This window comes from Chelmon rostratus, chromosome 10 (genome assembly GCF_017976325.1).
Source record: "Chelmon rostratus isolate fCheRos1 chromosome 10, fCheRos1.pri, whole genome shotgun sequence".
Taxonomy (NCBI): Eukaryota; Metazoa; Chordata; class Actinopteri; order Chaetodontiformes; family Chaetodontidae; genus Chelmon; species Chelmon rostratus.
This window is the reverse complement of record NC_055667.1, coordinates 24,301,094-24,439,031: the sequence shown is the minus strand read 5'-3', so window position 1 is coordinate 24,439,031 and position 137,938 is coordinate 24,301,094. Positions and strand designations below refer to the sequence as shown.

At 42.8% G+C, this 137,938-nt stretch overlaps 5 protein-coding genes and 2 non-coding genes across 10 annotated transcripts; 2 read left to right on the top strand and 5 right to left on the bottom strand.

Annotated features, from left to right (window-relative positions):
* Positions 1-20,862: 20,862 nt before the first annotated feature.
* On the bottom strand, positions 20,863-28,506 carry nol9 (nucleolar protein 9). The gene is made up of 13 exons (XM_041946122.1): positions 28,351-28,506; positions 27,387-27,913; positions 27,079-27,289; positions 26,832-26,962; positions 26,530-26,665; positions 25,999-26,095; positions 25,476-25,573; positions 24,796-24,963; positions 24,440-24,692; positions 24,235-24,349; positions 23,446-23,620; positions 22,373-22,506; positions 20,863-22,239 (listed from the first exon to the last, which is right to left on the bottom strand). Exons 2-13 carry the CDS (start codon positions 27,855-27,857, stop codon positions 22,123-22,125), a joined length of 2,106 nt encoding a protein of 701 aa, XP_041802056.1. The 5' UTR covers positions 27,858-27,913; positions 28,351-28,506; the 3' UTR covers positions 20,863-22,122.
* Positions 28,507-28,783: 277 nt separating this feature from the next.
* On the top strand, positions 28,784-36,930 carry zbtb48 (zinc finger and BTB domain containing 48). Of its 3 annotated transcripts, none has more exons than XM_041945550.1 (11): positions 28,784-28,800; positions 29,960-30,688; positions 30,775-31,082; positions 31,155-31,260; positions 31,364-31,456; positions 31,562-31,648; positions 31,797-31,951; positions 32,069-32,205; positions 32,662-32,826; positions 32,937-33,025; positions 34,632-36,930. In XM_041945550.1, the coding sequence occupies exons 2-11, from the start codon at positions 29,987-29,989 to the stop codon at positions 35,052-35,054; spliced, it is 2,265 nt and encodes a 754-aa protein (XP_041801484.1). In that variant the 5' UTR covers positions 28,784-28,800; positions 29,960-29,986; the 3' UTR covers positions 35,055-36,930. The 3 variants fall into 3 exon arrangements, with proteins under 3 accessions (XP_041801484.1, XP_041801485.1, XP_041801483.1); XM_041945551.1 differs by having other exon boundaries at positions 28,790-28,916; positions 32,069-32,154; XM_041945549.1 differs by having other exon boundaries at positions 28,790-28,916.
* Positions 33,435-33,507, bottom strand: trnar-ccu. The gene has a single exon. It is a non-coding gene; the product is annotated as a tRNA-Arg (tRNA).
* On the bottom strand, positions 34,398-34,470 carry trnar-ccu. The gene has a single exon. It is a non-coding gene; the product is annotated as a tRNA-Arg (tRNA).
* A 1,972-nt stretch (positions 36,931-38,902) lies between the features above and the next one.
* On the bottom strand, positions 38,903-50,395 carry klhl21 (kelch-like family member 21). Of its 2 annotated transcripts, none has more exons than XM_041946262.1 (5): positions 50,261-50,395; positions 43,432-44,514; positions 42,171-42,576; positions 40,692-40,764; positions 38,903-40,085 (listed from the first exon to the last, which is right to left on the bottom strand). In XM_041946262.1, exons 2-5 carry the CDS (start codon positions 44,456-44,458, stop codon positions 39,744-39,746), a joined length of 1,848 nt encoding a protein of 615 aa, XP_041802196.1. In that variant the 5' UTR covers positions 44,459-44,514; positions 50,261-50,395; the 3' UTR covers positions 38,903-39,743. The 2 variants fall into 2 exon arrangements, with proteins under 2 accessions (XP_041802196.1, XP_041802197.1); XM_041946263.1 differs by lacking the exon at positions 50,261-50,395 and adding an exon at positions 45,169-45,249.
* Positions 50,396-68,972: 18,577 nt separating this feature from the next.
* On the top strand, positions 68,973-123,908 carry syt6a (synaptotagmin VIa). Its single transcript, XM_041944948.1, has 7 exons — positions 68,973-69,129; positions 113,428-113,818; positions 114,989-115,550; positions 119,464-119,584; positions 120,588-120,759; positions 122,375-122,525; positions 123,837-123,908. The coding sequence occupies exons 1-7, from the start codon at positions 68,973-68,975 to the stop codon at positions 123,906-123,908; spliced, it is 1,626 nt and encodes a 541-aa protein (XP_041800882.1).
* Positions 123,909-128,142: 4,234 nt separating this feature from the next.
* Positions 128,143-133,607, bottom strand: olfml3a (olfactomedin-like 3a). Its single transcript, XM_041946598.1, has 3 exons — positions 133,476-133,607; positions 131,010-131,322; positions 128,143-128,927 (listed from the first exon to the last, which is right to left on the bottom strand). Exons 1-3 carry the CDS (start codon positions 133,584-133,586, stop codon positions 128,143-128,145), a joined length of 1,209 nt encoding a protein of 402 aa, XP_041802532.1. The 5' UTR covers positions 133,587-133,607.
* Between the last annotated feature and the right edge of the window lie 4,331 nt (positions 133,608-137,938).

Below are 137,938 nucleotides of genomic sequence, written 5' to 3'. Positions count from 1 at the left end.
ATCATCTTAGTTTTAGGAGTGAGCATGCTAACATGTGACAATATGCACTAAACACAAGGTACAGCAGAGTCTGATGGGTATGTCATTAGTTTTCAGGTATTTGTAACAACATGTTGATGGCGCTAAATGAAAAGTTTAAGGTTTTTACAGGTATATTACATTTCATCCTGAGGGGAACATGGCTGTTTGGGCAATCCAAACAATAGTTGTGAAGACATTTCCAAAAAACAAAAAGCCAAAGCCAAAAATCTGCTAGTGGCACTAAATGCAAAATCAGGTTGTTGAAAGTAAGACGGGTACATCCTCTGGGAACCATGACAGTCTGTACAAAGCTTTGTGCTAATCCATCAAACTGATGTTGAGATATTTCACAGAATAAATGAAAACTTTTAACTGCGGGGGGCACTACAAGAAAAGTCAGGAGGATTCATCCTCCATGGACCATGAATGTCTTGCCAACCCATCTGATAGTTGAGATATTTCAGCCTCTACCAAAGATGAGGACTGAGCGACCGACACTGCCATCCCAAGAGCCACGTCGCTGTCGTTTTTTGTCAAACTTCAACCACCTTCAGGGGAAAGAGAAAAAACAGCCCCTCCTGTGTCTCTGCTGTGCTGGGAGCAGGCCGAGACGCGCTCTCAGCTCTGACTGTGGCCTCAGCCAAGCCGGCCTCCGGCTAATGGCTCCCTCAGGGTTTACAAGCAGCAGGCTGCAGAGGGAGCCTCCAGCTTTTATGGAGTGTTTCCCAAAGAGGCAGAACTTTCTTTACCGCAGCAAGACTTCACACATGACTTCCATTCATCAGCCAGAAAGAAACAAATAAGCGCTAATGTTGCTATGTATCTACTGGATGTGTAAATAAACAACTGTTAAAAGGCGATAACATGTCAACGTTGTATCTACAGCTTGTTTCTGCTGCCCCCAACTGGCCGCAAAATCAGTTACTGCAGGATGAAGAGCTAAAATCAAGGGGCAACCTCCAGGGCTGAACGTGGAAGCACCAAAAACTGCAGTTCCTCAAATGGCCACTTGAGGCTGGCTCCGAAAGCGAGCCAATCCCCATAGACCCCCATATTAAAATGCCCAACTTTATAGCAGAAATAAACATGTTTACAGCCTGCAACAAAAGGTTTTGGGCTTTATAGCTAATTCCCCCGTTCATGACAACTGTACAGGGGTGAATTTCCACATAACTCACTCCTTTAAATTACGCTTAGGCTTAAAGTTCTGCATAATTATGGGCATGGCTGCTTTGAGTGACAGCTAACTGCTAGGTTTCAGCAACCAGGCTTCATTCGGCCCACCTCAGCTCCACCCTTGCTTCACCTCTGGGCCCATTTTCGGACTAGGAGTTTGGTGAAGTCAAACACTGCCAAAGTGGTGATGGCCAGAGCAACTTTCACTGAGCTTCACAACTTTACTGCAACAATACTTTGACAACAACTCATCTTTCAGCTTGTTATGCAAAGAGGGCAGTGGACGCACCGTGAATGAGTGTGGCTACATGGGTTATGTTACACTTTACTCCTTCATTCAAACCTGGTGATAGCCTGTCCAAAACTTCAGCCTCTCTCTCTCTGAGCCCCTTCGTCTCTTAGCCTTCTTGTTCCTACCTGGCCATCCCCTTGCATCGTATAATCAAAGTATTACTTGCTGAAGCTCCATCTTCTCTCCTACTTGCTCATATCTTGCTGACTCTCCCTCTTTCTCTCTCTGATGAACTGGAATTCCTGAACTCAGCACTGCTGATTAAGCCAAAAGCAAACACAAGCACACACACTATACACGAACACACGTGACAGCAGACAATGAGCTTGCACACTAAAGAGACAGTGGAGCATCCCATCTACGCAGCTCTCTGCTGGCTTGTTCACCACAGAGACACTGCCTGGGGCAGAGACCCATTAGGATCCCATAAATAAGCCACAGCAGCGGGGGCAAGTTTGAAATGATGCACTCTTGAACACGCAAGATCTTGTACTGAGTATTCCAGCTTGTCAATCTCCGCTTCCTCATTTTGTAACCATAATGTAGAAGATGAATGTGGTTTTAAAGTGGAAATTAGCCCGGGTCCTTTCTTTTACTGAAGTTATGCTTTCTTTCTTTACTCAAATCATGTATGCTAGCTACAAGGGAAATGTAAACACATTCTAGTGATGAAGCAATTAGTCTATTGATCACAGTCAATTATAAAATTAATCAATAATGGCAGAAATGTGCAGCTGCCATCTTCTCAAATGAGTGCTTTTAGTGTCTGGGTACGTTTGTTGTAGCTGAAAAAGATCAGCACAATACAAATGGTTGTATATGTTGCCGATTGTTCCTTTAAAACATTATTTATCCAAGTGTGCGTGCTCATTTCCTTTAAAGCATCAGCACATTTCACAGTTGCACAGTGAACGCCTAAACAACAGTATTACCACAGACTAAGCAACTCTTAACACCTGGGATAACATCACTCACGCCAACAATTTCACCCGACTGACCTGACGTAAGAGGCTGAAGTCAAGGAATCGCTGTTTCAAATGTCACTTGCATACTTCCAGTCATATACTGGAAAGCTTGCCATCAAAAGCAACTAATGGGATGCAGAGCTTAGTGCAGAGCCCATTGCACCTACACATTGGGATGCAGGCTAAAGATCCCTAAAGATGCAATCCAGTATCAAACTCCCAAAACGTTCCACCGGGTCTTCTATCACCACATCATCACACCTTGCTGTGTTCACTAATCACCCTCGTCATCTCTCGTCTTGCGCCGCCGTCTTCCTCAGAGCCTCACCAGCGCTCCACGTTCAGGCCGAGAGAGGCCAAGCCTCGCGCACGTTTGAGCCGTGAGCCTCAAACGTGTTTTTATGAGGAATGTGAAGAATGCTTCGCTGTGCCTTCTTTTTGGTGAGATCCCATCATGGCACATGAAGAGAGAGTGAGATTGTTCTATTGTTTGCTCAAGCTTTGACTCCACCTCTCATTTTCACATCATGTCTTTGAGAACCCCTCCACCTTGCGTCTAATGTGACATGCACCTCCTTGCCAGGAGATAGTCATGAAAAGACTCAGAGACGAGCGCAGATGGCAGGCAGGAGGGATGGCATACGGACTGGGAAACCTCGCAAAGAGATATACGAGCTTATGCAGGGTAGCAGAGGGACAGAAGCGAGACCGTACAATACATGAATTAGAAAAAAATGGCTAATTAGACAATAACCAAGATTAAAGAATGGAATGTACCACAAGCCATCTACAAATCCTCTGTGTCCCAAATTCATTTTACAAAGATAAGATGTGAAGAAAAGTGTCTGAATCAGTTGAATTTGATTCATTCATTCATCAACAATAATCCATTGATAGAAATACATTTTGCGACTTGCTAGGCGTTGCTGTTACACCACCATCAGAAGAATACTCTCCATGTTTGAGCAGCCTATACATCAACTGGGACCAGACAACATTAGCTTCCTCTTCTTCATTTTCTGTTCATCCCTTGTGATGTTCACTGTGTTTCAAACATGAACTTGGTGTATACTGACACCTAAAAGGCTCTGTTTGCTGAATAACAAGACACCCCCACAGTATTCCTCTACAGGTGAATGAGTCTGGATCTGGTGAGCAGACGTTAAAACATGAGCAGGTTGCAGCGGTTTCTAATGCTGAGGTTTTAGCGGCAGCGGGGGCAAGACGGAGCCCTCCTGCTTAATGTTGTTTTACCCCCATAGTGGTTAAATCACACACATGTGCATCGCAAACCCTCCTACCCCCTCCCTCTATCTTTGTCCCTCCTCCGCCACATCTGAGCAAACCCAAGGTCCCCGTGTACAAAAACCACAGAACAACAAGTGTAAGCTGTTCCAGAGAAGGCTGGAGGAGCCGTCAACTATTTTCAATTTACAAGCTGGAGGAAAACAAATAATAACTGGTTTATTCTGCAGACTCATTTTGGAATTACCCAACGACAATGAGAGAGCAAATACAGCTTTCTCAAGTCTCTCCGTGCATATCTGGGGTCTGCATGACTGTTGCATTAGAGTTGAGCATTAGCCGAAAACTCAATACCCTGTCACCATATTTAAGAGGGGTCACGAGGGGGATTAGTGCATATCTTGAATTTCTTTGGGCATTTATGTCAGAAAGTACAGTAATCGGTCAGAAACGAGCTTATTGTTATATAACAGCGTGACCTTTTCATGTCAGGCTATTCTTTTTATGGGCCTTATTGGTGCAAAACTCCAAGCAAAATAAAAGCGTGTTCTGCTGTTACTGGAACCCGTGGCTGACTATGACCTGAGGAATGCCAGTGTGTGCTGGTACTCTGGGGATATTTTGGACTGGCCTGGTGAAAGCAGTGTACAGCAGGAGGTTAGAGCTGGGATACAGCCATGATCTGAAATTCTACTCAAACCCAAATTACGACTCACCAAACAACCTAATTTTGTTCATCTCAAAAGCTTTCCTCCTGTGCCCACCCAATCCACATCCAGTCTCCGACATGCAGACGTAGTTATTAGTGAGCCATTACAGTAGTGCAGTACTGCAAAAGCATTTTTTTTATCATCAATGTTAATACAGTCTGTAAAATGATCACAGTACTGATATTTGGTGATGTCTCACTGTGGAGCTCAGTGACAGTGGCTCCGGCCTTCACTTTTGGGCAGTGCCTGACTCCACCAAACACTCATCTAATCCAAAAATGAACAAAGAGGTGCAGCGCGAGTGGAGCTGAGGCGGACTGAATGAAGCCTAATTGCTTAAGCATTGAAACCTGGTGACTAGCTGTCACTCAAAGCAGCCACGCCCTTAACAATGTCAAACTTTAAGCCTTAATTTTAATGAGCGAGTTATATGGAGTTGTCATGAACGGGGAAGAAAGCTAAAAACCAGAACCGTTCTTTGTAGCAGGCTGTAAACATGTTTATTTCTGCTGGGTAAAGTTGAGCATTTTAATATGGGGGGGGGGGGGGTCTATGGGTATTGACTCGCTTTTGGAGCCAGCCTCAGGTGGCCATTTGAAGAACCGCAGTTTTTGGCTCTTGGGCGTCAGCTTCAGTTTTCAGCCGCAGACGTCGCCGCTTGCTCCTGATGTGTTAGAAAACTCAAAATAACGTTAGAAATCTTCTCAAATTAATACTTATAACACTGCTTGTTGGTCCAAAACCCCAAAATGTGAAGTGAGCTATCACGCACAACAAAGAAAAGCAGCAAAGCCTCTCTGGGACTGGAGAATGTTTTCTTTAAAAAATGAATGATTGATCATCGAAAAACTGTTTTTTAAATTTTGTTGGCTTGTGAAGTTTAGTTTTAGGTATGCTGACACACATCTTAAACAGTCAACGTAATGATGACAGTAAGTTTGAAATGGGCATGAAAAAAGTTGTATAGCTTTAACAGTGAGCTCCAGCATACAGAGAGGACGTCCAGGTCTGTATGCTTCTAGCTTTGTTGTTCATGTTTTACGAGGAAACAACTTGAAATAGGGAATTTCTACTTACAGCACTTAAGTACTTAAGATTTATGGTGTTACAAGTCTGGGAAAGCAGTTGTGACTCTTATTAGGAAGCAAGAGCAGCGAGCTTTGGGACTGATTCTGTCATATTTTGGAAAAAGGACAAGCATCTTCAAGCTGAGAAGCTCCAGCAGAGTTGGAAATGTTTTCAGTAGAAGCTCGGGGCTTAATTACAGAGATGGTGAAAAGGTAAGGATCAAAGCCTCACTGTTCCCTCTGTGGCATTCCTCTTTTCGGTCTCTGCCAAACAGGTCTGCCTCAGCAGGCACCGTCCTTAAGCTGACCAGAAAGTAGCCGGATTTCCAGAGTCTGGCTGGCAGAGACGAGAGGATGAAGGACATTCCTCCCGAGCCCTGTGTTATCACTTCCCCTTCGCTAATGGCATAAATCGGGCGGCACAGCGGAAAGCGAGCGCCCCTGCGCCACGTCAAAAAAGCACTGAGAGGAGACAGGGAAGCATTTCAGTTCAGCTATGCACTGCAGCGGTAAATATTTCATCTGTGGAGCTGGTCTCATCCGCTCTTTCCCTCTCCTCTCCCTCATGTGAGGTTGTCTTCATGCCAGGTCACTGAGTGCTTTCCACGGAAGAACAGAGCAATGGAAAAAAAAAAAAAAACCTTTCCATGATGATGCTTAAATCCTTAGCTCAAAAAGTGCAAGTGAACCAGATCAGAAAAGCTGCATACAACAATGTGAAGTAATATCTGATCCATGTTAAATGTTACACGGTATCACCCACGTCATGTTAGATGAATGGGGATGGGAGCTGGTCTGAACCACACACCAGGTCTCTAATTCTTTTTCCATTATGCTGAGTAATCTCCGTGTTATAAATAGTATTCCAACATGATATCATGGGTAAAACTGAAGCACGTTTAAAGCCTTTTACTCTCTTCCAACCTTGAAAACCAGACTAAGACTCTGCAAGCTGCTCTGTGTGACTGTGCTACTGTGCTTTGAGCTAAATGCTAACATGGACATGCTAACACACTCACGATGCCAACATTAGCAAGCACAGCTGGGGCTGATGGGAATGTCACTACAGGTTCAGAAACAAGGAGAAATAACTGTGTACAATGATGACAATAAATGTATGCGGGAGGGGGGAACAAACTATTTTTCATGACAGAAGAATTTAGGTTAGGTTAAACGGATATATGTACCAAATTCTAAGTACATAAAACTATCCTGCTTGTGTGAGAAATGCGATTTGTTAATTGAGAAAATAAAATGCTGCATGCATTTATTAGTGTTTGGTTTTAAATGTCCCCCAGACAGCCATTAAAATGCTACCAGTAGTATCTGAGGCAAATGATCAAAAATAAATATGCACGCACGCACACGCACACGCACACACAAATCCACCACTTAGTCAGGTGATCCTACTACTTCTCCAGCTTACCACACAGATCATGGATGACGTCCAGGGATGAGGACCAGGAGTAGCGCTCTATTCCCTCCTGGGTGAGAGAGGATGGCAGAGTCTCCAACTCGTACGCTCCACGCTTCTTCCAGTACAGGAACATCGTGACTTCTTCAACCAGCTAATGCTATGTTGTCATTAATATGAAACCAGACCGTTCAAATCATCATCCCACACTGTTACTCATGGAACTGATATGTCTAAGGAGCCCCTGACCCACCCCCAAAAGCATAATAATCTGAACTTCTGCAGACAATCAACGCACCCCTCTCATCAACCATCTTTAGAATATAAAACTTGCCAGCTCAACTCAACTCAACTTTAAAGTCTGCCAACTGCCAGCACCTGCACAATTACCTCATCCAGCTAAGCCCCCAAAACACTTTGCTTTGAACCTTCTGTCCAAGTCTGATTCGACATCAAGGCCCGGTCCAAGTGAGCAAACAGACTTCCCTCAAGTACAATCCATTACATCTCCAGGGGACCATATTATTGACTCTAAACCTGGAACAAGCTTCACTGCTGCCATCCAGGTTTTAACTTGGTAACAGGTGATATAACTCACCACACTTCTGTCCACAAAGCAAAAGACTAATGCATGTTTCTCGAGCTTAACACCGACACCTCTTCCTATTGATCCTGTAGATTTTTCATTCCTCTGCTAATCATCCACTGAAAACCACCCACCGAGCACCGAATGCTGCCCTCTTCTAATCCATTTAACAGAGCTATTCCTGACTAAATTACAGACGCCCAGCTGCTAAAAGGTGTCGCTAACTTATCTCCACCTACAAATAAAACGTCCTCTGCTGCCGCGTTGCCCGAGCCTCGACTTTATCCATCGCAAAGTTTCTCAAACTGTACAAAACTTGTGTGTGAGGCAAGCTGCTCATGTTAAAGCCCTGTGTAGGATCTCCTGGCGATAGGGGGGGGCTTTCTGCCCACTCCATCAGACAAGCGTTGTATTCATGCAGAGGTGAGTTGCATGCTGGGACAGGCAATCTGGGCCAATGGCTTTTGGACTGGGTGACACAAAGATCTCTTTTAAACCTCCTCCTACATCCAGAGTGGACTTTCTTTATGTTTTGCGCAAAACTGTAAAAGGCTGACATTTTTCTGCATTAATTAGTGCCCGCGCCCTTTATGTCTCCTGAAAGATTTATTCCCTTTTATGAATGCACCAGCTCTGTGATGACTGAGCTCAGTTATTTCTGTGGAGGTACAATGCACACATTGGCCTCTTGGAGATGAGAAACACCAAATGACCAAAAGGAGTTCCATCATAAGATGTTTATCTGAGACAATGCTCGCCACTTCTCAAACAGCTCAGGGGTTAAAACAACACACAGTTAAATATCTCAAGTCAAGGCATAATATTTTCCCCGGTGTCGCTTAAAGACTGATGCACTGCTATTATGCATCTAAAATGGGAGAAGAAATACTGTGAGAATGTGCTGCACCGGCCGGGGGAAGGGAGGGACGTTGTCACACACAACGACCCACATGTCCAATTTTGGGATAAGAAATTAGAGGGTAGGATGGGAGCCGGTTTGCTGCTCAGCTCTGGGCTTTGCAGACATATGGTAATAATCTGAAGCAGCTTTGAGCACGCGGCTTCCCTTTTAATGAAGAGAGCAGTCGCGCAGCATGAGAACTGGGCTGCAAATACAAGGGCCAATTTCCACCTACTGCAGAAACAAAGAGGGAAGCAGGGGAGGTATTAAACAGCCTCACTTTCATCAGATCTCCTTTTAATAACAAGATGCTTTTTTTTAGCCATCGCAAGGCCAGAAAGTACCTGCCGCCTTTATGACACTAGTACTGACTCATGCAAAAAATATTTAGGTTATGAAAAAAAAAATGGCATTACATTAATTCGGGAATGGACTGAATGAAAACACCAACACATACTCTTTCCACAGTGAGGGGCTCCAGCAGCTGTGTGCCGGCACACATGATTTGGGTCCAGTCATCCGTTTGAGAGCAAAAGTCTAATAATCACAACCAGGATGTAGGTGAACGCACTTCCACCACAACACATGTTCCAGTTCTGAACCCCGTTTGAAAGGGGCGGTCCAGAAATGTAGTTTTCTGTGGGGGGTTTCAGATATTCAGACTTTTACTTTCAAGACATCCTGCATTTCCCACAATGCAACCCAGTCCTTTAATTAGACCCTTCCTGCCTCTGAAACGCCCTCATCTTTCAAACTGAACGCCAAGTGTAAAATCGATGGAGTGCCACTTTAAATGACTCCGTGTTATAAACCATTTGCAATGACACCTGCGTGGAACGTTCTTATCTGCCCGAAAATTATAGAAAAAATCCATAAAACATGGCTGAAGATTTAGCATCGTGCGAAGCTGGTTCTGACTTTGGTCAGATTCAAAGCACGTGTCTCTCAAAAGCAGAAGACCGAACACAAGCCCTCGGCCTCTTTCCTGATGCCAGCAGACACGAGGTAAGAGCCCGCGAAGAAAGACAGCCATCGCGGACCTCGCGTCCTCACTGTGGCAGTGTTTTCCAGTGCTGGAAAGACGATGGAAGGAGCAGCTCAGTATGCTGTCCGCCTCTGGAGCTCATACAACATGCTACATCTTAAAAAAGACAAGTTGTAGATTTAACTGGACGCAGTAACTTCCCGCACGTCCGGCACATAAACCCCCGTGAAAACACATGTTGTTTTTACACTTCAGCCGCTGCATGGGTGAAACAAACTAGATATAACATGTCCATTAGAGGTGCTGGTCGGCTGATTCTGTTATCATAGAGCCATGCTAGCTGCTTCCCTCCAGTCTTCATGCTATGCCAAACTAACGTCTCCTGGCTGTAACTTCACATTTAAGGAGCAGACATGACTGTAGCAACAATCTGCTCATGAAGCATTCGTTTGCCAGTAAACCCACCAAAAATATTTGAAATAACAATGGATTTTTTTCTATTAGATATGTATTTCTTTTACTCTGAGCATCATTATAACAAACATCACCACAGTGCATGGCTGGTGACTGTTCAAATTTTACCAGCCACGCAATAGGTTTCCATTGTTTTTTTTATTTTTTGGCTGGTGAAGCAAATCCACCAGCCACTTCAATATTTTACCAGCATTTGGCTGTTGCGCCTTGACAAACACTAACGTTGACCCAACTACCTCTCATTTGTTTTAGTGTGACACAGAAATAGCATGTAAAACCTCCTCGTGTGCCGTGCATGAATGAACTGGCTTCTCAATCGCATCGCACTCGATAAAGTATTAATGACGTGTTGAGAAATGAGTGTGTGAGCGGGTGGAGTGCGACAAGACTGTAAATGAGCCCGCCGGAGTGTGTGCGCTGCGGGGAAAAAGTGTGCGAGCCAGAGCGTTGACAGAGGGAGCGCAGTCGAAGGCTTGTGCGTGCCCATGTGGAGGAGGTTTTGGGTTATATTTAGCAAGGTGGACCATCACACAGGCCGAGGTTAACCCTTCACCGGCAAACTAAGGCTAGGAACAGTTTTAAGACTTCTCTGTGTGAATCCTCTGAAAGGAAAAAAGGCAAAAGATTTAGATCCGTTTCGGTTTCATCAAATAGCCCCTGTAGAAACTTCCTCAGCCAGCCTGTGCCTGGTCGTTAACAGCAGACGTGTGCGTTACTAACATCTTGCTGCTAACAAGACTAACCCAGAGATTTCACCGCGTACGGCTGCGTCGGCTTCTGGCTGCGATGCGGTTTTGTTCCCTCCTCCATGTGGCTTCAAACCACTCTGGGAGCGTTACAAAAGCAAAGCATTTTGCCTGATCGAATTTGCTGAATTGTGCTCAGAATTTGCTGATTTTGTTATTTGTCCTTGATGTTTGCACTTCTAGCGCAGGTACGCAGGCTACATAGTTAAAGAATAACTTTCGTTTTTTACAACCTGGACCTTATTTGTAGCATTAAATGCGACCATTTACTCACCCAGACAACTTTGGTGGCATTTGGAGTCGTTTTGAAGAAATTAGCCCCAGAGGAGCGGCGCGTATATCCGTATAATGCGAGGACTCGGGGCATCCATGCGCAGCCTCTATATAACGCATAATCTGCGGCGAAACTCGTTCATATTCCAATATTTTGTTATGATATGCTGGTGCTATTCCCCTCTGAGCCCTTGGTGGCATGTTATCAACATCCGGCGTCTCTAGACAACTACCTCTGACGTGGATGATGTCATTACCGAACGCCGCGCGCTGCGAGCGGTCGGCTACGAATACGCAATAACGAACCATAGCTGTGCCAAACTACAGCTAAACTGGCCGACCGCCAGCTCAGAAGGGAATAGCACCAGCATATCATAACAAAATATTGGAATATGAACGAGTTTCGCCGCAGATTATGCGTTATATAGAGGCTGCGCATGGATGCCCCGAGTACTCGCATTATACGGATATACGCGCCGCTCCTCTGGGGCTAATTTCTTCAAAACGACTCCAAATGCCACCAAAGTTGTCTGGGTGAGTAAATGGGCGTATTTAATGCTCCTCTTCCGCGTACTCAGGCTCAAAACGGTAAGGACGTCCATCTTAAACAAAGTCATCGTCCACCACCTCAGAGTCGGAAAAATATTCATCCATTTTGTGAAAAATAACAGTCGCAAACTACAGCTAAACTAGCCAACCGCCGCAGAGTTAGCTGTGTTGTGGCTGGTTGCTCGCAGTGCGCGGCGCTCGAAAATGACGTCATCCACGTCAGAAGTAGTTGTCTAGAGACGCCGGATGTTGATAACATGCCACCACGGGCTCAGAGGGGAATAGCACCAGCATATCATAACTAAATATTGGAATATGAACGAGTTTCGCCGCAGATTATGCGTTTATAGAGGCTGCGCATGGATGCCCCGAGTACTCGCATTATACGGATATACGCGCCGCTCCTCTGGGGCTAATTTCTTCAAAACGACTCCAAATGCCACCAAAGTTGTCTGGGTGAGTAAATGGGCGTATTTAATGCTCCTCTTCCGCGTACTCAGGCTCAAAACGGTAAGGACGTCCATCTTAAACAAAGTCATCGTCCACCACCTCAGAGTCGGAAAAATATTCATCCATTTTGTGAAAAATAACAGTCGCAAACTACAGCTAAACTAGCCAACCGCCGCAGAGTTAGCCGTGTTGTGGCTGGTTGCTCGCAGTGCGCGGCGCTCGAAAATGACGTCATCCACGTCAGAAGTAGTTGTCCAGAGACACTTGATGTTGATAACATGCCACCACGGGCTCAGAGGGGAATAGCACCAGCATATCATGACAAAATATTGGAATATGAACGAGTTTCACCGCAGATTATGCGTTTATAGAGGCTACGCACGGGTGCCCCAATTACTCGCATTATACGGATATACGCGCCGCTCCTCTGGGGCTAATTTCTTCAAAACGACTCCAAATGCCACCAAAGTTGTCTGGGTGAGTAAATGGTCGTATTTAATGCTACAAATAAAGTCCAGGTTGTAAAAAACGAAAGTTATCCTTTAATGTAATGCTACTACCTGCAAGAGTTCATACAGCTACATCCAAGAAAGCATTTAAATTCAAAACACATAATGAAATAAAGACGTAGATTGTAACCACATTCGCAACAGAGGTAATCTAATATTTTCTTTTGATAACAAACACTGACATATCAACCATCAGAACCTTGCAGTGGGGGGGTGCAGGACCATCCCCATCAAACGCATTACTATGAAACGTCATGTAATTTAAGTGTCCATCCTTAAACCAGCAGTTCACAGGGACAAACAGCCACTCTTCAACCTGTTGATATGGATAATCCCATAATTGAAACAATCTGGTTAAAATTGCAGTGGGGGCTGCTGCTGAGAAGCCAATAACAGAGTCAACAGGAATCAAAAACACTTATTCCCTGAAAGTACAGTTATTGTCATGTGGAAGGCAGCAATACACATAAACAGTCATTTAGCAAGGGTGGAGGTTATAAACGTGGAAGGACACATTCAGAGATAAACATTTGCCATTATGTTTCTTACGTTAAAGAAGGTGTGTGTGTGTGTGTGACCTTAACGAAGCCCCTCTAATTATCTGCTGCACTGTATGAAGAGGAGCAGCTCACCATTAGCCTGTTTACAACACAGGGCCTGAAGGGCGACAGTCAATGTGGATGGGGCTTTTCGATCACGTTAAATGTAAAGATAAACCCTGACCGATGACCAAATATTTCCCACCCCCCCCCATAGTGTTTCCAGGTGGTATCACCCTTGGCGCTGCTGTTGCGGAGACAACCGGATCGCTTTCGGTTTTTCTCAAAGTGACAGTAACTAACAAAAACGCAGCACACACTGCAACTGTTTCTGAATCTCCATGAGGAAACAATCGACAGCGCTTATGCCCGGATCAGACTGCACAAATCTGGACGATTTTGTCGTGGCCAACCAATTACCAGCGTCGTAGTTGATCGTGAACAACAATCGGATGCCAACACAGCAAAGACTGCTTCTTGTAGCATAAATAACTATGGAAATAAAATTAGTATATGTTAAACTTGTTGAATCTGTCGTAATTACACTTACGACAGAGCTACACAGTAGATGTATAAATAATGACCATATGGGCCATAGTTTCTTTTTCTGTCCCCCTGATGACATCTGAACTCGTGCGTGATCGTGGATTAAGATGTGCTGCGATTGGTCGGGGTCATACGTGTAGTCTTGCCGGTCACCTGACCACGACACAGCACAAGTTCATGGCACTGTGAGCGTCAGATCTGATACGGTGAGCATCATCAAAGACAAGTGTTCACTGAAGAGGTAAAGTGAAGCTGTCACGGTTACACATGAAGTAATAACATAGTCTGAGCATTGCTTCGTGCAAACAAGTGGCGACAGCAGGGGTTAGCGTCAGGGTTGAGGGGGGAGTAGAATTCATTCATTTAATCTATAATGGAGACATGAATGTAGGTAGTGAGGGTGCCAGCCAGACTGGATCGACAGGCAGCCTTCGTTTTCCCAGGAGATCGACTCCTGGTGGCAGATCCAACTATATTGCGAAAGTGAGACTTATAGGGAACCAATCTAAATGCTGATGGTGTCATTACTGCACAATCAACGTTTACTTCATAATGATATGCAAAAAACTATTGCCACTTTAAAGTGGGCTGCAAAGCTATTCGTCGATTTTAGGTTTCACGTTGGCACATTATTCTTCCTGGTCTCCGTGCATTTATTTCAGTGCAGTTTGTGGTGTTGATTTGCAGCAGAGACACAAGTGCTGTGCACTCTTTGCACATTATTTGTTCATGCTAAACATCACTTGCCCTTAAACCCAAATAGTTCTTAACAATGGATGCAGATCTGTTTCGAGGGGCTAGCTCCTCGCCTTCTGCTCAGGACATTTTATTTCACCGGGCTGCTCTCTGTTCTATATTACTCATCTACTTCGGACTGCAGCCGCAACATCCAGGAAATTTTTGCGCAGGCTGCCGCTGCAGGATGCATGCACATGTTGCACATTATGTTAATTTTGGAAGGGCGTGATTTGATACATGGCGGCGTTTTCTATGAGCGAAGCACGCATTTTACTACAACATCGCACTCGATTATGTTCATTTAATTGTGGGAGGCCAAAAGTGTGATCAAGGTTAATATTTGATTGTGCTGTCCTCGGTTAGGATGAGTCTGTACGCAAATTGAATTAAACTAAATGATTAAATGAAAATGCAACGCAGAGCCCAACAGCTTGTTCCCTATCTGATGATGAAAAACAGCGGAGCAGGACGAGGACACAGAAGACCCCTCAGGGCACGAGAGCAGTACACCATTTGAAACTTGAACCCAAAAAACGTGCCGTCAAGCAATGTCCCACAAAAATGAGAATAACAGCTACACAAAGTGCTCAGAATGATGGTAATAAGAGCCGATGAGTAAAGAGAAGTAGTTGCTGAGTTACATGAAAAGACTGGTACCACTCCAATCTCATTCTGTTAGATATGAAGCTAGAGCCAGGAGTCAATTAGCTTAGCTTAGCATAGATACTGGAAGCAGTTACCTTCCGTCTGTGCAAAGCTCAAACTGTGCCTGCAAGCACCAGTAAAGTCATTTATTAACATGATATATCTCATTTGTTTAATCTGTGCACAAAACATTGAGGTTTGAAGGGAAGTTACCTGCTGTAATTTTCTCCAGGCCCAGTGACTTCCTGGCATCTGTAGTCTTTATGCTAAGCTACCTACTTGCTCTAGCGTCATGCTTTATGGACAAACTTGGCACTTGTATTGATTTGATCTAAAACTTGGCAAAAAGCAATTAATTGTGTTTCCCAAAATATCAAATTTTTCTTTGAATTTGTGCAGCGCCTTTGAAACATATGCAACGTCTTTCTTTCATTATTTAAGTTTAACTCAGGAATTCCAGGTGTTGGCTGAAAAAATTCTGTGTCCGCTGGTCTTATGAAATCTTTTCAAAAACTCATAAACTCATTCAATGCATGCTGATGAAAGTATAAACAACCCTGTTTAACCTGCAGGCTGAAACCAGCACTTTTCAATATTTGTCTTTTTTCAATTGCACTGCATATGGTGCATCTGGAGGTTGTGCATGAAATGAAAAAGCGTCATGTGACCTTTATGTGCTCCCTGCTGTAGTGAAATCCACATGCAGGAAGTAAAGTACAGAAAGGATGAGATGTAGGGAAGGAAATTCATTTTCTGTCAGACACAGGGAAGAGGATCAGAGTTATTGCATCAGAGCTTGGTTTGTTTTCCATTATAGTTTGTAACACATATCACATTTAATCGGAGTCAAAACAAGCTGCATTGCAAGGCTGACCAGTATTTACTGTGGTACAGGAAAAGGCAGCCTCTAAGCCATTTCTAATACCAAGAGTACAATCAAAATTACCACTAGCCATGAAGAAGCTATTACAGAGCCTGGCATGTTTAGAACAACAACTGCAGTGCAGAGTGTTCATAAAACAAACAAAGGCTGTCATGCAAAAATATTAAGATGAGTTGTAACATTGCACATGAAGCTGGAATAATTATTCTTGAGCAGTTGGATACAAGAGAGAAAAACATAAAGCAGAGCAAAATGTGACCCAGAGCGGCATCAGGAAAAGACAGAAGTGCAAAGAGGGGAAAAGAAAGAGGAAATTACTGCCGGGACAAAAAAACAGAACAATGGAAAGAGAGTCTGAAAAAGGAAGTTTGAACTGTAACAAGCCACGAGCCAGGCAGAAATCACACACACACACGCACACACACACACACACGCACATGCACGCACACACACACACCATGACATATGAAGTCTAAACAGTCCAAATGTTTCCCCAGAGCTCTGCAGCTTTTTCAGATTGAAAGTCCCACAACTCTGCTTAAGGAAACTATCTCACAATGACGTCCATTTATTAGCTGTTCTGGAGCTTTTGATGGAATCGCATGACCTTCATCAGCGGATGGGAGTTCGCCTCACGATCAAATTCCCATTTCTTAGCACTTTCTGAGCAAACTACGTCTGCGGATGAAGATCGTGTGATGCGATCAAAACAACGGGACAGCTCTGAATGAATGTTGTGCTGACACTGTTGTCTCAGCTGCTGTACCAAAATGAACCTCGTCTTTCATGCCAACATGAACCAGAACTACTTAAAGTGCTAAGAAAAAAATATGGAAATTTGAACACCCACGGAAACTCCCTCCACTGATGAAAATCACGTGTGTGATTGAAAGCTCCAGAACAGTTTGTAAACAGACCGTGTGGTGAGACTGTTTCCTCAAATGCTGTTCAGGAATGAACTTTCAAACCGCCTCTTTGGACAAGAAGTCCTTAGCGCAACGGAAAAATGGAAATTTGAATTCCTGCAATCGTGATATGATCAAAAAGCTTCCAGGGAGCGGCCATTAAATGGACCTTCTGATGAAACTGTTTTGTCATGTAAAGTAACTGCAGGACTGAAAAAGTTGGACTCGGATCTTAAAAACAGGTTTTGGGGGGAAATGATCTCATGTTTCACGCTTACTGACTAAAAAACGCATCTGAGAATGTGTTAGTATTTTGCAGGCCATGTCTTTCTGCAGTATTTCTCAGTAAATGCTGCCTCATTTTTCTGGCAAACTAACAAAGATCATGTGGAATGATTCAAAGCTCCACGACAGTTGCTAAATGGGCCTGGCGGTGAGAATTTTTTTCTTCAGAACTGCTGTTTCCAAGGTCAAAAATAAATTTCATGGACAAAAAATCCTCCAAGTGCTCCAAAAAATTGCAAATTTGAGCATCTACAAGCCCATGACAGCAGATTAAAGTCCAACCACCGATGAATATCACCTGATATGATTGAAAGCTCCAGAACAGCTACTGAATGGACCTTGTGATGGCTGCAGCTCTGCAGCATAAGCATATTCATCGAGTGGCAAAAATAGTGTTGGGCTATGAACTACACCCACCAAAACACATGAATGAAATCACTAATTTAAGAGTGAGCATCATGCAGCCTTTCTACAGATGTGCTCTTTAATGATGGCTGACACTTTCACACAACAGTTCATCAAAGAGCAAGAGCTGAGATTTTGAGTCCTTGTTTTTGTTTTTCCAATGGTGGACAGAGACCAGACAAGACATCTGGTCCCAGATTAGACCAGTGTGTTTAAGACAGGCTTAAGACTCCGGTGGCCTGGAACATTGAAGGGTTCCAGACTCAACCAATTAAGGCTGCTAAACTTTAACTCCATGCTTACAGTATGAACCCATGAACCGCCTGTGCTGCATACATCACACATGTAAAGCCTACGAGACCTGCGTGGTCTAGATCTGAAACAATTACACCAGTAATAATCCCAATATTAATGTGCAGCAGATTTGATAATTCTATAATCGCTTCAGGTAATTTTGTTCAGAAAAAATGAGAAAAATTCACTGTAACCAACTTCTTAAATGTGAATATGCATTTGTTTTTCTTCGTCTCATATCATTATGCTCTGGCAATTTTCTGATTTCAGACTAACAGACAGAGACTGGAAAAGTCTAAATATCAGAAATTTTCACTTTGATCTGAATTATGAGCTGGGAAAGAGAGGGGAGCGCAGACAGCAGGTCTGGGGGGGAATAACAATAAATAGTGCTGGTTGGAGATTTACAAGAGGTAATATCTATCATCTGAGTTTACGCAGAGTTGTCGGAAGGCCCTTCATCATAAAGAGAACTTCAGATCAGAGTGTACTGTCCTCTATGACTGAAATACCTCGGCCTCCAGCTGGGATAATTGCTCAGGTCACTTGCCAAATCCAGCCATTAACTTTGATGACTGCAGGAAAAGCATGAAACAAAGATCTGGTGGCTGGAGGATCAAAGTCACGAGAGCTCCTCTGTTCCCCTTCCTATCTGGATTCTTACAGAGCAACACAGTGAATCGCACAAGGTGTTTCTCACGGAACAAAGCATTCAGGTGACTCATTTTAAGATGCTGACTTATGCAACAGCTGCAGATAGTAGCATGATCAATAGGTGACTTCATGAATTTTTACTTACTGAGTCGTAATCTGAGACCAAGCCAGCTCCTTGGTGGCGATTTGTGCAGAACTGAATTCATGGTCCACTTGTTTGGCACCATCTATGCATGCAATCCTTGTGGAAAAATCCCCTGCAGCAACACCAGCTCCTCGCAGGTCTGTCTGTCGGGGTGGCAGGCTCAATGCTAATCACCCAGCGATGTTTAATTAGCAGTCTCCTCTATGGCATTCTCATATTCTTCCCATCTCTGCCGTCGCCCTCCTCTAAAACGCAGTGCGCTGAGCCTGTAGGATCCGGTCGGTGGCGAGCACAAAGCTGCAACTCACATCACGGCGAATGCGCGGAAAAGTGTGGCCAAAACGCATCCCTCGGTTTCACACAACGAGAAGTTAACACGGGTCTAATAAGCACTGAGCTACAGCTGCAAGCTGGACGCCGTGCTAAGCTGGAAATGACCTGTTGCTGACTGCACACATGCGAAAAAGAAATCTCCTCGACGTCCAACGAAAACGTCTGTTGGTGAAGCTCGGTCGGAACGTGATTCCGAGGGGGGAAAACCTTCTTCGGGGCCTTTAACGCATCGGATCCACGGATAGAGTTCCCTCTATCAACTTTACACAACGTGCTGCTGGAGTTGAACGCGTATTGTCCGCTGTTTCGTCTCGCCGCCCTCGCTGATCAACCATCGGTTCTCCTCCATTCATTCAGACAACCTGGATCCACAAAGACTCGATGCAGTTTCTCCCTCAAGTGGCGCAGAGTTTCAGCTAGAGGCGCCAGAGACACTGAACGGCACACGGTCCGGAGGTGCGTTCAGGTTCTGAGTGAACGTGGTGTCTGTACCGAGCAGGTCGAAGCTGAAAGTCGTCAAAAACACAGAACGCATTAGCTATTTCACCTTTAAATACAAGTAAATTCAACTTACTATCTGACAAACATTGAATTCGTGGCTGGCCGTTGCTAGGAGATTTAAAATGGGAATAAAGAGCAGCAATAAAATAGAGAGCAGGACAGAGTCGATCTCATTGTTTTGAACCTTGAAATACTCTTGGCTGCCATCACACAGTACATGTTCCAGTACAAATCAGGTATATTTATGGTATATAGGTTAGTTATGACATTCCCCTTGCCTTTTGGGAACTTGGGAACATTCGCAACTAATATTCAATAACTGATATTCATTTACGAATATTGTTATTGCACGTTGGTTTATTTTATTGTAGTTATCTTAATTTTATTCTTTCTAATCTTTCTTACCTTTCTTATTATCTTGTTTCTAACATGGGGGTTGCAATGAAAATGTCATTGACATGTCATGCTCAATGACAATAAAGAATCTTGAATCTTGAATTCAGGGGCTTCATACGGGTCTTACTTTATTACTTGATCTGAGGCCCTGACTTGAAGAGGGGCCCTAAGCCAAAGTCATTTTTTAAGACCTTTATTGAAGTCAGAAAAACAAAGATTACTGCACAGCAAAACTGCGTTGTACACAATGTACAGAAATAGTGACAAATGGGGTAAAAGCAGCTCATTTTTGCCCTGAGGAGCCTTCACCACGTTGTTCCAGCTATGCTGACATTGTTATTTTGAGTGGTTTCAAAAAATCAAACCATTCCGTGAAATAGTCTGCTAAATCTGCCTGGTTCGCTCATGTATTTTTGAAATGCACTGGGGGGGGGGGGGATTGAAGCGGTTATAATGGCACACCGCCTCTGCATTGTTACTTCACTCAGCACAATTGTCTTTGCAGGCAACAGATGCACCGTTTGTTTGGGTGCAAGGACATCACATAAGTTTGGCACTGATCGAGGCTTTATTGCCAAAACAAGGCTTACAGTTAAAATAGAGGCACACAAATGAGATTTCTGCTTGCTGGCAGGTGGCCTTCATGTGTTTCTGGATGTATGAATGGTATCCTGTTTAGGGAAAAACAGGGAATGTTTGCTATCTTTGCTTTGCTCAAAATAGTTGCCACTTCATTTTCTATCAATGAAGCAATCGACTAATCATTTTGGTTGTAATCCTGTGTTTGAACAGCAGGGCTAACAGCTTGTGCTCAGTTTTATTTCCATACATGCTTTCTGTTTTTAACTTTGAAGGTGAATGAACGATTTCTTTCACTCAGAAAGTCTGTTTTTGTTTGCTTGCTTCAAAACAAACACTAATTGAATCTTTACTCTGCACTGAAATCCATTTCACAGATGTGGGTTGTTATTTCTGATCATCAGGATCACGTCGACTGTCTAGTGGCACATCTACAGCGGGATTTCTCTTTGGCTTGCATGAGGTCTATGGGAAAACATCTGACCTGACAAAGCCAAAACAATGACTCTGCCAAAATGTAGCTGTGTTGTGTTTGTCTGCTCCCACCCTCAATAAAGAGGCGGGGAACAGCGAACAAAGAAAAGCGAGGGGGCAGAGAGGGGATGTTAAAACAGCCCACTTAACAAATTAGCAATTCTTCACTGTGTGAGTGGATGTTTACGACCGAGTCCCCCCCCTTTAATTCTTCCAGTCAGATAATTTGAAGGTCAGTCTAGATGCAAGTCGTTCAGATGAGGTTAGTCATTTCTTAAATTAGTCTTGTTTTTCAAGTATTATGAACATTTAAGCTTTTCAGCATTACAGGCCAGTGTCTTGACAGTCTTTATTGTAGTTTTCCTGCCCTTGAGTCTTTGTAAAAGTGAGCATCTGCTGCTGTTCAGAGCAAAATCTCAACATACCTTTGCTGCCCCCTAGAGGTCCACAATGTAGCACCAGTAAAACAAACTTGTGTTTAAACTTTTGTCTTTTATATCCCACAAAGGCCTACATAAAAAATCGTAAACATGTTGCTTTTACAAAACATCTTGAATGACCGGCAAGTGCAGCAGCACTGTTGTGTCCCTTTAACACAAAACCAAATGTACAACAGTTAAAGCAGAGCAAGTCAGCAATAAAAATAGAGCAATTTCAGTAAAACCCTTGACCGGCATAAAAACACAATACACTGACAAAAAGGGCTTCTTTCTTTTGTAGAACCATCAGATTCAAAGAGAAAGTCATGTGAAAGACCCCTCCTTAACTCTGCCCTGCCCTCTTTTTTACTTGATTGTTAAATTTCAGCATAAATAACATGAAAAATCTTGGCAGTGGGAATTTTATCCAATAATACAGCTGTTACAAATGAACAAACTCCCACCTGAATCAGGGACTGCACTGCATACTGTGACATACTGATTAAATGGCCATAGCCTGGCTGAAATCTACAAGGATATGGCTCTGAGACAAATAAACACTGGTCTAACAAAGCACTTGAAAGCAAGAAAAGCACAAAGTCTGAACAAAAGTTGTTTTTCATTTAATATCTGGCAGGTTTTCGTATTCATTTGCAGCTTTGGAATGCCACCTACAAAAAAGAGACACCAAATAAGAGCTTAAACTACCAAAGTCCATGATACTACTGTCCATGTGACAGAAACACTGAACATTCCTTCACAGCGCCATCAAATGTAGGTTTTAAGACATGGTGAGAACACCCCGGGTTTTCAGAGAGGAAGTCCAGTCACAGGAAGGCAGCCATCTCCTGCAGAGTCTGTGATACCGGCTGCTCCGTCAGACTCCGTCTTGAGATAAAAAACCTTTCAGATTCAACCTCAGTTCTGTACATTCAAAGGCCAACGCTGACTGGTTTGGCGTGAGACACCGGTCAGGATGAGTAAAGGGCAATTAACCGATGCTGTGTAGAAAACGTCATTACATCCCTGTTTGACTGGGTCTCATCAGCCCCTTGAAGACTCGCAGCTTTCCTGCACCAGTGAGATCAAAACTGTAGTTTGTAGTGACATAGGGCATCTCTCCTTCAAAGCCAGGCTGAAACAGACAAAGATACCATAACTCATGGTGAAAGGAAGCTTTGGACAGGTGTTTATGCATCACTTTATACGCTGAAGTGAGGAAAACACTGAAGTGTGCTGTCTATGACAGAACAGAACTGTCTTCTCACCTGGGTTGTGAGTATGCAGGAAGGCAGTGATATCGCCCCCATGAGGAGACAGTTGACCTTGCGAAGGATTGAGGGGTCTACAGGCGTGAGCAGAAAGTACAGACCTCGCGCCATGTCAACACCTCGAAGCACACCTGGAACACATCCTCGTGTTAATACACTGAACCGTGACGATTAAATTAAACAACCACGAGCAATCACTTTACCCCAGACCCTCTTTAAACATACAACCGTGATTACGAAAATGTTGGGATGCTGTGTTTTATTTACATTTTAAATGGCATCGCCTTTTTTCCGAATCAGGGTTGTACTTCAAGGATAACTTTCGTTTTTTACAACCTGGACCTTATTTGTAGCATTAAATACGACCATTTACTCACCCAGTAAATGAGCCAGTGGTCGGCTAGTTTAGCTGTAGTTTGGCACAGCTATGGTTCGTTATTGCGTATTCGTAGCCGACCGCCGCAGAGTCAGCCGTGTTGTGGCTGGCTGCTCGCAGCGCGCGGCGTTCGGTAATGACATCATCCACGTCAGAGGTAGTTGTCTATAGACGCCGGATGTTGATAACATGCCACCACGGGCTTAGAGGGGTTTTGTAAAAAACGAAAGTTATCCTTTAACATTGACTTTTGCTAATTGCTAAACCGACCCCAAATGTCAGTGACATTAATATACATGATATAATAGAATACATTTTTGTTTCTTTTTGGCAAACAAAATGAATAAATACTTCTGCAAGCATTGCCTAAATAAACATAGAAAAAATGAAATATTGCGTTATTTGGTGTAATTCGAACTCTTAAGGTCATTTACATATAAAGTCAACTGCAAGCTCATTTTGTCGTAAAGGAAAAGGTTTCCACTTCACTAGTTTTACACATACGTACTGACAGAAGGTCAGAATAAAAGAAAAAAATTAAAGGGAAAAAATATTTTTACACATGTAATAATAAGGTCTGTGAGACCCAAAACACTGAAGGAGCGAAACAAAAGTCAACACGAACAAAACAACAGTTAAAGGATCAGACGACATTAATTTGACCATTCATTCAAAGGTGGGGCAGGATACGTACCAAAGCCCACGCATGGGCAGATGGGTGCCTGTGACAGCAGGACTGGGCCTCCCCTGCTTGTTACTTTGTCTCCCAGGCAACAGAGTCCCACCAGACTGGCATTGGCAGCATAAAACATGTGACTGGGCACGACCTCGCAATGGATCACACCTAAGGCCACCGCTGTGTGGGGCACCTACACGCCCGAGGGAGAATGGTCAGGTCATTATTAACAAGCTCTTTCTCAGATGTTTAATCTGGATCTTTAATCTTTGTGGTTTGACTGGGAGCTCTACACTGGAATTATTTCTGAACTGGGAGCAGTGACAAGTAAAAAGTGCTGGAAGATTTTTTTTTTTTCTTTTACTTTGGACAGAGCCTTGCCCAGGCTAGCTGACTTCCAGTGCTTCCAGTATTTAAGCTAAGCTAATTGCTCGGCGGCTCCTGCTTCATACTTAGTGTACAGACATGAGTCATTTTCCATCTTCTCATCTAACTCCCTGCAAGTAAGCGAATAACCACATTTCCCAAAATGGCCATTTTTTTAAACTGCTGGGACAAGCAGATACAGAATATGTGACGTCAACATCATCTGTTGTCGTTTGTACCTTTCAAGTTGTCACTATTTCCTCAAACACCTACACCTGGAACTTTAAAATGTCCATTGGGGAAGATTAGACTGATAAACCTTTTTTTATTTAATGGTGCCACAAATGACTTTAACATTATAAATTTTTTCAATCCTGATGTCACGATGCATAATTGAGACACGTTTAAACACACAAGTGCAAAATCATGGTTCTAATGTACCTGGTACGGGGTGAGGCTGTGTAGAGGTCTAACTGGTCCCGGGTCTGGAGACTGCAGCTGACTTAAGTAGGCCAGCAGTGACAGCTCTCTGTGCTCATTACTGCGCTGGTGTTTCCTGTCAAATACAATGCACCCACAGAAAGTGATGTAGTAATGAAAGTGTTTAGCTGTTAATGCCAACACAGGCTGACAGCCGTGTACTTACGACGTTCCTTGGGACGCCACTCCTTGAAACTCTGATTGTACAATAAGGTGAACGTAACTTCGGGGGGGACTGTGGCTCTCTGTGAACTCGTCCAGAGCGGTCTGGGCAGGTGGGTGCGTGTGGAAGCCGTGTGCCGTCCTCAGAAACTCTGGAGTGAGGGCGGGACACTGGGTGGTGCCACTGTGACCGAGCTGGACGACATGTGAGAGTGGGAAGAAGCGGATCATGTCCACTAGCAGCTGAAATCCGAACCCTGTGGACAGTCCAGGCACGCACATGTTCAGACACTGTTTACAATTAGTATCTTTAAGTTCTTCATGTTCTTTGACTGCTGTCACAGAGGGTACTGAGCTGACCTTTGACCCAGCCCATGGTGTTGATAATAACAGGAGTCTCTCTGCTCTGGGAGCGTCTACGCCATAAGGACTTAAGTGATTCCAGGTAGCGGTCTAAGTCCGTCTCGCATGACGACTGACCATAATAGATCATGTGCTCTGGTGTGCACTGATGTGTGAATGGAGGACCTGAAAAATAACTCAACATCAGTCTACTAATCCCATTTTAAAGAAACAGTACACCAACAATAAAAGTGTTCAGATAAATATTACATCATAAAAAAATACATATATTCACTTATTTATTAAGAGTTGGGTGACAAAATCAATTCTACACCGGTAAATATGAAGCTATAGCCATGAAATAGTTCAGCTCAACACTAGAAAAAGCAAAATTTTCATTTTTACATTTCAAGTTTGTACACATTAAACAAACAATGAACACGCTAATAAGTGCACTTCACAGGTGGATTTTGTTATGGTTGGACAGAGCCAGGCTAGCTGTTTCCCTTTGCTTCTTGTTACAATACCTACTAAATGGCAGCTGGACTGTGTATGTTTAAAATAGCAGAGTGCTTTAGCAATGCAGTAAATATGCACACTGTGCCCACATTATATTGACGCAAGGAAAAAACTGATCCCAGATTGAACAATAATATGTGTAAGAGGTGATGTGAAGTAATAAGAGGATAAAAACATACCCAGAAGTGGCTCTCTGACCGTCGACAACGAGAGGCAACCAGCAGGAGTGAACTCTGTTTGACCGAGGTCACCTTCCATATAATCTACACTAGTTGTGCTACACACACAGACACACACAGACGACACAGACACACACACACACACAAACACACAGTTTCTTACCAAAACACATTAGAACATACTACCATCTTATATATCATACTGACTGCTGTGATGTCTCAAGGTGAACTGTAATGACCTCTATAGGAACGTTATGTTGGTGGATGCAGCAAATTGCAATAACAAACAAATGAAGAGTACAACCAATGCAAATTTGCAAATTTCTCTTTGGAGATGAATAAATTATCTATCTATCTATCTATCAATGATACAGAACACAGGGATCAAAACAAAATCCGAGTAGCAACTTCAACACAAGATCGTGTTAAGAAGGATGCACTACAAATACGAATCTAGCTTATAAATATAAAAATACTATAAAATATCTGCATATATTTAATATATATACAGATGAGAACTTACTGATTTAGTAAGGTGTTGATGAGGGTGCGGATAAATGTTGACTTGCCAACATTCTTGGCACCACATACGAGGACAACTGCACAACCATCCATGTCCCCTATGAATGAAAGACATATCCAATAATTTGCCAGAGCATGAAAGAATTAAGCTTTTCATCAAGTTCATCTATTTTATGCCTTTATTAGACAGTGATATTAATGATGAAAGGCAAAAAGGGAGATGCAACAAAGGTTCCCTGGCTGGGGAGCATTCATAGTTGGTGTCTTAACCCCTACGCCACGGGGTCCCAGTCAATTTTGACAACATTAGTTAAATTAATTTGGCTGCGTATTTCATACGTCTGGCAGTAGCCACTAAAGTAACAAAATGTTAGGATTTACATTTCAGCGGGATGCATCACAATGATTTTAATCAGGCAAACAAGATGCATTTCATTTCTCACAGTGCATTTAACCTTTGGCAGACATGAGACTAACATGTAAAACTGCCATGACATTTACACAACAAGGTGTGTGTCTAAAAGGAGCTTACCTCTGCAGGCACTGATCACTGTGTTGAGAGCATTGCTGTAGCTTTTTGACATATTCAAGCCCTCAACAGTGTGGATAAGGGGAATCATACCCAAACCATTAAGTGGAGTGTCAAGAACAGCTGACATGAGTTCACTCTACAAACAAGCAGGGAAGAAGAGCTTCCGTTAGACACATGTAAGACTGACCATTCAAAATTACTTACACATTAACCTACATGTATGAATTCTGCTAATGGCCTCATCTCCTGATTCTACTTCTAATCCAAATTCAGTGTAGTTTACCTTCTTGTGATCAACTTACCATCGGGGGGCTGAACAATTCACTGAGATCTGTGAAGCTTGCCAGGAACCGTGTCAGAGGCGTCTCCATGGGCTCCAGTAGGATGATAGATGAGTTTGATGTAATCCTTTTAAGCAACTTCTTCTGTGACGCTGCATGACACACATTCAAAGGGATTTCAGGACAATATATAGTCCATACAATAATGCAACCTCAAATACGCAAAAAAATATCTAATAATTATATCACTCTTATAGCAGGTGTTTACCTGATCGCAGATACTTTTGGAGGATGGGTGCAGCCTCCTTTCTGAAATCTCTGGTGAGATCAGAGCTTTCCAGTGCTCTGACGGTCAGTGGACAATGTGAGGCTGGGGAGAAGAGTGGATATGACTCCTGGCCTTCTTCAATGGTGAAGCCCATCACTTCTACCCGACCATACAGACAGGTCAAAAAGCACTTCCCACGGAAACACAGGGTCTGCACGAGAGTCAGCTCAGTCAAAGACATTGTCTGAATCTGGTAAACATGAGTGTTAATTATTGCCTGGTGTTTACCACAATATCCTGAAACATACCTGATCCTTCTGCATGACAAGGACTGCATGGTTTTGTCGATCGTCTCTCTCTGCACAGCAATGGAGAGACTGGCCCTCCAGTCTAACTGGTCTTACATCTTCCGATTTACCTGAGGTCTCCATGCTGTTCCCATGGATGGACTGGGAATATTCCTTCCAATCCTGTGAGTCATTTGACTCGTTGTCCATTGTAAACACTGAACTTCCATTAGTCTGTGTGTGAGACTTCTTACATCCAGAATGAGGAGAGTTTTTCTTGGAGTCAGAGACAGATTTTGCCTTCTTCTTTAGTCTCTTGACGGTGGGTTTTTTCTTCACAGACGCCTGGTGTTCCTTTATCACCCTGGCCATGACAGGACTAGAATTGAGCTCTGAGGAACTGACGGGAGGCCTGCACCGTTTGCCTCTCACATCCTTCCACTTCTGAGATTTAGCATGGCCCTTAACCCGTGTGGGTTTGTTCACCTTCATGATTCTGTTATCAACAATTATTCATGTGAGTGCCGACGAAAGACAAAGTGGGGAGCCTACAAAGGGTGATACATGACAATTAGCATCTCAAAGAACAGGTGACACCAAGACGTTAGCTCTGCCAACAAAGAATGGCAACATATTGTTATTCAATAATTAATTCAGTGATAACGATATTTATTTTCAAAACATTTTAGCCACAGCTAGCGTAATTGTGCAATATATTCAGACAGCAGTTAAAGGCTAAGCTAACCACGAGCTAGCTACCTTAACGTTATACATTTCGCAGTGGTTAGTTTCCCAATATGCGTGGCTGAGTAATAAATAAACACATACATACGATACAAAAACGACCCAGGTGCCGAGACAACAACGCATCGTGAATTTTAAACTTGGCGTGAAGTGCAAGAGGCTAACGTCACCCATCACAGCCCTAAAGGAAACTAACGGCTAATGCTAATGTTGCTGCATGATTCAAACGCAGAAAACTTACCCCCCGCTACTGACAAAACAATGTAGAACTGTGGAGATGACTCTTAATGATTTTACTAAATAGATAGCGGCTAGAATTGACCAAAGAGAGACCAGGGGGCTGGCCAACTGTTACAACAACTGTGCTAGCAAGCTAGCTTACATGTGTGAGCCACAAACAGACGCCGCTTCTAAATGGTCGACAAGGATCTTACCCGGAGTGTTATTATTTACGGCGTTAGTTGTTATGCAAAACTATTACTTTGTTTTTTGCTTTATTCACGGGAAAATAAAACTTAACAAAAAACATGCCGGCCTCAGATAATCATTTTGACTGCGGGTATTTTATTGTTACTTTTGATCTAACACCGTTGATGGACAACAAACATTCATCCCGGAGTTCGGTCGCATAAACAGCGTCACATCCTCTTCCTTTTGCAGTTTTTAGGGGCCTACAAGAAACGAAAAGAAGGTACATGTAACGTTAGCGTCTTTGCTACGTTTTCAAACTATTTACAGTTGATCCGAAGCGGGTGCAGCTCCTCAACAAATGAGAGGGAACAGTCATCTTTCATCGATAGTGCAGACGTGAGTCACAAAATTTAGCTGTCGGGTGCGTACCTGTCATGCTAAGGGAGCGTCTTAAAATATGTGCTAGGAGATAAACGTCGAGGTGCGCAGGTAGCCAGGGATTTGTAATAATTTCAAGAAAAGCAACCTCAACAGAAGAAATATGGTCTTCCCTGGAAAATGTACAGGAAAATCTTTTATCTCAATAATCAACATGTTTAATGTGGTAGCTATCATTGGCACAAATGTAATTCAGTTTGCTAAATTTTAAGAGGTGGATGACTTAACCCGATGTAAGTGATATCAAGCTCAGCACATATTCAAAATGTTAAAATGTTTAAATATATATTTTTCATGTTAAATTTATATGTGAAGTATTTGCAGCCTCAAAATTGTGAAATGATCAGGAACAGCTTTATTGGTAAAGTATGTTTGGACATTAGACTCAGTATACTTTCATACAAATGCACAGGAGGATCTAGTGTTGTAACTGATGATTATTTTTATTGTTGATAAATCTACAAATGAATTTGTGATTAATCATTTTGGCCATAAATTGTCAGAAAACAGTGAGATATGTTTATCACAATCTCCTAAAGCCCAGTGTGGTGTCCACAAATGGCTTTTTTTTAGTACTCTTTCAATTTTTGCTTAAAAAATCACTGCTATCAAAACAGTCGCTGATTAATTTTCTGTCGATGTGCTAATCAGTAATTGACTAATTGTGAAAGCTGTAGGAGGATACACATGCAGCAGAGATATGTCTAAATGAACAGCGAGCCAACATATGCAGCCAACATTATAGTGAGCAACATTACAATTTTTATCTATTCTCTGAAATTATATTGACAAAATGATTGTTTGAGAGAATAATCAGCAATTTAAGCAATGATAAAGATAATTGTTTGTTGCAGTCGGATGATATATGTTGTCAAACTCTTACTGTTAACTGTGTATTATGGGTGGGTTATAAATAGATTGGTTCTGGAATGCATATTATATGGGTGATGTTATAAGTCACTTAATTTACATGCAGTATAATGTCCCTGTGTGTCCTGCAGCAGCAGTCCTACAGTGAAACCAGAGGGATGCCTGCAGCAGAGAGCAGCCATGCCCAGCGTGTCCTGTCCTTCCTGAATCAGCAGAGGGCAGTAGGGAGGTTTTGTGATGCAGTCTTGAATGTGGGAGGGGGAGTGGTCTACCTGGCCCATCGCAACATCCTTGCCTGTTTCAGTGAACTGTTCCAACAGACCAACATGCCCACTGCACCATGCATGGAGTTCTGCCTTCAGGAGTGCCCCAATGATGGTCTGGAGCTGCTGCTGAACTTTGTGTACACCGGAGAGCTGAAGCTGGATCCTGACAACCTGGACAAGGTGGAGCATGCAGCAACCAGCCTGTGTGTACCAGAAGCGCTCACACTCTGTCAGCAGTTCAAGGAAGCCTCTGAGGATCCTGCGCCTTTCAAGCGTAAACGAGGCAGACCGAGGAAGTCTACATCAGACGCAGCCCCTCCTTGTCCAGTCAAGGAAGAGAACTTGCTTACGAAAGACGAGTCTGTCTTTGATACGGCTACAGCCAATTCAAGCATGGCCGCCGCCGCCACCACCACCACCCGCTCTGGTCGTGTTGTGAAGGGTCCCAGGCGACTGGTGACTGATGAAAGCCCCACCACTGATTTTACAGCCCCTGAAAAATCCAGCAAGAGGCCTCCACTGATTCCCACGCAGAGAGAAAGCGGTGATGTTGTGGAGAACCAGAACCCAGATCAGCCAGCGGATGAAACTGAGGTAGAATCCATGTGCCAATAATGATGATGATGATTTTAAAGTTGAATATGGAGGTTATCATTACACCTGACTTGTGCTGTTTGCAGGTAACTGAGCCGCAGATTGCCGGAAATAATAATGGTGCTAGCCAGGCAACTGAGGAAGCAGAAGAAGATGATGATGGAGGAGATATCGATGGCGTCGCTGAAGACACAGATGAGGAGTACGTGCCCATCGCCGAGCCCAATTCCTTATCCCCATCCCCATCAACTGCACGGAAACGCAAAACCGTCTGTAAACCAGACAAGAACGAGAACGGCGAGGCTGTGGAAGAAGAGTCCAAGAAGGATTCCGTGCAGTGTCCCGTCTGTGACAAATCCTTCAAGAGCAAATACTACCTCAAAGTCCACAACAGGTATACGTCTCAGTATTTGTTTGTCTCCAAATTACTGTTGAAAGAATGGCCGCTGATGAGTGTTTTTCACAGGCGGCACACAGGGGAGAGGCCCTTTGGTTGCCTTAAATGTGGAAAGAGGTACTTCAGGAAGGAGAATCTTTTGATACATGAGATCAGAGACTGTGCTCGAGTACAGGTGAGCTAGAAACCACGTGTTCGGTTTGTTGCTGGTGAAATCTGTCCTCGACACCAAGTAAGACCCCAGAAACATCTGTGTTTGTGCTGTGTTGAAATTCCAGACGTACACCTGCCTGACATGCTCCGCAACGTTTAATGGGAAAGAAGAGCTACGTCTGCACGTTGTCTCCCACACTGGAGATATGCCCCACAAGGTGCAGCCTACGCCCAATAAACACAGCACATAGCACAGAATTAATTCGGTCCCATCTATTGTTAGTTTTTCAAAATATCTTAATTGACATCTTTTTTTCTTTTAGTGTTCAACATGCGCTGAACAGTTTATGCACAAGAAAAACTTGACGATTCACATGATGAAGGTTCACGGTTACCCCAAACCACACGCAGTAAGTTTTCTTCTCTTCCAAAGACACGTTGGCTTACTCGTGATCCAGTAAATTCATGTTTTGTGTTGTAAAACTTAAGGTTTCACACTTTTGCCCTTCGTTAAGTCTCTTTTGCATTGAATCGAATTGCATCGATTCTGCTTCTTAGTGTCCCCAGTGTCCCAAAACCTTCTTAACTCGCACGGAGCTGCGTGTGCACGAAGCAGCCAAACATCGAGGCGAAAAGCCGTTTGTGTGTGAGGAGTGCGGCCATCGAGCCTCCAGTCGCAACGGCCTGCAGATGCACATCAAAGCCATTCACAGGTAGTGGAACGCTTCTCTTTGCCTCTTACAGTACTGGTTTGATATGGGTATGTGTACATTTGGAAAACTGCGAGTGCAGTTGTGCAGACTGTTTTTTGTTGTTGTTCCGCTTCACAGGAATGAGCGGCCTTTTGTATGTAGCTTATGTGGCCATGCGTTCTCCCAGAAGAACAACCTAAACATGCATCTGCGCATACACAGTGGTGAGAGGCCGTACCAGTGTCACCTCTGTGGCAAAACCTTCAGGACGCAAGGTAATGGCTGTCCTCCCAGCCTGCTGCCGTCTTAATCACTGTCTTCATCACTGTTGGATGGGTCAGAGAGTTGGGGAGGGGGGTTGGGGTGCAGAGGGACAGACATGGAAAGACACAGCTGCTTACAGGTGTTGTACAAACAACAGGAAGTTAGTTCATGGCTGCTGATTTAAGCTGCAGCCGAGGCTCTGACACACAGCCTGTGGAGGCAGCTATGATACCTTAACCCAAGGCGCTGCAGTTTGAGTCGAAAATCCCCCTCCTCCTTCTCTCTTAACTCAAATCAGAACACACAAACAGCTTCTAGATTTGGAATGACTTACATTCTCGAGGATATCATTATCTCCCATGTCCAACCTGCTTAGAAACCACTGAAAAAAGCCAAATGTATAACCCAGACATACACGAGAAAGTGGATATTATTAATTGTATTAATGACTGTCTCTGTAATGCCAGCCAGTCTAGATAAACACAACCGGACGCACACCGGTGAGCGTCCTTTTAGCTGTGATGTTTGCGAGCAGCGCTTCACAGAGAAAGGCGCCCTTGTCCGCCACAAGGCCAGCAAGCACGAGGAGGGCCGCCCCCACTGCTGTCACATATGTGGCAAAACCTTCAAAGGTAAGAGATGCAACATGTACCGCAGGCCCAGGTTACTGTCATTGTCAGCGAACACATCATGTTTGGTAAGTTAAGGATTCATCTTGTATTTTTTTTTTTGCCTTCACCAGCGAAGGAGCAACTTCGTGTTCATCTGCGTCGCCATAAGGGCATGAGGAAGTTTGAGTGTATTGACTGCGGCTACAAGTTCACTCGGCAGGTAGGCGCTGCGCCTGACAGGTGTTGACATTGTGTGGGTTTCTGGGTTAATTGATTTTTGTTTGTGATGTGTTTTCTGATATTTCATAAAGCAGTTACTTAAAGCCAAGAAGACCTTTTATAGAGGATGCATGCTCGTCAGATCCACTTACCCCCATAACATAAGACTGCTGTACTCATGATGAAGAGGTTTTTTTTATTCCACATACTTGACAAAACCGAGTGCCTACATTACCCACAATGCACCTCCACTGCTGGAAGAGAATAGAGTGTGTTATGCTGGTACAGAGGTTTATCTTCATCGTTGCGAAGATGTCGGTGTAAAACTGCTGACTTAGCAGAGGATGGTTTCGATCCATCGACCTCTGGGTTATGGGCCCAGCACGCTTCCGCTGCGCCACTCTGCTATACACCTCAGATGGGACTCGAACCCACAATCCCTGGCTTAGGAGGCCAGTGCCTTATCCATTAGGCCACTGAGGCCGCTGCGGGTGCTCTTTCACCGGTATTCATGCGGTAATCCTTTCATAGTCACATTTCTGTGGACAGGGATGATGCTCGGGGAATGTGCCTGAATGTGTTTGGTGCCCATGTGATGTTGTTCGTTGTGTCCAACACTGCAAACTGATTGTTTGGTCGACACAACATAAGTGAAAACCACCCACTTTGGTTTCCCAAAACTCAAGGTGGCGTCTCCAGATATCTGTTTGTTTCTCTTGTCATTTGTCATGTTATTTAGAGCTGTGTGTCTGTTGACATCTTACAGCTCGGGATGTTGTCGGATCCACATTTCTGGACCACTGAACTGTAGTTTCTAGCTTTTTCTACATAATGACTTTATGCTGTGATCTGAATGATCTTAAAGCAGAACCAGAGACTGTGTTTCACACATTCTTCTTCCTGGTCTACATCACCCACAATGCCACTCAACCACTGTCAGAAGTGGGTGCGTTATGCTGGCAGCTGGCACGGCTCCCTGTGGAACTGCAAAACGCCTTACACCAGGCATGTCAAACTGATTCCATAAAGGGCCGTGCGGATGCGGGTTTTCGTTTTTCAACCAAGGAGGAGCACACCAGACTGGAATAAATTAATCACCTGATCATTAATGATCCCTTGATGTTGATTGGTTGGCCTGGTGTGCTCCTCTTTGGTTGGAACGAAAACCTGCATCCACATGGCCCTTTATAGAATCAGTTTCACATATGTGCCTTACACAGAGCACAACAGGGCTGCAGCTAAGAATTTGTTGCTGACATTTTGCAGTCTAAAGACATGTTGGCGTAAAACTGCTGACATAGCAGAGGATGGTTTCGATCCATCGACCTCTGGGTTATGGGCCCAGCACGCTTCCGCTGCGCCACTCTGCTACCCACCTCAGATGGGACTCGAACCCACAATCCCTGGCTTAGGAGGCCAGTGCCTTATCCATTAGGCCACTGAGGCTGCTCCAGGTGCATTTTTACCTGTATTCATTTCGCAATCCTTTCATTTCTGGGGCCGGGGATAGTGCTCAGGGAGTGTGCCCGAATTGCCAATTGCATTGTTACTCCCTTAGCTCATCACACTCACTCAGCCCTCACATCTCTCCGTGCTTTCTCTTCCAGGCACACTTGCGAAGACACATTCAAATCCACAAACGCACTGAGAACTACAACCCCCGGCAGAGGAAACTAAGGAACGTGATAGTGCAGGATGTGGACAGAAGTGAGACCGAAGCAGCGGAAGGCTCGCTGATCACAGAGGAGACGGATTACGCCCCAGAGACCGCCGACGTCCAGGAGTCCACAAACCCAGAGCCCGACTCCGGGTCTGGCCTCGGTTCTAGCTGCATAGTGAGGGTGGTGATCGAGTCGAGTGACGCTGCGATGGAGGAGGTGTCATCCGACCAGGATCTGGGGCGTGTCGAGGCAGCGGAGAGCTTCTCTGTGCCAGAAGTCTTGCAGCAGTCGCAGCTGGTCACTGAGGCCTACGAGTCCTCGATGGATATGGAGGGAATCGTTGAGAACGTGTCAGAGAGTAAGACCTGAGGAGACCAAAGACCAGAGACTGTGTGCAGCCCACTCGGAACTGAGGTCACTGGGAAGACCACTTATTAAAGGACAAGAACTTAACTGTGAGGCTGGAAGATAAACTGCAACTGAGTCAGCTCCTGTTGAGTTTCAAGACTTTCAAGAGAAGAGCGGCAAGTAACCGCCATGCTTTCAGTAGTTAGCACAGTGAGTGAAGTGCATGCTTGTGAAGGCTGTTTGAACGTGAAATTAATTTTTTTGTTTTGTTTCATAAAGCCTCTTTTCATCAATGTGCCTCAAGCAGCTGCACGCTGACAAATTAGTAATAAATAAATGGTTTTCATTCTTGCCACTGAAGGTATTAAAGGAATAGTTTGGTGTTTTGGAAAATACGCTTATTATCTTTCTTACAAAGAGTCAGATGAGAAGATGGCCACCATTCTCACATGTCCATTAAATATGAGGCTTTCGTTTGTTTAGTCTGTACAAAAAAACAAAGTTTTAAAAACAACAACTGCCATTTTATGGAGGTGCAGACTACTTCTTGACCGCCAGCAGAGCGCCACTGCTCAGAAGTAGCCAAAAAGAAATAGTCTGGTCAAGTTTCACACTTTGTTGTTTTAAATAGACAAGCAAGATGCTTATTAGTGAGCTTTAGAGGTTTTGTCTTGCTTGGACACAGCCAGGGTAGTTTTTCCACCGTATCCAGTCTTTGTGCTAAGCTAAGCTAACCATCTGCTGGTTGTAGCTTCGTATTTACTGCACGTATGTGAGAGTGGTATCAATCTTCTCATCTCTTGGCGAGAAAGCATTATTTTCTAGAATGTCGAGCTTTTGCATTAAGGTGTCTGCAGAGCTGAGATAGGGATGCTGATTGTGGAGCTCTTACCAGGGCAGATATACAGTATGTTGAATCTTTTTCTAGTTTAAAGGTGCCGTCATCCTTCAACCACAAGCAGAACTGTGGAGCAACATTTTTATGTGCGGCGTGGGTTTTGTTCATGAAGTGCTTGCAATCGAGGACGTTGGTGACCAGTTTTGTGCTATTTGGCCAATAGACTGCGGCGATGACGTGCACATAAGCCCGACAAAGGCAGTGAAGAAGACCGCTAGTATGCAAACACGGATCGGCTTTACAAATATTTCATGCAAAAGGAAATAAATTCAGCGTGTTTGTTGGATCTTAAGAGAAACTGAATGTAGATGTGAATTTTGTTTGTTGACAAAACACTGCACCTTTAAACGCATAATACGGAACATTTACGCATTAAAGTGTGTAAAAACGGCTAGATCTATGTTATGTATTTTGTTTAGTTATGTACTTTAAATATCCCAAATGTTTCCAATAATGTTTGAAAGTGAAATTCATAATTGTATTACAGGAAGCGGTGCGTTTCGTTCGCTCTGACTTCTGGGCAGAGTGAGAAAGGATGTCGGTGAACTAGCTAGCCACTCTAATGCGGTTTAACAATGAAGACAAACTCCCATGATCCTATTGTATGTCATGACATCATCAAACGCCATCTTTTGCTACTGTTTTTGATTGAATGACACCCAGTGGCAGAAATGACATACTGTGCGTTTAATGTCTGCAGATCAGATTTGTTCTGCCTCATTTCTAATGTCCTCAGTTCACAGAGACTGTAAAAGATGCACGTTGTTCACAGATATCAGAACATCCTTAAATGGAATTATGACAATACACAGGTTAATGATTTTCTGTTAAAATATCCAGCTTTATAAGTGAACACATTAACTTGCTCTTGCTGTACGTAAAAAAAAAAGTTAATGCATTTTGTCTTTTCACACTCAGCTACAACTACTGTCCACTGTTTATAAGAAATATATTAGCAACCTGCTAACAGCTCATCGAATGCGACTCAGCAAAATAAACTCTCAGACCTGCCTGCAGTTTCATTAATGCTAAACACGCTGTAAACATCATACAAACACAGTACGTAAGCTAAAGAATATACTGTATTTACAAAACTGATTCAACGTCACAAACTCGTATGAAAACTAACAAAACAAGGATGCAAAAAACACGCAAAAATACATTAACCTTTAAAGCAAAAGTAGTTTTACATTAGAACAAATTGAGATGCTTTTGCACTTCCAGTTGATCTGGCGTTTTAGTGTTGCAACTGATCGGCAGGGACATCTTAAGCAACCACACCACAAACTCTGTATATCTCTAAATAAATATACAAAACATCCGTAAATACAATTTTTACAGAAATTCATGCACATTTGACTGGTGGACATAAAGGCTGATGGAGCCCAGTTTACGGGTCAGGAGTGACACGAGGAGACGGCGTGCAGCGTAATTATCACTAGAGATCAACCCAGCACAAGTCAACGACGCATGCAACCTGAAATTTCACAACGATGACAGAAGATCACTCAGCACGCGTTCGAGTACAAGATATTTCAAGCCATTCCACTCGCCCGCGTCTCTTTAGTGCTCGATATGAACCGTGATTGATGCCATTTTTGGAATGTAAACAGATTATTGCTGTTTCTGGCCAAATATTTGTCTGTTGCTCCGGGCTACAACTTGTGAAGCGTGCTCCTCCTCTTCAGCACTACAAACCTACGACACTGTCAGACTCACGCTTGACAGCTTTTTTTTTTTTTAAAGGGTCAAAATCAATGCCTTCTGTCTTTTTCCTACATTACCCACAATGCAACTCAACTGCCACTCAAAGCAATTTATCAGATTTCAAGCAGCCCCCGCCCACCCACAAATGTTCTTCACATACGCAGCTGTCTCCCAAGACCTGTTCACAGACTGATGTGTAAAATCAGTGAAGTTCCTCTTAAAGCATTTCAGACTTAGATTTCCTGTTGTCCACTGTAACCGAGCGCTAACACGGAGATGTCCACGCTGGGGACGGCGTCCTCCACTGTGCAGGACGCAGCTCCAACAGAAAAGCTCAGGGAAGCGTCTGTGTGCTGCACTTTACTGAAGGTGGGGAAGTTAACCACTTGGTCTCCATCCTGTAAGTCTTTTCTCTTCTAACATCAACACATACAGTTTGGAAACAGACGGAATCTATAAATCTCACCTTCGTGCCACATTTCAAAGGGTTTTTTTCTGTGTGTCGAGTGTACAGTGGGCTTGTTGCTGCCGTTTGTAGCCAGTGGGGAAAAACCTTCTGCAGTGGGTGCTTTCTGTTCTGTGGCCTCAGGGGGCAGCAACAAGCACCAGAATGAGGCGACGACGATGCTGCACTGAAAAAACTTTAAAGGATAACTTTAGTTTTTTACAACCTGGACCTTATTTGTAGCATTAAATACGACCATTTACTCACCCAGACAACTTTGGTGGCATTTGGAGTCGTTTTGAAGAAATTAGCCCCAGAGGAGCGGCGCGTATATCCGTATAATGCGAGTACTCGGGGCATCCATGCGCAGCCTCTATATAACGCATAATCTGCAGCGAAACTCGTTCATATTCCAATATTTTGTTATGATATGCTGGTGCTATTCCCCTCTGAGCCGGCGGTCGGCTAGTTTAGCTGTAGTTTGGCACAGCTATGGTTCATTATTGCGTATTCGTAGCCGACCGCCGCAGAGTCAGCCGTGTTGTGGCTGGCTGCTCGCAGCGCCCGGCGTTCGGTAATGACATCATCCACGTCAGAGGTAGTTGTCTAGAGACGCCGGATGTTGATAACATGCCACCACGGGCTCAGAGGGGAATAGCACCAGCATATCATAACTAAATATTGGAATATGAACGAGTTTCGCCGCAGATTATGCGTTATATAGAGGCTACGCATGGATGCCCCGAGTCCTCGCATTATACGGATATACGCGCCGCTCCTCTGGGGCTAATTTCTTCAAAACGACTCCAAATGCCACCAAAGTTGTCTGGGTGAGTAAATGGTCGCATTCAATGCTAGAAATAAGATAAAAAAACGAAAGTTATCCTTTAAGACATAAAGATGACATTTATGTTTTATCAACAATGTTGTCAAACAGGATATTTCAGTTTAATGAGAAAGGTCAGATCATCTTGTCAGATGGTTGCTTTTCCAATGTTAGATCAGGGGGCGCCGCGTCAGACAATTTTGGTAATTTTCCAAAACGGACAATCTGACATTCAAGCTGTGATTGTTCAGATGTGCAGAGGTGAGACAGGAGAGTTTAAACTTCTCTCTCTAGCTCTCTTTTTTCATTCTTCACGCAGTTATTTCTGTCACGGTGCAACACTGCGAACGCCATCACGCCTCACATTAAAATGATATCGCTAGCCCCCATTCTGAAGGCTGGCGTGTCGCCGTTCAGAAAAACTAAAAACACTTTGGACTTCCATCACTATCACACTGTATGACCCAGTTCTGATCGAGCATAGCCCGACCCTGGGGACTACCTGTTTGTTAACTACCCCACCTTTGATAAAGAGCATAAAAGGCGGCCGCTTCCCTGAACTTCTTTATGAGGTCTATCTGGTACCGTTTCCCACACAGTGAGACCAGATGGGGCTGAGAAACACCAGACCTGTCTGTAATTCATCCGGTCAACAGACTTGAGTAATTATCAGTGTGACAGCTTGGCAGTCCAGTGGATTAGAAGGAGCTCAGACTACTTTGTACATGCTCAGTCTTCTCTGCCGCCTTTAACAACTTCAGCATTGCGATGAGGTAAACTACTCATGGCACAACGAGGGGGAACAGACTGAAAACAGAGCGTCTGGGTCCAAACTCAGTGCGCTGGGTTCACATCCTGGTTCTGGTTTTGGTTTTGGTTGAGATTATTGTTGAGGTTGTGGAGCGCTTGGTGACGCTGGTGCCGGTGCAGGTGAATGGCGTTTGACTCGGGTATGTCGATAGCTTCAAACGCACTGGACACCAGGGGCATGAACTGGCGGAATATGCTGACGCTGCCGTGCCAGAAGGTCGGCTGAGGTAGTCGTCCAGCTAGACTCCACGTGCGGGTGGTGGGGTCGTAGGCCTCCACCACGTCTGACAGCTCAAACGTGTTGTCGTAACCACCAGACACGTATAGTTTACCGCCCAGGACCGCCACGCTGCCTCCAACGTGGACCTGGTGAGCAATGAAATTAAGAAAAGTCACTTCATGTTGCAATACAGATCTAAAAAAATGACAAACGGCTGTACAAAATAAGTATATAATGTTTAAAATAAAAGTAAATACATAATGAAAGGTAATCTAAATGAAGTGCGATCTCATATGCAGGAGGAAAACTGGTCACTTCTGTTTGATGATTAAACATGCTCCCCTTTTTAGACTGATTGGAGGTTACAGGAAAATAAAGCTTTATATTTCTTTATACGCTCCATTTAAAATGACTCTACTAATGGCATTTATTTAATTATGTGTATTTTTATTTATTTGATAACTGCCTTTTGTCTTTTTTATAGCTAATAGGTTCATGTCATATCATTAGAGGCACTAATCAATCACACTTGAATGTAATCAAACTGGTGTCATTTATCCATCATCTTTCCTGTATTCAGAGAAAAAAAAAATCAACTAGCGATGAATTGCAGTTTTAAAAACAGCAGTTTTTACTATCAGCTTTGGATTCACGGCACCTCTGTTTACGTTCCTGTCGGTCACAACTATTACAGATCACGAGTGATTGCTAATAAAGCACGCCAGCAGACAAGAGCCGGATGAAATACAAACCTGGGTCATCGGACTAATCTTGTCCCACTCGTTCTTTTGAGGGTTATAAACATCGACCTCAGCTGAGTCATCCCTGCAAATGGAAACACACACAGTCAAACTGCAGCCAGAACACTCACTGCTTCAGATGTGTTCACGCTAACTTTACTGACTATTGCAGCACAGATGTATTATGAGCAAATGCTTCTTGGCCTTCTGAATAATCATACCCTAAATATACAAGCATTCCAGATATAGACGACTAATTCATGTAGAAAGAGTCTGTCCTATCAAGAACAATCTGTCCACAAATGGAGAGACCCAAGAACCAGAAGTGTAATGCTTTAAAAAACATGAATATAAGTGTATTGAACTTCTTAACCCCTCTGACCTTTACACTGAGCACTGTCACTCCTGCAACGTGATTATGATATTCTGTACACTGATTTTATATTTTACAGAAGCGCTGTAAAATCTGAAAGGAAGTCTTGTTTTGTCATTTCTCACAGCAGGAAACAGAGTAGACAATAAGTGGCGCAGTGGCGCACTCGTGTGGCCGAGCAACAGAATGACAGTTTAGATGAATTTATCGTGAAGTGTTTAGCAGATGTGGTACTCAGATCCTTTACTTAAACAAAGCACCAATGCAACAACATACAAATACTCCATTGCAAGCTCAATTTTGCTTTGAAAATCCTCCTTAAGTTACTTAAAGTATTTAAAGTTCTGATACTTAAATTTGGATTCATTTTTCAAATATGTTTTTGGTGGAACTGCCCAAACCAACACTGCATTTTTGTAAGAGGTCACACAGCAAAAACAACTACTAGAACACCTTGTTTACTCTTTAGCAATGTGCAATATTTTATACACTTCTCATATTCATTTATGTATTAAAATCTTCATCTGAAAATGAACTAGTAACTAAAACTATCAAATACATGCATCTCACAGTAAAAAAGTACAATAAACAGCTGACCCTGCAACAAAACCTCTACACCCCACTTCAACCAGACAAACCCTGGTCTTCCATCCCCTCTGCTCAGATTCTGTCTTTAAATCTGCATACTTGGTCTTCTTCCTTTCATAAGCTTCCTCCACTGAATTTTCCCAAGGGACTGTTAACTCAATAAAATACACAGTCTTTTTACTCATGGACCATAAGACAATGTCCGGCCTCAGATTACTATAAACTATTTCCTGGGGCACAACTAGCTTTCCTCCCAAGTCGACCTGCATTTGCCAATCATCAGCCCCTACCAGGCAGCCACCTACCTGCCTTCTCCCTGACTTAGCAGCTCTATTTTCCTCCCCCTCTCGAACAAACTGCACACCTAACCTCTCCTTTCTAGAACTTACAGAATTCACCTGCTTCCTTCTCTCTTCAATGTACCGAAATCTGTACTTTGGTACACTGCTGGAGAAGCTGATTCTTCTCCTAACTACGCTCCAGATAATGTTACATGAAAGAATAAACGTTTAGTCAGATGTGTAACTCACCTGACAAAGTAAATGAGGCTTTTGAGGGTCACAGTTTTCGGTGTGAAGGACCACGGGGGCAGCTGTCCACAGCTGACCATGGCCCAGCGGTTGGTGTCTGCATCGTAGCTCTGGATGGCCATGGTGTCCTCCCCAGTCAGAGAGCCTATAGCATACAGGCGTCCACTGCACGTGGTGGTGGAGCAGTTGTCCATGGGGTGCAGCATGGGCGGCAAGGCCTCCCAGCAGTCCAGAGCGTGATCGTAGCGCTCGGTGCTGTCCGACGCCACCACGTACAGCTGACCTTTCAGCACGCAGGAGCTGTGGTACTCGCGGGCCTTCAGCATGGGCGACACCTCGGTCCACTCGTTGACACTGGAATTGTAGCGCCACACGCCGTCATAGAGGCGAGAGCCATCAGAGCCACCTGGAGGACGCAGACATGTTGTCTCGACTGTTAATATCTATCAAGGATTGTTATTTGTTTATTCGCTTAGCATCATGGTGCAAAATAAGATATAACACGAAGCAAAACAGCTGTTTTAGTTAGGTCCATCGCACGTAGAACTGCATTATCAAGAACATTTCAAACAAAGTCTGATCATCTTCCTCCAAACTGAACTGAACATGTGGCATCATCTGACTTTTAATATGATTTCTAGGCATCGCCTCACACTGACAACAAACATAAATGGTATCTCAGATGCTATTTGAGAGAAACTGTATCCAAGGGTATCAAATGCAAATCTGCCTGTCAGCATTATGCAATCATATGCTGCTGTTATTTCTGTCATCGCAGGTGTGAGCTAACACTGCTAAATATACAGCCCAACACCAACGTCTTACAGGAGACACAAGCTCTGAGATGATGCTTGCCAGGATAGGCCTGGTCACCAGTAATCAACATGATGATGGTGATGCCACGACTATCCTGGCAGCACACCGTGTCCTGCCTCACTTTCCCGTGTTCACACACGGAGCCAACGAGCCTGCAGTTTATTTATAAGCACGGCCTGACGGCCATTTCATAAGATGACTGAGCGGGAATGGAAATCTACTGACTGGAGCTTCACGCGCTGCACGCCGTCAAATAATAAAAAAATCAGTTTTTTCAAATAAAACTGAACTCGACTTCAAGAAAAACAAGAACTTCCAAAAACAATAATAAAATTTCAGTTTTGAGATCTGAGTATTTTAAATATTTGCCAACCACTGGCCTCTTGTACAAAACATTTGTTGAAAAGGTGAACATAAAGTTGTGTGAACATCTGTAATAACTTACCTGAGACATACATATCATTCCCGAGGGCAGCTATGCTGTAGCCTCCTCCGAGGTGGTCAGGGAACTCAGCCAGATAGCGCCACTGTCCAGTCTGGGGGTTGTAACAGTCCACTGTGACCAGCTCATCACAGTCCTGGTCGCAGCCTCCAACCACCACCAGGATTTCTGCCAATCCCGTGGATGGCCGTGGCCGCATGCGGTGGCAGGGCCTGTCATGGCGGTCGTACTCACAGGACTGGAAGCTGCGAGCTTCGTTCACCATGCGGAGGCAGGTGGGCGAAAGGTAGACGAGCGGGTCGCTCTCCACGTGGGCCAACAGAAAGAACCTCCTGACGAAGGGGAGCCGGACCTGCTGGAGGAGCTCGGGCCAGTAGTGCAGTCTCCGCTGGAGATCCGCCTTCACCCAGCGCACGGCAATTTGGTAAACCGTCTCCTCCTTGTCCACGCAAAGCTCGTCGTCCGACACAAACTCAAGGAGGCGTTTCCATGGCAATCGCTCAAAGTCCGTCCCTTTAGCCAGCTCCATTATGTTTTTTAGGACGTAGCGACGAGCACTGGTCGCTAGTTCTCTGCAAGCATAGGCCTCCGCGAAGTCCTGGATCTCTAAGCAGTTGGACACATCCAGCCGCTGCTCCAGAAAAGCACAGCAGGCCTCTTTGACGGACGGGAACTGAAACAGATCAGCCGTCTTCAGAAGGACGTCCACGTTATCCTGAGTGACGGTGACGCGGCCCGTGTAGCAGAAGTCCACCAGCAGACCTAAAAGCTCAGCTGACACCTCGTGTAGAACCACCCGGTCCATAACGCTCTCCCTCAAAGTTCCCGCGAACATAGCCCGGAAGTAGGTACTGGCAGCGGCCAACACTGTGCGGTGGCAGTGAAACTCGCGGCCCTCAGCGCACAAAGTCACATCGAAAAACTTCCGTTCGGCACGGAGCTCATGGATTCCCCGCAGCAGGTTGAAGGCGTGGGCCGTGTCGAAAAAAGGCAGCGTGGATGGTTGTGTCTGCAAGGCTGGCTTTTCCATCTCTCCTCTCTGGATGTCTCGGCTTCCTGTGGTTGTGCTCAGAACGCTGTTTTCATCTGAAAGAGACATACACCAGAAACATACATCAAATGTGGTATGTAGCCTTTACATGTTACATACCACGTTGGGCTGCAACTAGTAACTTTTAGCCTTTCATTAATGGAGTAACTGAGTAATAATTGGGTTGTTTGGTCCATAAAAATGTCAAAAAATAGCTAAAAGCCAAAGTAGACATCTTCACATTGCTTGTTTTGACCGAGCAACAGTCTAACACTCAAAGATAATCCACCACCAATCACTAAAGACCAAGAAAACCAGCAAATCCACACAATTACTGTTAAAATGACTGAAATATTAAAGAATTAATAAGGTAGATGCTGAATAATTTTCTTAACTGTTGACAAATCAATTAATGGACTAATCGTGTATACTATTGTCAAACATGAATCGATACACAGTCGTCTGTGATGGTGAAAGAATTGAGAAATGGCTAGCGTCACAGTTCAGCTCCTAACAAACATCAAAAGCAAAAGAGACGTATGAATTTATATTTTTTACAACCTCAGCGACAAACAAAACCAAACGAATCTGCATCAGTTAATTTCACAATTTTAGGAACTAAACAACGAAACATGTGAGCCATGTAACCGGCCGCTGATTCAAATAAATCAATACATTTTTAAATAAATCCAAGCTGTCCTTTCCCCTACCTGATGAGCCCTTCCAGGTACGCTTCACAAACAAAAGCACGGCGTTCAACAGCCTAGAACATACGACAGCGAAGCTCAGCACAGCTCTGCTGAATGTGACCAGCTCCTTACTCGTGTTTAAGAAAGAGAGCTCGCTTGTGCTCCGGGGCTATAAATACACCAGCAGTGTCCATTTCCAGGCAGGGGGGGATTTGAGCAGAACACCTAACATGCCGTGGGCTGCCGCTGCGGGGAGAGTGTAAACCCCCCCGATGGTATGTCTCTGTGGTCAGTCGGCGTATGTAAGTGGTCTCTGAGAGAGGAGCCAGCTGAGCCCGGGCCTCCTCACCACCATCAGCACAGTAACAGACCAAAACACAGAGCTTCCTGTCATAATATTCAGCAATCGGCCCACCACAGTCCTGCCCGGATCACAGCAGACAAACAGGACAAGTGGCACCTCGACTGTCAAAAACAAACTCCTAATCAACGTGTTAAAATTAACGATATATTTACATGTACAGCTGCCTACGAGTTTCGCTCCACTGGAACAGCACACGCAGAATAAATCCAATTTCTTCCATGCAGACTGAAATATCTCAACAACTATTGGATAAATTACCGAGCCACAGATCAGCTGCTTTACTTATATCATTGCAAACTGGATTATCTTCAGGTTTTGTACTGTTGAAGACGTAGCTGTGAAAACTATGATGGGCATTTCATAATATTTGTGGAATTTTAGAGACTAAAACAATCAATTAATCGAGGATAAATCATCAATTATACAAATAATTGCAGCCCTGAACTGAATATCCTTAAGTTTTGGACTGCTAGTCAGACAAAAAAGGATTTGAGTACGCCTTGAAATTGTGATGGCATTTTCCCGATTATAAAAACAGTTGGTAGGTGCAGCCCTGGCCATAAATGCTGAAATCAATGACATGTTTACATTTACAGACGACCACAAGATTTAATGCATAAGGAGAGCACATATGGAGTAACTCAACTTCCTTCCATATTTTTGTCTTAGGACCCTAAATGTCAGAGAAAATGGGTTTTCATTCCTATTCACATTCATTAAGTGAATCACCACACAAATTAGTTAATTATTGATCCTTGACTGCTTCTGAAATGTATATGGTATTATAATAGTAGTACAATACAGTACATTATAGTTGTATAGTTAATATAGTTGATTCTGAAACTTTGTTGGGGGTTACATTTAAGTTATTCACTCGAATTAAATCACCAGGACAAAAAGACGAAGCAGGAAAAATCACTTGAATGCACTTAAAAATACAAGTTGCTATTGACCCCGCACTGAAGGCCTATCTAGGATTCTTGTCAATGTTTAGAGATGATGATTACTTCTCAAAATACACAGGTATTGTCTTACAGGGATTTGTATAAAGGTTGTAATAAAGCTCCTGGCCCTCTGGCCAAAGGACTTAGCTCACATTCCACACAAGGGTTCAACAATGCAGCGGTGCACACGGAGCTCTGCGAGGGATCAAACTGCTCTCCTGAAGGGCAGACAGGCCTGCGCTGGGAAAACACATCTTCCCAATGTCGGTGTAAGTGTCTTTACATTAGAGGGGATAATGGTATTTCCTTACATAGATGTGACCGGCTTTCCTTTCACTCAGTCGTGTGAGTTCTTGCTCCCGCTGCCCTCTGTTATAAAATCTGAAAAATGTTCTTTCACAAAACTATTACATCTGTTCTTCAGCTGCTACTTCTTCTACTACACATTATGACAAAAAGCACAGCGATGATTTCTTGAAATCTTGATATCTTGAAAACACTCCAACAGTCAGAAGTATTAACTTACAATCAGTGTGTTAGCCAACCAGCTGTGAGAACAGCTGAGAAATCGATCTCATAGGTCGATAGAGAGAGAGGAGGTGAGAGGGATGGAAACAGCGAGAGTGGAAACAATGTCACTGCTATGAGTGAGGAGTACAGAGAGACCAGTGTAACAGCCTGTGACCCACTCAGCCAGGCTGTACGAGTGAAAGGGACCCTGTGCCCCCTTTCATCATGTACCATAACAGTATTAGCCTGTCTGGCCCTGGAGATGAACTCGTGACCTGCAGCTCTATTCAAGACAAAAACACTCAGAGAGGTACAACGCTGTCAGTCAGAGGATTTTTGTAACGTCCTGGCTAAAACTCTGCAGGTTTGGTGGTGTATGCTATGTTCTGTTCCTTAAAATGGCTAGTATGAAGACCTATTCCTGTATTTGGGAACCATGTTACTCGTGTATCTGTACACTAACAATCCGAACTACTGGAAATAGAAACTCTGCAATTACTTTGACTGTAAGGCACCAACTAAATTAAACTACTGTATCAGAGTTAAGACATCCAAGACTAAGAGTCTATAGACATACTGGCTCAGACTGTACTTGGACACAGGAGTGATATCAGCTAAATGCTAACATCAGCAGGCTACCATGCCCTCAATGACAATGTTAGCATGCAGGTTAAAATGTTTGCAATTGTTACTTAGTTTTGCATGTTAGCATGGTAACGTTTGTCAATTAGCAGCACAACATATAGCTGAGGGTAATGGGAATGTCATTAGTTTTGCAGGTATTTGATCATGAACCAAAATATTGAACAAACTATAATTTAACCTGATGACGTCACTACATGAAAACCAAATTTTATGGCAATCTATGCAATAGTTGAGATATTTTCACACACACAAAAAAAAACGAACATCAACCTCCAGTCAAGGGATCATAAAAGTAGGATTCATCATTCATGGCCATGAACGTCTGTACAAAATATCACAGCAATCCAATCTGGACCAACGTGTTGTGAAGACCAGCTTACAGGCAAAGACTGACATCCCCTGAATACTCAGACAAGAAATTCAAAGCAGAGGATTTAAAGGAAACAAAACAACACAAAAAAAAATCAAAGCACCATTGTAGAAGACATCTTACAATATTCAAATCTAGAAAAAAAAGGTTTGGTTTATTCAGTGCATGGCATGACTCTGTACCACAGCCTCACAAAACTATGTGGCTTCTAAGAGTCCAAGTATAGCTGATCTGTGCATGTGAACAGGTTAATCAAAAACAGTTTGCATGTGGGTGCTTACAGTGTGTTGTCTGCAGCGTCGCCCCTTGCTGGTGCAATCTTGCAATTACTACCAAAGGAAATTTACATCCAGGCTTCAACACTGTTTTGCATTTCAGCCACATCAGTATCAGTCATCATAACAGTGAAATAGCTCTGCTGTCTGCAGAGTGAGCTTCAAACTTTGCTATTCAAATTTCGAGCTGCAACTACTTTGCATATCAGAGTGATGAATATATGACAGGGAATATGAAAAGCAGCATATAACCTGGAAGGACTTTCTGTCTGCACCAATACAGACGTCAAATCATCAACACGCTGACCCATTTTGCAACACAGCAGCACTTAAGATTCATGTGGTCTAGAACAGGACCTGTCGGCTAACAACCAAACCGAGACAGCTGCTCTCTGTACTGTCACTCCCGGCTGCTGGGGCCAAGGCAACCATCAGAGCGCAGTGACATAAACCCCTGGTCCTCCACAGCTGAGCCCGGCCTTGCCATAAAAAGGCAACCACAACGCACTCATCTCTTTCCCCACGGAGGAGGGCCGGCACGAGGCTACAAGCAGCGACACTCAGATAAGGAGACCGTGTGAGAATGGACGATACCACAGTGTCTCATCTGAATAGTGCACTCATGGTAATCGTGTAATGGTTTCAATCGCTCTCCTTCAAAATCAACATCCCACGTTCAAGCAGAGGTCTCAGCAAACATCCGCCCAGCCAGAGGTGGAGTATAACTAAGTACATGTCCTCAAGTATTGTACTTCAATACAATTCTTCGGTACTTATGTTTACTCGAGCATTTAAATTAGCTTTTACTTGAAACTACTCCTACACCTGAGAGGGGTTTTTTTTATTTTTTACTAATACACTATGATTAGTTTTTACAGATTAAACTGTCCAACACTTAAGTAAAGTTAAAATGTAGCTCCACCTTGACACAATTAAAATTATGCTTACATGATAATTTAATAGTTATATTTCATATCTTAGAATCTGAATTTTCCAATAATATCTTGTACATTGTAATTATAACAGTCTGAGTGGTGCACTTTGCACAATGAGCACTTACTTTAAGTACAATTAGCTGCTACTAGTTATGCACTATCTCATAAGTAGAATTTGGTATGCAGGACTTGTGATGGGGTATTTTCATACAGCTGTATTCCTCATTTTACTGAAGTAAAAGATGTCTACTTAATCCACTAATGTGCAGTCCTGAAGTTTACATGACCAGTCAGTGAACCTCTACCATGCACAGTGAACGTGACGTGAAAGTGAGCGAAGTGACTGAGCTTACAGTGTGGATGCTGGCTTGTAATTAAAGCAGCAAATTATTACTAGGTCTTGTATTAGGAATGCAGAGGGCTTGTTTCATGGCATGCGCCCCAGGTATAATTTCAAATACCAAGGAATGTGCTCCTTCATCTGCTCCTGCATTCCTCTAATTCTTCTGCTCCTGCAACAAGAGCTAATCAGGACTTATAATGCACATTTGCATCATTGAGGCCATGCAGAGCACAGTGAGGCCTCAGTGCGAAATTGCCTGAGAGAAAATGTAATTTCCAAAGCCATGTTTGGCCCATGATAATATTCAAATGTAGTAGCTCAGATGTAATGCCAGGCCCAAAGCCTCACATTCAGATGAAGTGTCACTGTAAGCTAACGCATGCTTAATATGCTAATGACACAACAACACGGCGAGGTGCAAACTGTTCAGCAACTTGTCTAGCTAGCTTAATCAACTTTCCACATAACGTACACACTCAATTTCAAAATGCCCATTTCAGTGCTATGAGGTCCATTTCATCAATGTTTATGACGGCGTACAGTCTAGGAACCAAACAGGTTTATTTAACACACCCGAAGAACATAATCTTATGTTTACACGACGCTCGTAACGTTATTTTCCTATCAGACATAACGCGTATTACGTTACTGCTTCTGTCAATCTGTCCTCCGCTTAGCTAAAATAACGGACTTCGAAAACAGGCCAACTAAGCTTAAATCAACTTACCAGTACTTGTTTTCACCGGATGTTAACGATTTTAGAGAGTATGGCGCGCTAAAACCGCAGAAATCGTGCTGAAATTAAAGTTTGATGCCACGGATCTCTTCGGCCTCCCCTGCGCCATGATACCCTGTACCGTAATCAATGGTGCCTTCCAGTGCTGTCGGAAATATCATACTCAACACGCAGCCAGTTCCACACCCGACAATCCTCGGTCAGTTGTGAGTGACAATGCTGGATCGAACAGCAGCAATACCACAGTATATAAAATAATCTGTCCGAATAAAAGCCTTGTATTCAAAATGTTATTTAAGTAAAATTACAAAAGTATTAGCATATACTAAACATACACAACATTTGCAATACTCAAAGTATCAATATTTTACTTCACTAGATTTCTCTGACAGCTTTGGTTACTAATTACTTTTAAGATTTCAATTTATTCGTACCAGTATGTCCAGGTAAAATTATTAAATCTAGTGATTCTATAAATTGTTCATTTTTTCAGAGCAAAAAGCGCTTAAACTTAAACTTTTCAGTTTTCAAGCAGAAGCTTAGAAGTAGTTTTGAACGCAACATTTAAAACTCAAACAATGAGCAGATCTCTCCATACGGAAAGTGCTTTTAGTTGCTTACAATATGTAGCACTTTTAATTTCTTGGATCTCCAAATACAGTTTCATTTACACCATTTACTTCCATTTAATTAGATAACATTGAGAAGGTTTTTTGAGCAATGGCTGAATTCACCTTCAAGTCTTCCAATCAGACGCTTTCCAGCAGCTGCTGCCACTGCCCCCATGTAAACCAAGCACAATATCCAGTTTGTGGACTGGTACTCCACTGATTTCAAGGTCAAGAGAAGCCTCAAATTTTTGGGCATACCCACTGGGCTAAAGCATTGCTTTGTTAAATAATTTCTTAGTGTATTTTGAGTGTGTGTGTGTGTGTGTGTGTGTGTGTGTGTGTGTGTGTGTGTGTGTGTGTGGTGTTTTAACATGTTAGTTGAGATCCAAAGTAAAAAAATAACACAAACAAACTACCTGATAGAGGCAGCGGTAGATGAGTAACTGCTGTGATCTGTGTGGTAAAATTACTGTTTTTGTCAAAGGAGTCTGGTGGCTTTGAAGAGAGCAATAAAACTGTGTCAGTTCCTCGCTGGCTCCCTGATGGTAATGGTAAAGCTGTGAAAATATTCTAAATATATTGGTATTGTTTTTCTTGGATGGACCTTTTTTCGGTGGCTAATATCCATTTTGCTGCTGCCCCAGTCCACAGCATTACATTACTGCTTCCTACACCAGTACTCGTGCTGCTTCCTTCAACTGGGGATGTGCCAACTGCCATCTAGTGTAGGTAAGTATGGTTAAGTGCCTCATGCAACCACACTTCAAAAAGTCTGAACTATCCCTTCAATTATCTGTAATTAAAGAACTGTTTCCAATTTGATGGAGACCTCTGGTGATAGTGTTGAAGAATAAGATAAAAGGGTCAAAACCAGGTCAAGAAAGATGGAAGACTTTTTGACATGTCAGGGTGGGAGGAAAAGGTGTGAAAAAAAAATAGCAATGGCTGAATCCAGCTCTATTGTGTGTTTTCAGGAAATTTTACATCAGTAAGGTTTGAGAAACAGCTGCGAAGACAAGCGAGAATGTTATTTATGAACACTCAACTCATGCCTACTCTGCTAAAGCTCTACTGTTTTTATTAAGGGGCCATCCCCTTTATAAAAACAAGCAACCTGGATCAGTAAGACTGACTGAGAGATGCATCTGAAGCATTCCTTATTTATATCTTCTTAGACTCTTATAAATATCTACTTGAGCAATGCTGTGTTTGCAAACAACACTTTACGATCAATGACACAAGCTCTCATTTCAAAACTCTGAGCTTGAAATTATGAAATCCCACCAGTCCTCCTCTGTGCCCTGGAGTGTTGGCCATTGTCTCTCATCTTCTAATTAAAACTAAAACCAGGCATCATTAACATTTTCCTTCTCCCACTGCTCACATTTAGAAAACAACTATTTGCTTGAAGGAGTATTCACAACCTAATCTTTGTGCAAATAAACCTTGTACATGAAGCGTATTGTGCTGTACTGTAATAAGAATTAAACTATATATTTAACAAGTTATCTCAGCCTAAACCAACAAAACTGTCACATGTTTAACTGGCCTTTAAATTCAGATTATTCCTGTATGAATGAATTAAGTCATCCATCAGCCACGTTGCAACCTGCAGAACAGTAGCACGGGATATCCTCTGAGGCTATCACAATGTTTAATTCAATAAACTGCTTAAAATTCAGTCCATGGGGCATTGATGTACATCTATCTACCTTTGCCCCTCATCCCACAGAGGGGGATAATGAGGAGGCAAGAAAGAGATGTTGACCTGGAATGTAAAATAAGGAGTGAAATACCCTTTGCGGTGCAATTAAGAGTGACCTGCTGATGAACTTTCTCTGGCCTCGTTGTGTCCCTCAGGCAGTGTAGATGTGGGAACTGCTGACGGACATCTTTCATACAGGGTCGCACTGACATTGCACAAATGCGGCCGAATTAGGTACTCGCAGAGGGCAACTGATACTGACATTTTACATCACTTCACTGAGATTTAGTAATTAAAATTTGGCTATGACACTTGGCTTTCTTCCCCAGAGAGAACAGGGATGTATTTGAGACTTTAGCCCAAACATACACTTGCAAGACATATAGTTTTAAGACTGTCATTTTTGGAAATACACGTATTTTCTTTCTTGCCAAGAGCTATATTAGAAGATCAATACCACTCTGACACCAGGTGACTAAGCGACAGCTAGCAGATGTTAGCTTATCTTAGCGTAAAGACTGGAAAGAAAGCTAAAAACCTAGCCTGGCTCTGTCCGATGGTAACAAAATCCACCCACCAGCACCTTTAATTCTCAATAACACTTTAGATATTATTTGTTTATACAGTACAAATACAAAAAACAAGTTCAAAAACCACACATCGTGGTTTTACAATGAGGTTTTGTGCCAGATAAGTCTATTTCATAAGATATTGAACAGTTCTTAAATCCAAACTTGCATCAACTATTTTTTTAAGGCTAATTGAGGGCAGTGGAGCCAAGCTATAAACAAAATACTGACATATTATCATCACCTTTTAAGATGATTTGGTGAACTTATTAGCAAACAATTGCTTATTCACACATTCAGCAGACATGGAACAACATTTCCATTAATTTAAAGTCACGTTTCTGACCACCTGGCGAATGCAGGTCCAATATTCAATCACCTTTTAGCTCTGTTTTTGGTCACCACACAACTCCAGGGGCAAATATTTGGGGTTTTTTTTGTTTGTTTTTTCTTTTTTGCTAAATGCTCAACTATGTTCACAAGCTGGTTGCTGACTTTGACTGTCTGCTGTTTAATGCTGAGAAGGTAGTGTGAGGAGTTTTAGAGCCTTTTTCTGCTGAAAACAGCTGCCTGCTTCCTGAGTCTGCAGGTCACAAAATCAAAATAATGTGCTAAAACAGGCTAAAACCTGAGGGAAACTAGTGTATTATAGCTTTTTTTTTTCTGAAAACAGCTGCCTGATGAGAGCTGTGTCAACAGTAAAGTTACAGAAAAACCAAACCAATGAGCTAAAAGATGCTATAACGCTTCACACTGCTGAGTCAGGTGATAATTATCTGAGGGTTTGCAATTTCACACAGTCATTACACGGTTTATTATTATAAAAATATTGATTATAGCAGCTTTAGGATTAGCAGAAATGATGAATTTACCAGCAGTGGATCAAACATGATCTCCAATTTATATGTGATCCTGCAGTCTGAACAGAGCCTGTCTCCTCATTTGGTGAGGTGGTCCCACCCTATTGGCCACAAACATTATAAAAGCCCCGGAAAAAATAATCTACAGTCAGATGAAAGATTTTACCACCCCTCCTTTGCGTTGCCACACTGCTCCAAGAATAAACATGTCTGAAAGACAAATGAATGTTTACATCGGCTCAGTCACTAGATGGAGACATTTTATAGTTTTTATGCTACAGCTGCTGACCTATAGCTTTCAGGACAAAACTCACACCACCCTCATTAATTTGTAATGGAGAAAAGAAGAAGGTCTCGGCACTACAACGCTTCTGGGTATCCCTGAATAAATCATACTGGCTGTAAACAAAACCATGCTTCTGTGAAATGATAAATATAGAGGGTTTTATTTTCATAGTGGTGAGACCTACATGAGGTCAGCTATGACTACAGAGTCTGCATGTGAAGGATTTTAATTTAAAGTTTCCGTTCTGTACTTCATCATCGCGTTGCACCAGCTTCTCGTAAATCCATTATTTAACACTGTTTGAAGTCCTTGCTAAGTTATAAATAACTATCAGCTAGTTTCACCATGAAAACCTCAGAAGGCCAGAAAAGACTTTTATTAATGTGAGCTGTAACATAACCTCCAACTGTTTTAGCAAACTGACGGGTGTTGGTAAATGTAGATGTGACTTTATTCATATGGAAATAAGCATGTTTCAGAGCTGTGTTCATGCAGTTTAAAGTGGCTAGCGCCTGATTATGCTAACATCGACTACTGTAACTCGGTTATATGACATGATATTTTGTGACTTGAGGTACATTGTGTTACTGCTATGAAAAATAATTAAGTTTACATCATTATTTCATGGGTCAGATGTGTCAGCCATGTTTCGTGTTACCTCTTTCACTCCTCTGTCCGGATCGTAACGTTAGCATGCTAACGTCAGTTCCGTTAGCTAACGTCTCTCAACAACATGGCAGTCAGCAGGTGTAAGTACTCAGTTACAACAATTGTCCATGCAAGTACTTGATACTTTGTACTTTAGCAACGTAGCAAACACTTGAGGTATAGCTAGTTTGATCCTGTGAGCAGCTGATGCAATTCACACAACACATCTTTTTTTCTAAAGTGCTTAATTTATGAATTATTGTGTTAGAATATGTGGAGTGACATAAATGATGTGATGCACTCTCACGCAAACAGTATTTCTCTGAAAAGCAAGGCCTGATTGTATTAAACATATCAGTTAATCAAACTGTTTGATGTATCTCATGGTCAGAAGCATATTTATATTTGTTTTGACAAATATTCCTTTTATTTATAAGACTGGAATATATTCTTATGCATAGTTATAATTTTGAAACAGACATTGTTGAATTTTCATATTAGCAAAAATGGACTGATGTAAATAATTCTGCAGTCACCTCCATGCACTGTATGAAGTTGATTTTAAAGAGCATAATTCATCAATCAATCAATCAACTCATTAGCATATTATCTCTTGCTAAGGGTGTAGAATCAGATAAACAATCAGCTGATAAAACTCTCTCATGGCGCAGCAGTAAATCAACCGAACAGCACTTACATCTACAACACTGATACATTATGAACATTTGCTGTTCTGCTGTATATTTAAGGGCACAGTGTAAATTATTGATATGACAGACTGCAGCATTGAATGTCAATACATCCTCCCTGGAGACAGAAAGAGAGAGAAAGCCCTGATAAAGAAGTTTGATCAATAGAGGCAGAGGAGTGAACCCGAATAACGCACAGAAAGCAAGAGGAGGTAGACAAAAGATAAACCGGCAGAGCTGCTGATGAAGAGAGAAAGTCACAGAAGTTTGAATCTGTCCGCAAACAAAGCTGCATACACACCGTTACGTAACACACGTTAAGAGCTACCTTCTTATGTTGTGCTGCATCAAAGGTCAAGACGTGCTTTGGTTAATCGAATTCCAAATTTATTGTTGCACGGTGGTGCCTCTTCACGGGGTGACGGCTTTGAAGGGCTCGATAATAAGGCACCCTGGGTTGGTGAATAAGTAGGAGTTTGATTTGTGGATCCGGGTGCCGGGGAGAAGCAAAACATTTGGTCTAAAATATTGAACAAGCTCATCTTTATTGTACTTAGCTGTGTCACACTGAGAGGCGGGATGCTGCTCCGGCTTAGTCAGCAAAGCCTTCTCTGGGTAAGTAAAAGGGTTAAAAACAGTTTTATATTAATTATTTCTTACAGTCATTATTATTCACACATTCAAATTTGTATTATTATTTCTACTTGCAGGGATATTTATGATTGTCTACAGCGCTTGCAAAATACACCTGAGGGTAGAAACTGAGCATTTGCATTCAGCAAGCGGCAGTAGTTTAAGGCGTGGGACCCCACCATCCATTCATTCATCTATCCAGGATAATTAGGTTGATTCACGTGCAGCAGGAATCTTATAACAGCAACTACATTTCTTTCCTTGTGATATCACTTCTTTGTTTAAATGATGCTTCATGGCTCCCAGTTGCAACTTCTGGCACGTATAACTCAATTCACCGTGTTTTTCACACATTTCTCCAACACCTCAGAGTTTGTGTTTTACGATTGAGTGTCCTGCAGCTGTCGTAATGTTTATCATGCAGCGATGGAGACATGGCGGAGCAGTGTAACGGCCTCCCCTGTGCCCAAAGGTGATCCACATGAGCCACATTTTATTTGCTGTTCCATGTTGCAAGAGCTCTGCAACGCTGTTCAAATGCCGTCAACCGTGTCATAAAGAGCATCTTTCAATCGGGCATCGTTGTGTGTGTGCATTAGAATCCCAGCACAGACTGAAAATCCCTTGTTAAACATTTGGTTGTCACTATTATTTCCATGAGTCATGTGAAATACACGGCTGATGCCAAATTACACATTGAGGCCACGGCCGCGTTCTTAAAGCTCTTGTTTCATCCAGCCAGCGTTGACGTCTCCTGGTGAGATTACAGCAAAATTGGAAAAGTACAGCATCTCCATTCATGCTCAGTCATCTGGGAGTCTTGATCATTATTGGATGCCGTCTTTCTCGCCGCTGAGCATTCCTGCCCAGCGAATTGCAGGAGAGAACAAAATTGCGCCGCATAACCGTAAAGCCTGTCAGCTGTCAGTGAGGAGACTGAAACGCAGATGACTAAAACGTGCTCCTTCTCGTACTTAATGTTCGAGGAACTCATAAACAGGCACATTTTCTGCACCCGGTCATCATCTGCTGTGGTTGTGCTGTGCTTGCAGTTGCATATTATAGTTTATCTTAAATGTAAGTTGTTCTGTTGCTGATGCATTCTCAGGGGGGAAAACACTTTAGAGTTGGTTTACTGTGATTAATAATTTCTTTTCCGCTTGCCTGGTGCTCACTGCCTACATGATAATCTGCAGTCTAATCCAATCATATGTTACTGATGAGTGGGGCACAACTTGTGAAAATTACCTCTGTCGGCGCATCTGCATTTGCTGAGTGCACACCAGGAGAAATATAGTTGGAACGTGGAAGATCTTATTCTGCATTCGCAGTAAAACTGCCTGACCTCCCTTCTCGGCCTTTCAAATCGAATGTGGCCATGATAGTTTACGCTGCCATTACAGACGCCATCAAAGTGCCTAAATGGGAGATTAGAAGTCATTTATCCTCCTGAGAAATATATTGTTTGGAGATTCCTCGACAGCGTTTTTCTAAGACATCAGCAGAATGTTTCCGTGGTTTCATCTATCATTATACCAGCCTCCTCTTTCACGCGAGGAATAAACTGCTACTTCTCCCCCCGCACTCGACCGCAGAGGACTCCTCACACATCCATCTGCTGGTTTGCTTTGCCCCCGAACACGACAATAAATCACGCTGTCACACAATCTATGCATGAGTGCTAGTTGGCCCAGGGTTACGAGGCGCAGAGTGACACAGTCAAACAAAACAGCGGAGGATGTTAACTACGCTCTTATGTGCAAAAACGGATTTTCATTACCGCTGCGACCATGCAAGACTTTCAAGTAGGAGACTGTTGGAGGATGCATTAGTCATCTCCTGTTACATAAGTCTTTTGTACACTCAGAGTCCACTTCAATCAGTCCGTCAGCTGCCCTACAAGATGTCAGGCTCTTTTAGATGGCCAAGACAAAAAAAAAAAAAAAGATCTCTAATGAATCCCAGCCACTTATTCTAACTGCGCTCATTAGTTGCAGTTAATCTGGTCTCTGAGGACTAATATGATTCATCTAGTTAATGTGAACAACCTTGCCCCCGTGTTGAACAGTAAGTGTTATAACTGGAACAGACACTCCAGGACTGTGACAGCAGCTGAAAGGAATAATTGGATAATGCTATATTTGGCTTTATGTCGGTGCATTCCGATCCTCAGCCTTGTTTAATCCCGAGTACAACACTGATCCCTCACCAGCGCCCTCCCAAATAATCTTCAGATGCAAGATGCCAACTAAACGAACGCCTCATATAACCAAGACGCCGGTTTCCCTTCATTTCTCAGACTGCTACCTCCCTCCCTGTGTGTTCGGAGGAAGTGACACCAACATAACAGCGTCCCTGCTGACTGCAAAACTGTTCATTTTGGTACCGTCTGTGGAAAATAATAAGACATTAAACCCTGGGAGGGCTGGAGGGCCTTATGTTCCTTGCAGCCTGTCTTCGAAGAGCAGCTTTGCCTCCTTCTCACCAAAGGCGCTTACATTTGGGGGCTCCTGCCTCCTGCCACATCTCTGAAGCAGCTGTGTTATTATGGATGAAGATTACTGAGCGTTGGTGGGCAGAAGACGACCTCAACTGATTATTAGGGAAACAAAGAGCACCGCCTGCTACGGTTTCCTGCTGGATTGCTGCTTGAATGCGATAATCCTGTGCTCTTAAAAATGGTTAAATAAGGGGCCCCAGGTTTCCCAAATCAAAGAACCTTTTACTGGAAAAAGGTTTAATATTAGATTTTTAAAAGGAAATACAGCCTTTGTGGGGACATGCTGGTAACAGAAAAGGGAGAGCACTGTGCCAAAGGAGTCTGTGGTAACCTTTAAAGAGTCCAAGTGAAACCAGAACCTGTGGGTTTTACTGCAGAAGAAAACCTCTTTCAAAATCACATTGGCGTTCATAATAATCTGCATTTAACATTGTTTTTATTTTGGCTGCCTTTAATGAACACCATTTCTTACTTTCTTGCGTGTCGGGAGCTGGTTTACACACATCTTAACTTGAAACACATTGAGTTTTTACATGTACAGTTACTTTATTATTTAGTCTCTATTGATCCTGATCTCTTGGGCCTCATTTTATTATTGCTCATTGCAACACAAGTTATTTGTCGCTTTTCCAGAGAAAATCAATTTCTTTGCCATGAGGTAGCCCTGAATTTCACCCCGCCCCCCGGCATATAAATAGAACGTGGCGGACAATAAGGAGTATGAAAGCTTGTCAGCATACAAATGAGAGAAGCAGGTGTAGAAATACTACAGTGGTGGAACTAGAGCAGGACACAAAGCCTGGTGCGCTTTCTGCTCTTTTTGCAGGATTTGGCAATTACCACTGACAATTTGATGTAATTTATACATTTTTAAGAATCTACATGTCACATTTCACATGCATGAACAAACAGGAGTGACTTTGATACACAGTTAGAACGCTTTGGCTGACTTTGGAACAACCTAACACCCCTGCAGAACCAGCCAGGGTGTCCAACTCAGCTTTGTGGAGGACCAGGACCAGAGACGCTGTTTCTGGATCTGGTTTATGTACAGTTTCCTCTTTGCATGGCAGAGTTTAAACTTGCTTGTGTGGCTGCAGCGATGAACTGTGTTCACAGACGATGGGTTTTGGAAGAGTTCCTGAGCCCATACCTGAGTCCACTACACAATCAGGTCTGTTTTCCCTGCAGTGTCTGAAATATCTTCTAATGACATTTTGTACTGTAGATAATGAAATCCCCAAAATCTTCGCAGTTTTCATTGAGAAACATTATTCTTAAATTGTTGCACTATTAGGCAGCACAGTGTGTCACAGAGCAGTGACCCCCTCCCCATCTTTACTTAAGACACACTCAGTCTCTATGGAGGCTCTTTTTATACACAATCATGTGACTCACCTGTTGCCAGTTAACCTGATTAACTGTGCGATGTTCCACCAGCTGTTTTCTTTCAGCATTTCACATCTTCTCCAGTCTTTTGTTGCCATTGTCTTTACTTTTTTAAAACACGTTGTTGCCATCAAATTCTAAATGAGGATATAATTTTAAAAATTTTTCAATGACATACAAGGTTTCAGTGTTTTGCAAATCATCCCCTTCTGTTTCATGTTTTACACAGCGCCCCAGCTGTTTTGGAGACGGGGTTTTAAGTGCTGTATGATGCCGACTGCTTTTAAAGTTTGCTGAATGAGAGATTGCAGTGAGTTACAGAAGCTGGAGGAACAGAGGCTGGATTAGATGAGACACCAGGACTCTGACTCGGGCTGGTTGCAGCCTTTTTTATATAGACGTTTCTGAAGCATGAGAAGTTCAACACACTATAAAATGATAGCCAATTCATTGATACTCTAACTTGCCATCAACTGAAAATGTAAAGATGCGTGTAGTAAATGTACGAGTGTATGCCATCTTGGTTTTTATCAAAGATTTGGACATTTAAGTCCTCCTCGAATGTACAGTAATAAGAGGCAGATCCTGGCACGTCCATTGTTCCAGCTGAAGTCGATAAAAAGTTTCCTAAGCCGATGAAACAAATGATTTGGAGGTGGTAAAGTGAAATTATGGAGCAAATGGAGAAATTTTCACAGTATATTCATTTTAAAACAGTAATTACACCACTTAAGGATATATGGTGTAGGTAACAAGGATATATAAGCTGGCCAAGCTTAATGCTGTATGGGTTATTCCTCATTTTACTAACATGTATTACAGTAAAACAGACAAACAAAGACTTACCTATAAAGCCATGATGACTTTTCTTTATATCAAAGATTCTGTCCTTGTTTCTTCTAGCTGTGACTCTTCTTTTAATAAACTAATTGAAAAAGGTATCATTTGAAAGTGTTTGTGATGGCAGAGCAGAATCAGAATAAAAACCTTTTTCCACATCTTTAAGACTGACATCTAAGATATCCAACGCAATTAGGCGAACTGCTGAACCCGTTTGCTCCTCGTGCGATTATTTTCTGCCTCGTACACTTTGAAATTGAAATAGAAAATGTTCTCAACTGCTGAGACAACAGTCAAGGCTGTGTTTATCTGCACAGAAACAAATCTCACGCTACTCCTCCATAGCCAAACATCCTATCATTCTGCCCGAATGATTTCATGCCTGGGGAAGCTGAGGTTAGGCGGAATATATCAGGTAGGAAGGGATGGTAACAACTCCGGGGTGGGAGCACCTTCTAACCACAGACACACTGATCTGCTTTGCCCACATTTAGCACAGGTATATTATATTTTTATTGCTCTGAGGGCTGCTGGATCTCAAATTGTTCTTATGGTACTTTAGTATATGCTTGAATGGATCTAGCTATTTGATTCACCCATTTACTTGATTTGTGGCATTTGCTGTTCATACCATTAAACAAGGGATTTTGTGAGATGCCTGAAGAACGTGATGTTTCATATTTCTGACCCACTGCTAATCATTTTTTTTTTCCTTTTGCCCATGAAACCCCTTAACTCTAATTCCTTTAGTCTGCATGCATCCCTGGGTTCAGTTGCTGTGGTGACTAGATCACATTTCCTCCAGTGGAATGAAAACAAGCTCATTTCCTCCGTCATCTCTGTGCTCCGTGTTTCTGCACCTGCTCGATACAAGACTATAAATGTGTTAAATTACAAGCACACCTATCAGACCATAAATAAGCAGCCCCGGGAAGCACGTCCTTGGGGTGGGCTTTAGTGGCTCATGAAGAAGAAGAAAAGCCCCCGTATCAACAGTCACAGTATTCAGGGCTTTAATAGGAGGATTTGGGAGATAATCAGTGCAGTTATTTTGTTCTTAAGGTAAACTGGAGCATTAATGCTGAAACCAGGCTAATACCTATAGCATTCAGTAAAACATGACAGTATATACTGAAATACAGGATGATAATATAATGTCGAGTTCAGGGAAGAGTTGCCGAGTCTTGAAGCCAAATGTTTGGTGAAAGCACCAAGCACTTTTTGGATTGGACTGTAATTCTGATGTGGCTTTGAGCTGAATGCATGCTAGCATGCTCACAATGAGAATGCTAACATGCTGCATGTCTTGCAGGAATAATAATAACAAGTAGCGTGCTAGCAGGCTAACGTTTACCAGCATTAAACACAAAGTGTTGGTGGAAAGTCGGCTGATCAGCAAATTCAACAGGATGCATCATGTGGCAACCACGAACGTCTGGGAAAAAAATGTGTGCGAGTCAACAGATGTTGAGATATTTCGCTGAATAAGTGAACATTCTGACCTGCTGATGGAGGAAAACTGGCAACTAAAACAAACATTTCACTACAAACCACTAGAGCACCAGATGAAGGGTCTGGGGATTAGCAAAGTCAGTGGTCTTCAATCTCTGTGCACCGTGAATGTCTGCAAATTTGCATGGCAAACCTTCTAATGGCTGTTCAGATATTTCAGTCTGGATCAAAGTGGTCAACCAACCACCCGAAAGACAGACCGACACCGCCAACCCTACAGCCGCGATACGGCAAAATAAGACAACTGCGATCTTCCACTTATGCACTCCACAGACTCAGCCCGGCAGCGTCCCCGTCTGATCCAGCTCACCAGCTGATGGTTAACATCTAAACAGACACAGGAATGATTCAGGATTCACTCGTTCCTCTCACGCTGAGTACTTTTTGGCTGACTGTGGCTTGTAAACACTCTGCAGGAGCCAGAACAGCACAGAGCAGAAACAGCACCAGCATGTCCCAAACCTCACGCTGGACGCGTAAACCAAATAAGCCCATAGCTCCATCTGAGCCCTCTGTCAACTGTGCAAATTCAGGAACAGGTTAGCAGACAGTGTTAATGTGCTGATGTTAAGCAGGTCTAATGTTTTACCACTGTAGGTTCACAGTATTAGTGGAGAGCGTTTGCATGCTAATATTCACTAATTGGCACTAAAGTACAGAAGAGGTTGGTAGGAATGTCACTGGTTTTGCAGGTTTTTGGCCACAAACCAAAGTATTGGCCAGCTTGAACTTCTGATCTGAAGATGGTGTAATGATGATGGACTGTTATTATAATTCATCCTGAGGGGAACATTTTTTCATGAAAATCAATCCAATAGTTGTTTCACTTAAACCCACAAATGTCAGCCTTGTGGTGCTATTGGAAAAGTCAGGGGGGACATCAGGATGCGTTCATCGATCGTCTTCCGTACCAGACCATCTAGTGAGGTATTTCACTGGGTAAGTGAACAGCTTGATCATCTGCTGGTCTAGAAAAAAAAAGGGGGTTTTGGGATCACCAAAGATGAGGACTCATTCTTGAGGAACTTTGGACATCTGAATTTAATGGCAATTCATCCAATAGTTGTCCAGACATTTCACTGAAAACCTACTAGAAGTAAAATAAGGGGATCACTGAAGTCAGACCACTTCATCCTGTGGGGACCAGTTGCATAGAGATATTCCAGTTTGGACCAAAACGGTGGACCAACATTGAAACCCTACTAGAGTTGCTAAAAAGCACTAATTTCACGTTGAAACTTCTCTCCAAACTACTGCAGAGCGTAACCTAAATTCACAGGCAAACGTCTGCACTGTGAGTCCAGTTTTATTGGCTAGATTTTATCCTGCAGGGAGGGAGCTCTGGAAATGTGATTTAGTACATTTCATATGAAAAGATATGTCAAATGTTTTTACATAACACAACAAACAACATTAAGCAGACATTAACAAGCATTCAGATGCTCCTTACACACCTCGCTGTCTTTTAGCTTCCAACTTTCACAGCAGACTCTTCCCTCTGCAGCGTCTCTCCAAAACCCAGAGAACAGATCAAAGACATCATTGATCCTCACCGCCTTCATTTGCTCCCACATCTGAAGAGTAGCACTCTGCAACAATAATCTGCACGCTGGAGAAAGTGCTGCTGTCGTTACTGTAATCAGCCTGCCAGAGTATGTTTGTTTTGCTTTTAATGATAAAAAATGATGCAGACTTTGGGAGTTTGGCGCAGAGGTCGCATCACCGGCAGGCAGAGCACCAGAGACATTTTCCACACTTCATGGCTGTTTGATGAGCAAGATAATGCTACTGCATAAATACAGTGTCAGTATTTTATTCTACTGCAAACAGATCAATAAAGGAATAGTTCGACTTTTTTATCAATAATAATTTATGATCTTATTTTTCTGATCTGTTTCTTCAGTGTCAAGCAAGCAGCAACTTCCAGGGCTGAAAAAATGACAAAAACTGCAGTTCCTGCAGTGGCCACTTGAGGCTCTAAAAGCCCCCATAGACCCCCCATATTAAAAACCCAACTTTACAGCAGAAATAAACATGTTAACAGCCCGGTACAAAAAATGTGTTTTGCTCTCTGTAGCTAATTTCCTCATAACTGTACAGAAGGATTTTTTTTATATAACTCAATAGTTTAAGTTATATTAAAGTTACACATAATTATTCATTAAATAGTTTTTTTTTTTTACATTTCTGTTTGTTAATGGGTTAAACACTCCACACAGTGTGCTAATAAGTGGCTTTAAATGTGTTGATATGTGTATTTTTAGACTTTCCTTGTTCCTAGTCTAAATGCTGATCTTAGCTAATTATTGTGTGAACAAAACAAGTCACACAAGAAACAAATATTCTACCTGAAAGTGCTTTTATTGTTGTATTCAAATGATCTCATTGCATCCAGGCTATGAGCTGCATGTTCTCATTTCGTCACGTTTAGGGATAAAACATTTATTTTCCTGAGGTTAAAGCAGGTTATCAGGTCTTGAAAAGCATCAAATTTAGTTTCCTCAAAAAATGGTATTAAAAATGTCTTGAATTTGAATATTTTCTCTTGCTTGTTGTAGGCAGTGATGCTAGATATAAAATGTTTTTGCATCTGACTGCAGGCTGTCGGGAGATATTAAAAATGAGCTAGCTAAGCTCATTGATTCACGTGTCAGTTTTAGCAAACAGCTTCAATGAACTCAGATGAATTGATCATTTTTGATTGGTTAATCCATCTGTTTATGTTCTGCTGCTAACAGAGGTCCAGCTCATGTTAATTTAATTAATTAAATCATTAGGAATCATTGCCTGCTGGGGAGTTCTTGGAAAAATGTGATTGAATAATGCATCATGCTCCCATGATACCTCCACACTTTGGCCGGTACAATTGTCAGACAGGTATTGAATTGTATTCTATGTTGTATTCAAAAGGTCTTTAAAAGGCATAAATTTAAATTGGTGAACTCTGCAGAGACCCCACACCAAACAGCTATTTATCAGAGATGATTTGCTGGTCCATTAAAAGGGGCTGCCTCCCTCTAATTCTGACCTTTTTATGGAGGGTTTACATCGTGTTGACCTGTAAAGCGATGACCAGAATGTTTAATAGGACGGAGCTGATAGCATTTACATGCCTCGGGATTGATATGCACGACAGTGGGCGCTGAGAATCGACTCCTCTGGACTCTATCACTCTTCTGGGCCGTGCTGACAGGACCTCAATTAAACACCTCGTCTCAGTGACATTCAGGACATGTTTGGATGAGATAGCGCTCCGTCCACATTTCACCTGGACACAGAGTAATTATACTGATCTTTATCCATATGACGGGTAGCGTCATTCTCGTTCATCACTGTTGTGTGCTCAGCCTTACTGAAAAACACTGTCATGAAGCTCCATAAGTACGTTAAGACCCTTTCGGGGCCTAACAGAAATAGCATGTATGTGTGTTCACTGTAAATCCTACAGGCTCTTATGTGATGTTCACTGGCAGATCTATTTGTTCACAGATCATCGCTTCATCTGTTGTATTGTAGCTTCAGAGCGCCATCCATCAAATCCTGCTTACACAATTTAAGACTGTTACTAATGAGCTTAACTATGAGTCAAAATAGAAATATTTCTCTCGTTGCCCCACAGCTGAGGAGGGACTCTTTGATTAACACGTCACGACAAAGAAACACACTCACGCACACCAGGATACACCGATACACGGCGACTGCATACTGTGGAAATCCTGCCATCGCGGCCCCCGGGTGAGGTTTAGAAGTGCTGATGTTAATTAGCATAGCTTTGAGTGAGCCAACCCTTTGTCATGCATTTGCCACAATGAATCAAGTTCAACATCTGCAGCCACCGGGCTGTCACCACAGAAAGATTTGCCACAGATGAAGTTGATTTGCATATCAAACCGAGGACCTCGTGTGCCACAGCCCCCTCATTTGCTGTGAAAAATATGCCCGCACCTTCTACAAAATTATCAACGTGACCATCACAGCCCTGCTCATTTATTCGAGGCTCATAGGAGGAATTCCTAATGACAGCAGACAGAAATGTTTTAAATCTGTTAGATTATCAGTAAGTGTAACCCTCTGAAAGGCGCTCTCTCAGCATTTGTCTTGATTATCGCATTAATTCACACACTTAAAGCACTTTTCGTAGCTGCGGCGGTCTAAATAATTTAGAGATGGAAACAGCGACGATTTTGTGTTCTTTGTGCTTCCTGAATAATTAACAAAGAGGGCAAAATGTGCTGCGCAGTTAAATCTGAGCTGTTTGATCAATGTTTTATTCAGTTTAACCCATAGAAGGTGATCTTTCTAAAACATGAACTATCAGCTGTGCCTAGTTCAAGACCTTGTTGACAATATTTCTCCTTTGATTTTATGCCGCTGTGAATTTTCATCTGCTGCCTGTTGTATTACTCTGCTGACTGCCACTGTGTGTTTTATCTATCTACCACAGTATATATTACTCACCTTATACTTTAATGTGCGTATTGTGGTGCGAAGTCACCTCAAACTGTAGCCTGTAGCGAGGATTATTATTTATGTGGAAAATAGGGAAGGAGGCTTTTGTCGGTAATGGTGCATTATCTTTCAGAAGGCAGTTTATTTCCCGGCTGACTCAAAATGATCGAAAATAAGTTAACAAGGAGCCATTACACACAGTAGCATTATTTTGTCTGACATGCTGGACATCCCTGGACAATACCCTCTAAATAATGTAATGGCACGAGGAAGACCTGCTACACCCCGGGTCTATTTTCTTCCACCATTAAAGCTGTTACATCGGCGGCGTGAGCAGCACTGGAGGGAATCGATGAGCCGTTTTGTTTTGACGTCTAAGCCGTGGCGTGTGAGTGCCAATGCAGGTAGCGGTGAACCTGTATGCATTAACGGGACCGCAGGGCAAATGAAGGGGGGCAGTCAGTATCAGCTGCAGCAGAGGCGCAGGAGTAATTGACTCTTTTGAAAACCCGCAGCCAGAAACAATTCGTTATTTGCCCGTTAATCAAGGAAGCCAGAGAAGAGCATCCAATCTTCAGCAACAGGAAGCACTGGAGACCCCTGACCTCCCAACTTTAAGGGAGGCGTGGCGGCCAAGATAAGCCTTCAATTATCGAAGCAATCTCAGAACAATAACCCACCAATGTGGGCAGTGTAGCATTTACGCCCTGGTTTAAACTCAATTAAGGAAGGGAGTCAACGATCTGGTTAAATTCAATATGACTTTGTAATTAGATGGGCATGAAATCATTTTTCTGATGCCTTATTCGTCACAGGGTTTACTGCATTACTTTGATTAATGGTTAAGAACATAATTAAGGGATGAGGTCAAGCAAGTTCACATATGCGGTAGTTCCATATAAGATAGCAGGAAAGTCAATTAGTGTTTTTTTTTTTTTTTTTGCTAATAATGATCATATATGAGAAATTAATGTGAATTGAATCTTCAGAGGATCAGAGCTATTACAGATTTATTTGCTCTTACTGGGCTTCATTAGCTATAATGTCCCAACAGATACATTAAAGCCATTTCACTTTTCCATTTTGCACTTATTTACATTGTGAGAGACCATTTGTTCACACTGTATGCAGCCTCACAAATTGCTCTCTCGCTCCATTTCTCCCACAGACAAACACACGGAGCTAAACCCTCATCATTACAGGTCGTAAACAGTCAGGGATGACAATCAGAGCGATGGGGGACTGTCGGCGGGAGCGGCGAGACCCGGCAGTCACAGGTGGTTCGGCTCGGGGGAGACTTATCACAGGAGACACTCTGACCTGCGGGGACCAGCCGTGGTAGTCCATCCTGAGAAAAACAAGCCCAGTGGTCGTTATGTTTTGTAGCCTGTGCGCACTCGGAGCAGGAGTGGTGGCGGCTTTGCAGCCAGATCAAGTGTGGGGGTGTTGGGAGGAGTGATGTGGAAAGGGAGCGATGAAGAGGAGCTGGAGATGACGGCGGGGGGATGGGGGTCGCTAGGCTCCGGCACTTGTTGGCGTATCAAGTATTGCTCATTATTGTTCTGTTGCATCTGACTGTCTTCTTTAGCATATATGTGATGCAATAATTCTGTCCTACATATCACCTGGGGCCAAATGTGATTCATTAAGTCCTCACACACACACACACACACACACACACACACACACACACATATACATTGATGCCATAGCACGCATGCAACACATTCATGCATTCAACAATCTTGGCCCTGCTTGCACAGATCAACACACACACAAACAGACACAGACACACAGAAAGCGAGGCACGCTCACACACAAACATGCACACACACTGGAGAGTGTTTGTGTGTAAACACACTCGAGAGACCGTGGAAGACGGAGAAGAATCAGCCGAGGACGGAGACAAGTTGCGTTTATCTTCTGCATGCTAGGCTGCCGCGCGTGTGTGTGTGTGTGGGTGTGCTAGTCCCCTTGGATGAGCACACACGGCTGAGGATGCTGCTGGGAGCATGAGTCCTGACCGAGAGGAGTATGACATGGTCTGTCAGAGAGCTGTGACCCTAATTGTTGACCTTTGCCTCCACAACAGCACACTGTTGGATCAGGACACCTGTCAGGATTACCTCTTCCTGTTATCCAGCCAGAGCTCTGACCACAAAGAACTGGGTAAGGACTGCAATTAACTCCTGATCTAAACCGGGTGTAAGCTAGTAGCTCTCCTGATGTGCTTTTTAAGCCTCCACGCTCAGATGACTAAAAGCAAAGTCTAGAGGATTTTGTATAGCAATGCTTTACAATGTGTGTGTGTGTGTGAATGGCAAGCTGCATTTAACATGTGGTTTTACTTCTTTTTCCCTCTGTTTACCACATGTGCGGTCACAGATGGTCGCTCAGGCAGAACTTCGATTGAGCCATTAATACATCCTTAATGAGTTTTTGTGACCCCGGGGCAACGCGGAGCAATAGGTGCATAAAACAAACTCGCATTGACTCCCCAGTTTGCACTGGAGAGCTGGGCTTCTATACTGTTTATAGATAAGCCTTGAGGCTGACTAACGCCAGCTGATGCTGCCCTGATCACTCAGGATTACAGAGAAAAGAGACGAGAAGCAGGAATGTATGCTGCTACGCCCGAGCGAACAGGAAGCAGAAACGCTGCGAAGTTCCAAAAAACTGAATTAGAGTTTTGACTTATTCATGAGGGGTGATTTACACATCTGTTGCAGCCTTGTGCAGCTGTTGCTTTGGCACTTGCAGTGGGCTTCGAGCTCTTTAAAGGAATAATAACCCCTCTCTTTGAATGCATTGTAAAGGGAGCAGCTCTGCTGTGGGCTCTGGGGGACCTCGTGTGCTTCAAGTCTTTGAAGCGTGAATTGTAGTTGTGAAGATCTAGCAAATATTGGCCGAATTGTGTAAAAGCAGAGCAAACTAGTGAATTCAGTGTCACAGTGCAGAAAACACTACAGGATATGACCAAAGAGGGTGTGAAGAATTGTAGCTTTATAGAATTTAAAAAGCAGGCTGAGCTCTCACAGTGTGCAGATCTTTAGATAGCAGAGCTAAATTGGCACTTTATTTTTAGCTGGATTTAGAAAACCAATACAGTTAAATATATCAGGGCATATGATTTCATACAAATTACATGATTGGTTGCATGTTAGATATCCATAACTGTGATCTAGAATTGTTTGCTAACCCATCTAATTTTGTATTTCTTCTTCCAACCAATGTTTTTTTGGCTGATAAACTGGTCTTTGTCAGCAGGTGCACAGGAAAGAGGAAATAATATTTGTGGCTGCTTTTTCAAGGAAGGGTCCCTGTTCCCAGAGTGCATGTCACACCAATCCAGACCAAATCCACTGTCACCTCACATCATTCTCAGTGGAAGAATTGAACGTACATCACAGTGCCACTGGCGTCCACTACTGAGCTGTGGGGACATTAAATGCCATTGCATGTTATGTAGCCATTGATGTGAATTATTTCTGCCACATGGAAGCTAAAGACAAGCTGCTTCTCATAATGTAGGTTGGGGGGTTGTATGAGATGTCTCCTTGTGTATATTTTCTTTGGTATCATGCATGAATCCCACGGCGAGCAGTAGGCTATGCGGCTCGAGCAGGCGCCGAGTTCAACAAACAGGACCCGTGAAGCTGAAACAAAAGATTTTCTGTTTTGTGAGCAGGTGCAAAAATATCCTAATATTGCTTCGATAGGGAGAGGAAGTCCTGACATCCCATCTGGACTTCAGCACAAATTGGCATCCGCTGCAGCACTTCACTTTCTACTACAAGTTGGAACATTTGTGTTTTTAACAAAGCTTGAAAAATGATTAACTATCTAGCACAAAATGTACAAATTCCATGAAGACTTTCAGCGAAGCTTCATCACTCCTGAACACGAGATCCACCAACACTCCCATCTAATATTATCTTTTCAGCGTTCCAGTTGGGATGTTTTTTAGCTTTCTGTGTCCTGCTGACATGGCTGAAATAGCTGCTTCCTCTCAACTCGCTCGTGGACTCGCCCCTTTTGTCAAGCCGTGACGTTTAACCCTCTGTCCTCTAAGGATTATGGGAAAAACAGAAATATTAAACAAACAACTATATCAGATAAAAAACATATATCACCATCATGTGCACACACAGAGTTAGCGTGTGGGGGGTGATGCTGTTAGCTGTTGCTGCTTCACAAGGGGATGTTTTTTATACTCTTTTGTATTTAGGCTACTATACATCGCCTCTATAGTTGATTCTATTTAGCATCTTTTTATTGTCTGTTTGTTCTACTTGCTCTTTTTTCCACCTCTCCTTTTTATTCTTGCTGTTCTGACAAGTGAATTTAGATAAAATAAGTCTAATCTCAAATTATCTTATGTTAGCCCCATCTGTGATTTGAGCACTAGCAATCTGCTTGTTAGCGCCTTCATGTTGAGATTTGAATTATGGGCTAAAGTACAGACAGCTGAGGTTGCAGGACTCCGTCTTGCTAAGAGTTTCGACAGGCTTTTTAATAATGTAGTGCAAACACAACACTTCTTCAGGAGCCTGCAAGAGACTTAGCGGGTGTTCGAATAACACACAGTAAATTTAGTGCTAACTAGTGCAAAGTTAGCCTAGCTGTTCTGTCGCGCAGGACACAAGGCAAATTTTAGAGACCGACGGGAAGATGTAGTTCAATGTGAATTCACTCAGCATGCAGCAAAATGTTTGAACTTTTCTCGCAGTTTTATTAATCTACTTAAATAAATGTACATAGATTAGCTTAGCTTAGGTTAGCTTTGATAACAAGCGAACTTTGCAAGTGGAAGCTAGTTAGCGTAGCTTGCTAGCTAGTGAGCGAAATACAAAATTAACAGCATGACGGGTCTTGTTTAAAATGGAGAAAACAAGCAGATCCACTTAAATTAATAGCCAATGCTATGAAAATGTGATGAAAAGTGATTAAAATAACACAGGAAGAAAAAAACAGTTCACCAATGAATGAACAACACTTTTATCATTATTGTCTCATTATAATGCATTACCTTAACACAAAAAGAAAATTTCGATTTCAATTATACTCTTAATCATTTAAAACTTGGCAGTATGCTATGTTTTCATTTTTTTCCAAAGCCACAAACACCCATAGTGTTTCTATTTGTAAAACACCTAAACACCACGTTTTTCTATTATAATAACTATTTTTTTCTGAAACTATCCGTGAATCTGTGTTGCTCCAGAATATAAACTATGTGCATTCTTTCATCTATTTGTAATTTTCATTTTTCCCTCTACCTCATTTCAGCTTTTAACGAGATTTGAGCGTATAAAAATCCACGGTCTTAATTTGCCCCGGTTTCTCCTCTGTGACAAAGGAGGACATTAGCGTTGTGAACATACATCTGTTTGAGTATATCTGCAGCGATCAGGCTCACAGCAGCAGAGTCATTTCACCACAGCAAATTTCCCTCCCATCTCTGGCTGAGTATCCCCTCAATAGTTTCGAATCGATTATGATAAAATACGAACGACTAATTAGAAAGCCTGGGACTTTTAATTCCCCTGTCCCGATGCAGCTGGGAGATAATAACCCATTGCCTTTATTGGCCAATTTGTTGAATCCTGAGCTGGCTGATTGTATTCCAATCGAGGCTTGGTGCGTCACCTCGCCGGACCCACCTGCTGTGCATGTGAAAGGCAACACAAGACTTTTCCAGCAGGATAAATGAGATCTGGGATCAGCGTCTAACACTCTGCTAGGGCAAACGTTTCCCACTGATCAGCTGCCTGCCTTAGATATTGATATTCACTCCCGAGCGTTGACGCCGGTTACAAAACATATCCCTTAAGCCTGTGCATCTCCTGAATGGCGGGATGTTCTTACAACCCCCTCCTCCAAACACACACACTCACCCTCATTACGAATTCCACTTTCATTATCAGCTGCAGCTTCAGGTGTGTGGGCTCGAATTGACGGGGCTTATTTTTGATCACATTATTTCTCGCACGCCCATCTCATCTTGAGGTTTATTAAACAAGACCTTGGCTGGCAGAGGACATTAGCATCAGCAGATCATTCATTTGGTTCCCACTGGTCTGCTCCTCTCCGCCTGTGGTATTTGCAGGGACGGATGGTGCATTGCAGGTTGAATCCAAAACAGAAAAACAAGAACATCAAATTAACTGCACAGTGGAGATTAGAACCCCAGCTGAACCGCGGTGCCTTTCAATAATTCATACCCACTGTCTACTGTCTCTGTGTTTTATTGATACAACATTTCACTGTAGACCACAAAAGAACACTGGAGACACTGTCTGTCCCTGTTGTGGAAGATAACACACTGAAAAATATCTGTCTCAGCTGACGTTAAAAGACCAAGCGGCAGTCCTCGAAGGCCCGCGCCATTATTGCGGTCATCATTAGGGAAATAAAATTACAGTATTCACTCAAGAAAGGTGAGCAGGGAAACAGATCCGAGATACAGCATTAGGAGGGTTTGTGTACATTATTCATCCTGCCTTTATCCTTTCTTTAGGGGGTGTACAGTTGTCTCTTGTGGGAGTGTTTTGATGACAGCAGGGGTTAAAAGGGAGAGTAGGGTCAGTGAGGCGGATCAGTGGGAGGAGGAAATAACGACTGCCCAAGTGGAAGGCATTTTTCATTAAAGTGAATAAAGACAAAAGTCAGACAGTGGCTTGAATACCAATCAGCTCTCCTGTAAGGAGTCTGTGAGCAGCATTTTAAACTGAGGCGCCTTCATCCCTCTTTCCGAGGGCTTCTCTGGTGTTTCCTCGCCGCACATGTTAATTCTGAAGCTCAATGGCAGCTGGGACGTCCCCGAAGGTGCTCACTTGTACTGATGTCATCTGTTGCCCAGCTGTGGAGCTATCGCGAATGTGAATCCATCTCCATGAATAAATAATAAAAATCCCTCTTCCTGGACTCGATGGTGCAGACGCCATCCACGCCACGTTTTACCACGCGAGAGCGTTTCATGGGACGGTGCTCTCTGCAGAAAACAAAAAAGAAATGCAGCGGTGTCATTAATGACAAAAGAGTTGGGAGGATGAGTAATGTCGAGGCCTGCGGTGTGTCGCCCAGGCCAGCGCACTGGGCGAGGCCTCTGCTGAGCTGTCGAGCAGTAACATTGGTTTATTAATTAAAGAATCAGGCCCCGAGCGAGCAGAGCGGTGAGAGCCTCGCAGGACGAGGAGGAACACAACAGGGCATGGGAACTTTTTTGTTTTGGTTTTCTGCCCCACTGGAGCATAGCATTTATGACAATCTGGTACTGAAGCACAGCAATCGAGTCCTCACCACGCCTCCTTCAGTTGCTGCTGCTACGTCAAGCTTTATGTCCACGTTCAGCACGTATGAAGTCTACAGTGGAAACAGGGGCCGAGGGATGTTCCACTCCAAACAGCAACAAAAGCAGACAAAGACAAGACTCATTTCCAGCCAGCAACTGCCAATTTATTTGACAACTGTCTGCAGCAGATTTTGTCATCGCTAGCCAGCTAATTAAGCTAACATTGGCTCCGCCAGTATGTTGACAATGCAGCCAATCCCTGACTTTAATGTTTCAAGATGACATATTCTCAAAAGCAGCTCTGTGGTTGTGATGATAACCAGTGTTGTGTTGGTAACAGTTACCTCAATAAAAATAACTAGATTACTTCCATCAATTAGTTGTGTTTAAGTGTATTAAGTTGCTTTTTTGTTACTTTCAAAATGCCTACTTTGAAAAGCTGCCATTGGTGATAGGGCTGTGTGATGCAATCAAATATCATACCCTGATAGTTTCATATGCAGAACACTACATATCAAGCACATTGCTGTAAAATTAATGAAAAGTCGAAAATGGCGAAAGGCCTATTTCTCATTTCATTTTGAATTATATACTCAACAAATAAATTATATCAACTCATATTTGATTGTTTTTGTCCTTTTGTTTAGAACCTTTGTGCAAGTATATGTCACTATATAAAATTTAAAGAGAAAAAGAGGAAAGATTTTTCATCTAAAGCTGCAAACAAAATAACCCAGCATCCAAGTCTGGGTTGTGTTTTAAGCACTTGACTGTATTTTTGTGGCTCTCATTTGTAGGTGGTTACTGGGGCTGGTGGTGTTTCAGCCTGTTGTGGCTGCGGCATAATTTTACAGTTTTAGTTTCCGGTTTAATTATCACTACAGCTTCCTTCAGCTTTACAGAGTTTTAAGGTGTATTTCAACTCATTGTTTAGCTGCCCAGCCTGCAACTTTAGGGTTTTGGTTCACTCTCACGGCTCTGATAGCATCATTTTTGACCACAGCAGGTAGCTGTTATCAGCGGCAAAAAGCTCTAAAAATCTACTGTACACCACCAGCTCAGCACCAAATGGCAGATAGACAAAAGCAGTGACTAGCTGGTGAACATGGTGGAGCATTCGGCAACTCAAGAGACAGATATTCTCCTCAAGAGTTGGTAAAGACAAAGAAAGTGCTAAAAGAGAGTGAATACTGGATTTTTTTTTTTTTTTTTTTTTTGCGGTTGCAGGAAACACAACTGAAAATGAATGAGCGCTGCAAAACAACTGAAATATATACTTAACTTAAAACCAACTTAAAGATGATATGTCAATGTTGTGTTCCCAGCTTGCTTCCGCTGCCCCTAAGTAGCCCTAGAAATCTGTTAATGCAGATCTACTGTTCCAAGCTGACTTTTCTTTGCATGAAGACTCTGTAAAGGAGTCTTATATATTCACTGATGGTAACATACAGCACATGGTATGGTGCTAAAGACAGAGGCTGGCAGGGCCCCAGGCAAAAAGTCAAGAGGTCTGCCTCCTCACAAGTTGATAAGCCACGTAGAGGACTTTAAAAAGTACGGCTATACTTCCATTTACTCAAATAGTGGCCAGGGCCTTTATTTACCTCACCTGCAGAAGGTACTGTGAAGAACAGGTTTAAAAATGTGTGCCCTTATTCAAGACCGGGCTTTTAGTCTACAGCTGGTTTTTATTCGAGGTTAATAGTTAGCTGCACATGCTCACGTTTGTTGCTTATGTTACAGCAAGCAAACATACTATTTAAACCAGGCATGGGCAAACTACGGCCCGAGGGCCATATGCGGCCCGTTACAAAATTTAATCCGGCCCGCCGAACTTGAACAAATTATATCAATAAACCTTGTTAATGTTTTATTTTCCCTGCAATTCTGGCTTTTTCCCAATAGATGGCGCACTCTAGATACATTGAGCTTTGTTGAGGTGAAGCGTATTACTCCACGTTTGCGCTTTACTCTTCGACCCTCAGCCCTTCTGTAAAGATGAGCGGAGCTAAGAATGTCCAGTTTTTAATAAGGAGTGGACAACTAAATATTTTTGACTGAACACCGATCAGGCGGTCTTTAAAGACTATGATACAGCAAGAAAACTGACTCCAGACTTTGATGCGCTGGATAAAAAGGGAGACCAACAACACTGTTCCCACTGAAATTAAAAGTACGTTTCTCCGTTGTGTTATGTAAAAAATGCATTTGAAACTAATTTGTTCTGTCTGTTAAGGGATGGACATATGTGGCGCTCAGGTGCACGTACATTCTCAAAACCAAGTGCGCAAATGCAGCGCGATCAAATATAACGCGCTCCACATACTGGCGCGTTGTCACTGTTCCGTCCTCGCGCTGCTCGTTGTTGAGTTTTGGCATTAGGGATGATTGAATAGAAGGAGAGGACAAGTAGACCTGCATCTCCTACCGTTTTTTAAATGAAGACAGTCAGGAGGAGACTGATGATGATAATATCCTTAAGGATAACACAACTTTCAGTGCTTTAAAATAATAAAAAGAGTCATTTCAATAAATAGCTCAGTTCTGTGGGACTTCAAAGACAGATATTTAGTTGTAATGCTTTTGTTCATTTTCAATTGAAATTAAAGCACATGTGTTCTACATATCTCATGATATTTTATTTTCTCTTATGAGGTGGATTACCAAAACACTCCATCCATCTGCTCCTGGTCCGGCCCCCCAGTCAAATTTTAGAACCCTTTGTGGCCCACAAGTGAAAAAGTTTGCCCACCCCTGATTTAAACCATTCTTTTGCTCATCTTTTAAGGCTTTGGAAATGCAAAAAAAAAAAAAAAACCTCTACAAACTCTTTATATATCAAGTATCACTCTTACTCTTACTCTTAATCCATTGCACTCTGAACTTGGAAAAAAATGACTTCTGACACGGTACAGTGCAACGGAACAGGTTCGATTTCCATGTGAGAGAAACTCAAGATCAAGATCGCTGTAGCCAGAATTCACCACATAAACACACCTGACCTCGGAACAATAGACACCACAGACAGTGAACAGTAAGCAGAATGGCCTTTTCATCAATTTTTACTTTATCTATTGTTTTTAATGCAAAACATGCTGTAACAAGTCTTTCCAAGGATGCTTATGAAGTTCAGAGACTTGCCATACAAACATGTGGGCGAGGCAGATGCACTGGGACGTAACGGATGGCAGCATTTTAACAGCTCTCGTCTAATTTCTGGGTGGAAGCTGAGACAGAGAAGAGAAAATAGTTTTTAGTGTTTTGCTTTACCTCATTTGACTTCCTCATGTCACTGATGTCAAGCTGCTTCTCGTTCCCCTCTTTTCTAATGAGGCCCCATGTACCTCCTCTGTCTCGAGGTTTCACTGGCTGGTTTGGTTCATGTTGCTGTTTTGTCATAATGGCTGTTTAGCTGTCTGTCACGCTGAAAGCTTTAGGCCTCTGGGGCCTACACCCCTGTCACGCTTGCCGGTTCGACGGTGTACAATCAGACAAGGAGCCCGAACACTTCGCCACACAAATTAATGTGCAGTCTTATGGGGTAATATCACTAAATGCTCACTAAACGCTAAAAATACTGTATTGTTCCAGCAAAGAACAAAATCTGAGAACTGAGACCTGTGAAGACAAAACTAACACTGGTCAGACAATCTCGACCAATGTGACATACTCAGATATAAGAACAACATTTGAGAATGAATGTTTGACACGCCTTGCTTGAAAACTAACTGAAAAGATTTGTTGATTATCAAAACAGTTGCAGATTAATTTTCAACTCTCAAGTAATCAAATGATCAACTAGTTGATTCAGCTGATTTCTGTGAATGCTTTCACCGCTGAAAACTTTAGTGTACTTGAACTAAAGTGATGGAGTTGAGTAGTTTGTCCACCACTGGTGGTGAGCGGCTGATGAGGGAATGAGATGCAGGTGAGGAGGTGGGAAGTCCAGGTAGCTGCAGAGCAGATGAGGGAAGTGAGAACAGGTGTGTAGTTGGAGCTGAGGGGCAAACTGAAACTCTACATTTTTCACGTTTGCCTCAGTCACATTAATATCTGTGGCTTTGCGGGTCGGTTCAGTAGATTACATTATAGATGCAGCGTTATAGAAAAGTAAAATAAGCAAAATACATGACAGAAATTGGTTTGTGATGCTGGAGCTGCGTGCTGAGCCACGCAAACTGAGGCTTTTCGTGCTCTCTGCAGTTTTCATTATGGACCCATCTCTGTGCTGAAAGGTGGAGAAAAGCACTGGAGACAACTCCACTCACTGTAAAAATAACTCCACTGATCTTATAATAGCTACATCCATGGACTGTACGATTTGTCTATATGTGCAGCACTGTATTCCTCTGACACTCCACGTTATTTCCGCTCCGTTACATTAAAAACAGTTCTGAGGACCAGAAATATGCAGAGCTCGGCAGTAAACATTCGGGCGGCGGCCTGCAGGACCCACAGGATGGACCCGAAGCTTCGGCATCGCGCTCACAGCTTCGCCGTTGACATGAACTAAAAGGAAATGCTGGAGGTTTTCTGTGAATGATAAACATCCAGTGTGTTTTAGTCTCGTTTAAACTCGGTTTAATATTGAGAGGGAACAAATCAGCTTATTTTCAACTTTCATGGGAGTCGTGTCAATTCCAATATAGTGTGGGACAATTTTCCATGTCTCATATACTTGGGGGGGACGTCATCCCCATCTTTTTTTTTTTTTTTTTTTTTTTTTAAATCTCAAAATTTTGTGTTGGTCTTAGCTTTTCAGAGTCTTGACTTTAACACTGATTAATACCTCATTTAAAGAATCGGCAGCTTTCTAAAAGACTGAAGAAGTTTGCACACATTCAGCAGCAACATAAATTCTAACATGCACCTGACATGTGAGGCCCATCTACTCAGTAGAAATCCTGAATGGAGCTGTAGTTCTCCTCAGCTCTTCGGAGGGTTTCAGGGTCTTTCAGCTACTTGTTTTGATTTATTTCCCACAATTTTCCTGTTTTGATTCGCTGTCACTGCTCCAGTTAACTTGTTTTATTTTTGGCAGTTGCTTTCAGCTAAAGAGCTCTGATGGACTCACTGTGCGCTACCTGTCCAGCACCAATCGATTGTTTAAGTTAGCAACTTGCCGGCATTTAGCATTAAGCAGCTAACGAGACCAACATTTCCCATAAGGAGTTGTTGGAGCGAGCTAAAGGAAAAGTGAATGTGGAACTTTCATCAGGTGGCTCGAGACATGCCAACAATTGTTTGCTAACTTGTGCGCCACATATACAGTGATAATATGTTAATGTTGTGTTGACAGGGTGCTCTACTGCCCCCAACTGGCCAAAAAAATCAATTAACACTTTTTTAAAGCAATTTTTACCTTTAATTATTGTGTCAGATTTGTATGGCTAGGCGATGATTTGCACGTTTTAAAGTGTTTCAACCACTCAAAGTTAAAATAAGACTTTAATTCCTTTGCTTCCAACAGGCTGTAGTGTATTTTTATTTCCAGAGCACACAGTCGACATGCACCATCAAGTTTAATGACAAAATGTTGCTCCTTGTCTCCTGCTGTAGACGTGTGAGTAGTCAAACATCTGCTAACATGTTCATTATGACGACTTCATAAGGTGATAATGAGTTAATGTTGTGTTGACAACTGCCAAGTAGCCAGAAATCAATTATTGCTGGTTTAGATAACAAAGAAGGTAATCAAACAACAAACAGTGCAAATTTACCTCATCTGTTACACAATTAAAGGATCTTTTTTTTACATTATGGTGCTTCGAATGTGCACAGAAATACCAGGAAAATGACAACATCTCTCCTGTACAACCTGATACAACCCATCATAACAACCCTATGATAGACTGTAAAATAAACTGTATTAAGTTTTAGTTCAGGCTGTGTCAGAGGTGCATGACAACTGTTTATTCAACTTTATGGTCATTTTGAAAGCTGTAGGTTGTGGTGCTGTATTACACTGAGAGGTGTTTCTATTTTATCCACGGTGGGCTTTTTCAGCTGTACACTAATGTAAAATTAATCACTGTCGAAAAGAATATCAGGGCTTGTTGGCCTGCGTAATTAAAACTGTGAAGTACTGTAATATAATTGAAATTATTCATCCCTCATGGGATTCCATGGCACATAATAATACCACATACTGCTGCAAACCGCACACTGCACATGTTTCCCGAGCCTAAGAAAAGAAAGTAAAACACAGAAACAGAATAAAAAAGCTATTTATGCAGCACATTTTATCTTAATGGCCGTGCATTGTCCACATTCTTGTGCAAGTCAAACGTTTCATGTTCAGAAAGCCTTTTCATTACGTCAGCATCCTCCAAAAAAAAGCTGTTTTTTTCAGCATCCTCCACAGATTATGATTTAAAGGACTGCATAAAAATGCATTTTCATTTTCTCTTTCTTTTAACTCACATAAATGTCAGATGTGATCCTGTTTTCCAATACAAACATCTTCTTTGCACATGAAGTCGTGTTAAAAAAAAAAAAAAAAAAAAAAAACTTATTATGGGGCACACACAAATCGTTTTCTCCTGGGCAGATTAAATTACTCCGGGGAAGATTAGTTTTTATTAAACCTCATATACATACGTGCATCTCCTATAATCAAAGTGAAAAAGTGTTGTTATCCTCATACAGACGCGCGTCATGCCTGACAATGAGAAGTCTGCGTGGTCAACAGAAGGGTGTGAGGTGCTTCATCTGCCGCCTGTGGGTGAAGGATGTGAGATAGATCTACTAAAACTGTAACTAACCACAGGCTATGGCAATCTAATGAGGAGGAACTCTGCTACATTAAAACTTTATTCACTAATTAGATAGAGACGTTGCACGCATGAAAGGCTAAATTAAAAACAAATACCAACGCTTAAGGGGCAAACCAAGGGTGTAATATGTATGCAGCACTGCATTGTTTTATGATGCCAACAGTGTGCTGAATTCTGCCCCCGTGTATTGTGACAGTGATTGAAGATGTTTCTCTTCATTCATGTTCAGGTTCAGCCAAAGGGGAAGAGATCCAATTTATATATTAGCTGATAGAATAGTCCATTATACAATATGTAGAATGTCTTTTTTTAGCTTGTGGACTCTTTAGTGTCTGCCTATAAATCCTGTGTTAGCGAGCTGCCAGAAAATGTGTTAGTCACAGTGCACCTAGAACATATGCTCCCTCCGGCCCTCCATCAGTTCAGACTGTATCATTCCCCATTTCCTGGAATCTCTGCTGCTTCCTATATTTTGTGTTTTCACTTATACTGCCATTAAACAACGGCCTGAGGAAACATGACCCACGAGAAGTACAATCAGGGAGATGGGGGAAGGACAAATTGAATAACAACCTCATGACAAAAGACTGGGAGGCAGAGAAAAGTGTGTCTTCGTGTGTGAACTAGATTTGTGCGAATGTCAATACAAGTGAGTGTTTTTGTGTCAGCCGGGTCATGCGGTTGGCGGAACGAGAGGCTTTTGAACAACGGGGTGATCATGTTTCATTAAAACTAAAGAGAGAATTAGATTTTTTTTGTCTCCGTCTTTGCACAGAAAGGGAGAATAGAGGTGCAATTTGAGGTTTGTTGTGACATTTCATCCTCTTATTATATTACCACCCTCTGCAAAGCAGGCCTGGTCTGAAATGATGTTACCTAAGCTGACAAGAATTGATGGAATGACCTTACAGCTTGTCCACCAGCGGAAAATTGCTCCGTGGTTTTGCAGTGAAACATTGCAGATGTGAAAACAGCCATGTGTCTCGGTTGCATTATTATCACCCATTTTGTATCAGTGGAACAACACCAGACTGTGGCACAAGAGATTAGACGAGCAAAAAGCTTGGAAAACTTCCTACAGTCTCCTATAAGCAATATCCAGTGAAATATAAGGTAGATTTAATTTTTGACATGCGGACAGACAACAAGCAGTTCGAATCACCTCGTACACACACACTCTGGGGGCTGTGTTCCATTATTCATCAACAGATGCATCCATTCAATTTGCATAATTCATTTGTCTGTTAGATGCAGAAATAAATATCCAGATATAGACTGTGTTCCTGACAAAATTACCTGAAATTCATTAGTTCTGAGGCAGAAGTGTAAGATCTGCCCAGGAAACTGTGGGACAAGAAATGTTAAGAAATGCAAATAGTAGAAGAGTAATTTGCTGAAACATATGAAAAATAGATTTCCAAGCAGGTGAGATCCAAAGTAATGTTTGAGCAATACAGCGGACCTTTCCAACTGAAAGTGAAACTCTCCACACTGTATCATCAGTGGGAGAGCTAAGGGAGTTCTGTTTGCATAAAAAATAAACTACAACACCAAAGGTATATTTCGGCAAGAATCATCCAATCAAGGAGCTTGAATTTGTGCAGCGCTAACCACAGGCGGGAGCTAAAGACTGGCGTAGACAAGCATCTTAAATCAGCTCACTCTGGATTTCTGGGTCAACTTTAGATGCAAAGCTGAAATACTTAAAGCTAACGTAACGTAAACCTGTACGATCGTTACGTTATCCAGGTGAGTCCCGTGTTTATGTGTCAAGTTATGTTGAGGGTGTTTAAAGTAGAAAATGTACGGTGGCTAATGTTTGCTAATCTTAAACAAAAATTTAGGTCACTGTTGTTGTGTAACTGACATCACTGAGTGTGTTCAAGATTTGGTGACAGATCCATAAATTATTACTAAATTACTATTATAAAATTACAAATTATTTCCTAGACAACTTCCTGAAAATCACTATGTAACGTGCTAATTATGCTCCAGGCAGCACACTGGTTAGCACGATCACCTGCGCCCAAGCTGGCCATCTGAGCCCTTTGTGTTAGTATGACATGCAGATTACCCCAATTAGAGACTCTAAATTGCCTGTAGGTGTGAACAGGAGTGCGAGTGGTTGTCTGTCTCTATGTGTCAGCCCTGTGATTGGCTGGTGACCTGTCCATGGTGAACCGAGGTGGATCCTCTAAAGAACAGGCAGGCTAATGGATGATACCTGGAAAAGACAGACTGTTCTATGGGTTTACTTGTAATTTCATCTGAACATAAAAAATACAAACTTCCCACAAGACAATTCAGTTCAACGTATATGAATCAGGAAATTTCCAATTTGAATAATGAATACAAATGTGTTTACTTTGGTTAATGAAACAAATACAATAAATAAATAATGATAATAATATCAAAGGCACTTGTAATAGTCACAATGAGCGGATCATGTAAGACTGCCTGTTTAGGTGGAAAACAAATAACATATGTCGTCAGTAAACTTTAGTATTTACATTTTTGCAACTTGACAGGTCCATTAATTAACATTTCCTCATTGAGTTAATAGAAAACATAATTCAGGCGGCATTACACTTCCCTCAAAATGCATTTGCTAATTATTGTATGTAAATGTAATTTCTATAAGAAGAGTGTGGTTTAAACTCAAACTTTCACTATTTCCCCATCATTAATACCAAATTACATAGTTATTTCCAGGAAACCTTCAACACATTATCAGGAATTCATTCTAAAATAACAAACTTGTAAAATAAAGTGCTAGCGATTAGCATTATACTGCAGACTTTTAATGTTTTCTACATCTAGAAAACAGCTGATCTGCAAATATATCGCCAGGTCGATGCTGTTAATGCTAATCATTTTCACTATTTCACTTTTTCATTGTATGATGATTAGGCTTACTGGTGTGGCATCAACATTATAACAGGTGAAACGTGGCGGGAGACGCACAGGAACGAGCCACCCCAATTTACAAGCTATCAGTTCTGACCTGCGGGTCACTTATGGAAATCGCTCCATGTAAATAAGTTTTACAGATGGTAATTCATCCCCTGGTAGATCATAGCTCCCTCTTTGACAAGCTAATCCTCAGCCAAGCGTGTAATTAAGACCAGAGTGGGGTATGCTGGGAATTCGGTGCACGCGTGTGACATGACAGCGAGGCGGCGGTCTGCGCCATCAGTGTGGAAACTAATCACCTGTCGCCGGCTGTTACTGACCAAACACGGTCGCTAATGCATTCGATGAGCCAGGTTTGGATAAAGACAGAGGAGAGAGGTGTTACTGAGCGAGCAAAGAAGCACCATCATGAATTTTTACCTCTGACATAAACGTTCTGTCACATGCACGCGATGCTTCAAGACTACGACAGACCGTGGATATGTCTTTCAAAGTGTTACGCTATGGCCCGGGGGAACAGCCGAGGTTTGGAGCCTCAGGCATGAACCGCCCTTTACGCTGCTGGATCCACATCACAACACAAGCACATCACACCCTGCCATAATCCTAAATCCTGTCTCCCAGAGATTACATTTATATACAACTAATTGGCAACAGCAACTATGTTTTGAAGGCAATGTAATGCAGATGGAACTACATTTTCTATCAAGATGATGAGGAAATGTTGTTCAAGTCGCAAACATGCTGACAGACAATGTATTTTGTAATCTTGCAATGCTCACAGTGATTCCATCATAATTCTGCTTTTTTGTGGTTCAGGCACTGCAGCTCTTGGTAAACATGAAAGATCAGGGTCTGTCTTAATGCAGCAATGACGATCTTTCCCCGGCCTTCAACAAAGTGCTGTTGTTGCCTAAACCCGACACTCTGGACATGAACCCTGGACTCTGGTGTCACATCCACCTCCCCGAGACTCCAGCACTTTAAGTACATATCATTCACTCAAACAAAGCATGCTTCTGAGCATGATTCAGGCAACGAGTATGTCAAGGTCAGCTTATCGTGCTGCACTATAATATTATGATGACCAGATTCTTATCTACCTTTCTATTGTGGTTGATGGATAAAACCGCAGCCATAGTAGAGGAAGTGAAGTTAAGGGTCCAGTGTGAGGCTTTAGTGGTGAGGCTGCAGATTTCAGCCAGCTTTAAGTTTATTACGTTTATTTACTTCATTGATCCCAAGACTGGGAAATTATTCTCCAACCTCTAGGCCACGGCTGCCCCCAAACAACCAATGAAAACATACTTATTATGATGCATTTTTATGAAGTTGATATGGAAGCAGTTTGATTAGAGCAGCTTTAAATAGTTACCTATGTACCTCAGTGCAGCTTAAAGCAGGTTTGACAATGTTTTTTTATTTATATTATACAGCTGACAATGACTGAATCCCCTTTTAAGGATATCCTTCATATGAAATCACTGTGGACCCTCTCTAAAAGAAAACTTGAGTGGGTTCTGCATATCAACAGGTTCTTTATGGTCGTGAGTTTGTCTCTAAAATCCTCTACGATGCAGACATTATACACTGTATATGAAGGTGTTGTTGTAGCCACGGCCCCTGTGGCATTTGGAGCGTGTCGGCGCTGCAGAGCCGCCCTGCATTCAGAGTGGAGCAGGTCACTCTGAGACAGGAAATGGAAACGCTCTCCCAGGACTGCTGCAACCACTCGAAGGAGAAGTCCTGTAATATCCGGCCTCTGCCTGACTTGATCAGGAACTGATATATCCCTCTGCGGCTCGGCAAAGAGCTTCCGTGCTTCTCTTTAACGGGTTTAATTTGAAAAAAAAAAAAAACACAGATCAGTCTCTATCCTTCAGATTTAAACATAACTGACCGTTTACTCGGCCCCACCTCCTGTTCTGCCTGTGAAGCCTTCTGTTTGCAGTTAATAATAATAATGCAGTTTACAGTGATGATGGTGAGAGATTCACTAATAGAAAGTCTGACAGATTTCAGACAGAAGCCGACAGAAGCAGGCTTCTAATTTCTAACCTACGACTTGATTTTGATGCCTGAAACCACTGAAATGATTTTAGCAGCTGCAGCAAACGAGTTAATGTTGATGCTACAAGTTTGAGTAGCGTGAAGTAATTAAGTACATTTACTTAGTTACTGTACTCGTGCAATTTTGAAGAACATTTCTTCCCTTCTGCAATTCAGAGGCAAATATTGTACTTTTTACTCCACTACATTTATTTGATAACTTAAGTTACTAGTACTGACTAGACTGTATTGATCTCTGTGGGAAGACGCATAACAGATATCCAGACCAAGACTTCCTCTTCCGTACGCCAGCTCATTGTTTACAGTCCTTTTAACAACTTCACCTTCACCCTCGACAACAACTCGACTTTCAGGCTTGTCTCTATAAACAGACACCTACAGACACATTTAAAGAAAGCTACTGAAAAGCTAATTTATGAGATGATAGGTGATGACTTCTGGGATTGCACCAATGTGGCCAACCTGTTCCACCTCTTTTGTGCTCCATAGAGACTGTTTACCTGCTCAAACGTGATTGGTCCATGCTACTTGGACCACAAACAGGAACCAGAATGCTTCCGATACCAAAATCTCGGATTCTGCATTCATACATGTAGATTATATATAGAGCCTTGTTTCTACTATTATTATCAAGTGGGTTTCATTGTCCATCTTATTTTTATGTTCAGTCTTTTTGTGTGAAGCGCTTTGAGGTGAATTTCTTGCATAAATAAGCTTTGTAATTATCATTATGATGATCGTTTTGGTTCCTGGATCCTCCACTCCCTGAACATGCTCTCATGCCTGCAGCTCTTGAGCCGGCCTCGTTCGAGTCTCTCCTTTAACCTTCGTCCCATCATTTCAGTGTGAGCTCCCAGATCCAGGTCAGCCTTGCTGATGCACAGGAGGATTTCAGGGGGCTGTATTAAATCTCCTCAGGCGAATACCTGAGTGGATTCTGATTTAGATTTTTATTCTCGAGGCATCGGTCTCTGGGGAGCACAGTCCTCCAGCCTGAGCTCAGTTTCCTTTGAACTCTGCTTAGATTTTCTGGCTGCGGCACCGGCCATAAGCAGATCCAATGTGTTGTTGACAGCTAAGAGGACAGGAGGCTCCTGATGCATGCTTCGTTAGAAAGATGAATTGTGCTGTCTGCGTTCCCGGCGAGGATCGACCCTGTTGGATGTGCCACAGCATTTTTTGAGGTTATGTATGTATTCAGACCAACGTCTTCTCCACACTCGCTGCTAACAGGGGACCATGTCAACCATCCTCAAAGAATTAAATGGCATAAACCAGTACATTTAAAAACCATGTGAGACGTTCAAAGACAAGAAAGTACAATCAACCCTGCAACACAAAGTACTGCAAACTTACTCAAGTGCTGAATGACTTTTAATAATTTAGTGCTAAAAAAGATACAACAAGCAGGATCAGGAATATGTTTCAGCTGGAGAGGTTCGACCAATCGGATCACTTCCTCCTGAGCACACTGTGCCGTGGCACTCTGACATTTTCATGATGAAGAGAACGATGAGCGGCCAATGAGCCTCAAGAGCCTGCCACAAGAGTGTATTGAGGCTACTGCATGTCCTCGTGCAAGAAGTAAGGAATTGCAAGGAGTGAAGATCTGAAATGAAACCATCTTGGGAGCAGAAACGGTTCCAATGTTCCAGGAGAAAACATCGACTCTGAATTGGCTGCACAAGAAATGTAAATGTGCTTGAAGGCTGAAAGATAAGACAAAAATGAAAGTTTGAAACTGTAACAGAGAGCAAAAGAAAACTGTTATCAATCAACCATTTTGTGGGGGTGGATTCAGCAGAATAAGAGATTAAAAGCACTTTTAAACTGTAAAGTTAAGTCAAAGAGATGATTATTGGCGACAACTGTGATAAACATTCTAGTTAAAAATGGAAAGTTTAGACGAATGGATTTGATCAAGGATCCTGAAGTCCATCTGAAACAAACTGAAAATAAGTGTTAAAAACAACATTAAACATCATGGAAGTTTTGTAACCTGTGAGGGGACGAAATGTTCTTCGCAGGGGGAGGATAGAGCAGGTCTGGAGCTGAGTGCTGACCTAGAAAGAGCGTCGGAGGCTGGAAACATCCCGAGAACCAACCTGGGAGTCATGATCAAAGATGGGTGAACTCAGTGTGAACTACAATGGAGCCCTAAAAAAGACTTTACCTTAGGGGGAAATTGGACCCAAAACAATGTAGGGAACATTATTTTTTGGTTGTGTCTGGGTTTTACACTTTTTCTGATGTAAAACCAACATTATTGTTACGTTGTGGGGGGGTTATTGGAACGTTTTGTGTCAGCTGGGACTGTGGCAGTGAGTCAGATATTAAATGAATAACATCAAATTAAAATGTCTCGTCTCCGGTCAGCACAGCTGGTGCTCAGTAATGTGACTGAACTGTGTGCATTCATCATGGCTGATGTGCTGTTTTGTTTGCCTGTGTATAAGTACTGGACTCCATCAGCATGCAGTAAAGACCCGACTTTACTTTCCGATCACACACTCTTGTGACCCTGGTTTCTCCTCTGTGTCAGTCACAAAAAACAGATTTCAGGATACGGTGGATGCAGGAAACGTGCTGCTTGTTAGGAAACAAATTTCAAAACCAGGAACACAGCCTTTTTATCTTTGGAAAATTTGGTATCAGAGGCAGTCATGTACCATTAAAGTCTGTCCCTCCTCTCCTGAAGCCGTCCGGGGTTCTGACAGGTTTTTATGATCGATGCATCACCTCCAAAACTGAAGGACTGACCTGACCCTGCAGAGGCTTATCACCGACCCCTGAAAACCACAGTGGACTCTGCAAGACGTCCTCAAAGCTAAACGACTGATTAGGTCGACTGCCAGTGACTCCTAAAATGACACCACTGCAGACAGGCCGCTACATCAAAGGCGGACCTTCGTCATACATCACCTTCATCGTATTGTTGTAAACGTTGTGAAATCAAAACTACTTACTTAGCTTTAGGAAAGATCATGGGTTAAAATAAGCAAGTTACTGTTACCTACGTGAGCTTAAAATGTTCCCTTTCAGTGTCACAAACAGTGGTCTCCTGGGTTTGACCCTTCCATCCCGCCCACCTTCCGGCAGAAATAGACTTTCTTGCTCTTTATACTACGTCACCTGACTTCCTCCTTTGCTCCGTCATGATTACTACGACCACTAGAGGTCGCAACAGTGACCATAAATAACCTGCTTGCATGAACGACCTAAACAGCTGTTTCCTGGTGAGGGCGGGCTTGTGTTTCAAACACCAGGTAAGCTGCATGTGAGGTGAGCAGTCATGAAATAAACCGGCGGCAGTGAAACAGTCGTTCTTCCTGATGGCCCGAGGCAGCGTTTAATGCTGGATGAGATCGACTCACACGTGCACAGGTCAAGCGATTTTAATTGGAACGTCTCTGACATGATGCCCCCACATTTTCCCTCATCATCTTTTAATCTGGACTCTTCCTGCAGGTATCTTCTACTCACTTTATTTAACACTCTGGGTGGTGTCGGTGCACGTAAGAGTAAAAAGTAACAAATTAATATAAAAAATACTCAATTACATGGACAAGTCCTGCATTCAAATCCCACATAAGTAAAAATATTATCAGTAAAATGTGCTCTAAGTATCAAAAGTAAAAGTTCTGCAGAAAAAAAACTGTATTTTACTGCTGTAGCTGGTTGAGATGTAGCTTGTTTTACCTGCTGTTAGGAGGTTTAGTCCTGTGGTTCCCAATCTATGGATCGTGTCACGCAAAAGGGTCAAAAGATCAATCTGAGGGGTCGTGATGTTATTGTTGGAAGAGGGAAAAAAGAAAACAAAGCTCTTCTGTTCAAATCTGTATTAATATTTTAGTCTTTTCTCTAATTTCAGCTGTTTGCTTGTTTGATTTATGTAGAATTATTTGATAATTTTATCTATTTTGGTGTTTTGGCCTCAAACGGTTATTTAAATGAGACCGACTTCAGATGTTCAGAGAGGAAATGTCACAAACCCTGCTCTAATAATTAACTGTAATCTAATTAATTAATTTGTGTTTTAAAAACTTCTGTTTTCTCTGTCAAATCTGAATCCATGAAGTAACCAGTAACTGCAACCGTCAGATAATAGTAGAGGACACCATAGTACAATATTTCAGAAGTATTACCCATATTTCGGTCCAGAGCTTGAGTAAATGTACTTAGCTACGAACAAACAGTGATTGTTTTAACATTTCTCCTTGCTTCATCGACGGCCGTTGTTGTGCTCTGTAGAAAAGCTCATTCTCTGTTTGGCCTCTTGGGCAGACATCTACTCTTAATGTGCTCTAATCAGCGTTAATCCACTTATGTTCGTCAGCTGCAGATGCAGGGTTACTGCTCCGGGAGGAGTAGCTTCATTCAGAGGGAAATCCTGCCTGCCGTGTTTTGAAGTGAACCCCTCTGTCCATTTTCCTCTTCAGTCAGGTTCCTGTTTGCTCTCCCACACCTGCATTAGCTTGCATCTCATATCTGAGTGTTGGCAGCCCATTTTCTCCAGGCGTGGAAACCACCCGGGCGGCCGCCTTTCCACATGTGTTTGTGGCTGACGCAGATTTCAGCTATTTTGTGACTGTTTGCCTTTAGTTGTTTACCATGCTGTGCTCTCTTCTGTAGTACAAGCATGTGAAACGACACCACTGTGACCTTTTCCTCTGGAAAACTAGTCTAGACAAAGCAAGCATTTTTTCTGCTTGCTATGATGGCGCTTCAGCTGCTCCTGAGAAAGCCTTTGATGCCACCTTCAACATTATCAATGTCAACCAAGAGGACGATTCACTGTCTGCAGCTTGCTCTAAATTACAGTGTGTGATGAGGAGGAGAGCAGCATACCTCCTCTCATGCTCCCATTGATTCACCTCACACTCTCTGCAGGTGTAGCTGTAAACAAATGCCTGGTGCATGAGTGCCTCGACTCAATGACCATACTGGAGAAGTGCAGAGGGGCTGGAGAGGATACATCAAGGCTGTATATTTCAATAACAATGATTTGAGGAGCGTAGCAGCTATGCAAAACACTGCCCCTCATGCCTTGGACCGTATGGATTCAGTGCTCATTCAAGTCATGCCATGACCCTCATTACTCCGGGCTGCATGGGCAATGCCCCTTCTCATCTCACGTTAGCCTGAGAGCCTTTCTTGCAGTCTGCTGGGGCAGACCCTGCTGTAGTCTTTTGCATGTATAATCGGGAAGCTTGGTCACTTATGCTGCTGCTTACATTGTCCTGTGTCCACCTCTCTGAGCCATAGAAAAGCAGACGCTGTGTACTCACAATGATGGAAGCCAGCTCAAACTCAGACCTGTCGCCGGCCCTGCTCATGAGAAGCAGTGGAGGTTGTATTCAGATCGCTGAGCAAAGTATATAAAAATTCTAATTCTCATGACAAACGTCATATTTTACAATTTATTTGTATGTTTTGTGTGTAAAAGTCTCAGTTTGTGAAGCAACCAGTGACTAAACATAGCTGTCGTGGAGCTAAAAACAATATTTCCTCGACTTTAAATGAAGTTTCACGACACTGAAGTTACCCCCAGAGATTTATCTACACTGAACCGGCTTCATTCTGAGTCAGTTCTATCTCAGTGATCAATGAAGTGTCAGTCAAACAGATAGACATGTCAGGTTCAACTGCTAATTAAACAATAAGCTCTGCTCCCACTGCACCAAAACCAATTTGGCAACACAAACAAACAAACAAACAGGCAAACACGTGCTTCACATAACTGCAAAAAGCAGGTGTCGAGAGTGTGTGTATCTTCATCATCTTCACACAGTGTGTGTGTGTGTGTGTGTGTGTGTGTGTGCACACCTGTGCTTGCACCGGTATGCACAATTTACACTTTGGCACATTTGCATGACAAACTGTAAGTTAACTCGAAATTCAGTAACACCCGGATCAGGCTGCACAAATCTGCGCAAAGCCCAATTCTGAGACGATTTCGTTGCGGCCGATCAATTACCAGCATCATGGCCGATCATGAACAAACCCGTGTAGTGTGACATGCTAGACTAGCATGTTGACATTTTTTTGTCTTTTTTGTATTGACACGCCTCGTGTGACATCTCCCAGGACATGTCCTGAGCATCGACCAATCAGGTGCTCTCTCCAGAGCGCAGTCAGGTAACCATGGCGAAGAGGAGGAGGACTGACAGCTGCTTCACCCGCCTCCCCAATGACATCTGAACTCGGAACTCGTGCTTGATCGTGGAATGAGAGGTGCTGTGATTGTTCGGCATCGCACGTGCAGTCTTGCCAGTCACCCGACCAAAACACGGCAAGAGTTTACGCCACTGTGATAGTCTGACCATCGTCGAAGACCAAAACCAGATGCCAGGGCGGAGAGACCCTGACTCCATCAGGATCAGCTCCTCTCCGCCCTCACCTGCTGCCATATTTCCATCAAGTAAACCCAACATGTGCGTGTCTGTCTGTTTCAGTCCCATTTACTGACATTATCCCTGTGTCCAAGCCTGTTTCACCTGTGACCACACCCACCTGTGATGTCACAGTGTCCTGGAGTACACCTGTACGTTAGTCCAGGTCCAGTCACGGCACTGTGCAGCTGCTTTCAATGAAAAAGCTGTGATCGACTGTAAAATCTATAACTGGTGGCTCCACATACAGTGTGACTCCAGATGAAGGATGATGCTGCTCCGTTTCTGCTAGATGTGTAAACAAGCAACTGTTTGCTAACATGTTCACCGTAAAAACTTCAGACGGCCACAATATGTCAGCCGCTGTATTTCCATCAAAGTGTTTTTATGAGCGTTTTGAAAACTCGCATTCAAAGAGCTTGATGAAAACGGCAACATTTGAAAAATGTCGTAGGTTGTTGCGCTCGCTTGAGCTGGTTTTTGCCGTTTCTGAAAAAGTGTTTCATGCACAAAATGGGAGTTTTTAGGAGCATTCTTTGAACGCATATGCAGAATATGCGTCTTAACCGAGGTTTTTACCACAGCCTCTCGTCTGTTTATGCTCAGCTCTGTGCGTTTCCTCACCAACAGTTTGCGGAGACGCGTGCACAAAAGAAAAGCCCACATTTCTGCACAAATCTACTTTTAACATTACGACAGACTTGGATATCCACAGCTGTCTGCATATGCATAAATATGGCTGCACCATTATTTTCAAGATGGTGGTTGAACAAATGAAAGAGAGATTGGAGCATGCTTGGCTGCATGTAAACAGGAATATGAGTGGAATATTCATTTTCATTAGCCATGGAGACAGCTTAGGATGAATATTGAATTTTTCAGAATCAAAAAACAGAATATTTTGTGCAGGTAAACATGTTCAGTGTGTTTCCCACAGTGGCAAAAAAAAAGACTCCTGCTTTAAGAAGAGTTTGAAATTTTGACCTTTAATTATCTAGCTTTAATTGGCCAAATTAATGTGACTTGCAAGGACAGGTGGGAACGTGTAGCAGCACCGTCTTACCGGCACACTTAGTCAAAATTAGGCTGCTTTTGTCTGAGCTTTCGTGTTTACGTTGAAAACGTTAATGATGTCCAACACAAGATAAATCACGTGTGGGATTTTCATCTGACAGTCATACGTCCGGTGCTCAGGTAAAGCGCTCATCAGCAGTCTACCTTTAGCTGAGGCATCACTATCCCTCCGCTTGCGCCCGTCAATGCCCCATCAAGGGCCCGTCCAGCCGCTGTCAGCCGATTGTCATGCTGTTCACTTCTTATAAACCAATCTGTCATGCATTGTTAACGTTATGGTTGTGTGTGCTGTTTGCAGCAGCTCCATCACAGGAAACCGAGCGATGTGATTCGACGACAGGACCGCTGGATTAAGGGTGCATCTGTTTCTTTGATATTAGACTTTTTTTTTTTTTCTTGGAGGGTTGTTCGTCTTGCACATGCTTGATTTGATTTTAATTGTTAAAGAAATGAAAGGACAGTGCTGCGAGTCAAAACCACATTAAGCTTCTTAGCAGCAAGCGCGGTGTGTTGGCGGTTGCTGATGAAAGTATCAGACAGAAATACAGATGCGGCTTTTGCTGGAGTTAATCTCTGACATTGATGAGTTATTACAGCAACACCGAAGCCTCCAACAGTTCCTCCAAATTACACAACAAAAAAAAACACAGTTTGTTTTGTCCTCTAGAATAAAACATGGACGCAATTCCTAATCCGAAGCCCCAATCATCTCCTCATCCCACAACACGGTGATCATCTAAAAGATTATGATCTGGATTAAAGTAAGGACTTTGTGAAGGTTAAGGAATCAGCGTGTTTTGAGTTAAAATGACTTCTTCATTGGATGTTTTTGCTCCATAATAACGTCGCCTGACTTCCTTCTTTCCTCTCGTCAGCATTACTGCAGCCTCTGAACAGCTTTCGTTGACTGCTGCTGTCATCAGATGTGGCCTGACTGACTTAAACCTGCAGTTCGTGACTTCAGCATATAAAAACGTCCAAGTTTTTAAATCTGGCGTCTGCAGTGACATTCCTGTGCTGACTTTACATCAACCAGCAATGACTGGTGCGCCAGAGCTGAAGGGCGGAGCAATCACAGTGATGGAGGAGGCTACAGCAGCTAGGAGTACGACCGACGGCGTCATAAGCGCGTAGACAATGTTTGTGTAATCGCTCTCACTGCCAGAAGGGGGAGACAAAAGCTCCGCACTGCAGGTGTAAAAAGATAAAAGATGCATCGAGGACAAGCCAACATATCAAAGTTTTAAAACACTCTGCAGGAGGATTTCGGAGTCATACATAATGCATTCACTACGGTGTAACAGTTAGCATACAAACCCTTTCCTGGGGTTTGTGGGCGTCGCTCTGCGCAGTTCCTCTAATCCAGAACACACTTTCTAAGATCACAATTTTGAACGCTTGCCAGCAGCGCCATTTCGTACACATTGCAGCGCTTCAAATGCAATTAATTTCTATTTCTTTTGTGAGTGTTGCACGTCCAATTGATTTCAGTGCGCTCCCGCAGTCGGAGCCTCTGGTCATGGAGGCACCCTCTGCGGACCACAGCCTGTTGAGGAACTGATGCTAATCCAGATAGAGGGAAGACTGGGGCTGGCACTTTCTTCCCCCACCCCTCCGTCTCTCCCTCTCTCTCCCTCCGTTCGAGATCGTACTCATTGTGCTGCAATATGTCGCATGACCGCCGCCAGAACTGCAGCCCGAGGTGCACCACTTTCTCCATGCTTATTAAATCATTGGCGTGTGCCTCTTGAAGCGGCGTGTGGACGCACACGTGTTCATCGCGGCGGCTTAGCGCGAGCTCTCTCGAGACAGAACAAAGCACTGGCTTGCATGTGTTGCTCATCAGAAAAAAGACCCCCTTTTGATCCCTCATGACGCATTTGCCTAATCTCATTCTACGTAAAAAAAAAAAAAAGAAAAAGAAAGAAAAAGAAAATAAAACAACTCTTTGAATGTGTCATGTGGACATCTATTCAAAGAAAAGCTTTGATATTAATGAGGACGCCCTCATGTATATTCATGCTCTTAAACTTATGCATGTTTCTTATGCTGCATCGCCTGTTGTTTTAGGGAGCAAATAAATATTTCCTTCCTGGGTTTTGCCCTTTCACCACATGTTTAGTCTCGACAATGCAACAGAAGTTGAAGCGGCTGGCGGGTGTTTTAGCACAACAAGATTGAAGTGAGAGGCTATCGAGCCTGTTTGACTGTTCGCTGGGCTGAGTGAGGGATCTGCCCCCAGACATTTGCACTACAGTATCCTGCTGACTTGCTTGCTTGCTCACACTGCCATAGAAACAGGGTTCCTGAGTGCAGTGGAGACTCATTCTGTTCAGGAGCAAGCCAGGGAGAGGATCGAGGAGGAGAGAGTGGAGGGGGGGGGGCGAGGAAAGAAAAAAAAAGAAAAAAGAAAAAAGGAGACACAGAGAGAAAAGGAGAAACGGAGGGAGGGAGAAGTGGGAGAGAGTGAGGGATCAAGAGAGGAAAAGTGAGAGACACTGTCACCGGTGAGTACATAGCTGTCACAGCAGATTGAATCAGCGGCTCAGATCGGATGCTCTGAGCGTCTTTTTTCCCGTCTTTGTTGGCTTCTGACGATTGATTTCCCCGGCTTGGTTTCGCTGCCGCTGCTGAGACGCTGTGAAGCAGGTTGCAGGTTGTCAGTTGTGTTGTGGGATCTGAGAGGCTGAGACGCACGGCGCAGATGCAGAGCGGCACCGGCTTTCTGTTTGTTAATCAGTCATTAGGACTGTTGTGACCTCTCAGTTGCTAAGCTTTGACTAACAGTGTGTGTTTACTTTTGAATAATACATGCTGGTATAAAACTACTTCTCTTTTTTTTTTTTTTGGCAGCCTCCCTGACTATATCATACTCCTCTCTATCATTTATGAAGCACCATGTTAATATTTGATTAGAGAGGATGTCTGCAGCTGCACTTTCTGTGTTACACACCTCTGCCCATTACACTGCTGTCTGAACCCTGCTGAAATTGGTGAGATATTGACTTCCTCAGCTTTTATCAATTATTGAAGGACTGAACTAGTGCTTTATGTTCCATCCTCCACCTGTACGGCAGAGCAGACGCACTCAGCTGCATAGCGTAAAATGTGAAGTCAGGTCACCGCCTTGTGTGTGTATGTGCGTGTTTTCTATTTGCGTCTCTGTCCGCTTGTGTTTGCACGCGCTTATGTCACTTTTCTCCCCCTCCTCGCCCTCACTGGGTTTGATCAACGTGCATCCTGACACTTTGATGAAGCGCCGGAGCTGCGGGGCTAATAGGGGGAGAGATACAGCAGGATGCCCTGCACCTCACGTCGGCCCGAGTGCGAGGAAATCTGTGTTATTCTGACCGTCGTCTGCCACGTTGTCACTTAGGATTTAAAGCACTTCAGGTGTGACGATAAGCAGAGATTCCTGCCTTGAATTTGTAAGAAAGAAACGGACAGCCTGAGTGTTAATGCTGTCAGTGTTTGTGTTTATCTCTGCGGCTCACTTGGATCCCCTGCGTCCCTTCACCTGTTCCTACAGCGCATTATATTTTTTTCCTCCCCCTCCAGCAGCAGCAGCAGCAGCAGCAGCAGCTTTGAGAGAAGCTTGAATTAAACAAATCCAGCCAGCCTTATCAGTTTTCTGCTGGCTCCCGCCATGACTGGACCCCAGTGGCCCTTCCTGGCAGGCTCTGGATGTGTGTGTGTATGTGTGTGGTGGCGCTGCTCTGGATTTACATGGTTTCGAAGCGCATGTGACCGAGTGCATGCATGTGTGTGTGTGTGTGTGGTGAGCGGCAGTGACATGATTGTGTGTGATCAGGATAGCCTCAGGGGTCGTTTGCTTTTCTTTGCGAGCGGATTCAGGGATTCTGGCATTTGTCTTCTTTCCTCTCCCCCCTGACATGTTTTATGACTTCTTGTTAAAATGTCACTTACTAAGGCCAGACTGTAAAACGTCCCCGTGCGGGAGCTTAGCGTGTTAACAATAGTGCACAGCGGTGTGATAATTCCGGTAAAGCACACAGCCGGGATCGCACAGTCGCAGGAGGAGGGAGATAATGCCGATCTCTCTGATGGCCCCTTCCAAGCATGACGTGAAATTGGGCTGAATTTCGACAGCCCTTGGGCCTGGATCGATACCCCAGCCCCGGCAGGCCGCGAGGGGAAGCGGTATTGTTCTTTGACACAAGAGGACATGCTTTACTGACAATGATTGTACTTGTTAAGTGGAAGAAGCACAACAAGCTGAGGTTCAATGAAACATCTGGGAGGAGGGGAGAATCCTGTGTTCATGAGGCGGCCAAATGTTAATGAATGAACGAATGGATGCGACTGAAATGCAAATGGTTGTTGAGCACACAGGGATGGGCTCTGATTGGCAGTCCCATTCTGCTCTGAACAAATCTCTTATCGAATCTTTAATTCACCGTCTTTCTGTAGTTGTTCTCTCTGTCTGACACAAAAGACACCTGCACAGAAAACAACAGTGGTGACCTTTACGAACCACACGGCCGTTAACAAGGCCGAGTGAGTGAACATGGCCGAACGCCTTAACTTCGACCATGTTAGACCAGTTCCAGAGTGTGGACGCACTCATAACAAGTCAGGGAACAACAAGCGTGTCGCTGAGATATTTATCTGCTGTCTGTCATGTTAGAGTCAGAACTTGCGGCAGTTTTAATAACTTGAGAAGGACGAGTGTCACACTGCGTTCTCTAACCTGTGACCTGTAGCAGCAACAGAGATTGAGCCTTCACGTAACGTTCGTGCCATTTCTTTCGGGTTTTTTTTACCGAATAATAAAGTAGAATGAATATTACTTCCATTGTGCTGTTTGTACTGTAGCGTCTGAGGCTTCTGCAGCCCCACAGTGAGAAACCAAACACCTTTTGTGCCTGTCATCAAAGAGGAAAATGAGAGAGGACGGGGTTAATGAATGTCACAGAGCAGTGACGAAACCAGCTGAAAGTGCCACATCCTCACGATATGATGCCGAGAGAAGTAAAAACTGTAAAGATTTTTTTAATCAAAATGTGTAGGACTGCAACAAATGATTATTTTCATTCTGGACTAATCGTTCTATATCAAGGCAAAAAAAAAAAAAAAGAAAAGAAAAAATGCTGATGCCAATTTCCTGTAGCCTGTAATTTAATTTTCAGTTTACATCACATAAAACAGTTAGACTTTTAGGCTTTTGCTTCTTAGATGAAGCGGTGGATACTTGTGACCCCCATCGCAGCTGTCAGAAGTCATTAAGTTACTGATTTTGACCTTTAAACTTGTCATTTTGTCTCATTTGAGAACATTTACATTAAAAAACAACCTGGGTTTCTCACAAAAAAAGCAAAGACTGGCAATAAATGTGTGCAGCAGAACTTGTTTTTTTCCTCTTAATCCATCCCATCATGCATCTCATGAAGCATTCAGATTTATAATGTGACCCAGAGGAGGGGTCCAGACCCCCAGCTGAGGATTCACTGACATGAGACAAAGACAAGCAGTAAATCCTCATGACTGAAAAGCTGAAACAAGAGAATATTTTGTCATTTTAACTTGGAAAAAAATGCATGAAAAAACTAACTGATTGTTATAATAGTGGCTGTCGATCGACTAATCAATTAATCTGCTGATCGTTTTAACTCTAAAAATCTAATCTCCCAACAAACAAACCACCTAAAAAGATCTGATTAGGAGTCTAGAACTGGATTCAGATTTGACATAATGCTGTCAAACCTCATCACTATCGGCAAGTAACATTTTCACACATCATCTCAACAAATTACAGAGGAAACTGTTCCATAATTACACTTTCTATCGAAATTTGCAAGGAAATAAATCATCAAAGACAGAGATGAGTGTCAGCGAGTTTAAAAGCCTTCAGTTCAGGCGTTGTGTCTTATTGTAACTCGCGCTGCAGAGAAGCTTTCATCACAACCTGATATTGCTGCTGAACACTGTGATCCCTTCCCAAACACCACCAGGAGACACAACACCAAAACACCCCGAAGGCGCTCTTTCACTCTGTTTTCGTCCGCTATACAGAGGGGTATAAATTTAGGTTTCTTCAAGTGGTTGACCCAAAAAGTCGATAAGGACGGCTTCTGCGTTGGAGGTTGCATCCCAGAACGTTTTGCAGGAGAGAAAAGTGCTTTAATGGGTTTTTGTTTGGGAGCTGAGCTACACGTATAAAGATGCCTCACGGAAAAAATATGGGAACAATATCAATAAATGATTAATTCATGGCTTCTCTGTAGAGAAGTACACTTACCTCACACCGCTAACGTGTACGGCGTCTGCATCCTCGCAATCAATAACCATTTATCAAGATGTGATGCCTCAAATCAACATAGCTGCAGAGCAGAGAAATGAGCGGATTCGCCCGCTAAAGCCTTGCCGCCGAGCGGTGCTGGGGATCGTTTCAGCGCGATAACGCTTCCACATGATGAAACGCTTTGTGTTTGCCATTTTTCTTGTTATCAGCTGAGCCATAATGCATCATGAGGCGACTGGCTTCTGAGCACGTGGGCCCCAAATGTCAGGCCTGGGTTGATTCAACAGAGTCGGAGTGATGGATGCATCATTTCCTCGTGCTGACTTGTTGTTTGCCGCCGTCGCTCGGGCCCCCAAGGCCGAAGGTCAGGTCAAACAAGGGTCCTGCCCCCCCCAAAGAAATCTGATGTGTTGGCAGTTTGTACTTTATGACGGGTTCTCTGAGCAAGAGTTCATATGTCCTTGAAAATGTAACTTTGGACAGATGTGAGGCAGAAATGCAAAGCCTTATCGAGACAAAACCTCATTAATTGTGATGTTTAATCTTATTTATTTAATTTGTACAAAAGGCACTCTGTAGTTTAATGGTTTCTTGACCAAGTCCAGTTGCTGCACCACCAGTGGAAACTGGAGGATGTTACTGGTCCCAGCCAAGGAGTAATCCAGAACATAACGTCCCATTCAAAGAGACAGATTGATGTTTCAACACTTTGGTTCATCTACATATTAAACAAATGAAAAATAGACAGGCTAGCCGTTTCCTCCTGTTTACAGTCTTCATGCTAAGCTAAGTTAGCCTGCAGAGGGCCATAGCTTCATACTTCACATACAGACATGTGAGTGGTACCAGCCAGTTAGCTTAGCGTTAAGACTGGAAACTTCTAAATTTCACTAATTAATATGTTATATCTTATTTGTTTAATTTATATATAATCAAACTAGATACAATGTGTCATTTATTCGGATTTAGAAGACCTGGTAGGCAGATTTTGCTCCCATTGGATTGTCATTTGGACAGAGCCAGGAAATCTTTATGCTAAGCTAAGCTAGCATCTCCTTGCTATAGCTTCATATTTACACACATGACACATTTCCGTGGTATTAATCTTTTTGTCTAACTCTCTGCGAGAAAGAGGACAAGCATATTTCCCAATTTTCGAGCTATGTCGAACTCTCTTGTCTGTACAGTAAATATGAAGCTACAGCCAATTAGCTTAGCTTAGCATAAAAACAGGGAGTAAAAGCTAGTTTCACTCTCAAATGATACATCCAAATTCTTTTCCCATAATTTCTAACTATTCCTTTGAGATGCTCCTTTTACCACCAACAACAATAACACATATTAGTATTATGTAATGTACACATATTTACTGCCTCACTCTCTCTTCTAAACAAACTCTATTAAATATCCATTGCCCTTACAGCCTCTGGTAAACAATCAAAAATTTTAATAGGTTTTCACGAACGCCAAAACATATTTCCATTTCAATTACGCTTCTCCCACATATTTTCCCTAAACCTAATCAGAGGCATTAAGAAGCTGTAGCATCTTCCCACTCCTTCACATCACTCACATCCTCTCCGAGCACATGACAGGCTGGCTGCTAGTCATATTTATTCGTCATGATTAACAATGCCATATTTCAGGGCAATGGAGCATTTTGAGTGGAGCGAACGCTTTCGTCGTGCAATACCCGACGCTTATAACTTGTGTCTGTAATGGATGTAGCACATCCATTTAAAATCCCTGGTGATGGAAATTACTGAGACTGAAAATGAGCTTAAGCTATTTTTACAGGGGCCAGATTGCAGCCTGTTAGTGTTATTGTGATACCTCTGGAAATTAAAGCATCCATATAGGGCCATGCAGAAAGCATGGGCCAACTCGATAAAGGTTCTCCACCTTTTTAATGTCGTTATTACTGGATAGCATCATGCAGTCCACCTGCTCTGCTGGTCTCATGAGTTCTTGTATTATAGAGATTCTAACGTCACCTGGTTTGTGATATTCTTCTCCTCCACGTCTCATATAAAACAAATCACACAAATTCATATTGCATATGATATTTATAGCTCTCTGCAGGGTAAAAAATCATCAGCGAGTCTGTGAGACAAGGCTGTGGAGGACGATAGATCAGGCAGGATGCAGATGTACCACATGACAGGTGGCTGAGGAACGGCGTGTTACCTCTCTGACTCGGGCTGAGCGAGGACAATGAGGTGACTCAAGGTCACACCTGAACTATGCAGAGGGACCTCTGTCTGTCACTGCTCTGGACGATATCCAAACCAAACGTAATGCTCGCTGAGGGAAGGCTGAAGCCGAACAAGCTGGACGAAGCCCGAATGGTGCACTGTGTGTCTGTCTCAGTCTCCATAGGAATCAAGACAGCATCGGACATCTCACGATTTATGTCCAGTGCTGGTGTTCAGTGTCAATGCAAAAGGTAGTGTGTCCTTTATGTAGCAAGGTGGAGTGAATGGGTGTAGAGGACAGGATGAACGGTATGAACTAAAGCAGACCCTGTAGTTTTAGCTCAGTTTGTCATATAGAGGCCCTGTGCTCACATCATATAGAGTGGCCTTAAACTTAACAAGGGTTAAACTTTACTTCAGCCTAAATGATATCGTAATTGCTATGCCAGATAAACAAGAAAGCTAGAATTTAAGAGAAAAACATCGGTATTGTATGTAAAAACATCTTTGAAAGTGAACATTATCTGGACTCTTGTGTTCTTGTCTTGAAATGTCATGATTGTGTCGAACACACAAGAATAATAATGCAACAATTGTGAAACACACTTAATGACATAACGCTGCTCCCTTCGAGACACCAGCTGACAAATATTATGTGAGCACATTCCTCTTTCTGTAAATATCCTGTCATGTCTGCACAAAGCCGTGAGGAACGCTACACCTACAGTGTGTCTGAATGTCAAAAAGCCATTTATTCACAGACAGAAGCCTGCCTGGAAGTGAGCAGTGACTGTGCAGCATTTTATTTTATTATCGTATACTGCAACGTTACACCACTTTGTGCCATTCAGTGTCAACGTTTACTCTATGAAATGGCAGGAAAAATAGTCGAATAAATAGCTGAATGGAAGCACTTTTTCTAACATGGTGAACAGAAATTTCTCCTAAACCAACAATGTTTGACTTCTGGTTCCTACTGAAAATCTAAGTCTTTAAATAGTCCCATTTGTTGGGGACTATTTTCCGCAGCGGATGAATACTCATTTGGTGCTCTGGGGAGTATTTCCAGCAGCAGAATGGTATATATGGTTGTGGTGCACATGCTTATTTTAAAGAGGGAACATGTCACCCAGTCTGACAGAGTGGTGACAGTGGAGCTCTGTGGCACCGAGGAAGAAGATTTGTGTCTTCATGACATGAGCAGCACCTTAATAGAAGCAGTTCATCGGCCTGTTTGTGGTACAAGAAGAAGACAGAGGCAGAACATCTGTGGACAGAAGTTCTTTTACTGCTGTCGAGGAGTTTATTTTTTTCTGTTTCCTGAGAATAGAAGAGAAGATTTCCCATCAGTCACATCGCTGATGCTTTTTTACTTGATTAAACAAACCTACAGCATCTCAAGGGCAACAGATGAGGTGCTTTTACATAAAAATCCTGCTTCGCACAGTTTGAAATTCAGAGTTTAAGTCTTTCTCAATTAATCATAATCATGAATAGAATTCCCTGTGTATATATATTGCTAATTTATTTACATAAATTACTGATGTTCAACAATATTTCACAAAATTTGAACAACTTTATGGTCATTAGTCGTGGTGTGTGGTTAAATTTACTGCTTTTCATCTTTTTTCCGTGTCCACTGTTACAAAGGATCTTCAGAGAGCAATATTTTTATTTAAATGTGTTAATGTGCCAACATATTACACATTTACTATTATTTTTTTTTCGATTCTGAACCTCTTTGCACATTTTAACAATAAATCACATTTTTCATCCATCAGACGATTGATTTTTTAAGTGAGAAAATCCTTAAGTGAGAAATGTCACCAGTTGGCGTGTTTGAAAAGCTTTGAGAGAGATGGTTTAATAATGTACTAAATCAATGTTCAGTGGAAGTTTTGCCTCAGGAAAGCCACAATGCATTTCAAGTGCTAACGAGTAACGGGCTGATTTTGAAGTATTGTCTCTCATTAGTCATGTAAATTGCAGCAGGAATGCAGCAGAGTGAACATCCACCACTCCAAGTCCTCTCTCTGTTTTTTCAGTGTTTATTTTCTCTTGAACAAGCCTGTGAAGCTCTGCAATCTATTTCAACATTTGCTCTTTGCAAACAGCCCCCATGAGTAAAGGCAACCTGGCACACTGCAGGCTGTGCGACAGAGATAGGGGCTCCTGGTCAACAAGCAGGTTAATTGTGTGATAGGACCAGATGCTAATACTGGACTGAACGCGGCAACCACAGCCCCGGTGGAGCCCCCCCTGTGGCTTCTGATTGGCTGCAGAACACAGCAATCCAATGACATTTGACACGGCGGAAAATGTGCTCAGACCAAAATATATTGAATTTTGTAATGAGTTTAATATTCTAACTTTCCTGGATGGATGACAACAGTTTTTGAACCGTTTGGCGGATTAGAAGACGTGTAGGAGAAGAGAGGCTGCACTTTGATTAACTTTGCACTTGTGGAGGAGATAACAGCTTTCTGAGAGTCTCTCCTGGGTGGATTATTGAGTGTGAGCGCTGGCACATTGTATGAACCCTCTGAAGTCCATTAGCAAACTCAACTCATTACGTAGTGAGACAGTGGGAACAGAGGGCTTAGAGAATACGCCTTTCGGTGGCGAAAAATTGATTTCAAACCAGTTGGTTTCTAAAAACCTCAATATAAATCAGTCGGAGCGATGTTTATCACTTTCAGTTGCTGTTGAAAACAGAAATAAGAGTGATGCTGAAGATAAGAGCGTCCTTTAACAGGAATCATGAACTTTTAGGGCTAAAAAAGTCTTCAGCAAAGAAATACACAATAAAGAATTCAATACTTTGATTATTCCAGCACTGTCAATCACTTTGGAAAAAGGTAGAAATTAAATGCAAGCTGTAGAAAATGAAAAAGTAAGGCAGTGGTTTAGGATATCGTGAGAAGTTGTTTTCGTGCCATAAACTGCAGTGAAAGCTAAAGCAATGGGTGCAAAATGTTTAATATCCCCAAAAGATAACCTTTGCAGAATTAGCTGTTTGCATCTAAGTTGCTGCTTTTAACAGATGCTACCTGTTGACTGTTTGGGACTCTTTAACCTCAAGCGCTAACTTCATGTAGTCTGAGTTAGCATGTAATTTCTCACAGGAGTCCCATGTGTCATGCTAGCTAGCCACGGTCAACAGATGTTGTTGTGTTGTGACCAAAATGGTAAAAGTGTGAAATGTCATGCTGCGATCACGTCCTCGTTGTTTGTAAATGGGAAACCCGAACACGTTAAAGGAATAGTTAATAGCCCTTATTTTATTGTGGGAAATACAGTTACGCACACCCTGGAGGACAGTCAGATGAGAAGACTGATACCACTCTCATGTCTGTCTGCCAGCAGCTTAGCTTAGCATAAAGGCTGGAAACAGAGGGAAACAGCTAGCCTAGCTACACTGCCTCTAATCAAAAAAGATATAACATATTAATAATCTAGCTTTAGCTTTTATTTTGTTAGCTTTTACACAGAGCCAGGCTAGCTTTACTGAGTCTTTGTTAGCCTGAGTTAGCCTTTGTGCTAAGCTAAGCTCCAATGCCGGCTGTAGAGAGTAGACCTTAGAGCAGTATTGATCTCTCTTCTTTTTCCACCAGAAAGCAAAAATCTGACATAAACGTCATCTAACAAACAATTTCCCTCCTTATGAAACTAGAATTAACAAAGGCTTTAATCCTTCACACCTTCTGGAGCTGTTCAGACATCATAGACGCTCTAGCTGAGGATTTCATCTTAAGCCTATTTTAAATTGCAGTAGAAATGACTCCAGTGATTATCGTGTGCGAAGGTGGCCTTCAGCTGTCACTGAGTTTGAACACTTTCGCGATGACACTTTCCTGGATCTGACACCTCTGTCGCATATTTTGGCAAAACTGAGACAGAAAAAAAGCCCACACCACCCTGCTCGAACATATTTCTACTTGACAGGCTGTCTCGGTCTCACAGGTTGGAACTGTCGACCGGGCTGAGTGAGCGAGCCGACAGTCGGAAGTAGATGGTTTTAAGGGGCATCTTTTGTCTCTGCTGTCGCGTTTGACGTAGAACCCAATATTCAGCTTTTTTGCTTGAGGCTGAGTTCACATAATGGAAGAGTCATTTGTTGTGTCTTTAAAGGTTCTGTCTCTTTTATCTTTATTACCAACACAACTGGGTACTCTGAGTGGAAGTTGACTGTGTAATAAAATACAACTTTTAGTGAGCTAGAAGGAACATCTTTATCCATGCCAATTTTAATGTTTGCTCACGATTGCAGTCATTAAAGCTGGTTTACATCCCCAATTTCCACACACAGATGATCTCCAAATTAAAGCAATCAATAATGACTAATATGTGACGGATTTGTGAGCATCATTTAGAGAATTTCCCCCAAAAATATAACATTTTCCCACTATGGTGTAGTTTGAAAGTAACGTTTCTCTCCACATCCTTCATTTTCACACCTCCAGCTGATCTGCTGGGGCCTAAACTCCTCTTCGCATGTGGTGGGGCTTTAGGATTTGAGGATCTGGGGGATTAAGGGATTTTCTGATCGCTCTGAAAAAGACACCATGGGATACAGAAATCCAAAAATGGCTGAGGTACCCACATCAAGATTAGAGGGTATTATTTCCCCCCTTAGGGAAAGCCAGTACTGACAGCTTTGAAACAAGTGTGTTCGGGAAACATTTACAGTTTAAAAACTACAAAGCCTGTTTTGTGCTAAAATCAGTCAATGCACTTTTCCAATTCCATGAAACGTCACTGCTCGTGGTCTAAAGTGTACTTTTCCAGAGACAGTTTAATTTTCTCTGCAAATTGTAGCCATTAACAACAAGTCAGCTGCAACTGCAACTCCTCCTTAATATCTAGGCTGAAATTACTTTTAAATTTGCCGCAACCGATGCCAGAAAAAGGTATATATAGATATAGATAATGTCTGTGGGCGCTGGAGGGTGATAAACAACCATTTTTTTGGGGGGAGGCAAGACATTAATTTGTCAAAAACCTGTCACGAGCAATAAAAATGAAATCTCAAGAGACAAGTTGGAGAGTTAAAAGTTAACTTTCTTCTTGTCATAAGTTTTCGCTCGCCCACATTCACATGTTTTTCGCAGCTCTTCACTTTTTCCTGCGGAAATATCAGATGTCATGTGTGACAGGCAGAGAGTGTGAGTAATTGTGGGCTACAGGGCGCAGACGGCACCAGCGCTCACCACCGTCCTCAGACTCTGGCCTTTAGGTAAATGAAGCCAGTACACGACACAGCAGGAGCTTTATTGCTGTTGACCGCTGAGGGGAGTTGGAAGTTAATGGGGTGCTGAATCTTCCCGTCCTTATTTTCTTTATCATTATAACTAAAAAAAGAGAAAACACAAAGAACTTAAGACCTTAAAGTAATCATATTTTTCACATCACCACCTACTGATAGTTAGCTAAGCCCCGCCCCCCTTAGTTACTGTTGCTACACCTGTCAAGAAGTCTATATATATATGTATATATGCAGTTTACAATGATAACAGCTGCAGATTTACCATTACAATTTATTGCAAATTTTCAAATAATGGGTCTTCCCTCTCACACGATAGTTAAATGAAAGCAGCTTCTCATTTTGGCCGACAAACCACAGATTGCTGATTTTATCAGCAGTGGCCAGCCAAAGCTGACGCTAAAGCTCTGTGATTTCCTTGAAAACTCTGTCTCCGGCTGCTCAGCAAGGGTCTTAAATACGCACATGATAGCTGCACACATGCTAACGTGCTAAAGGACTGAGGCTAAATCAGCCCGGGCAAAAAGCCATCATCCTCACCACTTGATGACCCATGAAGAAGAGATGGAGATAAAGGAGCAGCATGATGGGTGGATGGGTACTATAGGAAAAACATACTTTTACAAAGAACACAGCTGCAATCCCCCCCCCCCCCCCCCCCCCCCCCCAATGCATCCCTGTCACGCCACAGATTGCAGCTTGAGCAAAGTAACTGACTCCCCGCAAACGGCATGTTGACGTCTCTATCACCTCTGTGCATTGTCTTCAGTGGACTTTTCCTGCTGAAGATGACTCAATTCATAACAGCAAACACAGAGAGCGCATATTCTCTCTAATGACCGGGTTACTATGGGAACCAGGTTAGATTTGAAAGAGAAAAGCCCTCAGGCTTCCCTTTGCTCCCTGACTTCAAAACAAACCTGATTAAATTTGTGCATCCTGATCATGTCTAGCCGAGCCCTGCTTCGGTCGGACTTTACAGCAGCACGAATAAGAAACTCGCCGTTCGACTTGATGACTAAATCAAACAAAGATGGTGCTGAAACATGCACAGCGGCAGCCGGGAGGTCAGCCACCGGTTGCTCGCTGCAGAGCTCGATGTGGTGCAGCTTGTGGGAAAGGGTAAGCACGCTAGCATTTTTAGAGCACTGGAGCTGTCACTGCAATCACGCAAGTCACCCAGCTCAGAGGTCAATACCTGGATGTTTCCTTTTTATATACCTGCCTCTCACGCTGTCGTGCCTCACTTCCTTGCCCTTTGCGCCTGCCCCAAAACAAACCTGGAGGGGCTTTACAGCGAGATTGATTCGGCCTCTGAAGTATTGATTTTGTTTTCAGCATGAAAGGATCCGAAAAGACCCTTTTGATTGACTGCAGGATAGTGATAGTCCACTCCTCCATGGTGGGGGCGTGATCATTAATAGTGTGCTAAACCCTGAGGTCGGTCTAGTCTCACGCTGTCAGGGGAGGTCGTGTCCAGAGGGAGTAATATGTTCACACAGCTCTGCTCCATTACCCATCTGTCTGGAGAGGAAGAACAACGACTTTTCCATCGCGCTGTGTTCCTCTTGCATTCACTTCTCTCCGTCTCACCGTCGCTGCATCATTAGCTCTCTGCATACAGTGTGCCTCGTCTCGTAAGACAATGACTGAGAACTTAGCAGCATTTCAGCATCAACACCTCTATTTTTGCACTCATTATGGTGGAGACTGTACTGTAGGCACTGCAGCGCCGGCGTTCTCTCATTAACCTTATCGCACTAGCCTGGCAACAAGTGTGTCATCCAGCTGCTGTGATTATCATAGAAACCGTCAGAAATTATCACAGTTTCTGCTTCTTTTTACACCTTTATCAATGCAAAAGTTAAAAAAGGAATAGTTAGATGTGAAACAAACAAAGGTCATAATCATTTTTTACTTCTAATTTCATGCTAAAGTTGTCAAACTCAAAGATGCTACTAACTTATCGGCGTTTTAAAAACAACAGGAAGTTGGTAGTTGTAGTTTGGACCACTGATTTTGATTACCAACACAGTGAACACTTGGAGATGCAGCAGAGGCCATGACACACAGCTCACAGAGGCAATTAAGGTATTTTAACTCTGAACACCTGATTGCTGCAAGTTGCGTCAAAAATTCACACTCCGCCTTGCAGTCAAAACTCGGTTGAATCTGAGCACAGACCAGATGCACATATTTTTAGATTCAGTGAATGATTTACAATCATTAACTCTGCTAAATATTAACTATGAAATAAACATCCATAAATCCACTGTAAAAATAATATAATTAGAAGTCCCAAACTGGCCTGAGAATCATCAAGTTTTCTTCAGTATCAAATGAATCCAGTGATCGTTGTCTGTATATTCATGGGCATGATGCAATCAGGAACTGCTAATAGCTATTTCAGCATACTTTTAATGGTGCCATTTTGCCAAAATGTAAACAAATATAGGCTAAAACAAATGCATAACTCACTGAATCCATAGAAACATTATACTTCCTGCTTACAGCCCCCACAGCATTATGGAAACTTCAGTTCCACATGTTACAGCATCATTATCCACCAAATAGATCTCAGACAAACACAAGCAATGGTAAAATCCATTCATCTAAACTTTTTTGGTGTTGCACAATATTTTTTTTATCGCTAGTGAGGCTCAGAAAGCCCCACTGAAATCAGTTGTCTCGATGTTTTCTGGCAGGGACTCCACAGTGTCAGACTTTGGAAGCCCCTGCTTTAGTGGATGCTTCACTCGAATGGTGCTGCTGTAGTGGCAAAAGTAAAACAAGCCACAGTTACATACTCAAAAACAAATTTCTGACCTGTCAACGCATTTTGTAGCGAAACACTGTCACCACAGGCTTTCGTATATCGGTGCACGGCGCAGGGTCTGCTTCGATTTGCCGTGACGGCGGATGAAGACTCTGCGAGCGACAGTCGAGTCGAGGCGAAAGCTTTGTGGAGAGCTGTGTGAAATTTCAGATGACATGGAGAGACCAGGGCTGTGGACAGCTGAGAAATCCTCCTCAGGAATAAATCCTTCAGACTTGAAATCCTGTCCACCGCTTGGCTAAGCTATAAATTCGGCTTAGTGGACAGTCCATTTAGTTTGAATTTTGGACATGAAAGCGCTTAATTTGTGCAAAAAGTGGTCTTTTTCGTAGCCTTTTGGTCAACTAAGGATACTTTCAACATAAAAGATGTAGTTTCTCATACAACTATTCATGAAAGTGAGCTATTTTGAAATGTGATATCATTTGACATCAAAGACCAATGGTGGAATTTACATTTTCTGCTGTTTTATACTTCTACCCCACTACATTTCAGAGGGGAATGCTGTACTTTTTACTCCATTATATTTATCAGACACCTACAGTTACTACAGTTACATGCTGACTGCATCAATTATGATGCCTTGCTAGAGATTAAACTACCCAAAAGTGTTTAAAATAATTAAAATGAGGTCACCCGTGACCTGCCACAATATGATATAACACAAAAACATAATATGTCAAGTGCTCAGATCCTTTACTGAAGTAAAAGCACCACTACGCTACCTGCATGTAAAATTTGACTTTAGATTGTTAATACTGATGCATCAGTGTGTAACCAGCATTTTACTGTTGTAGCTGTGTTGCTGAGGCGGTTAGAAGAGCATCCATCCGTTTTTTAAAATGTGTCAAAATGAAGTTATTCACACTTTAGTGCATTTGATGAATATGGGCATAGCAGGCTTTGTAAGATAGTTGTCTAGTACCAGCAAAAGATGTCTTGCAGACAGACGTTAAGATGTGCTCTCCGCTCTCTCTGTGCTGACATCAGTGTGTGTTTCAGGTGTGGTTACAGGTTGTATGTACGTAGGTTAGTGCTGATGATGGATCTTTCAAGGAGGCTGAGTAGTTTGACGAATCGGTTACTGCTGCTCAGTCCGAGCTTTTATTGGCCGTGGAGCAGACACTGCTATGTGGTGTCAACACGGTCTCATCTGTACTCATGCTGCTTCCTATGCATTATGTCTGGAAATACAGCCATTACCATGCTGGCAGGTTCCTCTCACCTGTGCATCTATTATCTATGTTCTCTAAATTAATTTGCTCATAGTCTTTTTATGTAAATTTATGCCTCTTAAAGTTTTTCAGCTTCATTTTCAGTAACCATAGCAACACGAATAATTGACATGAAAATCTTTACATAAACATACAGTATTTACATTGATATGAAGTTTATGGAGCTACAAAAACTGAAGTTTTAAAATACCCCCACAATCTTTGAATGTATGTCAAATGGCAGAAAACTATCTCATTATTTTCTTTTTTTAAATGTTTTTATGTTCATGCCACCCACTCTAACAGTGACCATGGTCATGATGCATCTTGTATCATACAAAAACACCATATGGCATGTTAACAAGGTTAAATAGAGATTTCATGAGAGCGCATCCTTCAGTTTTTATCTGTAAGTAAACTGAAACTAGCTGTCAAATAAATACTGCGGACGAAAATGTACAATGCGTGTGTGGGTAGAAGTATACAGTAACATAAAAAGAAAGTACTCAAGTAAAGTACAAATACCACACAACTACAGCCTGTCCTCACAAGGAACACAGTATTTTAGGTTTTTCTGTGCAAGCAGCACATTACGTCCAATCAATATTTCCATTCATTGCTCAGCAGTGACCGCTAGTGGCCGCTGTAGTTATGACAGGAGCAAAGACAGAAGTCAGGTGTCGTAGTATAAAGAGCAAGTATGTCTGTGAAGGGAGGAGGTAGGGTGGATGTGTGGGTCTAACAGAGGACTTTCACCCAGAAAACCACAGTTTGGGTCCCATGTGAAACCAAAAGTCAACAGTAACTTACGTAACGCAACTTATTCAACCCCAAACAATGATCTTTTCCTAAATCTAACCAAAATGCAACCGTTTACAACGTTAACCACGTGTTTGTCCTGTATGCCTGTTGCTGCTACTCTCCAACGGTCATGTTATTTTGGAGAACGACTTTGCAACTTATTCCGTTGTTTATGTATGATGACGTGTTTGTTGCAATATTGTACTTAACTGCATGACTTGAGCAAATAGTTGAATTCTGCCACTGTTGATATGTTACAAACATTTTGCTGATAATACTTGAGGATAACAATATGCCGAAGACCACAAGATCTATCACAGTCTGATTTTCCATATAAATAATAAATCACACGTATTTTCTGAGAACCTGACCCCAAATGAACACAACCCCACCTGCAGGTTTCTGCGCTTGTTAGTGCTCAAATGAAGAAAGGTTGAGCCAAGTAAATAGTAGAAAAAAGCCACTACAGTGTGCCTTGAAGCGGCTTCCTGATACCTCTGGAGTGTTATGTGGGGATGGGAGTTCAGGGATCCTCTGAGAGGCCCCAGAGACGCTCCTCAGCACGAGTTATTGCAGATAAATCCAAGTAATCAGTGTGTGTGTGTGGAAAAGAGCACTCCAGCGAAAATGTAGAGAATTGAATTCAGTCCCATCTGAAAAGTGTAGAAAACATTCCGAGTATCAGCCGCTGAAATATAATTACTTTAAATCAGGAAAGGAGCAACTCTGGCAAGTGTCCCGAAGGCGAAGCCGGAGATACAGCGCTGCATGTCTTCTGTGTTTGTCCCTTTGAGTCCTTGCAGAGTGCTTGTCAGCATTCCTGGTACGTCTCCAGGTCTTTGTATGCCGCTTGTTCCCCAGGAAGCATATTCAATATGTCGGAAAATAAATGAGTTTGACTGTGCCCGGCTCCTTTTATCTGTTTCATGCTAAAAACCTAAGAGAAAGGCTCCTGAAACCTCGGTTTTACTCTCATGACTGTTTTATTTTTTTTCAAATTCAAATATATTGTTTGCCTTATTTGTCAGACTATAATTACTTTTACCTACATGGCAGGCCTAAGTCATGTAAAATTATCCATGTATATGTGCATACCAGACTCACATTTGAATTCTGTTTACATTAACATGCCTCCCTCATCCCTTGGCTGAAGCGAAGACTAATGGGGGTTACTGTAATATTTATGAAGCACGTCTCCCAGTATGCTTGGCCCGCTGTCCTTAGTCTTATATAAAAACCAGTGATTTAGCACCAGACCGCTTGAAAAATCATGTCCTAATGCCCTGTCTCTCTCTCTCCTCTCTCACCCTTGTAATCACCATCTGTTTGTCCATATTGCGTGATCCTCTGTTTCTGGTCCCCGCGGCTCGTCACCAGACGCTTCTTTTGGCCTCCTGCTCGGCGTGTTTGTGGTCTGTGGCCTGGCTCTGCTGGGCCTCCTTACATTCGTCTCCTGGAGGCTGTGCCGCGTGCCTTGGCGGACTAAGGCCCATTTCCCCAGCGCAGCCCTCAGCCTGGCCCGTGGCCCAGAGCCCTGCCCGCTCCAGCCGCCTCCCCTGCTCGCCAGCCCCCAGCAGCCGCCGGTCACCATGGCGACAGAGAAGGTGAAGGACCCCATGGGCTCGATGGGTTTCCTGGAGGCAGCAGTGAAGATAAGCCATACATCTCCTGACATCCCCACCGATGTGCAGCTGTCCATGAGGGAGCACTTCCTGCGCCGCACGCAACGCATGCAGAGGCAAACCACCGAGCCGACTTCCTCGACTCGGTCAGTCATACACATGTGCAACTGATAGTACACGAGGCCCTAGTGATGCGCTCATTCATGTGTAAATGTGCTTCGGGGTACATGCAAGTATGCATGCATGCTCACATGAGCAGAGTTTAAGAGACAACATTTTGTGGCACAGAAGGTCCATTAATGCAACATGAAATAAAGGAAAAAGTGTAAATGAGAAAGAGCCTCACTGCTGCTCATTGTGTATTTTCAGAGAGCAGGCGGCAAACACCCTTCATCTACGCATCACTAATGAAAGGAGAAATTTTCAATCTGAGCAATTTGTTATCTACAAAGTTAATTATAATAAATACTGCAGATCATGTTGCTCTCTGCCTCAGAGGCAGCTCTTTGCAGGTCATTGTGGTAAGGCTAATTATATGTGATGGTTTCTTCATGAGAATTAACGGGACGGAGTGGTGAAAGAAACGTTTGCTGTGCCAGTACAAGCAGAGCCGCGCATTTTTCACCATGTTAAGTGAAAATCAGTAGTCCGTTCTGCTTATTGTGCAGCTTTCCTGTAGAAGCACATCTCTTTGTCCTTGGACTAAAGCAGCAAAAATTTCCATTTAGGGTCCTGACACAGCAAACATCAGTCACCCCTGGGTCCTCCTTTGGTTCTCACTGGGCTGTCACTGTGCTTTGTCTTTGATGTTGTTGTATTTTCAGTCATTTATCTTGACTTTAATTTTATATTCACCTGTAACTTTTTTTGTATTTTTCCATTCCTTGTGCAAAAAAACAAAACTTAACTGTTAGATGCAAATCTGACATGTTCTTAATCAGTATTCCAAGCAGTGACAGTGGCCTGAGAATAGTGGACTAGTTTTTGATGGTAAAAGCTTCCCTGCATTTTTAAGAGCAATATAAATACAGGCCACAGGCCACAGTTAATGTCCTCTCACAGGGAAATCAGCGAGCCAGCGGCTGTTGTTTTTGATCAATTGCAACTTTAATAGAAGATGTGAGGTGACATGGGGTGGCACAATCAGTCACCCTTTGTCAGCGCTAGTTCTTTGAGGTCAGCTTGGTGTGTCTTTGAATGTGTGTCCCTTGACGTCAGAGTTTCCCTCCTCGTCCTCGCTACAACTCCTTAACACAAACCACAAGCCACTGCCTGTCACCTGTCTTCTTTCCTCCCTGTCTGTCCTGTCCCTGCAGGCACAATTCATTCAAAAGACACCTGCCCAGGCAGATGCAGGTAGGCAGCCTAGACCTGGGAAACGACTATGTGGTGGACAAAGACGAAAAGACCACCAGCATCGGCCGCATCCAGCCGGAGCTCTACCAACAGAAGACGCTGGAATCAGAGGATTCATCCAAGAATGGCAGCAGCAAAAACTGCGGCTCCATTAACTTCTCGCTCAAGTACGACTACGAAAACGAGGCCCTCCTAGTCAACATCCTCAAGGCAGTGGACCTACCCGCCAAGGACTTATGCGGCACGTCTGACCCTTACGTGAAGATTTACCTGCTGCCCGACCGCAAGAAGTTCCAGACTCGCGTCCACCGGAAGACGCTCAACCCCACATTCAGTGAGAGCTTCCAGTTTCCTGTGCCTTACGACGAGCTGGCGGCCAGGAAGCTCCACATGAGCGTCTTCGACTTCGACCGGTTTTCACGGCATGACATGATCGGAGAGGTGGTCCTGGACAACTTGTTTGAGACATCAGACCTCTCCAGGGAGACGAACATATGGAGGGACATCCAGTATGCCACCAGTGTAAGAATCTATCGGCTTTTTCCGTTATACAGTACACATTACAACTATTCAACCAGGGTCATAGCTACCGATGAGCACACTGAGGTCAGAAATTCTCTGGTAATATTGGGTTAAGCTGATCAGGGACTGTCAGCGCCGCACTGTGGCCGGTGAATTCATCCGTAGAGTGTAAACATAAAAGATGCAGGTTCCGGTTGTGCAGAAAGGCTGATTAAAATGTGTAAAGACAGGGTACAAGATCAATAAACACACAGTGTCTGCCCAGCTTTAGCAACCTGGGGAAAGCTTGCACTGAAAGTACTGATTGCAAACCTTTCAGACTAACAAGGTGATATAGCTTTGCCCTCTGTGTGGTATTTTGATGCCCAGCACACACGATGTGCATGTGACGGGTTCATTGAAGTGAGCCTTTTTTTGGTATTTTAGTGGAATCTGGGACCAGAACCAGCACAATATATCACTTAACAGTGAAGCTGATAATTAAAAATGTAAAATGCAAACAGTGAGGAAAGATTTTGAGATTTCTCTTGTAAGTGCCTGAGGGAAGTGAGGGTGCATTTGGGGAATTTAAATCATGGCTGCAGCCCTGTAATGTGAATGAAATGACTACACAGCGAACAGCCAATGCATTATTATTAATCAGATATTGTTCAGTTTTCTTTTGCTACAAAGGCATAATTGTAACTTGTAAAAATCAAGGGACTAGTTGTAATCGCAAGGTGTTAACATCTCAAACATAAAAGGATATTTCTGATTCACATTGTGCAATTATGTTTCTGTTAGCAGACTTGTTGATGATGTCCAGGGGCCATTTTCAGGAACAAAGTGTTCCTTGTCTTTGGCACCATGTTAGGGACTTTAGAGCCCTCATCACTTTATCACTTCCACAGAGCCCTAATATCTGACAGTTTTCTCCCTCTAGTTGTTGAACTCGGGTTTCTTCAAGGGTCGTTCAATAATCTCAACGTTATTGCTTAGGGGGCAGAAAAGCAGGCAGCCGTCTCCTTGGCACGCAAACTTTATCGAACCAGCAAATGATTTTATGACAAAATCCCTTGCTCACATAAAATTCAGGATCGGCGACATAAAGAATGCACAGATACCGGGTGGACATAAAGGACAAACAGGAAGTGGTGTGTAATGTAAGTATCAGGGGAGATTAAGACTGCTTTAAAATGCTGTGCAGTTTAATGAGCGGAAAAGATAACAGTACTGAGCAGAGGGAGGCTGAAAAAAAGATCAAGAAGGGATTTTCATCAATAACACCAACTTATACAAGCATTACTAAGATGAAGAGTGTGGAGGAGACTATACACCACATACTCAACATGTGTACTATTGTTCAACATGCTTTTGTGTTAACATATAGCAGTATGTAGCTTTCCGAGAGCCTCCTTAGAGATGCGTCACCATGGTAACCCTTGCCAACCAACCAAACCCAGCATTTGCAATAATCCCGAATCTAGCGGTAATCATAATAATAACGACAACTATGCATTAATATAATATTAATGTTAATGCCAGAGCTGGAGCTACCTTGGTCACCGTATGCTATTGTTGTTGTCTTCAACACCGCACTGCATTGTGGGATATTGGTTCTTGCAAACTGAAGTATTCCCTGGAAATAGTATGCGCCTCGTGAACTCTTTAGTTCATACTATGATTTCGGATTCACTAGAAAAATCTCACATGGAATTTCGGATGGGCCCTAACACTCCATACCATAGTGTTAAATGCTAATGCCAATGCTAACATGCTAATGTTTAGCGGGTTTAAGATTTATCATGTTCAGCATCTTTGTTTAGAGTGTTAGCTAATGCTAACATTTGCAAATTAGCGCGAAACACAAAATACAGTCTCCGAGTTAAATTCTGACCTGATGGTGGTGCTAGGCGAAAAGTCAGGGAGCCACCAAAGCTTTTTCTGTTCATCCTGAGGGGAGCATCTGTGCAGGTACCAAATTTCAGGGCATCCTGAGCAAAAATTGTCACGATTTGACTCAAAACCACAAATGTCAACCTCAAAGTGCCAGAGGAAAGAAGATTCACTTGGATGCATCATCTTGGAACCATGAATGTCTCATAGCAATCAATCAAATACTCACTTTATCAGATATTACAGTCTGGACTGAAGTGGTGGGCTGACCTAACGCCCGGTGAACAGATTGTCACTGCCCTTCCTGATGGCATGCTGCTAGCGTGGCTAAAATATGATTAATGCAGCACAGATGATACTGACTGGCACCAAAACTGCCCGTGTTCCTACAAGGACAATCAAAGTGTCACTTCATGCTTTTACGACACTTGACATTTCTGCTGTGCTCTCGCATTATGGCTGAACCTTCACACCCTTCAAAGGAAATCCCTCACTTCCGCAGGAGAGAGAGCCAAACAGAAGAGACGTTAAGACTGCAGCACTCAGACAGACGTGTTGAGATTTGCCAATCAGTGGGGTTCTCACCACGCTCATTCAGAGAGATTAAGAGTCTGCGCGACCTTAATACTGTTTATAGGATGGGGCTAAGAACTCACATGAGACAGATAACAGGACTTTGACTCCACTTGAGACTATTAGCTCAGTAGGAACTCATGCAGGACTGTCTCCACACAAGTGACAGAGTTTAGCAGGTGGATATATTGTGCTCACAAAGTTTTGTCTCAAGCGTAATGTAGAGTATAGGAAATGTTCTCACATGAGAGGTCTTAGTCTTTAAAAACAGCCCTTTTCCAAGACTCACTCACTCATTGATTATGGGGGTAATTGGGCCACATTATGCTGAAGTTACTGGGCTGTAAATTTGGTGTTTTCTATTTTAATTTGCTGCCTTGAGTGGTGATCATCGTGTCGAAGCATGATTAGAATTTACTGTCTTTTAAATGCAATGAAAAACTGCAGTGAGAGTAATGGAATTTTCTGTTTGGTGAACGGATCCAGAGGTCAGCCATCATTTTAGAATTAGATCAAGTTGTTTCAAGGAGACGCCGACAGCTGAACAAGCGCACAGACTTGAGGTGAAGCCAAGCTGTTGTTTCCTTTTCTCACCTGAACATCTTTATCTGTTGGTGGCGAGACCCTTGTTTTTTGTCTGCAGGGTATAAAGGAAAGGCTGAGAACACATTTTCTGTTTCAATTAGGATTATTTCTTTCAACGTTCTGATTTTCTCATCAAGAAATGAGATTGCATGAATATGCTTTTTCTTGGCAAAAATTAGATGTGAAGCTCGACCTCATGTCTGTGCATTAACTGTGGAGCTATGCTAAGCTAAGCTAATCATCCCCTGGCTCTAGCATCTGACAGTAAGCAACTTTGTCAGCTAAATCTCTGAAAGAAAACCTTTTTTTCCTAAAATGTTGAACCATATTGTCCTGTGGTGCAAACTGACGGCAGCACAACGCGCAGTGCGCCTGCATGCCTCCTGCACCTGATGCAAAAACAATGCTGCAGTCACCAAACAACAGGCTCATGGTGCAGTTAATTTTCCAGCCAAAAAATTGCATCATATTACCTTTTTGTTTTTTACACACCTTTGTTTCCAATCTGTGCTCTAATTAGCTAGTTTGCTAGCATTAGCTGTTAGAATCTGATCTGTGCAAGAGGCCGCCATGCACTTTGCCGTGTTTCTGCAATTTCATGATAGAAGTAAAGAATTGCATCAGATACCACAGTGGTACATTAAATATAGTGTTTTTTTATTCGTCTTCACTGTTTGCTTCACTGACTGTGCACTCTGCCGGTTACAAAGAGCAGAATATAAATAAAATATAGTATTGATCCCAGAAGCCGACCTGCAGGACGAGACACTACACTTATTGTACATCACTGCGGATCAGAGCATCAGCGTTGAATGTAAATGTGAAACTGAAATAGATTTTTTTGATTTATTTATTTTTTTGCTTGTGTGTGTTCCTACAGGAAAGCGTTGACCTTGGCGAGATCATGTTTTCGCTGTGCTACCTGCCCACCGCCGGCAGACTCACGCTGACTGTCATCAAGTGCAGGAACCTCAAGGCCATGGACATCACCGGATACTCAGGTGTGTTGTGTGAGTTAATGCGGTGGCTCAGAGTGAATGATCCCCCTGTGAATATATGCAATTGTAAGCATGTCAGATAAAGCGAACACGCCGCCTCTACAGCTGCACTCTGTTTATTTCAGCAGTTATTAATATTCAACACTTGCAATATTAAGGCATTGTCAGCAAATAGTCTGTTTATTTCAGCCGACCGCTATTCCACTTTTCCATTCCATGTGTCCCCACAATACTGATATCACTTGTAAAATGTGACATTTATTGTGCCTTAAATGCCAGGGTTCAGGTGTAATTCGGAGTGAGTGAGTGTGGCATTTTCCCTCCCATGTTTAATGACATTTCACGATTTTAATTCCCTGAGTTTTTAGGGGTTTAACTGTCTGCCATTATTTCAATCTCTGCCTCATAAACCAGTAGATATCAAATTGTGCCTTCGAGCGCATTGGGCCGCGAAGCAAGCACTCTTGTTTGTTGTTTATAGATTTAGGGCAGCTTACGTCTGACTAAAGCGGGGCGTAATGGATCATACGAGGCGATTCGCAGCTGAAGGATGAAGATTGAAATCAGCATTCATCAGGAAGCTTTCTCCGTCATGCTGTTTAAGCTATCTGTGGCCTCCCATCTTCTTTGTGTACACAAGGCGTTGACTCATCTACTTTTATGCACATTAGTGATGCCAGGTCCTCTGGGGTTGCTTTCATGCTTAAGTAGAAGCCAAAAAAGGAGCACACACACACAGAGACACACACAGGGTGATGAAATAGGCCGCTGATGGCTCTATCTTCACGGACATCTTTGAAGACGGCAAACATCGTAGAAGCGCTGCTCTCTTTTAATAATCCCAGAAGCCCAATCTTCATGCTAATTATTGCTCTGGCAGTTTCCTAAATAAGATGGATAACTTGGAGTGTCCAAACGTGATGATGTTTCATTATCAGCAGTCTCCGTTTTAATAAAGCCACTTTTATCTGTCCTCGCTCGTCCTCCTTTTCCTCCCGCCGATCAGATCCCTACGTCAAAGTGTCGCTCATATGCGACGGGCGACGTCTAAAAAAGAAGAAGACGAGCATAAAGAAGAACACCCTGAATCCCACCTACAACGAGGCCATCATCTTTGACATCCCGCCGGACAGCATGGACCACGTCAGCCTACACATCTCCGTCATGGACTACGATTTGTACGTACGAACCGAACGTCTCTGATTTAGCTTGGCACTTGCTCAAAAATTGTGTTTTGTTCCTTCTTACTTGGATGTTTGACCTTTACTGTGAATAATTATGTACAGTGAAGTTTAGGACAAGTACATGAAAGCGTGATTTTGCGACATCTCGACTAGTTTGGGGCCAATTAAAGGATAACTTTCGTTTTTCACAACCTGGACCTTATTTGTAGCATTAAATACGACCATTTCCTCACCCAGACAACTTTGGTGGCATTTGGAGTCGTTTTGAAGAAAGTAGCCCCAGAGGAGCGGCGCGATATCCGTATAATGCGAGTACTCGGGGCATCAATGCGCAGCCTCTATATAACGCATAATCTGCGCGAAACTCGTTCAGATTCCAGTATTTTTTTATGATATGCTGGTGTTAATCCCCTCTGAGCCCGTGGTGGCATGTTGCATCAACATCTGGTGTCTCTAGACAACTACCTCTGACGTGGATGATGTCATTACCGAACGCCGGGCACTGCGAGCAGCGGCTGACTCTGCGGCGGTCCGCTACAAATACGCAAAAATGAACCATAGCTGTGCCAAACTACAGCTAAACTGGCCGACCGCCGGCTCAGAGGGGAATAGCACCAGCATATCATAATAAAATATTGGAATATGAACGAGTTTCGCTGCAGATTATGCGTTATATAGAGGCTGCGCATGGATGCCCCGAGTACTCGCATTATACGGATATACGCGCCGCTCCTCTGGGGCTAATTTCTTCAAAACGACTACAAATGCCACCAAAGTTGTCTGGGTGAGTAAATGGTCGTATTTAATGCTACAAATAAGGTCCAGATTGTAAAAAACGAAAGTTATCCTTTAAGACGAAAATGCGACAGAAAGCAGTAAACATGTGGACACATGAGACATCTTGCGTCCGGTTGTTGAATCATTAAAATTTGCGCATTCATAGATTCTGGATTTTTCATTGAAGGAGAAAGAATAGATGTTCAGTAATGTTCAGACTTGTGTGGAAAAACCATATCAAACACACATTATTCATGGAAATACGAGTATTTTATTTATGATATCTGGAGGGGATATCTTCATTTTCTAAGTAGAGTCAGTTTTAGCTCAGGCGCAGTACACTGGTGTTGTATTTACAGTATGTGAAGCTATAACAGGAAAGAGAAAAAGTGGATGCCGTGCAGACAGCTGACAGAATGAGAACATGTGTGTTAAAGGTCAGACCGAGTGGGGTTTTTTTACTGTGCAGTATAAAAGGAGCAGATCCTAGTTTGAAACCCAACCTGTGTTTTGTCACTGTCTGCTCTCATGCAAGGATTAAATCAGGTTGTGCTAATAATCCAGGGATTATGTCAAGGAAAAAAAAAAACTAATTTACACTTCAGACATCGCTAATGGAGCAAAGATCTCCTTTGATGGCCGTCCAGAGATGAGTCATTTCTGGTGTCAGCTGCAGATTCACTGTATCAATCGGCAGGACATCCAGATTCAGATTTGTGTCTCCTGTCATTACTAAATGCCCTTCTTGCAATTATAAACAACAATTTGATGTATGAGACGTCGCGTCAAGTTAAGTCAGATGTATTCATACAGTGCGTGTGTGTCCCCACAGGGTAGGTCATAATGAGATCATTGGTGTGATGAGGGTTGGATGCAACGCCGAGGGACTTGGCAGGGACCACTGGAACGAAATGCTGGCTTATCCACGCAAGCCCATTGCACACTGGCACCCCCTGCTGGAGTCCAAGAAATCTGAGAAGGAGGTAGGTGGAGGAGTGGAGTCATTTTTTAGGGAGTGTTCTGTGCGTGTTTGTCATGTCGGATGAGGAATCGGGAGCTTAGCTGGTAATTCTCGGCTATCAGTTTGAAACCTCTGCTCTAGGCAAGAGGTTTGGGGAGCGGGTGGGGGGAGCAGAGGGAGAGATAAACACACTGCATCCAGTTATAGGGACAGGTGCACGCAGGTATCCTGAAAACAGCCAGTGATTGTAGTTTGTCTTCAGAGTCTTTATCCAACTCATAACTCAATCAAATCTGATTTACACAGACATGGTACAGATATTTTAAAAATTAGCAAGATTTCGTCTTTCTGAGGATGTCATTATCTCCAACGCCCGTTGTGAATAAACGTCCACAAATCGACTAAGAAATCACAGAAAAAGAGGTGCTCCAAGCCCAGAACTTGCCTGAAAATCTTCACATTTTAAAGCTTTCTTCACTGTCAAATGAATCCAGTAATAGTTGTCTGAACATTAACGGGTATTTTGCAAACAGGAGCGGTTAAGAGCTAATTCAGCATACTTTTAACGTGGCCAATTTGCCCAAATTTAAATGAATATAGGCTTGAAAAAAAAAAAAAAAAACGTGGCTCAATGTGTAACAAGCATCTTGACTCACTGAATCCATGGCAGCATACTTCCTGTTTACATCTCCCAAAGCATTGTGGGAATTTTACTTTAAAAAATTAGCTCATCATTATAACTATCCCCCAAAACAGAGCTCAGGCAAAGAATAAACGTGGTGACAAAATCTATTAATATTATGAATGTATTAAGACTCAGAATGTCTCGTCAGCATCTGTCTTATATCTTATTGTGTGATTTATTTATTTATTGCTTATTTATTATTTATAATCTGCTTAAATAATGCTTAAAAATAGATTTCACATTCATCTTATATTGTTTACTTTTTTATTTATTTATTTCCTGCAGCAGGGGGTGTATGTATCGGGCCAAAGGGCTGAGTGGGTCTGTTGTTTTTGTTGATATTTTAAAGACTCAAGTAAGAGATGTTAATAACACTGTGTCTGTGTTTTTGATGTGCGGGCGTCTTGTCAGATATTAATTACTGAGTCTATGTTCCATGTATGAGTGCCTCCAGTCTCTTTTCCTGTACCCTCATAAAACTAAATGGCAAAATGAAATAAAAAGCAAGCCGGTCGCTCATATTCCGGGAACACATGCGCTCTCCTCTGTACAAATATTTGCCCTGCGCTGAAGCTGACCTGAGAGCGACGGTGCTGTAAATCAGCATATGCGTTATGAATCATTTCCTTGTGTCCGTGTGTCCTGCAGTGGAAGGCGAGGACAGCCAGCTTTGACAGCCAAGGCTCCTGCCCCTCGCCCCGGCCCCCTGCTAGTCCCTGAGCGGAGCCACCTGTGACCCAGCAGCCCAGAAGGGGGTTTCCTCCCTCCTGCTGATCCACTTCCTGTCTGTCTGATTGAGGAGAAACACAACCCCGCTGTCTCTCCCTCTCTCTCCCTCTCTCACCCTCTCTCTCTGTCCCTCCCTTCCTCAAGTCTAGTCCCAGAGCACTCCCAAGAACTGATCTAGGACCACCGTCAGTCAGTTAGTTGTGTGAAGCGCCGTCTTTTCGGGTTAAAGTTTTAGGGTCGCTGATTTGAAATGTGGGTGTTGTGATGACCCAGAGCCTCGTCCTCGTTGTCCTCTGAAGAGACTGGCTGGACATCCGGTCTGCAGACATTTAGAACTGAGCTGTCCTCGCTGTGAGGCGAACGGATCCCGGTGTCCTCGCCGAGACTTTCCGAACGCTGAAGATTCAGCTTTGTGCTGCAGAGACTCTTTGATGGAGGAGATTTCGCTCCCCGGGAGCAGCGGAAGCTCCACAAAGGGAAGCTGAGGACCCGGCCGGGGTAGAAAACCAGATCTCAAACAAGATCTGAAGCAATTTCAAAACTCTACAGCTCTCATTGAATTTCACAGTGCTGCATTAGCATAAAAACAACACTGATCTGTAGCATTTTGGGACCGTTTGATGTAAACCCGCTCCGTTAGCCGTTATTGTTTGTGAGTAGCTAAACTGAAATGAATCTCAGAGATCCAGCTGAGTTCAGTGTACTTCCACTTTCATCAATAACATAAGCAATCATCTGAGAGGCTGGATCGGGCTGAAGCTAAAATATTCTCTTCTCGTGGCAATTTGCAGCTTCAGTGTGTTTTGCGCAAGCAGCTGAGACAACACGTTGAACAGGATTATGGGTATTCACACCAGAGCAAATTGGCTGCAGCGTTATTACTGATCTCGGTTCTAAAATACAACATTTTTTTTTTAATCTTTGTGGATTTTCAGTGCGAGAAGGATCTGACAGAGCAGGAAAATGACTCAAAAACAAAAGATTTTCAAACAAACAGTAATAAAAGAGTCATTTTGGAAGAAGCTTTTTGTCAATGGAGGTCTGGAGGTTTGTGTAAACAGGGAAATTGTGAGCACACTTTACACAACCTTACCTTTTCTGTTTGCTTTGGCCGATGTCAGCCTTTCTTCCAAATGAGAGCTCACACTCATGTTTTCCTTCAGACACACACTGTTCAAAAGCACTCCTTCCTCTCCTCTTGTTCTTTTTGGGAACAGGTCCTGGTGGCTGTGTATAGTTTCATGTAACGCCACTTCCTGTTAGTGCGTTTTGTATTTCTAAACAGAAAACCAGTAAAGATACAATGATAGGTATAGATAAAAAAAACAAAAAAAAACCATTACTGACATTTTGAATATATGTAGCTTCGTTGGTGGTGATGATTGAGAAAAACCTAAACGCTGAAAAGGGTGAACATACTCGTCTTTTGAACTTTCTTGATGTTTTTCCTGTCATTAATCACGCTGTTGTACAGGGATAACATGTATTTGAATTTGCCATACGGATGCTCGATCTGCAACATGTGGTAAATGGATTATCTTTGAAGACATTTGATGTGATTAAGAAAAAGACTGCAGCACTGCTGGTATATCAGTTTAGTTGACAGCATAATTCCTCAGTATAATCCTTTTTAATGGGTCCCTGAATATTATTTGCTCTCTTTACAATAACTTAAGTTTTAGTCTGGTTTTTAGTCTGGTAAAAGATGCACAAAATTCCAGATGAGGCCACGCATGCTCTCCTGTAACTGATTCAGTCACGTATTTATTTCTTTTAATTAAAATATTTCATAATGAAGGTTCCATACAGCTTTGTGCTGAGAATAAAACATATTAATTTTTATTATTTTTCTCTGCGTTTTCACTCCAGTAGGAGCAGTTGTAGCTGTAAAAGACGTTTTTCCAAGCGTTGATTTGCGCGTGCACACACGGGTTAGAGCGTGTGACCAATGACTGACAACCTATGAGAAGAGCAACACGAAAAGTAGTTTCTGTGTCACAAACCGCCAAAGCAATGCGTGGAAAATGTTCTACAGCCCACGAGCGTAGAAATGGTAGAAAAACGCAGAGAAAACTCAGTGGAAATATGGAATTTATGTGTGGTTCACGTATTAGTGGAGCCAAGTCAGGCTTCATTTATATTTATTAGCTAAATGCGTTACCTTTGTACTTTGTTGCATTTTGTTTTTATTTATTCCACCTCGGCCAGTCACAAATTTGCAGATAAACAGTAACAAATAAAGCGTAATTTAAGTGGTTTCCAGTAACTTGCTTTATGTCTAAACAATGAAAATCTCTATACATTAAATTATACACTATATAATTCTGGCATTGTGTCAATGACCCCCTGTTGCATCCTCAGGTTATTTGGAAATGGGAAGCACGTCTGCAGCTTTTGATTAAAAATATTAGTAATGGAGGCTCCATATGGCCTTGCGATGAGAGTCAAACTTCATTTTGTTTCTATGAACTTTATTTTCTTCCAGTTTCGGGTTTTACCCTGCAGTCGTAGTAGTTGTGTTGCGCTGTAATTGGCAAGCACAGATACCATCAGTACGCTTGCCAGGAAATGTTTAACTGAAGAGTCAGTGTGGCATCAGACAGAAAAACTGCCAGGAGACATGCACAAACTATATTTGGCGAAGCTTGTGCTGCTAATTTCTTTTCGATACGAGGACCATTTATTGAAATGCGTCCGCATTATCTCGACAGCAGCCCACGGCGTCTTTAATCTGATATGCGACAACTGGTCTTGTCTTTGGCCGGTCTAGACTGCCGCTGCCTCGTTCAGCCACAGAGGACAAGTAATGCTTTGGCTCAGACCGCCGTCAGTTAGATCACCCCCACACTGAGCGAGCCGTATATCACACAGTTTGTGAAAACGTCTTTGAGAAACTCGGGGCCAGACTTCAAGACATCGATGCATTCAGCAGGAGCCTTCCAGAACTGTTTTAGCCATTTCCGTTGGCGGCTGGGTTTACCTGGAGCTGTGCAGGGCTTCAGTGTGCGTGTGTGTGTGTGTGTGTGTGTGAGGCTGCAGCGGGGGTGCAGCTGATGGGTGGACAGGTCAGCGTCTACACAGCAGTGGCATTTCTCTAATTGGCACTTGTTCCAGTGAAAATGAGTCAGTGCATTATTGTTCGTGCTTGACGTACATCATCGACACATCTCACACAGTTGTTTTGATGATGAATTCCTCTCTAGACTAACAGCAGTGTTCATAGGCTTCTAATATGTTAATTTAGTGTAAAACTTGAAACAAGTGGTTGAAAAATGACGTTTCTGTTCCTTTTTTTTTCGTTTAAACACGTGCTTCACGGTGGTCATATATTTCTCTGACAATGTGGTGTGTTTTCATAGTAGACGACCTGTTAAATCAGTTGCCTCCGTTTATGGACTGTTTCAAGCCCTTCTAGCTTTGCCTAATATTGTAATGTTTCTTGATATGACCTTGTATCCCTCCCAACTGTTATGATAGCACTGACTTTCCAATTTTTTATTGAACATTTTGTATTTGTACTAATAGAAATGTTTGAGAAAACGTTCCGGTGATTGATATCAACAGTTGTTAGATCGGACAAAAGTCTATTATCGGTTCCTTTTAGATTTTAGATCATTATCAAGACTCACAATAACGAGTGACCCAGTGTGTGATGAAGTAAACTGAAATAGCATACAGTGTTTCCGCCGCAAGCTGTCACTCTTTTGTTTCAACGAGTCTGAAAATCAACAGCAGAGAAGAGTTTATTGTTTTCCCTCCCATGGGATGTGATGTGTTATCAGTTCTGTGACATGGTTTTCTTTTCTTTGATTAAAAGACTTATGCAAAGCGGGCTCCGCGCCGTGTGTTTTGTGGCAACGCGCAGCATATAATGACAACACAGCCAGCGGCTTAACAAGCAGGAAGGGGCACAAAGGAAATGAGATTTTGCCTGAATCAAACGGAAAAATGAAACGAGGGGAGGGGGTGCACACACCACAGCAGTAAGACCTGACGGCCTCTAACAAACAGAGAAGCATTTTCAGGGTTTTTGTTGTGTTTAGGTATATTACGCACAAAAGAAAAGGATCAACTTGGTAAATAACACATCAAAAGTTACGTAATTTGCTTAAAAATGTGTGAAGTTGTGTGTGATCTGTATCAAATCCACCATGAATGAAGTCTGCAGAGGACTGCTCCGGGTTTTCATCCTCGCCTTTGAAACCGTGACACCGCTTCCCTGCTGTCAGACCAGCAGCTTCCTCTTCATGGTCAGCCTGTAAATGATCTGGTAGCCGTCATCCCAGCCGTAGAGCTGCTTCTCCTCTGGGTTGTATTTCAGGCTGGCGTGGGATCCGTACCTCCTGGGAAAGTACAGCAGGGGAGCCTCCTCGCTGATCACCATGTCGTTGACGTCGAACACGCACTGGACCCTGGACCGGCTGGCCAGGCGGGTGTTGTAAACCACATAGACGGTCCCGCAGACTACAAAAGCGGCCTCGGCGTTCTCCCTTGGGCAGCGGGTGTCCCAGATCTGTTCTATATCGAGCGTGGCGGGGTCCATCTTTGCAAGGCTGATGTTTGGTTCACTGTCGCCGGCGGCGTACAGGAGCCAGAGGCCCTCGTCGTCTGCTGCGAGGTCCGCCACAGTTTCTGGGTTGAGGTTGTAAACGGTAGCGCGGCTGTCCACGGGGAACATGGCGACGTCTGTCACGGAGCCTCTCAGCAGGTCGTATTTGACCACCTGCACGTCCGCATCAGCCTCCTGCTGTATGTAGTACAGGTAGCCGTTATAAACGGTACTTCCGGGACCGGCCCACTCGGAGGGAAGCCGGATCTGTCTGCTGCTGGTGACACCAGGGGAGCGCGAAAAGTCCCGTACGGAGTTGAACTGGTAGATGCTGTTTCCTGATGTCCCGTTAAAGACGTAAACCTTGGACGATCTGGGGTCTCTGGTCCACATGCCTTTGGGACTGCCCACTCTCTTCAGGATCTTCACCGATCGGATGCTTGAGATGATTTCCACACAGTCTGCAGCGACAGAGACACAAAAGGATTTTTGTTCACAATTGGCTGTTTGCTGCACTGTTTGCTTTGCCAGAGGCTCATGTTTCGGCCACCACTTTGAGTCATTTCAGCCGTCTCTGAAGAATCATCAGAGGAGTGAATCAGTGTCGGTCTAATTCAAAACACTTCCTTGTTGCTGTTCAAACAAATTCATGGCAACAAAACAAAGAGATTTGCTAAATTCATCTAAAATTAGCCCAGAAACTAAAAGTAAATTGATTTACGCTGCAGATTGTTCTCCTGTCTGCCGTTTCAAGAGTTTTAAGCTCAGTGGTTTAATGTTTCCGACTGAAATGCTTTGTGCAGGCTTCTACCTTCACTTTTTCATCAAAGTACCACATTTTGTATTAATGATTCAACATTATCAAGGCATTCACTTTCATGAATGGGAGCTAATTCAGTTAGCATCAATGTTAGTGCTGACTTTTTAATGTTTCCAGGTGACTAATTTAAAATCAGAAAGCTGTAACTGGGGTGTCAAATCTGCCATCAATAGTTAGACTCTATATATATATTAGTGCTAAATGACTGAGACTATGTTTTTAAGACCAAGTTTTAAGGCGCTTTAAGGAGAAAAAGGGGGGCGACTGTAGTACATTAGTGCTGCATCCAAATGCTGCATCTCAAATTACATGTCCATTGTGAAAAATCACACAATTATCTTAAAAATATTTCATTCTGTAGGTGTATAATTGTAAATCTCGTTGCTCAGCTGCCAGAATCTGTTCCATTAGCATGTTTCAGTAAAGTGCCATTCCCCAGCTGAAATGTGCATTTACAACATTTCCCAAGCAGCCTGCAGCAGTCCGCATGTAGCTCTCCAAATTAAGGCAAATTCAAGCCAGTCAGGGGGAAACTGGAAACAGACTCATAATGAGAGAACATATCAGTGCACCACACAGACAATATGAAGATGCCTTCTGTAAAAGACGATTAATTCACGAAAATACACAACAAAGGACGTCTGCCTGATGTGTCCAGGGGCAAAATTAGCATTAGGCTCGTGAATCTGGAGTGGGTCCTTACAATGCGGTAAGGTTCATTTTGGGTCACTTCACAGGCGTTCACAATGGCTCACTGTGTGCAGAGCTCACTCCTCCGAACATGAGCTCGGAGAGTAACGCCACAGCTTCGGGGCAGCTTCCTGTCCCTCCTCTCTGCCGAGACTGAGCTCCAGATTGAGCAGGAGATTTCACACACGGAAAGTAACAGAGGAGCCGAATTCGCTCTACATTTTATCATCATCCAATTTGTATTTGACCGCCCGAATGAGAGAAATCTCCATTGATAATGTAGAGCGTGACGAGGATTATCATTCTGAGCGGAGCGTTTATGATATTGCGACGTAATTCTGGAATTTATGTGTTATTGACTGTCTTATTAAGGCAGTGAGAATAATAATGAAATCAATATTTCTTTCATTTGCTTCTCATGAAGGGTCTGTTTAAATGGTGCCAAAGGCATTTAGCTGTTGGAACCACTTAAGTGCAAAAATATAGATCTTTTGCTTAATGCTGACGTTCAGAGAAATCTCCCAATATAAGATGTGTGTCATAGAATTAAAATGTGATTTCACAGCTTTCCTCATTTCGCTCTGACAGGGTTATAAGTGCATGGCTGCAGCAGCTATATGTCAGATCTCTCTGTAGTAGCATGCTTTGTGATCTGCAGATTATAAAGACAAACGCTGGGCTCACACAGCACAAACAGAGGAGACGCTCTGCTGAAGTCAATGAGTTCCATCAAGCTGCATCTCTTCTGGAAAACATGACTGCCCACTGACTCAAAGCACCCCGTTAAATGGTTTGTAACAGCACCATGTTTGTTTCCCATTTTCCAGCCGCATGGCTTTTCCAAGTCTGCAAAGAGGGTGGTAAAATGCCCGGTGGGCTGCGTAATGCTAAATTTAACCATACGTAGAACATGCAGTTTATGTATCTGTAGGTTCTGGCGGTGCCAGGGGTCAGTCATGAATAAAAATGAAGGATCAAAGGCAGCTGTCCTGCAGAGGACGTTTGGCTGCGTATGTACTTCTCTGCAGCTCACCAGAGACTCTGGAGTACAGCTCCTCCCAGTCCTCCTCCTCCTCTTCCTCTCCTCTGCTCTCCTCCAGCCCCCAGGCTCCCTGCTCCACCACCTTGTCTGCTTTATTCGCACACGCCCGAGGGGAAGTCTGCGTCTCCACATAGTCCATCTCCCGCTCCACCCGGTCCACTCGGACTGAAGCTCCTTCGAGGTCCTTGAGCAGCGTGCCGTGCTCATTCCTCAGCCCGTCCACGGTCTCAGCGGTTAGCTTTTTGAAATCCTGCAGCTCTGTGTGGTAGCGATGGGATTGTTCGTGCCAGAACTGCATTCGGTCCTACCAGACAAAGCAGAGCAAAACTGTGGGAGGTTTTCTCTGAGTTTTATACAAGTCAAAAAACAGCAACAGATATGAGGTTACAGCCTGTGAGGTTTCACAGTGGGGCTTTCAGCTACATGCTACATACTAACATAGGCACAAAAACAATGCTAACATGCTGATGTTTTATGTTTACCATGTTACCATTAGCAAGTGTTAGCATGCTAACATTTGCTAATTAGCACTAAACAGAAAGTACAGCAGAGGCTGATGGGAATGTCATTAGCTTTGCAGCAATTCGCCATGAACTTCAAGTTTTTGGACAAATTCCAGTTTTAACCTGCTGGTGGACATAGATGAAAAATCATCTTTGGATCACCACAGTTATGGTTGTGGGTTAACTCGAGATTGAGGCTTGTTGCTATAGTTTTGATCTCCACAGATTACCAAAGTTATCACAAGCCATCAGGTAGCTGCAGGTAGTGGTCAAAATAGTTCATCAAACAAAAATGTCACCCTTTTAGCGGTCAGGGATCACCAAAGTCTGAGGGATTCATCCTCTGGGCACCATGAATGTCTGTAAAAACGTCCATTGCAATCCATTCTACAGTTGTTGGAATAGTTTAGTGAGGATCACAGCAGGGGACTGACAGACCAACACTGGTTTTGAATGAATTTTGAATTCTGAATTTCGTGATCCTCTGACTTTTCTAGCATCACCAGCAGGTCAAAGTTTCCTTTTTTCTACATCTCAAAATCTAGAAAATGAATTGGTGCTAATTTTTGTTCAGATGTTCATGATGCTGCATACTAAAAAAAACCCTGCACACCCCCTGCTCAGACAGACAGCGACTAACTGCTGGACATGATGATGCATGATATGCTCAAAATGAATGATCCTCCCATCGGCCTCAGCTGTACCTTGTGTTTAGGGCTAATTAGCAATTATTAGCATCTAAACCAAGATGGTGATTGTGCTTGCAAAGCATCGCCATGTTTGCATTAATACTGTGAGCATGTAAGCATGCTGAAGTTAGCATTTAGCTCATATCACCTAAGCACAGTCAGAGCTGCTAGCGTGGCTGTACTCTCAGTCTTGTTTCCCACCATAAAAATATCTCAGATGAAGAAAAATTCCCTGATTCAATCAGAGCTTTATCACCATGACCAAACAGAATACAGCAGTGAGTTTCTCGGCATAGTGATTGACACGGTGTGGGTGACAAGTAAATTATTCACAGCGAGATGCAATAACTGACGTCTTCTCCGCTGTCTCATCCGCCTCAGTTTCATTTTCTCGCCTTGCTCGCTGTGGGCCCGTGGTCAAATGGAAATGAAAGTTCAATAAAAAAAACTTGCTGATGAATTGGCGTGTTCACATCAAGGCAGGAGCTGAGCCGGCATATTGGAATTGAGACTGGGAGGGAAGCCACAGGGGGCCGACGAGAGCAGGACTTTGCTGTAAATAGACAATTCATTCCATGTGGATAACAGTTACAAGACTGTCAGTTTTTTGTACTGCTGATGAAATGGAAAAATTCCAACTCTGAAAATATGCTCAGAAAGAATATAGAGCATTAAAAAAATTGTTTAAATGAGAGTTTGCTGAACTTCCCTGAGGTAGCCAAACATATAATCCTGCATTTCATATTGCACTCACCTTAAGCTAACAAAAGTCTTCCCTCACACAAACTTCGCAGCCTCATAAGCTCCCTTTAAAACACAATGCCAAACTCTCAGTATTTCACTCCTCCCTTTGGGCACTTTGTCGTAATGCAGCTTAATTCTGCCTCTTTAGAACACGTCCTTCCATTAGGCTGCTGGACAGTTTGATGCCGTGGCGGCAAAGGTTGAGCTTGTACTCATTACCGATGTGTCATTGTCTTAAACGCTGAGGAAAATGTAATGTTGTCAGACAGAGACTGCGTGTTTGCGTGCATCAACTGGTATTCCCTGCAGAGGCCCCCGCGAAGTTGATGAGCTGGGCAGACATTGCATTAATTGGATTGCGTTAGCTAAAATGCACATAAAAGCAGGGGAAGAGGAACTCAAAAATATCACAAGGTATTTCTTCTGCTGTCTCTTCAGAGAGATCTGTGCTGCAGCTTAACATATGGAAATGACACTATATTGATCAGTTATCAGTCAGTTAAAGGGGTTTTGCTTCTTACCTCAATAGCCAACAGCCTGTTCTCCAGATAATCCATCAGCCCCTGGTAGTAATACTGGGCTCCAGTGAAAGTCCAGGCAGTGGAAACAAGGAGGACTAACGCCGGCTTCATGGTGAGCCGATCAATGGGACAGCTGAGTCTCTTTGTCTGTGCAGGTTTTAGAGGATTCTTCAGGTTTGGCTCCTTGATGTGCTCCTCTGCAGAACTGTCCTCAGAGCTTCACACGACCTTTGAACGCTCGTGTTCAGTGTAAGTACAGAGAGAGGAACAGGCCGCTCTGAGAGGTCCCAATTCTTTGACTGCCCTCACTTTGCTGGAATGTTTTCACAAACTCTCAGGGAGGAGCCTTGTGCCTCTTACCCCTCTCTGTCCTCACAAAGTGAATGTGCTGTGTGTGTGTGTGTTTGTTGCACATGTTGTGCACACTGTTTCAAACATGAAAACTGGGCTTATAGCACAGACACAGCAGGACTGAACAGCTCTGTCAAACAGCGGCGGAGGAAGTATTCAGATCCTTCACTCAGGTAAAAGTACTAAATACTCCATTACAGGTAAAAGTCCTGCACTGAAAATGTTTTAGTGTTAAAAGTACATAATTCTAAGATTCTAAAAATAGCGAGAAAAGCTGCTAAGTGACACCTTTACAATGTTTGTTCAACAGTACAAACATCTAAATTAATGCTAATCAATGAAAATAATTTGTGAACATTTGTGAAGCTGTTTGTACCTGAAAAACTACTGAAACAACAAAATGGTTGATTTTCTGTCAGTGGAATAATCAGATAATCAGCTGCACCTGTGTAAACTAATGGGTGGTTTAATTTATATGAGAACATCATAGTTTTTAAGCTCTTCAGATGTTTTGTGTGCAAAATGCTTCATTTGTAATGTAACTAGGAACTTAAACTGTCAGATAATTGTAGTGGAGTAATGTTGTGCAGCAGAAGCAGAAAGCTACATGAAAAGAAAAGACGCAAATAAAGTAAACGTACCTCAAATTTATACTTAAGCGCAGTACTTTAGTGTCTTGTGCAATCACAACTTAATCTCTCACAGGCTCCAGTCATATTGTTTCCGGGGAAAATGTGTGAAACAGGGTTTTACAGTCCAAACACTGCAATAAAAATTAATCATGGTGCCATTTATTTCTAAGTTAGGATATTGCTGAAAAAATTAAAACATGGTGTACTTGTTGTTGTTAATGTGATACACACATAAACCAGGGGAGAGGCAGTACCTTTATAGCTGCAGCCATAAAACTGTTCAAACTGCGTATGAAATGATGATCAAATAAAATTAAAAGAGAGCAATATAGTGGCTTTGAGGTCCAGCGTTGGATTCGTCTGATGATCGTTATGTTGGAGCCTCAAGCAGTTTTATGTCCTGTCACAGGCAGCACAAACACAACATACAACAAACTGAATACTTTCACATCCCAGAGCTTTTATCAGGACATTCAGTTTGCTTGTTTGTGTATTTTCTGTGTGGTGTAATGTGCTGCAGGTGAGCCTCTCTGATTGGCTGAGGGAATGATTGAGTAAATGAGGAAGCTGATTGGTCCTGGCTGGACAGGTACAGGTATAAAGGCTGGCTTCCCCCCGGCTCCTGTGGGCTTGTTACTCCTCAGTATCATATAGCAGCCTCTCTTTAACGTCTTTTCTCCAGTTTTTCTAAGCTCGGTAGGAGATTTGTATTGTTGTTTACTGCTGTTTTCAGCTCATGTTTGTTAGGTTAATTAATTAAGCTTCATTTTGGTTGAGATTTTCCTGTCAGCCCACCTTAAAGCCAAGACATCCCTTTAATAATTGTTAGAAATAAATACTAATACTTGTTGCAGGGTTTTTTTTCCAAGTTGTGTGCACGACAAAAGTCAACATATCATGTTTTATTTCTATATATGCTAAGTAAGAGTCACAAATAATAATAATAAACTATATTCTTATAGCACCTTTCATACAGGAGTTGCATAAAACATTTACTTAAAGAAAGCGACGGAAGCCGAGAGATAAAGCACGTTATCTGCACTGTTTGATATACAGTTTATATTCAATTCTTCACATAAATACGTTTTGTTTAAGTATATAGAAGTACATTTAATGTTTGCTTTCTATCTGTGTTATGGAAAGATGAATGTTATGTTTGCTGATGTATGATAAATTGCAGCATTGTAAATGTTTGGCGTGACACAGAAAGCAAATCTAAGTAACTGCACGCTTTAACATGTACTGGGTAAAGCTCTTATGGTGTACAGTATTTCATCTGTTCCCTGTTCCCTGCAGCCTGTCTTTTGAAGCCTTTCCCACATCTCTTTATTACCAATGAGCGAGCACTTACCACGACCATTTCTGCATACAAATAACTGTGTTTCTACAGCCAACGCTGTGGAGGGAGTGTCTGTGAGTAGAGCTAATAAAGCAGTCTGAAGAGAAGTGTTGAACTCGCACCAAACTGCAGTTATTTAAAAATGGAAACATTTCAGTGGTGGATTTGCTCCATTAGAGCGGCCACGGTTCATCTGCCGTATTGGCTGGAGCGCATGGATCCGCTCTGTCATTGACAGCCAGGGTTAGTCGATACCACGTCAGTGCTGCTTGGAAGGAGATCGCATTGCTGCAATGTGAGCCGACAGCGAGCACCGAAGATCAGCTTCACCGCGGGGCAACAGTGCACGAGGTTTTCATTACACAGCCGATCACACTGACTGATGATGTGGGACCTTTGACCCCAGTGGCAGATGCCCCTTTGAATGGGGGGCAGACTGGAGCAATAATAAACTGTCCATTACCAACAGTCACACTATTTACTCAGTGTAATTCATTATTATTGTATTTATGTGTCTTTGTGGTCATTTTGAGTAATTTCAGGGTCATTTTGCATCTGTTTGCAGTCGCTTTGTGTCTCACTATTGTCAGTTACGTGTCTTTGTGATCATTTTGCATGACTTTGTGGTTATTTTCCATCTTTGTGGTTGTTTTAGCCTCTTTGTTGTCATTTTCAGTCGGTTTTTGGTCGTTTTGTGTCTTTTTATTGTCAGTTAATGTGTCTGTTGTTGGTTTACGTCTCTTTTTGTGGTCATTTTGAGTCAGTTCGTGGTCATTTTGACTTAGTTTGTGGTCGTTTCGTGTCTCTTTTTTCTCATTTTACATGTCTTTATTGCTGTTCTACGTCTCTTTGTAGTCATTTTGAGTCAGTTTGTGGTCATTTTGTGTCACTTTGTGGTCATTTTGCATGTGTTTGTGGTAGTTTTGGTCAGTTTATCGTTGTTTTATGTGTCTTTGTAGACATGTTAATGGTCACTTCATACAGAGGCTCTGGTCCAGGGACCCCTGGCCCTTTACCTCATTGTTGTGTTCAGTAATCCATCCATCATGCTAATAACACAACTACCTGCCACCTTCTAACTCAGGTAGGAGGGGAGATTAGGGGGTCCAATCAGTCCTGTCCCTGCTTCACCTCTGTCACATCAGATCAGTCTGTGAAACATGAGGCCTGGATACACTTCATGAGACAAACCAGTCGGAAAAGTCCGGGTTCAAGGCTCGCACCTTGTTTTTGTATCATCATAGTTTGATTAAGAGCCGCTGGCAGACACTCCAGCAGCCTAATGACTGTGGCCTAATCATGCTCTTTTTTCTGATTGTCTGCTGCCCACTATCATCTCAGCAAGTCCTGAACTGAACCACAACCCCCCCCAGCCGCCGCCCCCTGTCTATTTTTGTGCCGGCAGACAGCACACCAGACTGTGAGTGTCGTCATGGTAACAGAGTGTCGTACAGCTGCTTTTAGAATCGAATTGGGCAACCTGGAGTTTGATCTAATCTGGAACACATTGCCTGTCTGGAGCTGGCAGGCGAGGGCATTGATAGGCCAACGGCTGTGAAGCTCTGTGTGTGTGTGTGTGTGTGTGTGTGTGTGTGTGTGTGTGTGTGTGTTTATGGCCTTTGTTCAATCACTATTTTTGATTGATGTTAGTAATTACAGTTTTATCCCCCTTTTTTTTACTGTTTTGCTAAATCAGTTGGAGGCATACGTCTCATGCCGCTGCCACTCAGTGTGGATTTCTAATGTATTATTAATTACAGGCTTAATTGCACCATTGAGGAGTGCGATGAGATCAGAGGGCAAAGCATCTTTCAGGATTCATTATGTTTGACTAAACCTCAGCATATTGTGGTCTCAGAACATTTTAGCTGTTGGACGGGCTCCAATGAAAAGGTGCAACTGTTGCTCAGACATCAAAGTCCCACTGATTCAGTTTATTCAGGGAAAGAGGACAGAAACGTCCTGTGGGAAGTTTTACTCACACACAATTGTGCAAAGTCATCCACAAGATGGCAGCATCTCTCCTTATGTCAACAGCGAGCAGCAGTGGAAGAAGTACTCAGATCTTTTACTAAAGTAAAATAGATCAATGTCAAAATACTCTATTACGATTGTTGCATTTAAAATCCTAGTAACAGTAA

Bases quoted from the DNA above. Each gene is read 5' to 3' on its own strand.
- nol9 (XM_041946122.1), bottom strand. From the start codon at position 27,857: ATGAAGGTGAACAAACCCACACGGGTTAAGGGCCATGCTAAATCTCAG. The intron at 24,964-25,475 runs GTATGTTTTTAT...GTTATTTTTCAG, and splicing joins GGTCAGAGAGCCACTTCTGG to GTCCTCCATTCACACATCAG. The intron at 23,621-24,234 runs GTACATTAGAAC...TCGGGCGTGTAG, and splicing joins ACAGCCTCACCCCGTACCAG to GTGCCCCACACAGCGGTGGC.
- zbtb48 (XM_041945550.1), top strand. From the start codon at position 29,987: ATGCCTGCAGCAGAGAGCAGCCATGCCCAGCGTGTCCTGTCCTTCCTG. The intron at 31,261-31,363 runs GTGAGCTAGAAA...TTGAAATTCCAG, and splicing joins GAGACTGTGCTCGAGTACAG to ACGTACACCTGCCTGACATG. The intron at 33,026-34,631 runs GTAGGCGCTGCG...TTTCTCTTCCAG, and splicing joins GCTACAAGTTCACTCGGCAG to GCACACTTGCGAAGACACAT.
- klhl21 (XM_041946262.1), bottom strand. From the start codon at position 44,458: ATGGAAAAGCCAGCCTTGCAGACACAACCATCCACGCTGCCTTTTTTC. The intron at 42,577-43,431 runs GTAAGTTATTAC...TGCGTCCTCCAG, and splicing joins GAATGATATGTATGTCTCAG to GTGGCTCTGATGGCTCTCGC. The intron at 40,765-42,170 runs GTGAGTTACACA...TTCCATTTGCAG, and splicing joins AGCCTCATTTACTTTGTCAG to GGATGACTCAGCTGAGGTCG.
- syt6a (XM_041944948.1), top strand. From the start codon at position 68,973: ATGAGTCCTGACCGAGAGGAGTATGACATGGTCTGTCAGAGAGCTGTG. The intron at 69,130-113,427 runs GTAAGGACTGCA...GCTCGTCACCAG, and splicing joins CTCTGACCACAAAGAACTGG to ACGCTTCTTTTGGCCTCCTG. The intron at 113,819-114,988 runs GTCAGTCATACA...CTGTCCCTGCAG, and splicing joins GAGCCGACTTCCTCGACTCG to GCACAATTCATTCAAAAGAC.
- olfml3a (XM_041946598.1), bottom strand. From the start codon at position 133,586: ATGAAGCCGGCGTTAGTCCTCCTTGTTTCCACTGCCTGGACTTTCACT. The intron at 131,323-133,475 runs GTAAGAAGCAAA...TTTGTCTGGTAG, and splicing joins ACAGGCTGTTGGCTATTGAG to GACCGAATGCAGTTCTGGCA. The intron at 128,928-131,009 runs GTGAGCTGCAGA...CTGTCGCTGCAG, and splicing joins GCTGTACTCCAGAGTCTCTG to ACTGTGTGGAAATCATCTCA.